Consider the following 129890-nt stretch of genomic DNA (forward strand, 5'->3'; position numbering starts at 1 on the left):
AAGGTCAAGGTCCCATCTTGCCTCTTTCCACTCAGCACTCACAGTGTTTAGATCAAGGTTGGGTACTCATAGCAATTTCAGGACACCAGATTGGCCCCACAAAGATGCTTTCTTCCCCATTTGGTGTGAGTTAAGTCTCAAATTTTTCCCACCTTTTTTTTTTTTTTTTTTTTTTCCATAAGAAAAAAACATTTACTTCAGGAAATAAGAAAATCTATGGTAAGAAGAAGCCATTAGCACATGGAGGATGTGCTAATAAGAGACAAAAACATTTTATCAGCCTGATATACATTTTTCTCTTGCAGAAGACTTTACCTACTAGGAAAGCTGTGACAAGCATGTTCTGATTGAGAAGAGGCATATTTCTGAAGGAGACAGTGCCTTGGACGGTGGAAGGAATGACCTGTGACAGTTGTCAGTCTTGATCCATGCTGGCAGGCTCTGCCTGGAGGGGGACCTGGCTCCCTGCATAGGAAGGTCCGCATGCTGTCCCTGGGACTGTGCCACTCACCATTTTTATGACAGCTCTGGCCCATGGGAGTAGCTCACTGATGGCAGGCTGTTTGCCTCATCACTCCTCTTTGTTCTTAATAGGAGAGAAACCTATGGTAGCAGTAAGGTGGACCTAATGGGGCCTGGAGTTCTGCTTTGTACCCATTTAATACTGAGGAATGGAGTCCATGGTGAAGCTCCATCTTCTCTTCTAAGATCTGTCCAACAACTGTCATGACAGCCTGAGCCTCAATAGCATTGCTGTAATCAGACTTCTTCTGACAGTTCCATGGCTCTGAGCGGTCCCTGCTGCAGTCTTCCTTTTTGGTGGGGCTGTTCTGGTCTTTTGCCTTTCTGGGGAAAAATCCACTGCAGAAAGTGCTTAATCCTTTCTTTGACGTGGTTTTCTAAAGAAACCTTCCCCTTCTTCAGGATTAACTGGTGAGACTTGCTTTGTAGGGACTCTGCTGATTCCTTTCTCTGGCCAGGGTGGCTCAACTTGCAGGCCAGGTAGGACCTCCATACTGCCAACCCCTTTTTTATTTTATTTTTTTTTAATTGAAGGATAATTGCTTTACAGAATTTTGTTGTTTTCTGTCAAACCTCAACATGAATCAGCCATAGGTATACATCCCCTCCCTTTTGAACCTCCCTCCCATCTCCCTTCGCATCCCACCCCTCTATGTTGATACAGAGCCCCTGTTTGAGTTTCCTGAGACATACAGCAAATTCCTGTTGGCTATCTATTTTACATATGGTAATGTAAGTTTCCATGTTGCTATTTCCATACATCTCACCCTCACCTCCCTTCTCCCCATGTCCATAAGTTTATTTTCTATGTCTGTTCCTCCATTGCTGCACTGTAAATAAATTTTTCAGTACCATTTTTCTAGATTCTGGATATATGTGTTAGAATACGATATTTATCTTTCACTTTCTGACTTACTTCACTCTGTATAATAGGTTCTAGGTTCATCCACCTCATTAGAAATGACTAAAAGGTATTCTTTTTTCTAGTTGAGTAATATTCCATTGTGTATATCTACCACAACTTCTTTATCCATTCACCTATCAATGGACATCTAGGTTGCTTTCACGTTCTAGCTATTGTAAATAGCGCTGCAATGAACAATGGGATACATGTGTCTTTTTCAGTTTTGGTTTCCTCAGGGTATATGCCTAGGAGTGCGATTGGTGGGTCATATGGTGGTTTTATTCCTAGTTTTTAAAAAAATCTCCATACCCTCTTCCATAGTGGCTATATCAGTTTACATTCCCACCAACAGTGCAAGAGCATTCCCTTTTCTCCACACCCTCTCCAGCATTTATTGTTTGTAGACTTTTACGATGGGCATTCTGACTGGTGTGAGGCGAAATTTCATTGTAGCTTTGATTAGCCTTTCTCTAATAAAGAGCGATGTTGAGTATCTTTTCATGTGTTTCTTAGTTATCTGTATGTCTTCTTTGGAGAAATGTCTGTTTAGGCCTTTTTCCCACTTTTTGATTGGATTGTTTGTTTTTCTGGTATTGCGTTGTATCAGCTGCTTATATATTTTGGAAATTAATCCTTTGTCAGTTGTTTCATTTGTTATTATTTTCTTCCATTCTGAGGGTTGTCTTTTCACCTTGCTTATAGTTTCCTTTGCTGTGCAAAAGCTTTTAAGTTTAATCAGGTGCCACTTGTTTACTTTTGTTTTTATTTCGATTACTCTAGGAGGTGGGTCATAGAGGATCTTGCTTTGATTTATGTCACCAAGTATTCTGCCTTTCTTTTCCTCTAAGAGTTTTATAGTTTCTGCTCTTATATTTAGATCTTTCATCCATGTTGAGTTTATCTTTGTGTATGGTGTTAGGAAGTGTTCTAATTTCATTCACCTGGCGCACTAAGCGCGGCTGAGAGGAGCTACCCCACGCCCCCAAGCCCGAGGCCAGGGGCCGCGGCCAGTAGGACCAACCCCACATCCAAGGAGCCGTGGCTGTTCGGGCGCAGGAGGGCCTAGAGGAGCTATCCCACGTTGAAGGTCAGGAAGGGTCGCAGTGAGAAGATACCCCTCGTCCAAGGTAAGGAGCAGCGGCTGTGTTTTGCTGGAACAGCCGTGAAGAGATACCCCACACCTAAGGTAAGAGAAACCCAAGTAAGACGGTAGGTGTTGCAAGAGGGCATCAGAGGGCAGACACACTGAAACCAAACTCACAGAAAACTAGCCAATCTAATCACAATAGGACCACAACCTTGTCTAACTCAGTGAAACTAAGCCATGCCTGTGGGGCCAGACAGGCAGGTCATGGTGGAGAGATCTGACAGAATGTGGTCCACTGGAGAAGGGAATGGCAAACCACTTCAGTATTCTTGCCTTGAGAACCCCATGAACAGTATGAAAAGGCAAAATGATAGGATACTGAAAGAGGAACTCCCCAGGTCAGTACATGTCTAATATGCTACTGGAGATCAGTGGAGAAATAACTCCAGAAAGAATGAAGAGATGGAGCCAAAGCAAAAAGAATACCTAGCTGTGGATGTGACTGGGGATAGAAGCAAGGTCCAATATTGCATAGGAATCTGGAATGTCAGGTCCATGAATCAAGGCAAACTGGAAGTGGTCAAACAAGAGATGGCAAGAGTAAACGTCGACATTCTAGGAATCGGCGAACTCAAATGAACTGGAATGGGTGAATTAAACTCAGATGACCATTATATCTACTACTGCGGACAGGAATCCCTCAGAAGAAATGGAGTGGCCATCATGGTCAACAGAAGAGTCTGAAATGCAGTACTTGGATGCAATCTCAAAAACGACAGAATGATCTCTGTTCGTTTCCAAGGCAAACCATTCAATATTACAGTAATCCAAGTCTATGCCCCAACCAGTAACACTGAAGAAGCTGAAGTTGAACGGTTCTATGAAGACCTATAAGACCTTTTAGAACTAACACCCAAAAAAGATGTCCTTTTCATTATAGGGGACTGGAATGTAAAAGTAGGAAGTCAAGAAACACCTGGAGTAACAGGCAAATTTGGCCTTGGAATACGGAATGAAGCAGGGCAAAGACTAATAGAGTTTTGCCAAGAAAATGCACTAGTCATAACAAACACCCTCTTCAAACAACACAAGAGAGGACTCTACACATGGACATCACCAGATGGTCAACACCGAAATCAGATTGATTATATTCTTTGCAGCCAAAGATGGAGAAGCTCTATACAGTCAACAAAAACAAGACCAGGAGCTGACTGTGGCTCAGATCATGAACTCCTTATTGCCAAATTCAGACTGAAATGAAGAAAGTAGGGAAAACCACTAGGCCATTCAGGTATGACCTAAATCAAATCCCTTATGATTATACAGTGGAAGTGAGAAATAGATTTAAGGGCCTAGATCTGATAGATAGAGTGCCTGATGAACTATGGAATGAGGTTCGTGACATTGTACAGGAGACAGAGATCAAGACCATCCCCATGGAAAAGAAATGCAGAAAAGCAAAATGGCTGTCTGGGGAGGCCTTACAAATAGCTGTGAAAAGAAGAGACATGAAAAGCAAAGGAGAAAAGGAAAGATATAAGCATCTGAATGCAGAGTTCCAAAGAAGAGCAAGAAGAGATAAGAAAGTCTTCCTCAGCGATCAATGCAAAGAAATAGAGGAAAACAACAGAATGGGAAAGACTAGAGATCTCTTCAAGAAAATTAGAGATACCAAGGGAACATTTCATGCAAAGATGGGCTCGATAAAGGACAGAAATGGTATGGACCTAACAGAAGCAGAAGATATTAAGAAGAGGTGGCAAGAATACACAGAAGAACTGTACAAAAAAGATTTTCACAAACAATGATGTGATCACTGACCTAGAGCCAGACATCCTGGAATGTGAAGTCAAGTGGGCCTTGGAAAGCATCACTACGAACAAAGCTAGTGGAGGTGATGGAATTCCAGTTGAGCTATTTCAAATCCTGAAAGATGATGCTGTGAAAGTGCTGTACTCAATATGCCAGCAAATTTGGAAAACTCGGCAGTGGCCACAGGAGTGGAAAAGGTCAGTTTTCATTCCAATCCCAAAGAAAGGCAATGCCAAAGAATGCTCAATTGCACTCATCTCACATATTAGTAAAGTAATGCTCAAAATTCTCCAAGCCAGGCTTCAGCAATATGTGAACCGTGAACTTCCTGATGTTCAAGCTGGTTTTAGAAAAGGCAGAGGAACCAGAGATCAAATTGCCAACATCCGCTGGATCATGGAAAAAGCAAGCAGTTCCAGAAAAACATCTATTTCTGCTTTACTGACTATGCCAAAGCCTTTGACTGTGTGGATCACAATAAACTGTGGGAAATTCTGAAAGAGATGGGAATACCAGACCACCTGACCTGCCTCTTGAGAAGCCCATATGCAGATCAGGAAGCAACAGTTAGAACTGGACATGGAACAGCAGACTGGTTCCAAATAGGAAAAGGAGTACATCAAGGCTGTATATTGTCACCCTGCTTATTTAACTTATATGCAGAGTACATCATGAGAAATGCTGGACTGGAAGAAACACAAGCTGGAATCAAGATTGACGGGAGAAATATCAATAACCTCAGATATGCAGATGACACCACCCTTATGGCAGAAAGTGAAGAGGAACTAAAAAGCCTCTTGATGAAAGTGAAAGTGGAGAGTGAAAAAGTTGGCTTAAAGCTCAACATTCAGAAAACGAAGATCATGGCCTCCGGTCCCATCACTTCATGGGAAATAGATGGGGAAACAGTGGAAACAGTGTCAGACTTTATTTTTTGGGCTCCAAAATCACTGCAGATGGTGACTGCAGCCATGAAATTAAAAGATGCTTACTCCTTGGAAGGAAAGTTATCACCAACCTAGATAGCATATTCAAAAGCAGAGACATTACTTTGCCAACAAAGGTTCGTCTAGTCAAGGCTATGGTTTTTCCTGTGGTCATGTATGGATGTGAGAGTTGGACTGTGAAGAAGGCTGAGTGCTGAAGAATTGATGCTTTTGAACTGTGGTGTTGGAGAAGACTCTTGAGAGTCCCTTGGACTGCGAGGAGATCCAACCGGTCCGTTCTGAAGGAGATCAGCCCTGGGATTTCTTTGGAAGGAATGATGCTAAAGCTGAAACTCCAGTACTTTTGCCACCTCATGCGAAGAGTTGACTCATTGGAAAAGACTCTGATGCTGGGAGGGATTGGGGGCAGGAGGAGAAGGGGATGACAGAGGATGAGATGGCTGGATGGCATCACTGACTCGATGGACGTGAGTCTGGGTGAACTCCAGGAGTTGGTGATGGACAGGGAGGCCTGGTGTTCTGTGATTCATGGGGTCACAAAGAGTCAGACACGACTGAGCGACTGAACTGAACTGAACTGTTGAGTTTTCCTAGCACCATTTATTGAAGAGGCTGTCTTTACCCCCATTGTATATTCTTGCCTCTTTAGCCAAAAAAAAAAGGTACCCATAGGTGCATGGGTTTATTTCCGGACTTTCTATCTTGTTCCATTGGTCTATATTTCTGCTCTTGTGCCAGTACCATACTATCTTGATGACTGTACTTTGCAGCATAATCTGAAGTCAGGAAGATTGATTCCTCCAGCTCCATTCTTCTTTCTCAAGACTGCTTTGGCTATTCAGAGTCTTTTGTGTTTCCATATGAACTGTGAAATTTTTTGATCCACTTCTGTGAAAAATGTCATGGGTAATTTCATAGGGATCACAATGAATCTGTAGATTGTGTTTGGTAGTAGTCATTTTCACAATATTGATTCTTCCTACCCAAAAACATGGATTATCTCTCCATCTGTTTATGTCATCTTTGATTTCTTTCATTAGTTCAATTCAGTCACTCAGTCATGTCCAACTCTTTGCAACCCCATGGACTACAGCACACCTGGCCTCCCTATCCATCACCAACTCCCGGAATTTACTCAAACTCATGTCCATTGAGTTGGTGATGCCATCCAACCATCTCATCCTCCATCATCACCTTTTCCTCCCACCTTCAATATTTCCCAGTGTCAGGGTCTTTTCAAATGAGTCAGTCCTTCCCATCAGGTGGCGAAGTATTGAAGTTTCAGCTTGAACATCAGTCCTCCAATGAACATTCAGGACTGATTTCCTTTAGGATGAACTGGTTGGATCTCCTTTCAGTCCAAGGGACTCTCAAGAGTCTTCTCCAACACTACAGTGTAAAAGCATCAATTCCTCAGCACTCAGCTTTCTTTATAGTCCAACTCTCACATCCATACATGACTACTGGGAAAACAGTAGCTTTGACTAGACAGACCTTTGTTAGCAAAGTAATGTCTCTGCTTTTTAATATGCTGTCTAAGTTGGTCATAACTTTTCTTCCAAGAGTCTTTTAATTTCGTGGCTGCAGTCACCATCTGCAGTGATTTTGGAGCCCCCCCCCAAAAAAAAAAGGTTTGTCACTGTTTCCCCATCTGTTTGCCAGAAATTGATGGGACCGGGTGCCATGGTCTTAGTTTTCTGAATGTTGAGTTTTAAGCCAGCTTTTTCACTCTCCTCTTTCACTTTCATCAGAGGCTTTTTAGTTCTTCTTCACTTCCTGCCATAAAAGTGGTGTCATCTGCATATCTGAGGTTATTGATATTTCTCCCAGCAATCTTGATTCCAACTTGTGCTTCCTCCAGCCCAGCGTTTCTCATGATGTTCTCTGCAAATAAGTTAAATAAGCAGGGTGACAATATACAGCCTTGACATACTCCTTTCCCGATTTGGAACCCAGTCCATTGTTCCATGTCCAGTTCTAACTGTTGCTTCTTGACATGCATACAGACTTCTCAAGAGGCAAGTCAGGTGATCTGGTATTCCCATCTCTTTCAGAATTTTCTAGAGTTTGTTGTGGTCCACACAGTCAATGGCTTTGGCATAATCAATAAAGCAGAAGTAGATATTTTTCTGGAACTCTCTTCCTTTTTCTATGATCCAGTGGACATTGGCAATTTGGTCTCTGGCTCCTCTGCCTTTTCTAAATCCAGCTTGAACATCTGGAAGTTCATGGTTCACATACTATTAAACCCTAGCTTGGAGAATTTTGAACATTACTTTACTAGCGTATGAGAGGAGTGCAATTGTGCGGTAATTTGGGCATTCTTTAGCATAGACTTTCTTTGGGATTGGAATGAAAACTGACCTTTTCCATTCCTGTGGCCACTGCGAAGATTTCCAAATTTTCTGGCATATTGAGTGCAGCACTTTCACAGCATCATCTTTTAGGATTTGAAATAGCTCAACTGGAATTCCATCACTTCCACTAGCTTTGTTCATAGTGATGCCTCCTAACACCCACTTGACTTTGCATTCCAGGATGTCTGGCTCTAAGTGAGTGATCACACCATTGTGATTATCTGGGTCATGAAGATCTTTTTTGAATAGTTCTTCTGTGCATTCTTGCCACCTCTTCTTAATATCTTCTGCTTCTGTTAGATCCATACCATTTCTGTCCTTCCCATCTTTGCATGAAATATTCCCTTGTTATCTCTATTTTCTTGAAAATATCTCGTCTTTCCCATTCTATTGTTTTCCTCTATTTCTTTGCTTTGATCACTGAGGAAGGCTTTCTTATCTCTCCTTGCTATTCTTTGGAACTCTGCATTCAAATGGGTATATCTTTCCTTTTCTCCTTTGCCTTTCACTTCTATTCTATTCACACCTATTTGTAAGGCCTCCTCAGACAACCATTTGGGATTTTTCCATTTATTTTCCATGGGGATGACCTTGATCCCTGACTCCTATACAATGTGACAAACCTCTGTCCGTAGTTCTTCAGGCACTCTGTGTATCAGATCTAATCCCTTGAATCTATTTGTCATTTCCACTGTATAATCATAAGGGATTTGATTTAGGTCATACCTGAATGGTCTAGTGGTTTTCCCTACTTTCTTCAATTTAAGCCTGAATTTGGCAATAAGGAGTTCATGATCTGAGCCACAGTCATCTTCTGATCCTGTTTTTTCTGACTGTATAGAACTTCTCCATCTTTGGCTGCAAAGAATATAATCAATCTGATTTCAGTATTGACCATCTGGTGATGTCCATGTGTAGAGTCTTCTCTTGTGTTGTTGGAAGAGAGTGATTGCTATGACCAGTGTGTTCTCTTGGCAGAATAGCTTTTGCCCTGCTTCGTTCTGTACTCCAAGGCCAAATTTGCCTGTTACTCCAAGTATTTCTTGACTTCCTACTTTTGCTTTCCAGTCCCCTATAATGAACAGGACATCTTTTGGGGGTGTTACTTCTAGAAGGTTTTGTAGGTCTTCATAGAAACGTTCAACTTCAGCTTCTTCAACATTACTGGTCGGGGCATAGACTTGAATTACTGTAATATTGAATGGTTTGCCTTAGAAATGAACAGAGATCATTCTGTCGTTTTTGAGACTGCATCCAAGTACTGCATTTCAGACTCTTTTGTTGACTATGATGGCCACTCCATTTCTTCTAAGGGATTCTTGCCCACAGTAGTAGATATAATGGTCATCTGAGTTAAATTCACCCATTCCAGTCCATTTTAGTTCTCTGATTCCTAAAATGTCAATGTTCACTCTTTCCATCTTCTGTTTCAACACTTCCAATTTGCCTTTATTCATGGACCTAACATTCCAAGTTCCTATGCAACATTGTTCTTTACAGCATTGGATCTTAAACTATTTCATTCATGTCTTATAATTTTCTGTGTACAGTTCTTTTGTCTCCTTAGGTAAGTCTATTCCTAGATATTTAATTCTTTTTGTTGCAATGGTGAATGGGATTGATTCCTTAATTGCTCTTTCTGAATTTTCATTGTTAGTATATAGAAATGCAATATATTGCATTGTGTATTTATTTTGTATCCTGCAATTTTTCTAAATTCACTGATTAGCTCTAATAATTTTCTAATGCTACCTTTAGGGTTTTCTATGTACAGTATCATGTCATCTGCAAACAGTGAGAGCTTTACTTCTTTTCTGATCTGGATCCCTTTTACTTCTTTTTCTTCTCTGATTGCTATAACCAGGACTTCCAGAACTTTGTTGAATAATAGTGGTGAAAGTGGATACCCTTGTCTTTTTCCTGATCTTATGGAGAATGCTTTCAGTTTTTCACCATTGAGAAAAATGTTTGCTGTTGGCTTATCATATATGGCCTTTACCATGTTAAGGTAAAAGTGCATGATCAAGGTGCATGAGCTTTTCGATGTGTTGCTGAATTCTGTTTGCTAAAATTTTATTGAAGATTTTTGCATTTATGTTCATCAGTGATATTGGCCTGTAGTTTCCCTTTTTTGTGTTGTTTTTGGTTTTGGTATCAAGGTGATGGTGTCCTTGTAGAATGAGTTGGAAAGTGTTCCTTCCTCTGCAATTCTGCAGTTTTTTCGAAAGAGTTTTAGAAGGATAGGCACTAGCTCCTCTCTAAATGTTTGATAGAATTCTCCTGTGAAGCCATCTGGTCCTGGGCTTTTGATTTAGGGGGAGATTTTTTATCACAGCTTCAATTTCAGTGCTTGTAATTGGGTTATTCATAATTTCTATTTCTTCCTGGTTCAGTCTTGGAAGATTGAACTTTTCTATGAATCTGTCCATTTCTTCCAGGTTATCCATTTTATTGCCATATAGTTGTTCATAATAGTCTCTTATAATCCTTTGTATTTCTGCATTTCTGCATATAGTTGTTCATAATAGTCTCTTATAATCCTTTGTATTTCTGCATTGTCTGTTGTAACCTCTCCTTTTTCATTTCTAATTTTGTTGATTTGATTCTTCTCTTTTTTCTTGATGAGTCTGGCTAAAGGATTGTCAATGTTGTTGATCTTCCAAAGAACCAGCTTTTGGTTTTGTTAATCTTTACTTCTGTTTCTTTCATTTCTTCTTCAATTATTTATGCTCTGATCTATATGATTTCTTTCCTTATACTAATTTTGGGGATTTTTGTTCTTCTTTTTCCAGTTGTTTTAGGTGTAAAGTTAGGTTGTCTATTTGATGTTTTTCTTGTTTCTTGAGGTAGGATTGTATTGCTATAAACTTCCCTCTTAGGACTGCTTTTGTTGCATCACATAGGTTTTGAGTTATGTTTTCATTGTCATTTGTTCCTAGAACTTTTTTGATTTCCCTTTTGATCTTTTCAGTAACCTATTGGTTATTTAGAAACGTGCTGTTTAATCTCCATGTGTTTGTTGTTTCTTACAGTTTTTATCTTGTAATTGATATCTAGTCTCATAGTGCTATGGTTGGAGAAGATGCTTGATATGATTTTAATTTTCTTACATTTACTGAGGTTTGATTTGTGACCCAAGATGTGGTCCATCCTGGAGAATGTTCCATGTGCACTTGAGAAGAAGATGTATTTTTCTGCATTTGGATGGAATGTCCTGAAGATATCAATGAGATCCATCTCATCTAATGTATCATTTAAGACTTGTGTTTCCTTATTAATTTTATGTTTTGATGATTTGCCCATTGGTATGAGTGGGGTGTTAAAGTCTCCTACTATTATTGTGTTACTGTCAATTTCTCCTTTTATGTCTGTTAGTGTTTCTCTTATGTATTGAGGTGCTCCTATGTTGGGTACATATATATTTATGATTATTATGTCTTCTTCTTGTATTGATCCCTTGATCATTATGTAGTGTCCTTCCTTATCTCTTGTAATCTTCTTTATTTTAAGGTCTAATTTGTCTGATATGAGGATTGCTACTCCAGCTTTCTTTTGCTTCCCATTGGCATGGAATATATTTTTCCATCCTTTTTCAGTCTAGATGTGTTTTGAGCTCTGAAGTGGGGTTCTTGTAGACAGCATATGTATTAATCTTGTTTTTGTATCCATTCAGCCAGTCTGTGACTTTTGATTGGAGCATTTAATCCATTTAAATTTAAATTAATTATTGATATGTATGTTCCTATTGCAATTTTCTTAATTTTTGGTGTTGCATTTGGAGATCTTTTTCTTCTCTTGTATTTCATGACTATATAAGCCCACTTAATATTTGTTGTAAAGCTGGTTTGGTTGGTACTGAATTTTCTTAACTTTTGCTTGTCTGAAAAGCTTTTGATTTCTCCATCAATTTTGAATGAGATCCTTGCTGGGTACAGTAATCTTGGTTGTAGATTTTTCCCTTTCAGTACTTTAAATATATCCTGCCATTCCCTTCTGGCCTCTCTGCTCCCCTCTGGCCAGCAGAGTTTCTGCTGAAAGATCAGCTGTTAAGCATATGGGGTTTCCCTTGTATGTTACTTGTTTCTTTCCCCTTGCTGCTTTTGATATTCTTTCTTTGTGTTTAGTCTGTTAGTTTGATTGGTATGTGTCTTGGCATGTTTCTCCCTGGGTTTTTCCTGTTTGGGACTCTTTGTGCCTCTTGAATTTGATTAGCTGTTTCCTTTTCCATGTTGGGGAAATTTTCAACTATAATCTCTTTAAAATTTTTTCTCATACCCTTTCTTTTTCTCTTCTTCTTCTGAGACCCCTATACTTCAAATGTTGGTGTGTTTGATAATGTCCCAAGGTTTCTGAGACTATCCTCAGTTCTTTTCATTCTTTTTACTTTATTCTGCTCTTCAGAAGTTGTTTCCACCATTTTATATTCCAGTTCACGGATTTGTTCTTCTGCTTCAGATATTCTGCTATTGATTCCTTCTAGAATATTTTTAATTTCAATAATTGTGTTGCTTGTCTCTGTATGTTTATTCTTTAATTGCTAGGTCTTTGTTAATTGATTCTTGCATTTTCTCCATTTTGTTTTCAAGGTTTTTTATCATCTTTACTATCATTATTCTGAATTCTTTTTCAGGTAGTTTGCCTATTTCCTCTTCATTTATTTGGACTTCTGTGTTTCTAGTTTGTTCCTTCATTTGTGTAGTATTTCTCTGCCTTTTCATTACTTTTTTTTAACTTATTGTGTTTGAGGTCTCCTTTTCCCAGGCTTCAATATTGATTTTTTTCTTCCTTTTGGTTTCTGCCCTCCTAAGGTTGGTCCAGTGGCTTGTATAAGTTTATTTTAGGGTGAAATTTGTGCTGAGTTCTTTGTTTGTTTTTCCCCTGTTGGGCAAGGCTGAGTGAAGTGGTAATCCTGTCTGCTGAAGATTGGGTTTGTATTTTTGATTGTTATTTAGATGAGGCATCCTGCACAGGATGCTACTGGTAGTTGGGTGATGCTGGGTCTTGTATTCAAGTGATTTCCTTCCTGTGAGTTCTCATTATTTGATACTCTCTAGGTCCAGTACTCTTGCCTGGCAAATCCCATGGACAGAGAAGCCTGGTGGGCTGCAGTCCATGGGGTCGCTGGGAGTCCGACACGACTGAGCGACTTCACTTTCACTTTTCACTTTCATGCATTGGAGGAGGAAATGGCAGCCCACTCCAGTGTTCTTGCCTGGAGAATCCCGGGGACGGGGGAGCCTGGTGGGCTGTCTCTGGGGTTGCACAGAGTCGGACACGACTGAAGCGTCTTAGCAGCAGCAGCAGGTAGTTCTCTAGTAGTCTAGGGTCTTGGAGTCAGTGATCCCACTCCAAAGGCTAAGGGCTTGATCTCTGGTCAGGAATGAAGATTCCACAGGTGGTTTGTTATGGCATTAAGTGAGATTATAAAAAGTATCCAAAAACAAGAAACCAAAAATGAATCCCAGACAAATAGCAGTTAAAAAATCAGGCAAGTAATAATTAAAATAATGGAATGTGCACATATTACACATACACCCATGAGCAAAGTCAAAGCAGTCCAACAAAAATAAAGTATAGTAGACTCACCTGGCAAACAAAGGAAATCAAAATTATATGTACCACTTAAGTACAAAACTAATTAAAGCACAAACTAGAAAGCAAAACTAAAGCAAGGTGCCAAGTAGTGAATAAAGCAATGAAAACAAAACTATCAAATATGTTGATAGGAAAGGAAAGAAAGAATAGATATACAAAGTTAAATAGAGGTAGATGAAGAAGATTTGTATACATTAAAAATTAACTGCAATGGGAGAAGAACAATAGGAAAGGCAAACAAAGGAGTAAATGTAGAAAAAATATAGTAGGTTTAAAAAATTAAAATTAAAAAAAGAGAAAAAAAGAAACCTCCACAGAACTGAAAAGCCCAGTGTAGTGACAGAGGTTTATAACAACAATAAAAAATGTGACTGAGAAAAAAAGCTTAATTAGATTTCATAGTGCCAATAAAATCGACAACTACAACAGAGGCGGGGGGGGAGGGGGCGGTGGTGTGCGGTGGTGGGGGGTGGGGGTAGAGAAAAAAGTCCAAAAGGATCTATAGAACAATCAAAACATAAGAATAAGAAATGATTTTCTTGAATCACTGCTGTCAGACCCCTTTCCCTCACTGAGTGTCACAGTCCTCCTCAACTCCCTAGGATGCCCTCCAACACCGTGCTGATCTCTGTACCTACTGTGGGGCAGCTCAGATTCCAATCTGGTCCTACTCCTGTGTGTTCTTGCCTCCAATGCTCACAGCTATCAGAACTAGTGTGTTTTCTTTTGTGGGAGCTTTCAATGTCCTTTTATATATTCCATAGACACAGAGTCTGCCTAGTTGACTGTGTGGATTTAACCTGCACCTCCTACAACTGGTGGGAAGTTTGGGTCTTCTTCCTTAGCCACACTGCCCCTGGGATTCAATTGTGGTTTTATTTCCACCTCTTCATGTGGGTTGTCCACTGGGGTTTGCTCCTGAGGCTTCCCTGGAGGACTTTGGTTTGCCCCTGTGAGGGCCAGGTGTGGAGGTGGTGCAGTTGCTTGGGTCACAGGGATTCTGGCAGCACCAGGTACTCAGGGGAGTTGGCGGTTAGGACAGCAGAAAATATAGTGCTCTAGAAGGGTATGGCAACCAGTATTGACCAATATGCTTCAGTATTCTTGCCTGGAGAACTCCCCTCCCTGACAGAGAAGCCTGGCAGGCCACAGTCTTCAGGGTACAAAGAGTTGGACATGACTGAAGCGATCCTGTGTGCAAAGATAAATGCAAGATATTTTTTGCTTGTGGCAGCTCTGCCCCAGCGAGAGTTGAGAGTGAAGGTGGCACTGCTGCTTGGCTTGTGGGGACCCTGGTGGTGCTAAGTGTGCAGGGACACAGGACTGCCTCTGCCGCAGGAGTTATGGCCCTATCAGAGTCTTTTTTTGAGCCTCTTGTAGCTAGCGATCAGAAGGCCTCTTTGGCCAGTCTTTCTCCATAGCTCCACCCATTCAGGCACTTAGAGGGCTCCGTTGCCTGGGACCCTTCTCTGTTGTTTGGCATGTCAGGCACAGAGAGAAGCCCCCCTAGCTGGGGTCCTACTCTGTAGATTGGTGTTTCAGGCACTTAAAGGGGCACCCTGGGTGGGGTCCTACTCTGTAGTTCAGTAAGTCGGGCATTTGATGGTCCAGCCTCTCTATTGTTCAGCTGCCAATGCTGGCATGGGGTGAGAGAGAGGTTATGGTGATGGCTCCACCCCCTACGCATGACTCAGCAGTATTGCCTTGCTTCCATGGCTGCCCAGCTTTCCTCTATAGGCGTTTCCCACCACAATCTCCTCCCTCACTTCCCCTCAATCTGTCTCTCCACTGTCAACAGCAGCCCTCACCCTGGGGTTGCTCCACAAGCCCTACACTACATCTCCCAATCACTGCACCTTCCAGGCGACCTGCGGCCCTGTCCGGGGTATGTATGGCTGCAGCAAGGGCTGTCTGATTCTCATCCCATTTAGGCTGCCACAGATTAGCTGTTTCACTCTCAGCCTTAAATGTTTCTCCTCTGACTCAGACAGTTGCCCCGATGTGGGGATCAGACCCCCTGCTTCAGTTCCCCCACCCACCGAGGGAAGGTCCATTCCTACTAATGCTCCTGTTTTTCCCCCTCTAAGTTTCTACATCCTATCGAGTTTTGCATGGTTCTATATATTCTTTTTCACTGGTCAGGTACTCCTGTCTGCTCTCAGCTGGTATTCTGCATGCACTTCTGTGTCTGAAGGTGTGTTCCTGATGTATCCATGGAGAGAGATGTACTCCATGTCCATCTACTCCTCCGCCATCTTGTTCTCCCCCCACCTTTCTTTTATAGAGTAAGCCCTTTCTGTGCTCCTTCATTGTTCCCATCTCCTACTATTCCCCCACAAAATGAAATGTTATTATGACCAAGATTCAGCAAACAAAACTAACACAACTCAAATCCTTAAAACCTAAGAATACATCTCAGTAGAAATTCAAACCCACTACTGTGCCCAGCAGCTTTTGATTCCCAAAAAAGATAAAAACCTGTGCCTTAATATCTAATTCTTCTCCACTCTCCTCAATCACACTGGATCCTTTTATCATTATTATAATGTTTCTTTGCATAAATGGCTGAAAGCATTCTATGCTCTTGAGAGCTCGTCTGAATCACACCCACAGATCATATTGGGTGAACTTGCAATTATTTCCTGCAAATGCTCCATGAATGTGCCGAAACCAAGCATGAACACTGCCAGCCCAAGTGCATTTTTATTTTTCCCCAAGACTTTACAGCATCTAATTTCTGAAAACAGGGGGTGTAAATAGTAGTTTCTAACACAAAACTGCAGATGCTCAATTTGCAGAGGAAAAAGTTTCCAGTTTCTACATTCATGATTTCAATGTTTAAATTGGGCTTCCCTCATAGCTCATTTAGTAAAGAATCTGCCTGCAATGCAGGAGACCCCAGTTCAATTCTTGGGTTGGGAAGATCCGTGGGAGAAGGGATAGGCTACCTACTCCAGTAGTCTTGGGCTTCCCTTGTGGCTTAGCTGGAAAAGAATCTGCCTGCAATGCAGGAGACCTGGTTTTGATTCCTGGGTTGGGAAGATCCCCTGGAGAAGGGAAAGGCTACCCACTCCAGTGTTCTGGCCTGGAGATTTCCATGGGGGGTCACAAAGAGTCAAACACGACTGAACGACTTTCACTTTCACCTTTTCACCTTCGGTAAAACCATAAATAGTATTTGATCAGCTGCCACATCTCTTTCATTTCCAGCAAAGGTTATGACAGAAAACTCCCACAGTTTAAGGACGACAGGGGCTCCTACTTTCTTCTAACTTTCACATAACTGGGAAAACATTTATGAAACTCTTACTGATATATGGTTTATGTTCCCTGACAGCTACTTTGTATGCCAGGGAGCATGAAGGTGCAATGGGAGGGGAGAGTCAACATCACATCAGGAAGGAGCAGAATGTGACATGGAGGAAGGCCCATCCACACAGGAAGAGAAAACGGAAAGCCTCCCACTTCCAGATCCCAGTGCAGTACAAGGAGGAGAGCCCAAATGCCTGTGACTACCCTGTTCCCTCTGAAGTGGGACCCGAGGAGTAGGAGCCATAATAGAAACATCTAGACAAACAGATACAGAGAAGCATGAGAGCTTTTGGTAGGATCTGTGATTTGGTGTGCTTTCCTGAGCAGAACTCGGGAAGCCTATGAGGCTACAGGGAGGGTTTCATCCTAAGTAGCATGGGAATGAAGTTCAGGCCTGGTAGAGGGAGGAGCCTAGACAGAGGAGCCCTGGCAGTGCTCCTGGCTTCCCGAGGCTTAAGCAAGGTGTGCAACAAGCAAGGACTGACTGTACAGCACAGGGAACTGTACTAAGCACCTTGGAACAACATCTAATGAAAAAGAAACTGAAAAAGAATATGTGTGTGTGTGTGTGGCGGTTGTTGGGGTCGGGGGGGGGGTGGTTATTCCCAGATGATTCAGTAGTAAAGAACCTTCCTGCCAATGCAGATTCAATACCTGGATCAGGAAGATCCCCTGGAGGATGAAGGATGAAATGGCAACCCAGTCCAGTATTCTTAAATGGAAAATTCCATGGACAGAGAGTCAGACACTGAGCAACTGAGTACATACATATATATGGAACTGAATCACTTTGCTGTACACCTGATACTAACACAACATTGTAAATCAACTAACTTAAATAAATTTTTTTTAAAGGCATCCAAGAGATCTTGGACCTCCCACCTGCTCTGGAACAGGGGTTCAGGGACCAGAGGGATTTGTGAAGGACTGTAATTAGGACAAAACAGTTGCAGCAGAAAGAACTTCATGATCAGAGGCAAAAGTAAGAACTCAGTATTGGAGATCTGACATCCAAATGACCAGAGGGGCCCATATCCAACAGTGGGAACAGAGGGAGCAGCCACAGCATAGAGAAGATTAGTGAGGAGCCAAAGAACACTGCATGGCTCTGAAATTCCCACCTCTCCCCTGCTGACAGGAGGTCACACGTGCCTCACCCTTTGATCTATCTAAGTATCATCTTAGAATAGGAGGGGCAGGAGGGACGGGCCTCTAAAAGACTGAATAGTTACCCAAAGGGGACTTGGTCATCCAAGGGAGGCTATTTAAACCCAAAGGTTCAGATATAGCCTATATCTTTGTGACTGTGTGGATCACAAAAAACTGGAAAATTCTTCAAGAGATGGGAATACCAGACCACCTTACCTGCCTCCTGAGAAACCTGTATGCAGGTCAAGAAGCAACAGTTAGAACTATACATGGAACAATGGACTGGCTCCAAATTGGGAAAGGAGTACATCAAGGCTGTATATTGTTCACCCTGCTTATTAAACTTATATGCAGAGTACAACATGAGAAATGCTGGGCTGGATGAGGCACAAGCTGGAATCAAGATTACCAGGAGAAATACAGTAACCTCAGATATGCAGATGACACCACCCTTATGGCAGAAAATGAAGAGGAACTAAAGAGCCTCTTGATGAAGGTGAAAGAGGAGAGTGAAAAAGCTGGCTAAAAAAAAAAAAATTTTTTTTTCAGAAAACTAAGATCATGGCATCCAGTCCCATCACTTCATGGCAAATAGATGGAGAAATATTGGAAACAGTGAGACTTTATTTTCTTGAGCTCCAAAATCACTGCAGATTGTGACCGTAGCCATGAAATTAAAAGGCACTTGCTCCTTGAAAGAAGAGCTCTGGCTTATTAAAAAGCAGACGTTACTTTGCCAACAAAAGGTCTGTATAGTTAAAGCTATGGTTTTTCCAGTAGTCATGTACAGATGTGAGAGTTGGACCATAAAGAAGGCTGAGCATCGAAGAATTGATGATTTTGAACTGTGGTGTTGGAGAAGACTCTTGAGAGTTCCTTGGACTGCAAGGAGATCCAACCAGTCCATCCTAAAGGAAATCAGTCCCGAATATTCATTGGAAGGACTGATGCTGAAGCTGAAACTCCAATACTTTGGCCACCTGATGTGAAGAACTGACTCATTGGAAAAGACTCTTATTCTGGGAAAGATTGAAGGTGGGAGGAGAAGGGGTCAACAGAGGAAGAGATGATTGGATGGCATCACTGACTCAATGGACATGAATTTGAGCAAACTCTGGGAGATGGTGAAGAACAGGGAAACCTGGCATACAGTCCATAGGGTTGCAAAGAGTTGGATACAACTGAGCAACTGAACAACAGGGATAGCATAAACTGACAAAGTTAATTTCCACACCTCCCACTACCTACCCCCACCCAGCTGAGTATGGTCTGGTAAGGAAGATCACATCAGATTTAGGAAACAAAGAAATCCCATTTGTTTTGCACATCTGTGTGAGTCATGTGAATTTAACATTCTGCTTACTATCCACAGTCCTAAGCTCTCCCTTGCTACCATCCAATTTTAAAATACTCAGTTTATTTCAAATGTTGTGTGTGTGTATGTTTTCAGTCCCAATAAGATTTCCTTTTTCTTCTAGGTCTTATCTCATCAAGATATACCTGAGAAAATATTGAAACTTGGTAAAAGATGCCCCCCAAAAAAATCCCAACACTGCTCTGACAAAACCAATGGGGGGACATCCCCAGATTGCCAGCCCCTGGGATCCTAGGGCTATGATGACTTAATGAAATCAGGAAGGAAGAAGGGTGTGTGTTCGTGTTGCCAGACCAACAAGCTCTGCCATTCATCCACTGAAACATTCAAAACCAGACTGGGAGGTTCCAGGGGCATCTAAATGTAAGGAAGACCTTTAAATTTCCCCAAATGAAACACACATCCCCACCAAATCTTCAAAGCCTTAAAAGTGTCTACAAACTGACCCAGTGGTAGGAGATAATGGTGAACCACCCGTACACACAGAGCAATCTTGTGTTAGCTTCCCACCACCACCATAGCATGCCATCGTCATGGTAACAAGGCAAACCTGTCCCCTCTCTCATCCCAGGGGCAGTCTCCTTGAGTCTCTATGTTACCCATTTGTAAGTTATTTTCCTCCATTCAAGTTCACCCTTGATGTTCCATCATCTTCAAATCCTTTTGGAAAGAGAAAGTGAGTGAGTAAATTCATTTTATTCTTATAAAAATGAATACCATTCCAAGATTAACCTGGGACAGGAATAAAAAGGATGGAGTATATGCCTTTCTCAAGGCAAGCCAAAGCCCTGCAGGACAGGATTCCAGGGTTTGACTGCTGTTCCTTCTATTGCTGTCGACAAGGTCCCTTCCCGCTGACAATTTCCTTTGCTTTCATCTGTCCAGGGCCTACCATGGTTTGAGTTGTTCAAGCCTGAGACCCCATTCTGTATAGTGATGTCAGAGACCTTTGCCTTCTTCAAGTTAGCCTTGCTTCTACACTTTCCCTACGCACTCTTTTCTAGGCAGCGTGCTTTCAGTTATAGAAGTCACACAGTTATACTCTGGTTTGCTATTTTAAAGTGCTAGCCTAGAGGGTTAGGATGAGGGGATGGGAGGAAGGCTCAGGAGGGAAGGGATATATATATAGTTATGACTAATTCGTGTTGTTGTACCACACATTGTAAAGCAATTATCCTCCAATTAAAAAATAAATAAAAGGGCTTCCCTGGTGGCTCAGTGATAAAGAATCTACCTGCCAATGCAAGAGACACAGATTTGATCCCTGATCCAAGAAGATCCCACATGCCTCAGTAGATTCATTCATATCAAATGCTGGTATGTGGCAGGTACTCCAGTGGTGGATATTACTATCCCCACCCCCAACCCTCTATAAACCCCAGTCATTTCAGACTCCCCTCTCCCTGTGAACACCAAGATTTTTCACAACTGTGTGCTTAGTCACTCAGTAATGTCCAGCTCTTTATGACCCATGGACTGTAGCAACTAAACCTGAGCACCACAACTGTAGAGCCTGTGCTCCAGAGCCGGGGAGCCACAACTACTGAGCCCGTGAGCCGCAATTATTGAAGCCTGAGTCCCCTAGAGCCTGTGCTCCACAACAAGAAAAGCCATCACACTGAGAAACCCATGTACTGCAACTAGGGAGTAGCCCCCGCTTGCCAGAACTAGAGAAAAGCCTGAGCAGTAATGAAGACCCAGCACAGCCAAAAACAAATAAATAAAATTATAAAAAAAAAAAAAGAAGAAGAAACAGCCCCAAAAAAGTGCCAGTTCTTTCTTGTATTCTGCCTTGTAAGATGCCTCCCTTCTCTCACATCTTAGGCAATAATTAGCATCTGGGGGAGCAGGGGGTGGGGAGTGGGGAAGAGGGGGGTCTGCGGTTAAAAAACAAAAGAAGGCATCCTCCTTCCAAATAGTTTTCTTCCTCCTTGAAGTCCAGGTATCACTGGATGATGAAAAGTCCAGTTGCTGCTGCTGCTAAGTCACTTCAATCATGTCTGACTCTGTGCGACCCCATAGACAGCAGCCCACCAGGCTCCCCCATCCCTGGGATTCTCCAGGCAAGAACACTGGAGTGGGGTGCCATTTCCTTCTCCAATGCATGAAAGTGAAAAGTGAAAGTGAAGTTGCTCAGCCATGTCCGACTCTTAGCAACCCCATGGACTGCAGCCTACCAGACTCCTCCATCCATGGGATTTTCCAGGCAAGAGTACTGGAGTGGGGTGCCATTGCCTTCTCCGGAAAAGTCCAGTGCACATGGATTATATTTCCCAGAGTTGCTCTTTCCATTTTTACTAGTAGAAACTTTTTTTAAAATGCTCTATCAATATTTAATGATAGCAATTATCTTTGGCAAAAGTTCCTTCAATTACGTAAGATAGAAGGACAACATTTGTATAGCCCTGGTATAAAGATTCTCATTCCATTACATTCAGTGGGGGAGAAAAAATGTAATAAATTATTAACTACCTAAAATTGTTGCCATGAATAATAACGCGGTCAGCGAGGACTTCCATCAATACGCAAAATCAGTCCTATGAAGACGCCACCACCTACAACCGTACACACAGCCCTCCCTTCTCACTCCTGAGGCAACCCCAGGAGCATGTTTTCACCCTGACTACACCTTCTCTTCCTGAACTGGTGTCAATGTTGAGAAGTGAAATCTGAAATCCGGAGAGAGGCACAGTGTTTTCTAAAGGGAAAGTCTGGCTGCAAGCAGAGCCCTCAGCCTATGGTGTCACCACTAATGCTGAAAAGCCAGAACCCCAGTGCTGTCCTCACTGTGTGCTGTGCCTCATTGCTCAGTCCTGTCCGACTCTTTGTGACCCCATGGACTGTACCCCACCAGGCTCCTCTGTCCATGGGGATTCTCCAGGCAAGCATACTGGAGTAGATGACCATGCCCTTCTCCAGGGGATCTTCCCAACCCAGGGATTGAACCCGGGTCTCCCGCATTGCAGACAGATTCTTTACTGTCTGAGCCACCAGGGAAGCCCCACAGGCTCTGTGAAATCTGGCCACTGGCCTGAACTCTCCCAGACGCTTCCCAAGGATGACTGTATGACTTCCACCAACACTGTTTTGAAAAAGGCAAGACAAAAGAAACTGAGTTTTCATGTGAAAAACAATTGAGCATTTACATCTTCCCAAATATTTCTAGAACTCTAACCCAGTAATGAACTCTAAGCAGTAATGAAAAAATTACTGATAAACAAAAATTAGAAGCCACTTTCTTAGCACCACAGCTGAATAGTTCTCCCATGTGGACCACAAGAGCACTGAGGCTACTCACTGCAGTGAAAATGAAAGTGTTAGTCACCCAGCAGTCCTAACTATTTGTGACCTGCATGGACTGTAGTGCTGTAGGCTGACCGTTCATGGGATTCTCCAGACAAGAGTACTGGAGTGGGTTGCCATTCCCTTCTCCAGGTACCTTCCTGACTCAGGAATCAAACCCAGGTCTCCTGCATTACAGGCAGATTCTTTACCATCTAAGCTACCAGGGAAGCCCACTCACTGCAGCGATTCCCACTATTTTGTCCCAGGTGACACTTTCTGCCATTGCTACTTGAGCTCCTTTTCAAGAAGAATGCAGCTCTCCCTGGGAGAGGAGTAAAGAAGACCAAGGGACTATCACATCTGATCCTTTATCACCTCTTCCTGAACATGGAAGAAAAGTTCTTCAGGAGGGAACCCTGAGAATTTCTCCCAGCTTCATCCTAAACCTGGAATCCATACCTCTTTGCACTGGATTCATGGTGTATTTTCTACCCAAATATATATTTCTGTCGTTACTGCAACTACCTTCTCTACCACCACAGCTCATCCATGTAACTATTAATAAAAGAGTATAGATCATCTCTATGAGAATCAGCTGATAAATCCAGTGGGCAAAAATTCACCTAGCTAGGCGACTGAAGCTAGCTTCAACCAAGAACATCCAAGATTTCATCGATAGGAGAAAGGGAACAGGCCTTGGTCCAGATGCCCCACTATCTGTTTGATGTCCGTAAGAAAAGCATTCTTCATGGTCTTGAAGGATTCTTACTCAAAATGGCAGCAGGATAAAGAATACAAGCAAGCAAAGAATCACATGGGCTCCCAGAACTTGGTGTAGAATATAACGTGTCAGAAGGAGCAGAATCGCACACCCGGTGGTGTGGAGCAGAAACTGTGCAGAGCATCCCTGCCTGGCAGGAAAGGAGATGACCGCCAAAAGCAACTCAGATCTGAAGCTGCCGACAAAGGCTCTGCAAATGAACCCCACTTTACGAGAGACAGCAGGAAGCAGTTTGTAGTCTGAATGGAAACTAGTCTGCACAACAATGAAAACTTTCTGTACAATGTTGGTCCTAAAACTAATCATTACTTTACTGAAAAAGAAAGTTTGGAATTTTGTAATACTCAATATCTCCCCCAACTTTACTTTTTTTTTTTTCATTTTTCTGTGACTACTAATAAATAAATGCTTTTTAATTAAGTATGGTATATTACTAAAGATTATCAAGTTATGACTTAAATTTATAACTTAATTTGCCATCTTGAAAAAAATTAACAGCTGAATTGAGGTTTACAAAATTCAAGGAAAGCAGGGAGGGAGGGAAAGAGAGAGGGGAGAGATGGGAAACAATTCACTTGTCTGAAAATTGCACAATGGTAATCTATACAATGGAATATTTACAGAACCATTAAAATCATTTTCACAAAAAAATAGGCTATGTCATGGGGAAATGTTCATGATATAGCAAGTAAAAAATCAGGAAATAATACATTATAAGACAATTTTTCTAAAAAAAAAAAACTCAGCCCTGGTAAAAATACCCCAAAATACCACTTTTTCCCCTTGATGATATGATAGAGGGATTTTTATTTCCTTTATATTTTTCTGTGTGTGCATGCATGCTAAGTCGCTTCAGTCGTGTCCAGCTATTTGCAACCCCATGTAGCCCTCTGTCCATGGGATTCCCCAGGCAAAATACTGGAGTGGGTTGCCATACCTTCCTCCAGGAGATCTTACTGACCCAGGGATCAAACCTGCATCTCCTGCAGCTCCTGCATTGCAGGCAGATTCTTAACTGTTGAGCCACCAGGGAAGCCCATATTTTTCTGTATTTTCTATAATACATGCATGTAACTTTTATGTTCAAAAAAATAATAGTGTTTTTTAAAGACTATCTCAATCATAAGACTTAAGTCATAAGGATTTAAGCATATAAAAAGATAAGGTAAAGGATCAGAGAGGTAGATATTGGCCGTGACCTTCCAAGTTCCATCTGGGGTAGGACCCTGGAGATGACCCTAGCTGATATTAGGGGTAAGAGCAGCAGGCTGTCACTGACTGATGCTATTTAAGATTCAGATTAGAACCACCTCTTCATTTGGGGGGTTCATTGTTGCTGAAAAGTTCTTTTGAGATTCAGTTGTATCTGAATTAAGTGGGTAAAATTTCGAACCTGTAATTATTCCCTAATCTGGCCATGTCTTACGATTTTCTGCAATGATTAAGATAGGCTTTACAAGCCCAGAGATAAATCCATGCACCTATGGACACCTTATCTTTGACAAAGGAGGCAAGAATATACAATGGAGAAAAGATAATCTCTTTAACAAGTGGTGCTGGGAAAACTGGTCAACCACTTGTAAAAGAATGAAACTAGAACATTTTCTAACACCATACACAAAAATAAACTCAAAATGGATTAAAGATCTAAACATAAGACCAGAAACTATAAAACTCCTAGAGGAGAACATAGGCAAAACACTCTCCAACATAAATCACAGCAGGATCCTCTATGACCCACCTCCCAGAGCAAAGGAAATAAAAGCAAAAATAAACAAATGGGACCTAATTAAACTTAAAAGTTTTGCACAATGAAGGAAACTATAAGAAAGATGAAAGACAGCCTTCAGTATGGGAGAAAATAATAGCAAACGAAGCTACTGACAAAGAATTAATCTCAAAAATATACAAGCAACTCCTGCAGCTCAATTCCAGAAGAAGAAATGACCCAATCAAAAAATGGGCCAAAGAACTAAACAGACATTTCTCCAAGGAAGACATACAGATGGCTAACAAACACATGAAAAGATGCTCAACATCCTCATTATCAGAGAAATGAAAATCAAAACCACAATGAGGTACCATCTCACACTGTTGAGAATGTCTGCTATCCAAAAATCTACAAACAATAAATGCTGGAGAGGGTGTGGAGAAAAGGGAACCCTCTTACACTGTTGGTGGGAATGCAAACTAGTACAGCCACTGTGGAGAACAGTGTGGAGATTCCTTAAAAAACTGGAAATAAAACTGCCATATGACCCAGCAATCCCACTACTGGGCATACACACCAAGGAAACCAGAATTGAAAGAGACATGTGTACCCCAAAGTTCATCACAGCATTGTTTATAATAGCCAGGACATGGAAGCAACCTAGATGTTCATCAGCATGAATGGATAAGAAAGCTTTGGTACATATACACAATGGAATATTACTCAGTCATTAAAAAGAATACATTTGAATCAGTTCTAATGAGGTGGATGAAACTGGAGCCTATTATACAAAGTGAAGTAAGCCAGAAAGAGAAACACCAATACAGAATACTAACGTGTATATATGGAATTTAGAAAGATGGTAATGATAACCCTATATGCGAGACAGTAAAAGAGACACAGATGTATAGAACAGTCTATTGGACTCTGTGGGAGAAGGCGAAAGTGGGATGATCTGAGAGAATAGCATTGAAACATGTATATTATCATATATGAAACAGATCGCCAGTCCAGGTTCGATTAATGAGACAGGATGCTCAGGGCTGGTGCACTGGGATGACCCAGAGAGATGGGATGGGGAGGGAGGTGGGAGGGGGGTTCAGAATGGGAAACACATGTACACCCATGGCTGATTCATGTCAATGTATGGCAAAAATCACTACAATATTGTAAAGAAATTAGCCTCCAATTAAATTATTTTTTTTAAAAGGACACACAAACAAAAAAAATAAGATAGGCTTTACAATCATAGCAGCTTTGTCTTATAACAAGACAGAAGACGGTGCCTATCTCTTTATATTGCATGGAAGAAAAATCCAATGAAGACATCTGTCCCTCAGGATGAAGAACAGAGAAATTAATCAATCTTAATTTTTCTCAAAATTTTTCATCTTCATTGACTGTTCAACTGTCCAAGGCCCTTTGTTTGCACTATTAGATCATAAATCTAATTTAATAGCATGCAAAAACTAAGCAATTTTAGGTCCAAGTGGACTGTTTACTAGTTTTCCTTTCATTAAAGATGATTTTCTTCTTAAAGAAGACTCCTGCTTCTGATTTTACATTTTCTTTCTCGAAGAGGGAGCTGATATTGTTTCTACATGCAACTTACATACTGGCAGCAGCAGTACCCAGCTTTACCAGACAGTAACGTTCAAGCCATGGTGTTCAAGGTGCTGGAGGCTCCATTTTCATAGGAATGGGATCTGGGTTAACACAGCAGATCACTTAGGCTGGGGAGGGCTAAGAATGTTTCTAGAGGACTTCTCAGAACTATCTGGCCTTAGTATCTCTGCATAGAACTTGTCCCCCACACCCTATCCTTCAGAGCACCAACATTTCTCTAAAATCTGGCATTTGCAGCCCTCAAGGTTTAGATTCCTACTCAACATTTATCTGTGTTTTCCCAATATCTAATAGAACTCATTCCCTAAACAGAAGCATATTGAGCATCTCCACTGTGCTCAACAGACACTGTGATAAGTGCTGGTTTGAAGGCACTGAACAAGACAGACCCAGCTGCCATTCTCAAGGGTTCATTCAATAGGGAGAAATAGATGAGAAAAATACTTAAGCCCAATTTCAGTCAGTGTGAGATCAGTGAGGAAAATCAAGCACAGTAGTGAAATAGAAAGTTACAGGGGCAAGAGCTTGGGTTGGGTGAACAAGGAAGGCTCCACTGAGGAGGAGGAATTTAAGCTTAAATCTCATACAGAGAAGGAGCTGCCATTAAGAGAGCAAGGGAGGTATGCACCAAGAAAAGAACTCCAAATTCAAAAGGACTGAGGCAGAGCAAGTTTCATTCACAAGAGGAACAAGCAGGGAGCTAGTCTGGCTAGCATCTAGGGAAAGGAGGGCCAGACAACATTAGAGAGGTAGACTGAGGCCAAATCATGCAAGATCTTGTAAGAAGGAAGCTCACATTTTATTTTAAACATGGATGGGAAAATGCCAAAGCTGTACTACCACTGTCTGAAGAAGCTATCATCTCATCTATAAAACTTAGGAAGGATGATTCTGGTCTGTACCATTTTACTTCAAGGCACCCCCAACACTGGGATTTCCTAATGGACACAGCTCCAGGGTACCTGAAGGTCTTAAAGGTGCTCAAAGCCCTGCAGTAGCTTCATGAATTAGAGGCAAGCCCATCAGTCCTTCCATATTCATTTTAATCTAAAATACTTTTGAAAGATATCACAAACTTTAATTGTGGTTAGAGAGAATATAGCCAAGTTCCACATTCCCAGCTCCCTCCACAAGTACCCCCAAGCTCAATCTCAACCCACTCCCACCTGTCCTTCTCTGAAACCCACCTCTCCCATAGCATCCTGCATCCAAGGACCAACAAATTCACTTCTCTAGTTTCAAAAGCCAGGTATAATTACCTAACACCTTGCACACCCTCAGCTCTTATTTAATCCTCACCAAGTCCTTATAAAACCTTCAATTCCACCTGCTTCTCTCCAGCTCAGTCATCATTATACAGCAAGTATCTCTGAACTGGTCTCACAGTCACTTTTGTTCTCCTGCAATACACTGCAGCCTGAAAGGTCTTAAAGATGCTCAAAGAGCTCTGCAACAGCTTCTCGATATGCTTAGGACAACTACTGAGCCAGCCTACAAGGTTCTGTGTGGTCAGGTCACGTTACTCACTCTAGACGTATTTGTATATGTGTGCTCCAGCCACTCTGGCCCCAATCCATTCCTCAAATCATCTCGAGGTCTCTGCCCTTATTTTTACAACCCATATCTTTGCTTTACTTGGTTAATGCCTACTGATTTTTAAGATCTCACCACAAACATCGCTTCCTTAGGAAAGCTTTCTTGGATTTCCCTATTTGATTTTCTCACAGCTTGTATATTCATAGCTCCTATGAAAACAGTGGAAACACTGCACAAAACTAATTCAATTGTTTTTATTTCACTTCCTGATACATACACATTCTAGTAAACTTAGGTTAACTGATGAGTAAGGAAGGACTGAAAGGAATAGGAACTCTAGGTTGTCTAGTCTTTCCTTTTATGTCATCATTCTCAGTGTAAGCAACTGGCTAATGAAGGGAAGTAACACAAGTGAAAATGGGCAAGATAGACTTCTCTGGTGTCTGATATTTCTTAGAATGCTACTGCTAACTCCCATCACTCAAAGCAAGTTCTGGTTCAAATGCAAAGTGTGGCTTCGTGGGTAGGGTTGCCAGAGTTTGCAAATAAAATACGCAAGACATTTAAATCTGGATCACAGATAAATAACAAATCATTTTCCAGTATAAGTACATCCCAGATATTGCATGGGACATACCGTATCTTAGGGCTGTTGGTGCTCCCTTCTTCCTCAGTCCTATGTATAACCTTTTTTTTAAATTGTGATAAAATACATGTAACACAAAATTTACCATACTAACCATTTCTATGACTCAGTTGCATTAACTACATTCACATTGTGCAACCATCACCACCAAACATCCACAGAATTATCTTTATCTTGCAAAACTGAAACTCTAAACCCCTTAAACACAAACTTCATTTTCCCCTCCCCAAAGTCCCTAGCAACCACCATTCTGCTCTGTGTCTCTATGAATTTAGCTACTCTAAGTGCTTCAGATAATTTAATCGTAGAGGTTTGGGGTTTTTTTTTTTTACAGTATTTTATAGACAGGCTATTTTAGTTAGCATAACGTCTTCAAGGTTCACCTATGTTCACCTAGTGTATGTCAAGATTTCTTTCCTTTTTTTGTAAAAAAAAATTTAATCTTTTTTCAGCTTTATTGATGTGTAATTGACAAAAATTGTATATTTCAAAGGTGTACAATGTGATGGTTTCATGTAAGTGTACATTGTGAAATGATCACCAAATCAAGCTAACTAGCATTCATTACCTCACATAATTACCTAGCCTTCTCCCCTTCTGGCAACCACCTGTTTGTTCTCTGTATCTATGGTTCTGTTTCTGTTTTGTTATGCTTGTTCCTCTATTTTTTAGACTCCACATGTTAGTGAAATCATACCATATTTGTCCTTCTCTGTCTGGCTTACTATCTGTCTCACTTAGGATACTACCTTCTGGGTCCATCCATGTTGCCAGCAAGATTTCATTCTTCTTTATGGTTAATATTCTATTACGTATACCTACCATGTCTTCTTTATTCATCTGTCTATCAGCAGACACTTAGGTTGCTTCTACATCTTGGCCATTGCACACAATGCTGCAATGAACCTAGGGGTGCACACATCTTTTTGAAATAGTGTTTTTCTTTGGAAAAGAGCCTGAAGTGGAACTGCTTTACCACATGGTAGTTCTATTTTTAATTTTTTGAGGAAACTACATATTGCTTTCCATAGTGGCTGTACCAATTTACTTTCCCACCAGCAGTATGCAAACAGTCCCTTTTCTCCACATCCTCACCAAGACTTGTTTTTTGCTGTCTTTGGGTGATAGATTCTGAGAAGTGTGAGGTGATGTCTCACTGTGATTTTTATTTGCATTTCCCTGATAATTAGTGATGTTAAGCGTCTTTTCATGTGTCTTTTGGCCATTAGTAAGGATGTTGGGGAAATGTCTATCCAGGACCTCAGCCCATTTTTCAATCAGGTTGTTTGGTTTTTTATGTTGAATTGTATGAGTTCTTGGCATATTTTAGATATTAACTTTTATCAGATATATCATTTGCAAATATCTTCTCCCATTAGTAAGCTACTTTTTCATTTTGTTGATAGTTTTCTTCATTATGCAAAAGCTATTCACTGAGATGTAGTCTCATTTTGTTTCCCTGAGGAAATAGATCCAGAAAATATTCCTAAGATAAGATCAAAGAGCATACTGCCTATGTTTTCTTCTTAGAGTTTTATGGTTTCAGCTCTTACCTTTAAGTCTAACCCGTTTTGAGTTAATTTTTGTACCTGGTGTAATAAAGTAGTACAGTTTGATTCTTTTGCATATAGCTGTCCAGTTTGGGGGTTTCCCTATTGTATAGCTTCACTGTATTTACCTTTCCTTTATATCATTTATCAAAGTTTGTGAGTATATTTTAAATTGAAGTATTACATTATTCAATCAAGCTTTCCTACAAGTCTATGAGCTCCATGAGGATAAGGGCGTTGTCTTCTTAGTTAGCCATCACCATGATCATCTAATATTGAGCTGAGCACCTAAGAGATGTTCAACAAATATATGTTGACTGAATGAATGGGTTGTAACACCCAAGATTGCAATTGCATTCACATTCTATGCATAGCACAAGCTAGAGGCTATGGTGATGTAAAGGAACTAAATGTGACCCTACCCTCAAGAAGATTTGGAGATGAAAACAGACAGATAGTAACAGAGAAGGTGTGAGAAGCACATGAATAACAGAAGCAGCCAAAGAAGGGAGAGATTAATTCTCTAAAAAAGATGGAAGCAAAGTTAAGAAATATGGTCTGAATCCCCAACTTTCATCTAGGCTTTCTTCAATCTCCTAACAGATTTTACATCCTACTCAATACTTTAGCTTTCCAAAATGAAGATCTAATTCTTTAACCTATTAATTTATAGACTGGACCAAAGTATATAAAGGTGAAATGGAAAAAAAAATTATCACTTTCATTTTCAAACCTGATATAGTCTTTCTTCTCCATCCAAAGCTGCTTGGAATGCTATCAGAAGATCTCAATACCAAGACCTCTGCCCCAACCTTGCTGTGTGTGTTAGTCAGCTCAGGCTGCCGTAACAAAATACTATATACCAGGTGTTTAGACAACGGACATTTATTTTCCCACAGTTCTGGAGTCTAGAAGTTCAAGATCAGGTTGCCAGCATGGTCAGGCTCTGGTAAGAACTCTCTTCCTGGCCTGCAGATGGCCGCTGTAGGGGAAATTCACTGTTTTTACCTCTATCCTCACGTTCTCAACACTTCAGATAACACATACTTGGGGCTTTTTCCCTGACCAGTTTTCCAACCTCAGCTGAGTGTCCTACAACTCAATTCTGACACTAATTGGAGTTACCACTAACCCCAGAGGATGAAGATTCAGTCCTATAAGACTGCCTCCCTCCTCAGATGTCAGTTGCAAGTAGTAGGTCCCCGGGTTACTACCCGAACCTCTGTCTGACTTGGCTATAAATCATGTCTCCCAACCTCCATTTCAGGTTTGAGAATTTGCTAGAGTGACTCACAGAATTCCAAAAACAGTTTACTTACTACAGCCCATTTAGTATAAATGGTATTTTAAAGGATACAAATAACCCGTCAGATGAAGAAATACATAAGTGAACTCTGGAAGCATCTTTCCCTGTGAAGTTGGGGTGTGCCATGCTCCCAGCATGTGGGTTGTTCACCAGACTGGAAGCTCTATCAACCCTGTACTTTGGGGGCTTTTATGGAGGTTTCATCACATGAGTGAGTGAAGTCACTCAGTCGTGTCCGACTCTTTGCAACCCCATGGACTGTGGCCCACCAGGCTCCTCAGTCCATGGAATTTTCCAGGCAAGAGTACTGGAGTGGGTTGCCATTTCCTTCTCCAAGGGTTCTTCCCAACCCAGGGATCGAACCCGGGTCTCCCTCACTGCAGGCAAATGCTTTACCATCTGAGCCACCAGGGAAGCCTTTGGAGACTTTTATGGAGGTTTCATCACATAGGCTTGACTGATTATTAACTCAACTTCTAGTCCTTCTGCCCTCTATGGAGAATGGGGGATGGGGCTGAAAGTTCCAAGCTTCTAGTCATGGCTTTGTCTTTCTGGTGACCAGCCCTCACCCAGGAACCCATCAAAAGTGGCCTTATTAGAACAACAGATACTTCTATGACCTGACTAGATTCCAAGGCATTTTAGGAGCTCTATGCAAGGAACCGGGGGCAGAGACAAGTAACTTTTCTATTATTTCACATCTGTTTTTTTCCCTGTGTCCTCACATGGTGGAGAGAGAAAGAGATCAGGAGTCTCTCTTACAAGGACAGTAATCTTACTAAATATCAGGGACCCAGCCTATGACCTCATTTAACCTTAATTATGTCTCTGTAGTCCCTATCCAAATATAATCACACTGGCAGTTAGGGCTTCCATATATGAATTGGAGGGTGGGGAACACAATTCAGTCCATATTTCTGTGATCTTGTTCAAATGCCAAACTACTCTGGTCTTCATCTTCAACCAGAGCCCACAAGCTTCTTGTTTTTGTGTATAAAGTTTTATTGGAATGCAGCCATGCTCAATCATTTACATGTTGTCTATGGCTGTGTTTGCACTTCAAAGGTGTAGTTGAATAATTGCAACAGTGATCTATCTAACAGCCTGCAAAGGCTAAAACACTGACTACCTGGCCCTATACAGAAAAAGTTTGCTGACCTTGTACTTGGGTGATCGCTCAGGACTCTTTCAGCTTTAACATTCTAGGATTCTATTCATGCCTTCGACCTGGAATATCTTTTAGTTCAAGTCTTCAGGTTCTGTAAAAAACATTAGTGACCTAATGACTCTTTTAGTGGGTATTAAATGCTTATACCAATAGAGATGTTTTCTTTAATCTCACACTGTAGCTAACCTCTGCACTGTTATTAAGTGAGCTTAAGTAGACATGGAACAAAGTCCTTAGACATAGTAAATGCATTTTATATCTCCATAGCCAAATACATTCCCACTAAATCATTGTTTTAGGGGCTCTGTTGAGTGCCTAATGTAGCGAGAAAAAACAGAAGTGTTCTGGCCTCACTGGTTTCCCCTCTCTGATCTTGTATAGCCCCTCTAATCTGTACCAAACAATCTGACACAGAGATATGCACCATTTTGAAGTGCTTTCTAGTTACATTATGTGCATTAGCCTTGTATCCCACACTAGACAGTCAGCAGCTTGGGATCAGGGATCATGCTTTCTGAATCAAAAAAGTACAGAATTATAGAATTAAAGAGCTAGAAAAGATATTAATAATCATAATCCAAACTTCTTGCTTCACACATGAATAAACTGAGGCCCAGACCAAACAAATAGCTTATCTTACTTCTCATTAACTGCCATAGTACTTATCAAGCGCTTGATTCAGCATTTCTGTATGGCAAGGACTTGCAAAATGATTAGAGAAGGAAATTAGAAAAGGAAATTAAGAAGAAAGGAAATTTCCTGGATCTTGACTTGAAAGACTTCTGGTGGTATGTTCTAAAAAGCAATCTAAACTCTACAGTTTCTTGTACCTCTAACACAACATTTTTTAACATGTAGTCTGTGGAACACCAACCCCAAGAGAGCTTGGAAAAGGCCTCATACTGTATACCTGCCTGGAGAACCAAATGTATACCATTATAGCAAGGCTCTGAGAAGCTCTGAGGTAAATATACCTGATTTACACCAAGATGCACAAACACCTGGCAACAAAGCCACTTTTTTTTCACAGAATATCTATCATCTCAGAAACACAGGGAAATATACAAGAAAGACAAAGTCAGACAAACGTGGAGTTTGGTTAAACCAGTGGATAACTGCCCACTCTCTAAGAACAGGTGAACTCTTTAAAGTCAGGCCAGTACACTGAATAGATTTTTACTCCCACAACCTACATACAACTGAAACACTGATGTTCAGTTCAAAGAAGGCAATTATCTTCTTCTCAAATTGAGTGCAATGATATCTTTCCAATTAAAGGTAGAATCCACTCTATTGGCACCCTGCTAAAGAGTAAATTGAGTTGATGAAGACAGCTATCAGTAATAACCATGGGTGTCAAATGGTAAAAGTAACAAATTAATGGAATATTTTTTGAGAGAAGAAAAGGTCTATTTAGGAACCACATGTAACTTGCTCTTCAGGCTTGGTCACAGTACTAGTAAGTTGGTGTTTAAAACACTCCCAGAGACTCCCACTGCTGGCCAAGACCAGATAGCAAGGACCAGATTTACCTTCCCAACTAAATCAAAAAGTGGACAAGTATATGAAATAATAGGTTTCAAGGCATAGGACATAGGCAACAAAGAACAATGATTCCTGAAACACAGAAAACAAATGAGGTGAACCATACAATTGATCTAGCTTACTGCCTTGAAAAAGCTCCATGACACAGCACAGAGAGAGGGAATCATGACAGAGCCCAGTAGGCAACCTGAGACAAAGAGAGAGCACTAGGAGTACAGGAAGACCAAGACAGCTAGAATTCATAAGACAGAGTAGCAGAGAGAAGACGTATGAGACATAACTCCAGATAGCTGAAGAAACCACCTGAGAAGATTAAAGGGAGCCATGCCCAGCTGTTCCCACCATCCAGATTGGAAACCTCATGACTCCTGGGGCACTGAGTAGAATGACTTGCACAGAAGTGACTTGCACTGATAATAGGGAATAATTGTTTAGTTGCCAAGTCATGTCTGACTCTTTTGCGACCCCATGGACTGTAGCCAGAGGGAATAATTAACCCAAGACTAAATGCTGCCCTGCTCCTCAAAATAACCTTAAAAGCAAGACCCCAAAAGAACAAAAGTTTTCAAGTAAGTTCATTGTTCCCATGAACAAGGCTCAAGAATATTAATAGTTATACAAAAATATCCAGTGTATAACAATGTAAAATTCAATGTCTTCTATTCAAACAGAAAATTACCGGATATGCAAAGAACCAGAAAAACACAACCAAAAATGAGGACAAAAAGCAAATTAGAATTGACACAGATGTTAGCATTACAGATAGGACATTAAAACAGTTATTACAACTGTGTTTCATGTGTTTAAAATGTGAACTAGAGACATGGCAGCAGCAGCAGAGACACGGTAATACAAAAAGACCCAAATTGAATTTCTATATATGCGTATGACAATGTCCAAAATAAAAAAATCATTTGTGAAAACAATTGGAGTCATTTTTCTAAATTCAAATCTCTACAAAATCAACTGCTTTCTTAATTAAGAAAGCAATTGCTGGCAATTTTCAATTTACCAATGAGTTTACAAATTCCAGAAGTTTTACTTGGTCAGTCCTAGTGTGGAATTAAGAACTTATTGCCCATGAAAACAATGCTCTTATTTATTGATTCATTCAGCAAACTTCTAGAAGATTGCCTATAAATTGAATCCTTTGAGGATTCAGAGTGTGCAGGACATTGTTCCTATATACAAAGAGTATTTTAGTAGAGAAGATACAGACATGCAAAAAAAACAAAATAAAATAAAAAATATATATGTTGATATATGTTAAGTACTAAGAATGTCATTTAGATCAGTGTTCCTTAAAATTTGGTCTATGAGCTAGTGAGCACCCCAATTCCCTAGGACTTGCTTAAAATGTAGATCCTTTAGTCTTTCTCCAACTCTCCTGACCCCAGATCTCTGGAAGTTATTTGTATAAACCCCAAAGTTTCAGGGTAATGGCATATGTGATACAAGCAATATACGGTAGAAAAAAAAAAATTTTTTTTTCATCTCTTTCAGCTGCTATGGCCAGGGAAATGTTTAGAAATTCAGAAATTGATTAAAAGAATTTCATTACATGGAAACTGAAACTCAAAGCATTTTATGCAAGGATTCTGATTTCTGAATAACAGAGTGCATGCATGTGTGCTCAATCATATCTGACTCTTTTTTTTTTTTAATATCATCTATATTTTTTATTTTTATTTTTATTTTTTTAATTTTATTTTATTTTTAAACTTTACAATATTGTATTGGTTTTGCCAAATATCAAAATGAATCCGCCACAGGTATACATGTGTTCCCCATCCTGAACCCTCCTCCCTCCTCCCTCCCCATACCATCCCTCTGGGTCGTCCCAGTGCACCAGCCCCAAGCATCCAGTATCATGCATCGAACCTGGACTGACAACTCATTCCATATATGATATTATACGTATTTCAATGCCGTTCTCCCAAATCATCCCACCCTCTCCCTCTCCCAACCTCATGGACTGTAGCCCATCAGGTTCCTCTGTTCATGAGATTTCCCAGCCAACAATACTGGAGTGGGCTGCAAGGATCTTCCTGACCCAGGGATCAAACCCACATCTCCTGTATTGGCAGGTGGATTCTTTACCACTGAGCTACCTGGGAAACCTGACTGACAGAGTAAGGAACTCTAAAAATCCACTTTGCCCATAAAAAAGCAATGAGAATACTAGCAAAAATTGTCAAAATTATCTTTTTCAGAACTCTAGAAATTAGCCAAAGTTTTTGACAATCCAAGGTGTGTTTACTCAAAACAGTAGTTGAATCTCCATAAAAAAACAGGGAGTTTTGTTTAGCCCTATTCCTATTCATCTCTCCCTAGCTCTGCAATGATCTTGAAAACCAGCAGCCTTGCAATCACAATAGTCATGAATACCAGCAACCTAGAAACCATTAGAAAGGGAAGAATGAATTTGGGGCTGTTCAAAAGCCCCATTCCACTATTTGACCTACCTGGCACATCCCTAAAAACCCCCACTTTCAGGGTTCATCTTTATTCCTCCTGATTCAGAGCTCATTCATCAAAAACAGATTTTTCCCCTTGAGTCATTGTTCAAAAATAATCAGCAGCAATTGCTTAATAATAACTTGCTGAGGCAGCAATAACAGCTGGGACAAATGAGATGCTAACCAAAAACTTAAGAGGAAAAGCTGGAGAATGGGATGTCCAGAGGGAACTGTGAAGGGTTGTGGCCTATTTTTGGGTATTTAGAAGGTCTTTTGCAGGACTGGGTATAATTCTCACCTCTGGCTGACCATGAAGCTCTGGACAAGCAGGAAATAAAGACTAAAATAGTGTTGTAAACTGTCTGCCACAGCATTAAAAACATTTCCTGACACACTCAAACACACACACACACATACACACACACACCCCCTTGCTGAGGCTTCAAGATTTATTAGTGCAAAGTATATAAGGAAATCTCTGTCTTATCATTAACTGACCACTAAGATAACTGAGCAGAGACTGCAGTGACCACACACAACAAAGAATACAGACTTTACAGAATTAGTTCAGGAAAGTCACTAAACCAGAAAACAAACAAAGAAACAACAACAGCAACAAAACCGCAGCAGCAGCAACAACCAAAACAAACAGCAATAACCAATCCAGGATGAGTAGGGAGTGGAATCTGACTTCCAGAATTCCTGTATTACATTATTTTAAATGTTCCAATTTTAACAAAAAATTATGAGACATGCAGAGAAACAGGTGAATAAGGCCCATATAGGATGTGAGGGGCAATAAATATCAACTGTTCCTAAATTAGCTTTGTATCAAAGTCACTAGACAAAGACTTTAACTTAGATAAAGATGTTAAAAGAACTAAAGAAACTTATGTCTACAGAACTAAAGAAGAGTAGAAGAACAATGTCTCACCAAAGAGAGAATATCAATAAAAGGACAGCAATTGTTAAAAAGAACAAAAATTATTGAGTTGAAAAGTACAATAACTGAAATGAAAAATTCAGTAGAACACTTAGCGTATTTGAGGATACAGAGGAAAGAATCCACGACCCTGACAATACAACAATTGAAGTTATCCAGTCTGACAACACTACAAAGCTACAGTAATCAAAACATCACATTGGCACAAAAACAAACACAGGGATCAATGGAAGAGACTAGAGAGACCAGAAATAAACCCACACATCTACAGTCTATCAACTTTCAACAAAAGACACAAAAATACATAATGAGGAAAAAAGTCTCTTCAGCAAGTAGTGTTGGGAAAGTTGTACAATCTCATGTAAAGCAGTAAAGTTAAAACACATTCTCTTACCATACACAAAAATTAAATCAAAGTGACTTAAATATTTAAACAAAAGACATGACATCATAAAATTCCTAGAAAAGAACATACGAAAACACTCTCTGACGTAAATCATACCAGTGTTTTTTTAGGTCAGTCTCTCAGGGCAATAGAAATAAAAACAAAAATATATAAATGGGACCTAATCAAACTTACAAGCTTTTGCACAGCAAAATAAACCATAAACAAAATGAAAAGACAACCTACAGAATGGGAGAAAGTATTTGCAAACTATATAACCAATAAGGGTTTAATTTTCAAAATATACAAACAGCTCATATAACTCAAAACAATAAGCAAGCTATTTGAAAAATGGGCAGAAGACCTAAATAGATATTTCTCCTAATGGAGAAATACAGACAGCCAATAGGCACGTGAAAAATGTTCAACATGGCTAATTATCAGAGAAACGCAAATCAGAACTATAACAAGGTACCACCTCACACGAATCAGAATGACCATCATTTAAAATTCAATAAATAATAAATGCTAAAGAGGGTATGGAGAAAAGGGACCCCTCCTACACAGTTGGTGTGAATGCAAGTTAATGCAGTCACTATGGAAAACAGAATGGAGGTTCCTCAGAAAATTGAAAATAGAATTAACCTATGATCCAGCAATCCCACTCTTACGCATATACCCAGACAAAACTCTAATTCAAAAAGATACATGCATCTCTGTCTTCATAGCAGCACTCTTCACAATAGCCCAGACATGGAAACAACCTAAATGTCTATTGACAAATGAATGGATAAAGAAATATGGAGAGAAAAGGTAAGATAAGAATATTTGACAATTTGTAAAGTTTAAAAATAAAATAAAATTTTAAAAAAAGAATATTTGTAAAAAATAACAGCCAATTGTAAAGGAAAAAATAAACATTAATCACATCCAAGAAACTCAACAAACTTCAAATGGGATAAACTCAAAGATACTCTCACCCACACACATCATAATCAAACTACTGAAAGCCAAAGTATTTTGTACAAGACAGGAGACAGTAAAGGACCTGGATTAGATATGCATAGAGTTCCGGGATAACAGGAGAAAGCACAGTTTAAAAAGTTCATTTGGGATTAGGCTACCAAAATAGTACTGGCTTGAAGCGATAAAGGCCTGAACCAAAACAGCAGCATTGAAAAATGGAAAGGAAGGAATAAAATAGAACATTATAAAAGCCAAATCAGTAAACCTAGACACTGATGTCATTGGCAGTGTGTATGGAGAGCACTCAGAAATGACCCAAGCTTTCAAGTCTCAGTGGCTGCAAGATGGCAAAGGTAAAGAAATCAGAAATAGTTGGTTAGAAAAGGAAAGATAAAAATATGAAGAGTGTGATTTAGGATATGTGGAATCTGAAGCCCTGAACAGACACAGAAACCACTAGTAAGGGGTTGAAAATGTGGAACTGAGAGAGACGGGAAGGGCTGCAGTCCTGGTTTGTTCCTACTGCCCTGACATCACATCCAGTTAAGCATCTGTGCCAGGCAACAGCGTCCCAATTTGGGCAACAAATTATATGACCACACTATCTCTGAGGGAGAGAGTAAAAAGATGAGCTTAAAAGCTCACAGCACAGAACACTGGGAAATGCCCACAGATAGGTGAGAAGAGAAGGAATAAAAATGAGCCATGGAAACATGAAAACAGAATCAGAGAAATAGGAAAGTATCTTCAGAGAAGAGAACAAGGTGTATGACTGGGGGAAGATGGTCGGCTTTGATGTGATTTTCAGAAACCCCAGGAGGGCAGATTCCATCAAGTGGATTATGAAACATCCAAATTTTTTTTAATTTTGTCATTCAAGAAAGTAACAAGTTAGAGGATGGTTTGTTTTTTAATGCTAAGTATATTTGCTGGCTGAGGGGAAGGAACTAGCAGAGATGAAGTGATAGAAGTAAATGCCAAGATAATGAAAAGAGTGAGGTCTCAAAGGAGGTGAGCACAGCAGGAAAGGAGATGGCAAAGACAGGAATTAAAACATCATGTGGGGTTGCGGAGGGTGGGCCCCGGGTTGGTGGCAGCCATTTCTCATCTAAAACATCATGTGAAAGTGAAAGTCACTCAGTCATGTCCGACTCTTTGGGACCCCAGGGACCCATGGAATTCTCTAGGCCAGAATACTGGGGTGGGTAGACTTTCCCTTCTCCAGGGGATCTTCCCAACCCAGGGATTGAACCCAGGTCTCCCACATTTCAGGTGGATTATTTACCAGCTGAGCCACAAGGGAAACCCAAGAATACTGGATTGGGCAGCCTATCCCTTCTCCATCTTCCCGACCTAGGAATCAAACCAATGTTTTCTACATTGCAGGCAGATTCTTTACCAACTGAGCTATCAGAGAAGCCCAAAACATCATGTAAGTGGAGCTTTTCTTAAAAATAAATGAAGGCAGAAAATGTTTGAAGCAATGAGAAGTTGTGGTAACAGAAGAAAGGAACAGAAAATGAAGGCATTATCATTCCTTGCAGTCAGGAATGGCCCTTATTTATTGAGTGTAAATGCGCCTGACCACTTGGATTCAAATTCAGCTCTGCCATTTCTGTTATTTCAAACAAGTTGTCTGACACTCTGTGCTTCCATTCCCTCATCTAGAATAAGAATAATCATATCATTGTTGTAAGGTTGAGTGTACACAAGCAAAAGTGATTAGTAACACTGAGTGTTTAGTAAGCACTCAATTGTTATTTGCCTAGTATTATCTGAAGCTCCCTAAATATCCCACAAATAAATGAAATCAGAGTCGACATAATCTGCTGGAAGCTAGGATTTGGGAATGGTGTTGAAAAATAAAGATCAAGAAGATGAGAATGCTAGAATTCTACAGAAGGCAAAATTAAAATAACTAACATATCAAGATCCTGGTTAAGGGAGAGACTCCTAAAACCAAAGAAAGTTGATGGTGACTGGTATGTGATAAGGATGAAAGGAAGTCTGAGTAGGTGTCAGGGAACGTGAGGGGAAGAACCCAGCAAGCTAAATGATGAACTCTCCAATATTCCCACATAATGAAATGCCCTAGTTATCCCCACAAGGTCTGGGAGATTGTATTAAGACAACATATTACAAAAAAGCACTTGCCAATTATGCACACACATGGAAACCAGAGGAATATGCCAAAAACTTCTTTGCTTTCTCATAAAGTCATCTTTCAGTTAATTTAGTCCACCTCAGATAAACCACCTGAAGTTTCACATTCTCCTTCTGGATTTCTTCCCTCTTCCATCTCTCCCTGCTTCACCTCAACTCACTGGTCCTTTTCTATCCCCTTCCTCTACTTCCAAGTCCCAGCTCCACCTGAGAGAGGCAATATTCCTGTGTAAAGAGACTCCAGGACCTTCAAATCTTTCTCAATTAACATTGACAATATCTTGTCTGACTTGAAAAAACTTGTCTGACTCTTTTTGACCCCATGGACTAAAGCCCACCAGGTTCCTCTGTCCATGGGATTCTCCAGGAAAGAATCCTGGAGTGGGTTGCCATTTCCTCTACCAGGGGATCTTCTCGACCCTGGGGTGGAACTCATGTCTCCTGCAGCTCCTGCATTGGCAGGTGGATTCTTTACCACTGAGCCACCTGGGAAGCCCAGAGCAAACTTACTACTATATTAACAAAATCTCTATCTCTTTATTTCAATTTAGAAAACACATCTCTAAGATGAGAAAAGAAACAGAAGGTGGCAGGGGCAAATAAAATCCTGTCTTGTAAGGTAATCATTTTAAATACAGAGTTTGTCCCAGCCTCCAGAACAGTGTCTAAACATGATCATCCCCTAATGAATTTTGGATGGATGAATAAATGAAAAAATACAAACTTCAAAGTAAAACATGACTGCCTTGAACAGTAATGACTGTTGACATCTATGATAGTCTTTCCTGAACTTTTTGTTTGCTAACTCACTATTAGACCTGATTGCACTGAGTCCCAATGTTTCTTGCTTCCCTGTATCCACACCCTTGGCTGGTTGTCTTCTCACTTTGATTCTGGGCATGGCCATTTGATTTGCTTTGGAGAATGAGAGAAAGCAGTCAATTGGACTGAGCAGAAGCTTAAAAAGATGCTTGTATATTAACTATCATGAACATGAGAACAAGCCTGAGCTAACCTAGTGGAGGAATGTAACAAACACAGGAAGGACAGATGACGTGTCCCTATCAAGTTCATCCTAGGCCCACAAGCCACTGGCCTACCCACCAGCTCATCACATCATTGAGATCAGTGGAACCACCAAATTCTTGAAATATAATAGTTTTTGTTTGAAACCACAAGGTTTGAAGTCATTAAGCAACAATGGCTAAATTGTTCCAAATCCCCCCGACTCCCAACTGCATTAGACTGGCAGCCCCACTGCACCACTCTGAAGGGTGAGAGGACCATTCACACCATCATCTATGTTGTGCAATGCAGGGCCTTTCAGGCTGCACACAGCAGCACCGCTGGGGGAGCACCAGAGTAAATCAAACCCTCTCTCTCCTGCTTGCCCTTCACCTTTAATGACAAAGGAAGAAAGTGAAAAGAAAGTTAAAGGCAGCTTGAGCTACCAAAACTAACTGCATATTGCAAAAGGAACCATTTCACTTGACTGAACAGTTCAAACAAATTTCAGCTCCTGAGCATTTTAAACACAGAGAGAAAACAATATAAATAATGTATGTGTGTGTGTGTATATGTGTGTGTACATACATATACATACATATATATCTATATGGCTGTTAATGAATCATTTGCAAGGGACATTTTGAATGTAAAATGGTGTGAATTTCTACACTCCTTCTTTCTGGCTTTCCAGGCAAAAGTCCCATCAATCTCTAAACCCTGACACCAGGCAGTTCATTGTTTTTCAAATTTATGACATTTTTCAGCCCACTGTTTTTAAACTGTCACCCTCAGTGGGTAGCTGGCACAACTCATTGCTACTCTCAGCTCCCACTGAGCTCATCGCCCTAGGAGTGATGTGCTAGCAAAATTTCCAGTTGACTGATCTCCAGGATGGTAAACACTCTCTGTGTGCTTCCTCTGATGACATCATTAGTTTTGTCCTCCAACCTTACCCAGAACAGAAATAATTAAGATTGTGATTGTCCATCCCAAACACAGATAATGAAAATGAAGGTAATTGAAAATAGAACCAGTCATTCTACTCAATCTCTTGGTGGGATGGAAGACTAACTCTCTCCCAGACATCCCAATAGTTTTATGTCATTGTTGCAAAAACGTCTCTAATATTGCAGGGTCTATCTGGTCTATTGAGAGACTATTCTGTATCTGGTTCTTCACTGAAACAGGCTTATTTTGACCTGCTGAATTTTCTCATTTATTTTATGAAATGCATAACTTATGCACTCAATTCTCATCTCAGGAAACAGTCTGATTTCTCCCAGAGTTTTCAAACTAAGTACATGGAATTCAGTGAATGTGGAAGTCAGTTTCTCCCCTTTGTCCCTGGTTGGACATTAGGGTGGAGTAGGTGCCTGAATGGGCTTCCCAGGTGACTCAGTTGTAAGGAATCCGCCCGCCAGGAAGGAGATGTGGGTTCAATCCCTGGGTTGGGAAGATCCCCTGGAGAATGGAAATGGCAACCCACCCCAGTACTCTTGCCTGGGAAATCCCATAGATAGAGGAACCTGGCGGGCTACAGTCCATGGGGTCGCAAAGAGTAGACACGACTGAGCGACAGTTAGGTAGTTAGAATAGAAAAAAGGAGTTCAAAATGGCGGTAGCTAAAAGACAAAGAAAGGAAAAGCCTGTGAAAATAGAACAAAGGAAGGTTCAAGGACCAGAGTGAGGACCTCAGGTAAAACAAACATCCCTCCTGGCTAGCCCAATTTACATAAGGCAGGCCCAGAGGGGAGGAGAAAAAACATATAAAAAGAGGAGCCAAAATTGAGCTGGGGGGCCTCTCTTCTCTTTGGTCTTTTGGGTCAGCATGCCCTCATGCCTTGAGGATGTATTTTCCTTTACTTTCTAAAGAAAACTGACCTGTAACACGGAGCTGTAACACTGGTCCATTTGAGAGCTGTAACGCTGGTCCATCAGTCGCTTCAGATTTTTGTTGCAACAAGACAGAACCAAGGATATTACACACTCCCCCAACACGACTGAAAAACAACAACATGTGCCTGAGTGGAGGAATCAGAAAACCAGGATCAGCTGCTTCTGCCCCAAGCAGGGGTGCAGCCTGCACACGTCACTGTCATGTCTAATCCTCAGATGCCTTAGCGACAAAACAAGGGTTTGGATGATTTCCAAGGCACTGAAAGCTTATATATTGGAGTGAGCAAAAAGTTCATTTGAGTTTTCTCAACAGATATTACGGAGAACCCAAATGAACTTTTTGGCCAGATCAATATTATCCACAGATTTTTGTGATATTTCCATTCACTTTGCTAGAGAGCATACACTTATTTCAACCTTTATCGCATTTCCAATCGATATACCTCTTTTTTTAATTGTTTGCCTGGATAAAATTTTCATAAGTGTATTTTTAGTTCCCCCTTCAATCTTGGGCTTGAAAGGATCTGAAAAGTAATTGTGCAACTCACTCATTTAACAAACATTTAGTGAGCACTTATTGTGTGCCAGTCCCTAGGCTAGGGGCTTGGGAAAATAAAATGTAAATGATTATAATACTGATGTTCTTAATTATTTCTCTTCAAAAACACTGAATGAGAGACTTGATCTCAGCCTCAACCCAAAGTATACATCTAGTCTAAGAAAATGTTTAATTCAAAAGATCACTATGTTATACCAGACCCAAGAAGACACTAAAACCCTTTGCTAATATGGCATTGGCAACTCATACCCTCCAGCACATTTTAAAGAGATAGTGTTAAAGTGATTTGAGTTCTGAAAGTGTGTTAGTTGCTCAGTTGTGTCTGACTCTCTGCAACCCTATGAACTGTAGCCTGCCAGGCTCCTCTGTCCATGGGATTCTCCAGGCAAGCATACTGCCATTTCCTTGACTTGTCTAGCCAGTGCCTGGTACAGTGGGAAAGAACTATTGTAAGTTTTATCTTCCTACCCTTCCTTCCTTTCTTTCCATCTCTTTTTCCCTAAAATTAGCCTGTCTTCTCTCTCACTCTTCCTACTCCAGCTGTACTCAAAGGGTACGTCACTGAAGCAGCAAGATCAGCAAGCATCTTCTTCATCCCCACTTTCAACACTAGTGAACTGACAACTGCCTACTTTGCTTCTAACCTGACTGCATTCCCAACCTTTTATCCAGTACATGCTTACACCAACATAAACTGGAAACCAAGTGGGTGAAAGGAAACCTGGTATTATCCATAATTTGCTATGTTATTAAGAAAGCTGCACTTTTGGACTCTGTGGGAGAGGGCAAGGGTAGGATGATTTGGGAGAATAGCATTGAGACATGTTTAATATATGTGAAATGAATCGCCAGTCCAGGTTCGATGCATGATACAGGATGCTCGGGGCTGGTGCACTGGGATGACCCAGAGGGATGGTATGGGGAGGGAGGTGGGAGGGGGGTTCAGGATGAGGAGCATGTGTATACCCATGGCAGGTTCATGTTGATGTATGGCAAAACCAACACAATATTGTAAAGTAATTAGCCTCCAATTAAAATAAATAAATTTCTAATAAAAAAAAGAAAGCTGCAGAGTCTGATATTAACCAGGAAGTCAAATAATTCACGTTTGCAGGAAAATTCTACATCTGCTGTTCTCCACTCCCTAACAAGGCTCAGTAAGATTGAATCTGTTGTGTGACTACATATTTACATAACAGATTTTTCTCTGCTTTTCTGTTGCTCTAACTGATTTAGAATGTAACTCTAATCTCCAGTGCCCCTCCTGCCAGGAACTAAGTCTATTAGAATTCAAGAATAATGAAGACTCATTAGTAGTGGTGTATAAGTCATTACAAAAGATAATTTACCACACAAAGAAAATAAATAATTAAAAAGGTTTTCAAACACAGTATTTGGTCACTTTTTTAATGAAATATATCCTAAGAACTAATCACATGGACCACAGCCTTGTCTAACTCAATGAAACTATGAGCCATGCCATGTAGGGCCACCCAAGATGTATGGGTCTTTTTGGAGAGTTCTGACAAAATGTGGTCCACTGGAAAAGGGAATGGCAAACCACTTCAGTATTCTTGCCTTGAGGACCCCATGAACAGTATGAAAAGGCAAAAAGATAGGACACTAAAAGATGAACTCCTCAGGTCAGTAGGTGCCCAATATGTGACTGGAGATCAGTGGAGAAATAACTCCAGAAAGAATAAAGAGATGGATCCAAAGTAAGAACAACAATCAGTTGTGGATGTGACTGGTGATAGAAGCAAGCTCCGATGCTGTAAAGAACAATATTGCATAGGAACCTGGAATGTTAGGTCCATGAATCAAGGCAAACTGGAAGTGATCAAACAGGAGATGGCAAGAGTGAACATCGACATTTTAGGAATCAGCAAACTAAAATGGGCTGGAATGGGTGAATTTAACTCAGATGACAATTATATCTATTACTGTGGACAAAAATCGGTTAGAAAAAATGGAGTAGCCATCATAGTACACAAAAGAGTCTGAAATGTAGTACTTGGATGCAATCTTAAAAAGGACAAAATTATCTCTGTTCATTTCCAAGGTAAACCATTCAATATCACAGTAATCCAAGACTATGCCCCAACCAGTAATGATGAAGAAGCTGAAGTTGAATGGTTCTATGAAGACCTACAAGACCTTCTAGAATTAACACCCCAAAAAAGATGTCCTTTTCCTTATAGGGAACTGGAATGCAAAAGTAGGAAGTCAAGAAATACCTGGAGTAATAGGCAATTTGGCCTTGGAGTACAGAATGAAGCAGGGCAAAGGCTAATAAAGTTTTGCCAAGAGAATGCACCCGTCATAGCAAACACCTTATTCCAACAACACAAGAGAAGACTCTACACATGGACATCACCAGATGGTCAACACCAAAATCAGGTTGATTATATTTTTTGCAGCCAAAGATGGAGAAGCTCTATACAGTTAGCAAAAACAAGACCAGGAGCTGACTGTGGCTCAGATCATGAACTCCTTATTGCCAAATTCAGACTGAAATTGAAGAAAGTAGGGAAAACCACTAGACCATTCAGGTATGACCTAAATCAAATCCCTTATGATTATACAGTGGAAGTGAGAAATAAATTTAAGGGACTAGATCTGACAGAGTGCCTGAAGAACTATGGATGGAGGTTCGTCACATTGTACAGGAAACAGGAATTGAGACCATCCCCAAGAAAAAGAAATGCAAAAAGGAAAAATGGTTGTCTGGGGAGGCCTTATAAATAGCTGAGAAAAGAAGAGAAGCAAAAAGCAAAGGAGAAAAGGAAAGATATACCCATCTGAATGCAGAGTTCCAAAGAACAGCAAGGAAAAATTAGAAAGCCTTCCTCAGTGATCAATGCAAAGAAAGAGGAAAACAACAGAAAGGGAAAGACTAGAGATCTCTTCAAGAAAATTAGAGATACCAAAAGAACATTTCATGCAGACAGGCTCAATAAAGGACAGAAATGGTATGGAACTAACAGTAGCAGAAGATATTAAGAAGAGATGGCAAGAATACACAAGAAGAACTATACAAACAAGAGTTTTATGACCCAGATTATCACGATGGTGTGATCATTGACCTAGAGCCAGACATCCTGGAATGTGAAGTCAAGTGGGCCTTGAAGCATCACTACAAACAAAGCTAGTGGAGGTGATGGAATTCCAGTTGAGCTATTTCAAATCCTAAAAGATGATGCTGTGAAAGTGCTTCACTCAATATGCCAGCAAATTTGGAAAACTCAGCAGTGGTCATAGGACTGGAAAAGTCAGTTTTCTTTCCAGTCCCTAAGAAAGGCGATGCCAAAGTACTGCACAATTGCACTCATCTCACATGCTAGTAGGGTAATGCTCAATATTCTCCAAGCCAGGCTTCAGCAGTATGTGAACCATGAGCTTCCAGATGTTCAAGCTGGATTTAGAAAAGGCAGAGGAACCAGAGACCAAATTGCCAACATCCATTGGATCATGGAAAAAGCAAGAGAGTTCCAGAAAAACATCTATTTCTTCTTTATTGACTATGCCAAAGCCTTTGACTGTGTGGGTCACAACAAACTTGGAAAATTCTGAAAGAGATGGGACTACCAGACCCCCTTTCATGCCTCCTGAGAAATCTGTATGCAGGTCAAGAAGCAACTGTTAAACTGGACATGGAACAACAGACTGGTTCCAAATAGGAAAAGGAGTATGTCAAGGTTGTATATTGTCACGCTACTTATTTAACTTATATGCAGAGTACATCATGAGAAATGCTGGGCTGGATGAAGTACAAGCTGGAATCAAGATTGCTGGGAGAAATATCAATAACCTCAGATATGCAGATTACACCACCCTTAGGGCAGAAAGTGAAGAAGAACTAAAGAGCCTCTTGATGAAAGTTAAAGAGGAGAGTGAAAAGCTGGCCTAAAGCTCAACATTCAGAAAACTAAGATCATGGCATCCAGTCTCACCACTTCATGGCAAATAGATGGGGAAACAATGGAAACAGTGACAGACTTTATTTTGGGGGGCGCCAAAATCACTACAGATGATGACTGCGGCCATGAAATTAAAAGACACTTGCTACTTGGAAGAAAAGCTATGATCAACCTAGACAGCATATTAAAAAGCAGAGACATTACCTTGCTGACAAGGTCCATTAGTCAAAACTATAGTTTTTCCACTAGTTATGTATGGATGTGAGATTTGGACCAAAAAGAAGGCTGAGTGCCAGAGAATTGATGCTTTTGAACTGTGGTGTTGGAGAACTCTTGAGAGTCCCTTGGACCTAAAGGAGATCCAACCAGTCAATTCTAAAGGAAATCAATCCTGAATATTCATTGGAAGGACTGATGCTGAAACTGAGGCTCCGATACTTTGGCCACCTGATGCATCAGAAAAGACCCTGATGCTGGGAAAGATTGAAGGCAGGAGGAGAAGGGGATGACAGAGAATGAGATGGTTGGATGGCATCACTGACTCAATGAGCATGACTTTGAGCAAGTTCCAGGAAATGGTGAAGGACAGAGAAGCCTGGCGTGCTACAAATTCATGGGGTCACAAAGAGTCGGACACAACTAAGCAACTGAACAAAAAAACAAGCACATGAAATATATGTTTGGAAATGAGAAAGGTAAAGGGAAGGAAATGAAGTTGGAGAATTAAGCAGGAGTTCATATACTGAATACTTTCTCCCAAAGTGAATGTGAAACCATGGGAGAATTTCAAGTGTGATCCTATTTGCATTTAAGAAAGGAAACATTGACTATTTTATGAAGAGTAGACTGGAAAGAGCAAGAGAGTTTAGGGCAACAAGTTAAGAGGTTGGTGCCTATCCCAGCCACTAGGCTCTCTCCACAACACCAGTATCAAAACATTTTGAGGCTCCTTCACAGCCTTTATCCCTCTGCTTTAAAGCATTTACGTACGTGCTTTCTCTCTCCTTCCGGAACAATCTTCTTAAGGTGGGAACTAAGTCACATAGCCTCATAATAGCCAGCAATTAACACTTAGGATATACTAGCGCCCTAGGTACAATGCAGGAGACTCCGGTTGGATTCCTGGGTAAGGAAGATCCACTGGAGAAAGGATAGGCTTCAGTATTCTTGGGCTTCCCTTGTGACTCAGCTGCTGAAGAATCCACCTGCAATACAGGAGACCTGGGTTCAGTCCCTGGATTTGGAAGATCCCCTGGAGAACGGAAAGGCTACCCACTCTAGTATTCTGGCCTAGAGAATTCCATGGACTGTATTGTCCATGGGGTCACAAAGAGTCAGACATGACTGGATGACTTTCACTTTCACTTTTAGGTACAAAACGTTTAACTCCACAGTAACCACAGGAGATAGCTATTATTCCCCATTTACCAATGAAGAAATTCTCATTCAGAAATATTTGCCCAAATAGGCTGGTAAATGGTGGTGCTTGGATTCCCACTCAAGTCTGCCTTGCTCCAGGTCTCTCTTCACTCCTGCAGTGATCAATAAACACACACACCGTTGAGCTGCAAGATGTCTGATTCCAATCTTATCAAACTACAGATTTTCTTTTGATGTGTGCTTTCCGACAAATGGGTGGGAAAATGTTAACCATATTTCAGGCTTTTTTTTTTTCCCAGAGTATGCTGTACCAGGGGGCTTTTTATTCTCACAGTAAATGTAAAGGTGCAATTTGGGGTTTTTCAAAACAGTATCGTAAGTACTGAACAGACTTACCAGCAAAGTCGGATGAAAAGGAAAAGGATGCTGGAACCAAAGAGGAAAGCCAAGGCCAGCCAAGAGCATCCGCAGCAGGCTCTGTGCAGTACCAGGAAACATTAAAGGCTGGCATCACTCCCCTCTTAATCCATAATGTGACTGAGCTGCAACCCCAGTGGTTTTGAGAAAAAAGAATCAGCAGAATTTTGCAACTTTAATAGAATGTATAAGCAACTAAAAGTTTCAGGGATGCCTTCTCTTCATTACCTCAGCAGTCATACTCTGACCTTGTGGCCGCTCTTTGTGAAAAACCCTATTATGTTTTCTCACTTAAGTAGAATTAACATTTTTCCCTCTGTGGCATGAACTCATGGTAGACGAAAGCTTTCATAGATAGCAAGTAGTTTTTCAATGTCACATTCCTATCACAGTGTTATGGAACAAAACTAATTGTCATCAGGATTGAAGGCAATTCTATTCACAGCAAGATAAATTGGATTTCTAAACTGTGATTTCCATTGTGTTACCTCTGTGTATCATGAAAGTTATCCTGATGTGCACAGCAGTCAGGCTACTTACTTATACAGTGACGTCCAGCTTTATGCTGAATCTGTCATCTTTTGCTTCCCAAGGGAGGACAGAAGCACAACAGAAGCATAATTGTAGACCACCATTCAATGGAAGGGGTTAATGAGGATACATTGCTTTAAATATCAGTGTGAACATTCAAAGACTACAAGAAAATAGTCCATTCCCTTAGAAGAGTAGGCATCCTTGTGAATTGTCCATTTCATTACTGTGGAGTTTTATGTGCATGTGAGGTTTCTCTCTCTCTCTACTTTTTTAATAATACTTTTTTAGATATATGCATACAGTATAACTGGGCTTCCCAGGTGGCTCAGTGGTAAAGAATCTGCCTGCCAATGCAGGAGGCACAAGAGACAAGGGTTCGATCCCTGGGTTGGGAAGATCCCCTGGAGGAGGAAATGGCAATCCACCCCAGTATTCCTGCCTGGGAAATCCCATGAACAGAGAAGCCTGGAGGGCTACAGGCTGTCACAAAGAGTCAGACACGACTGAGCCACTGAGAACAGCATACAGTATAACTATTTCAAAATGTAAACCACCACCAATAAAAATATCCCATCTTGCAATCTGTAAATTTGGACTCCACTCATCTTAACTTTTAATATATTGAGCAATGTCTTAGGTTGCACTTTCAAAATCTTTTAGAAAAAAATAAGATTTTCTAAGTTAATTAATAGATTAAAAATACTATGGAGAACGAGATGGACAGTGCAAATGTTCGTGCTGTTGTCATTAAAAGGCAAACTAGGACTTGCGTGGTATCCAGGGGCTAAGACTCTGAGCTCCCAACATTGGGACCCCAGATCTGATCCCTAGTCAGGAAACTAGATCCCACACGCCACAACTAAGAGAATGAGTGCCGCAACAAAGATCAAAGATGCTGCATGTCGCAACCAAGACCCAGGGCAGCCAAATTTTTTTTTAAAAAATTGTTTTCTAAAGGCCTCTCACAAAAAGAAAAAAAAAAAAGTCAAACTGGGGATAGTAAAGCCTAGAACCATGGACTTCAGAGTCAATCCTCTGGGTTTGAATCTTGTCTCACCACTGTTGTGATCTGGACAAATTACTGAACCTTACTGTGCCTCCATTTTCTTATCTGCAAAATGTAGATTATAAGAATACACACTTCATAGTAGATTGTCATGAAGATTAGAGCTAACAACATACTTAGAAAAATTCCTGGCACACACTAAACACTCGGTGGTACAACTTATTATTACTACTACTATTATTATCTGAAAGCAGCCTGTTTTTTACACAAACAAGTGATAAACTACTCATAGTTCTATCTCAATCATTCCAGCAGGTTAACTTAAAATCTCTTGCAAGCAGTATCATGTTGCCTCATTCACATTTCTAAGCATCTTTGAAAATAAGAACACTGCAGTCCTAAAAAAAGAAAAACAAACTTTTTATAGTTTACTTTTCCCCACTTATTTTTTATTGATGGTAATTTTCTATGTTGAAAGCAAATCCAAGTTATCCAGCCCATTGCTGTTGTTTAGTCACTAAGTCATGTCTGACTCTCTGCGACCCCACAGACTGCAGCATGCCAGGCTTCCCTGTTCTTCGCTATCTCCCAGAGTTTGCTCAAACTCATGTCTATTGAGTAAGTGATGCCATCCAACCATTTCATCCTGTTACCCCCTTCTCCTCCTGCCCTCAATCTTTCCCAGCATCAGGGTCTTTTCCAGTGAGTTGGCTCCTCACTTCAGGTGGCCAGCGTATTGGAGCTCCAGCACTGGAGCCAAAAAAATAAAATCTGCCACTGTTTCCACATTTTTCCCTTCTGCTCACCATGAAATGATGGGACTGGATGTCATGATCTTCATTTTTTGAATGTTGAGTTTTAAGCCAGCTTTTTCACTCTCCTCTTTCACCCTCATCAAGAGACTCTTTAGTTCCTCTTTGCTTTCTGCCATTAGAGTGGTGTCATCTGCATATCTGAGGTTGTTGATATTTCTCCTGGCAATCTTGATTCTAGTTTGTGAGTCATCCAACCTGGCATTTCACATGATGTACTCCGCATATAAGTTAAATAAGCAAGGTGACAATATACAGCCTTGATGTACTCCTTTCCCAATTTGGAACTAGTCCATTGTTCTATGTCTGGTTCTGACTATTGCACTTGACTTGCATACAGATTTCTCAGGAGGCAGGTAAGGTGGTAGTCCCATCTCTTTAAGAATTTTCAAAAAAAAAAGAAAAGAAATTTCCACAGTTTGTTGCGATCCACAGAGTCAAAGGCTTTAGCATAGTCAATGAACCAGAAATAGATGATTTTATGGAATTTCCTTGCTTTTTCTATGATCCAGAGGATGTTGGCAATTTGGCCTCTGGTTCCTCTGCCTTTTCTAAATCCAACTTGTATATCTACAAGTTCTCAGTTCACATACTGCTGAAGCCTAGCTTGAAGAATCCTGAGCACTGCCTTGCTAGCGTGTTAAATGAATGCAATTATATAGTTTAAATATTTTTTGGCATTGCCTTTCTTTGGGATTAGAATGAAAACTGACCCTTTCCAGTCCTGTGGCCATTGCTGAGTTTTCCAAATTTGCTGGCATATTGAGTGCAGCACTTTAACACCATCATCTTTTAGGATTTTAAATAACTCAGATGGAATACCACCTCCACTAGCTTTGTTTGGTGTCCAATCAATACCTGGGCGTTGTTCCTTTGTTTCCTGTCAAATCCTTATAGGATCTTGGAAAATATCACCACCTGTAACATTCCCCACTGTAAGACACAAGATAAAATTCCTTTGTTTTTGGCATGGGTCATTTATGTATACTGGAAATTATATAATCATACATCTTATTTGCTAAATACTAAAAGGAAAGGAGACATTATACCTTACAGTGTCTCAGAAAGAGGTAAAATAAAGAGAATGCGAACAAGTAACAGTTTCCTAGTTCATTTGGATTAAAGAGAATTCCTAGTTACACACGATGAGGTTTTCACAAGCAGCAAGTTAGAGAACCTATATTTTTGTGTCAATACAAAACTGCCAAATGATTTTTCCCAAAATTTAAATTTTTCTATCTAACAAAACTGATTTTCTTGAGTCCAAGGAGGGTATGTTATTCATCCAGCAGTATCTAGCAAATATAGATTGTACAATACTTATTGACCTAAGTAAATCTGAATGGCACAGCACTGGGCTCAAGGGAGACACTCAAATATTTTTCGAATGAAATGAATGAATCAGACAAAGACTAACGGAAACTGGTTCTGGGTGATCTGTCTTGCTGGTTGTAATAGAGATTAAGAGAGAAATATAGGAGGGTGGAATGGATACCATCCCAAAGCTACACACACACATACATATCTAATACAGAAAGTCCCCTCCATACTAATGCATTCCATTCTGATACCACGTTCCATTTGTTCAGTTGACTGACAAGTCCAACAAAGGAAGCCTAGGTACCCAACTGACACAACTGGGTACATAGTACTGTACTGTAATAGGTTCATAATACTTTTCACACAAATAATACATTAAAAAAAAAACACACAAAAAATAAAATAGGCTTAATCTTTCAGTACAATACCTTGAAAAGCATAATAATAGAGTACAACAGTAGTACAGGAGTTGGCATCAAGTGAACAGACAAGAAGAGTTACTGACTAGAGGAGGGAGAGGAGGTGGGAGATGGTAGAGCCAAAGGATCATCAGCAGTAGGAGATGGAAGGCAAGCTTCAATTTCACTCATGCCTGACATTGATGGCATAGGTTCTGGTTCCATGCTGAAACCAGATGCACATTTCCCACCTTTGAAAGTTTGCAGCTTGAAGGTTCCTAGGTAGCAGAGTTTTTATATATGCATTCACATACACAACCTGAAGCAATATCAGTAATCTACATTGAGAATTAATAGGAGCCAGCACTTCTCTGCTGGTCTAATGGCTAAAGACTCCAAGCTCCCGATGCCAGGGGACTGAGCTCAATCCCTGGTCAGGAAACTAGATCCTGCTTTCTGCAACTAAAAGATCCCACATGCAGCAATGAAGATGGAAGATCTTGCAAGTCACAACTGTTGTATAAATAATGACAATATTAAACAAATTGCTTGGATATAATCCACCATTTACAATAGGCTTGATCTGTTCTTGAGGGAGAAAATTTCCCCAATTTGTATCATTTTGGCTTTTAAATCTGAAAAAAAAGGAAAGAAACTTTCTGAAATGTCTACTGAGATAGATCGAAGCTGCTGCATCCCTGTTCATCACATTCAGGTCTAGGGTAACCACGTGTCATCATCATTCCCCAGCACTGGAACTGGGAACTGAGTTCAGTCCTCCCACATGACATCATTATTCCTAAGATCTTTCAAGACATTTGAAAGCCCTTCAAACTCTCTTATTCTTCTCAGTCCCTGTCCAGTCCAACCAGGAAGGCAGACAGTTGCCAGAACGGTTAGGTCAAGGATTGAAACAAGTGGGGAATATCTCTTTCTACAATGATGAGTATATTCATCCTATGCAAAAAGATAAGTAGATAGAGGTAAATCTATATTATAATCAAGGGTACTGCTCTTCATAGTAGAAATAAGCAAGACATTTCCTCCAGATTTTATTTCATATGCCATCATTTCTCAACACTGATTTCTGTTCATAAACAAGTTTCACTGGGAAATTTCCATTTAAGACAGTATATTTAAAGTACCCAAAGAGAAACCATTTACACATTTTGCTGTAGTTCCAAGTAAGGTCAATTTCACTGAGGCATATGGCAAAATTTTAAAAATACTTAAAAGTCATTGAAACAAGTTCATTATCAGAGGAGATCATATGCATGTTCACAGAGGAGATGCAGATGTTACACTGAGATTTGTCAAGTTGTCAAGGAAAACAACTCAGGGCCAGGGCCAGAAGGAAGGAATTCTTGTCTCCTAAGGCTAACCTAAGTAAAGAGAAGCACCCCAGCTTGCCTCTGCCAAGAATGCTGTTCCATAGCAATTAAAAACTCTGGATGGAATATTGAAAACATCTTTTTTTTTTAATGCAAGTATGGGCTTGTCAAGAAAACAAAGAGTCCTCAAAACCCAAAAATCAAGAGAAACGGGAAACACAGAGAAGCAGAGCCCCAAATTTGACATTTACTCTGACGGCATTTGCCAAACCCCAGAGTCCTTAAACTTCATTTTCTGACCTTAAAGATCATAAGGGTCAGTCTAAAGTGGGAGGCTCTATAAGAGATTTCCCCCTGAATCACAAAAGGCCACACTCACAATATCAGAGTGAAGTAGAAATCAGCCAGCCCCAGTTCAAGGAGGCAGCAAATAAAATTGCCTGCCTGCCCTAAATGCTGTCACTAGTTTGGGGGTAGGTGTGGAGGGCGTGAATCTCCCTTGAGAATTCTTAACACAAGCTGATTCTTTCTAAAGCGTGTAGCCCAAACAAATAATACCTTGGAGTGAGAAAACTTAAACAGATACTTCAGAATAAAGTGATCTCACATTGGTAATGCCCTGGACATCTAGCAGAAACTAATGAAAACCCTAAAAGAACCCACCTTCAATGTAGGCATGAAAAATTCTCACGGATAAAAATAGGAAGTCAGAGTCACAAATCCCAAACCAGGGAAGCATTTAACTCACTGTGAAAGGCAGCAGAAACAGCAGACGACATAAACTAACTTGTAAACTTCAAATATAGGAAGAAACCTACAAGTACGTTTACTTTTGTTTAAAAATTTAAAAGGGAGGGTTGAAACTATGACTAAGAAGAAAAAGACTTCAGTACTCACAGGAAGAAGTGGAATCTCTGGAGCTATGGCAGGAAAAGAGGGACAGGAAGGGGCAGGGCCACCTTGCCCGCAGTCAGCCATCCCCCAGGCCCCCAGTCTGCAGTGGCTGCTGCCCTACAGGGAGCTTAAGTATCAGGGATAGATACCTGATTGGATACCTGGATGATCTAGTAGTTTTCCCTACTTTCTTCAATTTAAGTCTGAATTTGGCAATAAGGAGTTCATGATCTGAGCCACAGTCAGCTCCCGGCCGTGTTTTTGCTGACTGTATAGAGCTTCTCCATCTTTGGCTGCAAAGAACATAATCAATCTGATTTCAGTGTTGACCATCTGATGATGTCCGTGTGTAGAGTCTTCTCTTGTGTTGTTGGAAGAGGGTGTTTGCTATGACCAGTGTGTTCTCTTGGCAGAACTCTACTAGCCTTTGCCGTGCTTCATTTTGTACTCCAAGGCCAAATTTGCCTGTTACTCCACGTATTTTTGACTTCCTGCTTTTGCATTCCAGTCCCCTATAATGAAAAGGACATCTTTTTTGGGTGTTAGTTCTAGAAGGTCTTGTAGGTCTTCATAGAAACATTCAACTTCAGCTTCTTCAGCATTACTGGTTGGGATATAGACTTAGATTACTGTGATATTGAATGGTTTGCTTTGGAAACGAACAGAGATCATTCTGTAATTTTTGAGATTGCATCTAAGTACTGCATTTTGAACTCTTTTGTTCACTATGATGGACACTCCATTTCTTCTAAGGGATTTTTGCCTACAGTAGTAGATATAAAGGTCATCTGAGTTAAATTCACCCATTCCAGTCCATTTTATTTCACTGATTCCTAAAATGTCGATGTTCATTCTTGCCATCTCCTGTTTGACCACTTCCAATTTGCCTTGATTCATGTACCTAACATTTCAGAGGTTCCTATGCAATATTGCCGTTTATAGCATCGGACTTCACTTCCGTCACCAGTCACATCCACAACTGAGTGTTGGTTTTGCTTTGGTAAATAGATGGGAAAACAATGGAAACAGTGAGAGACTTTATTTTGAGGGGCTCCAAAAATCACTGCATATGGTGACTGCAGCCATGAAATTAAAAGACATTTGCTCCTTGGAAGAAAAGTTATCACCAACCTAGATAGCATATTAAAAAGAAGACACATTACTTTGCCAACAAATGTCCGTCTAATCAAAGCTTTAGTTTTTCCAGTAGTCATGTATGGATGTGAGAATTGGACTATAAAAAAAGCTGAGCACCAAAGAATTGATGCTTTTGAACTATGGTGTTAGAGAAGACTCTTGAGAGTCCCTTGGACTGCAAGGAGATCAAACCAGTCCATCCTAAAGGAGATCAGTCCTGAATATTCATTGGAAGGACTGATGCTGAAGCTGAAACTCCAGTACTTTGGCCACCTGATGCAAAGAACTGACTCATCGGAAAAGACCCTAATGCTGGGAAAGATTGAAGGCAGGAGGAGAAGGGGCTGACAGAGGATGAGATGGTTGGATGGCATCACTGACTCAATGGACGTGAGTTTGGGTGAACTCTGAGAGTCAGTGATGGACAGAGAGGCCTGGTGTGCTGCGGTCAATGGGGTCACAAAGATTCGGACACGACTGAGTGACTGAAATGAACTGAATTGAACTGATAGATTTATCATGTCCTTCGTTGTGACTGCCAAAGAATGACCACACCCTCACCGGCTCATTGTCAGTATTCCTAACACATGTGTGCTACAGACTGAGAGGTGAATTTCCCCTGCTGACACTCAAACGTGTTTTCTGAAAGGGTGTTTGCAAGGCGTTGTGGTTTATCAATCAAGGGATCCACAAACATTAAGGAGATGCCTTCCAAGCAGGGTGAAAATCTAGGATTCCCATGGGTCCTGAGATTTCTTGGACAGCCTGGAACTCTTCACCAGAAAAGAAGGGGGTGAAGGCCAGTTTACAGATTTCAGTGGAGGCTTGGGGGCTCCATATACAAAGGACTTCCCTGGTGGCTCAGGCGGTAAAGCATCTGCCTACAATGCAGGAGACTCGGGTTCAATCCCTGGGTTGGGAAGATCTCCTGGAGAAGGAAATAGCAACCCACTCCAGTATTCTTGCCTGGAAAATCCCATAGACGGAGGAGCCTGGTAGGCTACAGTCCATGGGGTCTCAAAGAGTCAGACACGACTGAGCGACTTCACTTTCACATACAAAGATGTGGATTCAGATTATTCAGATCAAGGAATAATCAACTTTGAAGGTGATTGACACAATCAAAACCAGCCCTGAAAACAAGAATCATCCTGTCTGCTTGGAATCCAAAAGATCTTCCTCTCGTAACCCGCCTCTTGACCCTGCCTCTGTGCCATACCCTTTGCCTTTCTATGTGGGAACCGTGAGCTGACCTGCTGGCTGTACCAGAGGTCGGGAGACAGGGCCTCAGTGTGCCCTTCAACATCACCACATGGTCAGTGAATTTCAAGAGTGGCATATAGCTATTCCCCCAAATTTGAGCAAGCTGAATAATACCATCAGTCATAATAATGGCTAGTGTGGTTATGAACATTTAATGTTTATTTGTTTTATATCTTGCTGTAATAAAGAAACGTTCTGCATTCAGAGAAAGACTTTAGAAAAATTTTTAATAGAATCCTTAGAAATTAAAAATCTCATAATTAAAATTTAAAACTCAGTAAACAAGTTTACTGTGTGGCTAGACCCACTGAAAGAGCATTTATGAAATAGACTATAATCCTGAAGAAGTCAGCAAGAATATGGAACAGAGAGACAAAGAAGTTGAAAATAATGAAACAATCATTAAAAAGCAAAGAAGATAAAGTGAGATGCAATGGGAGATCTAAGTCAGTGAAGTAAGGCAAGAAAATGAAAGAAATGAATTTAAGTACTAGAAAGGAAGAAACTACTTGTGTATGATATATTATCTATACAGAAACCTCTGAAAAAAATTCCAGATTTTTTTTAATAAACAGTAGAACTTAACATGAGATCTGAATATAAAATCAATTGTCCTTCTAAACCAACAGAAAAGAGTTCAAATGCATAGTTTTTTTAAAAGATATAATTTATGGCATTTTAAAAATGTGAAGAATATAAAAATAAACATACCAAAGATCTTTATAAGAAAAAATTATAAACTTTTATTAATAGACATTAAAAATATCTAAATAAATTGAGGCCATGTTAATGTATAAAGAGAATCATTATTAAAAAGATGTCAATTCTCTTCAACTTAATTTATGGATTCAAGACAGTCAAAACTGTAGGGAGTCTTCTGAGTCTTGACAAGCTAATTCTAAAAGAATATGGAATAGAAAACATCCCATAAAGCCTAAGGTATGCCTGAGGAAGAATTAGGTGGGAGAAGTTGTTTTTTAAGTGATACTTGAAGCTATGTTAATGAATATATTGTGGTATTTGCATTGGAAAAGACAAATACACCACTAGGACAGGATAGAAAACCAGAAACAGCCCCATGTGTTTGGAATGTGATTTATATTAATAGCAGAGATGTGGAATCACAGGGCAGTGGGAGAAAGCTGGATTTCCAATGGATTCAGTTCAGTTCAGTCGCTCAGTCGTGTCCGACTCTTTGCGACCCCATGAACCGCAGCACGCCAGGCCTCCCTGTCCATCACCAACTCCCAGAGTTCACCCAAACCCATGTCCATCGAGTCGGTGATGCCATCCAAGCATTTCATCCTCTGTCGTCCCCTTCTCCTCCTGCCCTCAATCTTTCCCAGCATCAGGGTCTTTTCTGATGAGTCAGTTCTTCGCATCAGGTGGCCAAAGTATTGGAATTTCAGCTTCAACATCAGTCCTTCCATTGAACATCCAGGACTCATCTCCTTTAGGATGGACTGGTTGGATTTCCTTGCAGTCCAAGGGACTCTCAAGAGTCTTCTCCAACACCACAGTTCAAAAGCACCAATTCTTCAGTGCTCAGCTTTCTTTATAGTCCAACTCTCACATCCGTACATGACTACTGGAAAAACCGTAGCCTTGACTAAATAGACCTTTGTTGGCAAAGTAATGTCTCTGCTTTTTAATATGCTATCTATGTTCGTCATAACTTTCCTTCCAAGGAGTTAAGCGTCTTCTAATTTCATGGCTGCAATCACCATCTGCAGTGATTTTGGAGCCCAGAGAAATAAAGTCAGCCACTGTTTCCTCTGTTTCCCCATCTATTTGCCATGAAGTGATGAGACCAGATGCCATGATTATGCTGCCCCAACTAGTTATCCATATTAAAAAAGGGGTGAGAAATCTCACCATACCCACAAAACTCAATTCTATATGGATTAAAAAGTTAAATGTAAAAGGCAAAACCGTAAAATGTTTGGGTGAAAATCTCAAAGATTATCTTTATGATATTAGGGAAGGGAAGGATTTCTTTAGTAAAGTACACATATGTGTATACACAAACACACACACACACACACACACACTCCTACCAATAACAATGGGTAAGTTTAAGTAGGTTAAAATTAAGAAATTCTGTTCACCAAAAGATACCATTAAGAGAGTGAAAAGGCAAGGCACAGAGTAAGGACCTGAAAAAATGACAAAATGTTCAGATCTAGACTATATATGGAACGAATACAAATAAATAAGGAAAACACAAGCAATCTTATAGAAAAATGAGGAAGGATGAACAGAAGTTTTGTGGAAGAGGAAGATAAAAAACATTCAACAAGCACAGGAAAAGAAATTCAATTCAGTTCAGTTCAGTCACTCAGTCGTGTCCAACTCTTGGAGACCCCATGGACTGCAGCACAACAGGCCTCCCTGTCCATCACCAACTCCCAGAGCATACTCAAACTCATGTCCATCAGGTCAGTGACGCCATCCAACCATCTCATCCTCTGTCGGCTGTCTCTCACTGTTTCCATTGATTCCCCATCTATTTGCCATGAAGTGATGGAACCGGATGCCATGATCTTAGGTTTCTGAATGTTGAGTTTTAAGCCAACTTTTTCATTCTCCTCTTTCACTTTCCTCAAGAGGCTCTTTAGTTCTTATTTGCTTTCTGCCATAAAGGTGGTGTCATCTGCATATCTGAGCTTATTGATATTTCTCCCGGCAATCTTGATTCCAGTTTGTGCTTCATCCAGCCCAGCGTTTCTCATGATGTACTCTGCATGTAAGTTAAATAAGCAGGGTGACAATATACAGCCTTGACGTACTCCTTTCCCAATTTGGAACCAATCTGTTGTTTTTTAGTAATTAGGAAAATGCAATAAGTTCTGGCTTAGAGCCATAAGTTATGACTTTACTCCTGCAAGATTTGCAAAAATTTAAAGATAATGTTGTCAAGTGTTGGCAAAGATGTGGGATAACAGAAGCAGTGATATCTGCTGGTAGGGAGGGTAAATTGGTAAAAATCACTTTGACATTTATATAGTTTATCTTAAGGTTCACACAATGCAGGGCCTATCAACTTCACTCCTGGATAAACTTGAGAAGCTCTTGCACGTGGGCACCAACTAACAATGTTCAGAACACCACTGTTTTCTAGAGGAATGGATAAATTATGATATTTCATGTAATGGAATTCTTTGCTGACATGAGCTATAGCTACATGCAAAAAAAAAGTGGATGAACCTTAGAAACATGTTGAGTGTAAACAGTTGTCAAAGAAAACTTACAATATGATTATATTTATATGTCAGAAACATGTAAGCTAAGTACTATCTTATTTGCAGACACAGATTTATGTAGCAAAACCACATGGAAAAATAAGAGAATGATAAACTCAAAATTCAGGGTTGTGATTGTTCTGAATGTGGAGAAAAGAGGGTGGAACCCAAGGGACACATGCAAGACTTCATGAGTAATGAGGAAGTACAAGTTTTCAAACTGGGTCATGAATTCCTGGCAATTTATTCTATTGTCATTCTTTGGAGATTAAACACGTTTCATGTATACTGCTTTGTATCTGCAATATTTAATTAAAAAAATTTTAAAGATGATAAGACAAATAAGTGACAGAAAATATCTATCATATGTGTAAAAACAGACAAAATGAGAAGCACAAAATAGAATAATCTTCTACCAATTACTAAGAGAAAATGAAAACACAATAGAAAAATGAGCAAAGGGTATTGTGCAAATCACACAATAAGAAATACAAATGGCCAATAAATACATGAAAAGACATTTAATTTCACTAATCAGTGCAAATGAAACAGAACTATATTTCACCCATCAAACTGAAAGCATTTTTTAATGTGATAACAGCAGGATTAGTAATGGTGTGAAAAATGAACTGACAAAATCTTGTGGAGGACAATCTGATGTTATCTATCAAATTTTAAATGTAAATACTCTTCTGCTCAGCAATTCTGTATCTAAGAACCCATCTGATAGAAATACACATACATTTAGGTCATGTTGTATATAAAATGTTCATTGTAGCATTGTAATAATGGAAAATTGGAAATGACTTAAATGTCCATCAGTAACAAATAATTTATTTATTTTATCATTTTGAAGTGTCTTCAACTACCAGCAGAAATTGTGCCTTAAATAAATAGGGACTCTTTTTTCTGTTTTTTTTTTTAATCATATAACAAGCTCTGCATAAAACTCATACCACTGTTTGCTCAGCTGCTCCACTTTGTCATCAAGGACCCAGCATCTTTTCATCCCTCAACTCCTCCATCTTTGAGTACTGACTGATTATGTTCTCAGCTCTTCACTCTCTTTGTCTGCAGTGTAACCTTGCAGTGTGCTATAACAGGCTGATGTTAGACTTGGCCTTGCAACCTTGATTAGCCAGTTGAATGTGAGTGGAAGTAACTGTGTATATGCCAATTCTAAGCCAAGATCATAAGCATCTTGTGTTTCTACTCACCTTCTTGCACTCCTGTGTTGCTTCATAAAAAGAACTACATTAGAGAGCTACTGATGCAAGGAAAATGAGGAAATACATAAACAGACCTGAACCTAACACCCAACTTGGAGCCACACCCAGCCAGTCTGAAATGAGCCCAGCAGAGCCAGAGATCGCTCGCATACCTCTGAGTGTGGAAACAAAAGTTTACACTTGTAATCCACTGTGATTTCAACGTGGCTTGTTAGACAGAAAAATGAAATAATAAGCTTGGCATGGTGACTTTGCAGCCTTATGCCTGTGGCCTTGAGGCCTCAAGATAGTTTCAAGCTCCATAAATTGCAACTGACTTCAAAGCAGGAAGTGGAGGATGTGAGAATGGCCAGGGCAGAGATAAACCTCCTCGTGATGCTTTTGCCTTTTTTCAAGGAATAGAGATTCCCTGGACACCTCTCTGCCAACTTCCCCTCACATTTCATACTCCAGATTGTGTCACACGGTCTCTTTAGCTATTACAAAGGGTAGAAAGTACATACTTGCAAAGGGGACCGACTGGCTGGAGAAAAGGCCTATCTTCTCTGAGAACAAGAGATATTTGCCCTTTCAGTCAGTTCAGTTCAGTCGCTCAGTCATGTCTGACTCTTTGCGACCCCACGGACTGCGGCATGCCAGGCCTCCCTGTCCATCACCAACTCCCAGAGCTTGCTCACACCATGTCCATCGAGTTGATGATGCCATCCTTTACCTGGACAAAATCAAGGGCTTACTGGCAAAGTATGTATAACTGTGGTTTCTTCCACACACGTTTTGTAACACTGAGCAGAGCTCAGATAGAATAAGGTAGATTTATATGTAGTGACATGAAAAAAAATTAAGGTCATTCAAAAAGAATAGGCAATTGCAAAACAATACATGTAATATTTTCACTCATGTTAAAAAATAAGAAATTCAAGTTACAGTGCATACATATGTATGTAAATACACAGGAAAGGGTCTAAAAAATACACATCAAACTCTCATAGCAATCACTGCTGAGGAAGAGGTGGTTTAGGAAAAGGATACATTTTAAAGAACCTTCCTGAGAACCTTCTGAAAAACAAATATCGTGTATTAACATATATATGGAATCTAGAAGAACCAACCTATTTGCAGGGCAGGAACAGAGATGCAGACAGAGAGAATGGACTTGTAGACACAGCATGGGAAGGAGAGAGTGGGGCAAATTGAGAAAGTAGTGAGAGTCAATTCCTAGGTAGGTCGGTAAGAAGTCCAGGGAGCTCAGATCCCCAGGAGAGGGGGGCCTGGGGTTCTTGAGGAGATAGGGCTCTGGAATTCTCAGGGAGGAGGAAAGGACAAACATCTTTTTCCTCTACATTCTTTAGTCTTAGTCACATAAAACATTTTTTTCTTTAAGCCCCGAACTGATGATTACACAACAAACAACTCAGTTCAAACTCTACTAGGGATTATATAACAACAATGTATCCTGCTTGAGGACAGTTTCTCCTTCCTGAAACCCTTCTGACTAATCCTGTTATCTTAAAATGTACCTTATGGGAGTGGGTCTGGTAAAATATTTACAACCTTGAGACATTCTTTTGATTTATTGTAATAACCAATTTTAAAAGTATATAATTCCCTTGCTAAAGTCTAGCGAGGGGGGCACTGTCCATCCCCCTTCTGATGTCTATGTCAGAAGCTTTCTCTGTTCCTTTTCTTACTTTAATAAAACTCTGCTACACAAAAGCTCTTGAGTGATCAAGCCTGGTCCCTGGTCCCGAAGCTAAATCTTCTTTGGAGATCACAAATCAGACACCATTCACTGTAAGCTATCAGTAGCATTGACATATATACACTACCATAGTAAAATAGATGGTTCCTGGGAAGCTTCTGTATAACAAAGGGAGCTCAGCTGGGTGCTCTGTGATGACCAAGAGGGTTGGGGTCAGGGTGGAATGGGAGGGGGGCTTAAGAGGGAATGGTAGGTGTTAGTCACTCAGTCCTGTCCAACTCTCTCCAACCCCAGGGTCTATCCATCGAATTCTCCAGGCAAGAATATTGGAATGGATTGCCATTCTCTTCTTCAAGGGATCTTCCTGACCTAGAGATCGAACCCATGTCTCCTGCATTGCAGGCAAATTTTTTACTATCTGAGAATATACATATACTTATAGCTGTCTCTGGTGGCTCAGAGGATAAAGCATCTGCCTGCAATACAGGAGACCTAGGTTCGATCCCTGGGTTGGGAAGATCCCCTGGAGAAGGAAATGGCAACCCACTCCAGTATTCTTGCCTGGAAAATCCCATGGACAGAGGAGCCTGGAGCGCTACAGTCCACAGGGTCGCAAAGAGTTGGACATGACTGAGCGACTTCACTCACTCATAGCTGTCTCACATCGTTGTACAGCAGAAACCAACACAACATAATGAAGCAATTAACAGTCAGTCAGTTCAATTGCTCAGTCATGTTTGACTCTTTGTGACCCCGTAGACTGCAGGATGACAGGCCTCCCTGTCCATCACCAACTCCCAGAGCCTACTCAAACTCATGTCCATTGAGTTGGTGATGCCATTCAACCATCTCATCCTCTGTCTGCCCCTTCTCCTCCTGCCTTCAATCTTTCCCAGCATCAGGGTCTTTGCAAATGAGTCAGTTCTTCATATCCGGTGGCCAAAGTACTGGAGTTTCAGCTTTGGCATCAGTCCTTCCAATGAATAGTCGGGACTGATTTCCTTTAGGATGGACTGGTTGGATCTCCTTGCAGTCCAAGGGACTCTCAAGAGTCTTCTCCAACACCACAGTTGAAAAGCATCAATTCTTCGGTGCTCAGCTTTCTTTATAGTCCAACTCTCACATCCATACAGGACCACTGGATAAGCAATTATATTCCAATTTAAATTCCATATAAGCAATTATATTCAATTTTAAAAGTAAATTTTTAAAAAATTAAGTTATATTAAAAATAAAAGTACTTTTTCCTGTTGCTCTATGTCCTTACTTCTGTATTGCTTAAATTCTTAAGAACATACAATAATTTATGGATTGCTTTTTTAAAATTTTACTTTTCATTAAAAACTAAAAGCTGCATAAGTGAGAAAACTGAACATTGAAAGAGAATATGAGTTAGACGATCTGTAAATTTTTTCTCACTCAAAGGGAGGAAAAAAAATTTTTTTTCTCTATAATCCAATCAATTTCTGGCTTCTAGAAAGGAAACAAAATCACTCAGAGAGATGTTTTGTTTGTGCACTGTGAAGTCAAGTGGGCGTTAGAAAGCATCACTACAAACTAAGTTAGTAGAGGTGATGGAATTCCAGTTGAGCTATTTCAAATCCTGAAAGATGATGCTGTGAAAGTGCTACACTCAATATGCCAACAAATTTGGAAAACTCAGCAGTGGCCACAGGACTGGAAAAGGTCAGTTTTCATTCCAATCCCAAAGAAAGGCAATGCCAAAGAATGCTCAAACTACCGCACATTTGCACTCATCTCACACGCTAGCAAAGTAATGCTCAAAATTCTCCAAGCCAGGCTTCAACAGTATGTGAACCGTGAACTTCCAGATGTTCAAGCTGGATTTAGAAAAGCCAGAGGAACCAGAGATCAACTTGCCAACATCCACTGGATTGTTGAAAAGCAATAGAGTTGTTGAAAAGCAAGAGAGTTCCAGAAAAACATCTACTTCTGCTTTATTGACTATGCCAAAGCCTTTGACTGTGTTGTGTGGATCACTAAACTGGAAAATTCTTAAAGACATGGGAATACTAGACCACCTGACCTGCCTCCTGAGAAATCTGTGTGAAGGTCAAGAAGCAACAGTGAGAACTGGACATGGAACAACAGACTGGTTCCAAATTGGGAATTTGTCACCCTGCTTATTTAACTTATATGCAGAGTACATCATGTGAAATGCCAGGCTGGATGAAGCACAAGCTGTAATCAAGATTGCTGGGAGAAATATTAATAACCTCAGATATGCAGATGACACCACCCTTATGGCAGAAAGTGAAGAAGAATTAAAGAGCTTCTTGATGAAAGTGAAAATGGAGGATGAAAAAGTTGGCTTAAGGCTCAACATTCAGAAAACAAAGATCATGGCATCTGATCCCATCACTTTAGGCAAATAGATGGGGAAACAATGGAAACAGTGACAGACTTTATTTTGGGGGGCTCCAAAATCACTACAGATGATGACTGCAGCCATAAAATTAAAAGATGCTTGTTCTTGGAAGGAAAGCTATGACCAACCTAGACAGCATATCAAAAAGCAGAGACATTACTTTGCCAACAAAGGTCTGTCTAGTCAAAGCCATGGTTTTTCCAGTAGTCATGTATGGATGTGAGAGTTGGACTATAAAGAAGGCTGAGCACCAAAGAATTGATGCTTTTGAACTGTGGTGTTGGAGAAGATTCTTGAGAGTCCCTTGGACTGCAAGGAGATCCAACCAGTCCATCCTAAAGGAATGGTTGGAATGGTTCAGTCCTGAATATTCATCGGAAGGACTGATGCCAAAGCTGAAACCAGTACTTTGGCCATCTGATGCAAAGAACTGACTCATTGGAAAAGACCCTGATGCTGGGAAAGATTGAAGGCAGGAGGAGAAGGGGCCGACAGAGGATGAGACGGTTGAATGGCATCACTGACTCGATGGACATGAATTTGAGTAAGCTCCAGGAGTTGGTGATGGACAAGGAAGCCTGTCATGCTGCAGTCCATGGGGTTGCAAAGAGTTGGACACAGCTGAGCGACTGAACTGAACTTGTCATGTCTTTAAAATTGAAATCCTTTGTAAAGTCCTATCTCGCTTGTTAACAAGCTTCATTAAGAATGTTAGACTACCCAGCATTAATCTCCACATACCCCAGCCTTCCTAACCGGGCAACTCAGAGACTAGCTTATTTATTGTGTGAAATGTTCATTGTAAGTGCATTCTCTTATACTCACATTGCCAGCACACATAAGCACTTTCATGTAAATTCAATCTGCCTCGGATGAAATCATCCTTTACTTTTAAAACCATGAGTATATGACCAATGATGTTACCAAATCCAAAGATCACTGAGGAAAGGAAAAAAAAAGAATAGTTATACTAAAAAAATATATATAGTTCAAAACATAGCTTTTATAGAAAGTATTTCTATATTCTGAGCACTCTTTATAATGTAAGAAAGTTTTCTGTATTAAATAAATAAGAGAGTAGGGATCTTGTTTCTTTTATTTTATAATTCTTATGGAAACTTCTTTATTTTACTATATATATAAACACTTGAAACAGTAAAATAGTGTCGCTTCAATTCCATTTATTAAGAGCTGAACTAGGAATGAAACTGGGATCTGGATTCCAAAACGATGAGTTAGTCATGCTTCCTCCCCACAAAAAGCTTGTAATATGGTAAGAAACACAGAAGTAAAAGTGGGTGAATTTAATCAAATGGGTAACCAACTTTAAAAAGATAGAAATGTAATGAGACAGAGAAAATTGTGTTTTCCTGGAACTCCTCTCAAGGTTAACATGTGAGGTTGGAGGACAGACTTGGAGAGAATAAAGGAGATCAGGGAAAGAAGGAGATGAGAACCAGAGGGAGACAGGTGATGGATTATTCACCACCCCTCCACCCACACTGTGGTCTTATCCAGTGGTGTATGTGGCTGGAGGTGTTAACTCCTAGTGGTCCTGCCTTTTATTCTCCTCTCTGGGCCCTCAGCCTCTCCTCCAAACCTGTGTGGACAAAGTGTCAGGAGAGAGAGATATTGTAGATGCAGGTTGTTTTTTTTTTTTTGAAGTATAGTTGATTGACAATGTTGTGTTACTGTCTGCTATACAACAAAGTGATTCAGTTATACATATATATGCTCTTTTTTTTTTTTACATTCTTTTTCATTATGGTTTATCACCAGATATTGGATGTAGTTCCCTATACTATATGGGCTATTGAATGGGCTTCCCTGGTGGCTCAGATGGTAAAGAATCTGCCTGCAATTTGGGAGATCTGGGTTTGATCTCTGGTAAGAAAGATCTAGAGACGGGAATGGCAACCCACTCAAGTATTCTTGCCTGGAGAATTCCATGGACAGAGGAGCCTTGTGGACTACAGTTCATGGAGTCACAAAGAGTTGGACATGACTGAGCGACTAACACTTTCACTTTACTTTTCTTGCTATACAGTAAGACCTTGTTGTTTAGCCATTTTATATACAATAGTTTGTATCTACTGACCCCAAACTCCCACTCCATCACCCCCAATCCCCTCCCCCTTGGCAACCACAAGTCTGATCTCTATGTCTGTAAGTCTCTTTCGACTTCATAGGTAAGTTTATTTGTGTCATATTTTACATTCCACATATAAGTGATATTATATGATATGTGTTTTTTCTGACTTACTTCACTTAGTTTAATGATCTCTAGTTCCATCCATGTTGCTGGAAATAACATGATTTCATTCTTTTTTATGGCTGAGTAGCATTCCATTGTATATATATACCACATTTTCTCTATCAATCAATGAACATTTAGGTTGCTTCCATGACTTGGCTATTGTGAATAGTCTTGCTATGAACATAGGGGTGTACGTATCTTTTGGAATTACAGTTTTGTCTGGATATATACCCAGGAGTGGGATTGCTGGATCACATGACAACTCTATTTTTAGTTTTTTGAGGAACCTCCATACTGTTTTCCATAGTGGCTGCACCAATTTCCATTCCCACCAACAGTACAGGAGAATTCTCTTTTCTTCACACCCTCTCCAGCATTTGTTATTTAGACTTCATGTATGGATGTGAAAGCTGGACTGTTATGAAGGCTAAGCACCGAAGAATTGATGCTTTTGAACTGTGGTGTTGGAGATGACTCTTGAGAGTCCCTTGGACTGCAAGGAGATCCAACCAGTCCATTCTGAAGGAGATCAGCCCTGGGATTTCTTTGGAAGGAATGATGCTAAAGCTGAAACTCCAGTACTTTGGACACCTCATGCAAAGAGTTGACTCATTAGAAAAGACTCTGATGCTGGGAGGGATTGGGAGCAGGAGGAGAGGGGACGACAGAGGATGAGATGGCTGGATGGCATCACTGACTCGATGGACGTGAGTCTCAGTGAACTCTGGGAGTTGGTGATGGACAGGGAGGCCTGGCGTGCTGGGATTCATGGAGGTCACAAAGAGTCAGACACGACTGAGCGACTGAACTAAACTGAACTGAAGTGATAGCCATTCTGACCAGTGTGAGGTGGTATCTCATTGTAGTTTCAATTTGTATTTCTCCAATAACTAGCAATGTTGAGAATCTTTTCATGTGCCTGTTGGCCATCTGTATGCCTTCTTTGGAGAAATGTTTACTTAGTTCTTCTGCTCATTTATCTATTGAGTCATTCATTTGTTTTGTTGTTGTTGAGTTGTATGAACTGTTTGTATATTTTAGAAATTAAGCCCTTGTTGGTTACACGGTTTGCAAATATTTTCTCCCATTCTGCAGATTGTCTTTTCTTTTTGATTATGGTCTCTTTTGCTGGGAAGCACTTTTATTTTAATCAATCCTGCAAAGGAACTGCAAACTGAGTGAGTTGCTTGTTAAGGCCAGAAACACACTGAAACCCATAATGTGTAGACAAAATACTTAAAAAAAAAAAAAAAAAAAAGGCGTTAAGTTAAATTCGTGGATTTCCACTATACTATCTCTTCCTTGAGAGGCTGGCACTTCTCTACTGAACTCCAGACCTACATCCCTCATCACCAGAGTCAATCTCCTCATCTTTGCCCAGCAAACCTGCCTTCCTATCTTAGCAGATCAAACACCATCAGCTACTTTACGTTCACCAGAAACAGTGAAGTTAGTCTTTACTCCTCTACAGTGAGTCCCTGTCTGATTAAGTCTACCTACTGAGCATCTTTCAAATGCAACTCTGTAATCTCGGTGCTCCCAGTCACTGCCTTAGTTCAGATCCTTAGCATAGCCCCCTTCCTTCCACAGTAGCTCTCTGTGGTGTCTCAGCTCCAGTCTCATCAGCCTTTAGCTGTTCATCTTTCTATTGTTGCCAATGACCTTTCTAAGATGGTCATTGGATTATGTTATATTACAATTCTTCAGTGCTATCATCCACCAACACAAAGTTCAAACTTTTTAACATGGTGAACAAAGTGTGTGATGATCTTTTTCTGCCAGGCTTTTCAGTCTTGTCTCCCATCAATCCCTACATGCAAATCCTATCCTTGACATGTATTCTGAGTCTGAGAGCCACGTGTACTTTTGCTAGGTCAAATGCTATAGTGAACCCTAGAGACACAAGAGTGAGCCAAGAGAGGATGGCCCAGTCCTCCTGGAACTTAGAGTGCCCTTGCAGGACCCCAAGGAGAGGGAAGCACCCTCTCCTTGCCCTCTGCACCTCTACACCTGCTTTTTACCTGCCCCACATCCTGGCTTGTCAGAGGCATAGCCTCGCTGGCACAGCCAATGACTGACTGTGTGAGAGAATTACTTAACCCCTCCAGGCCTCATCTATAACATGACTAGGTAGCCCACGTGATCTTTAAAATTTCTCCCAATTTTTGCAAGTTAAAAATCTAAAGAATACTTCTAAATTTCCAAATTAGAGAAGAAAGAGTTCTCAGAAATGTCCCAACAGTGATGTTTAAACTCTTGTAAGCAGCACTGTGAACACGTTGAAACTGCCAAGTTTTCTTTTGCCATAAAAGAAGGGATCCAGATTTCAAGCAAGATATGTTCTCCACTGACTCTTAAGCTGCAACACCTAATTAAGGTGTAGCTTTATCTAACTAACGCCCTTTGTAAATTAGAAAACACTAAAGAAAATGTTTCTGTCATTCCTCTGTGCCTGTGCTATTTTTCCATGAAGTCATTATATAAGTGCCTTCCCTGAATTTCAAGGGAAAGGAAGATGACCTCGCCTCTGAAAAGCTATTTCTTTTGTGTCTAACGAAAGGAAAGTGGGCCTTTGGCATTTTTTTGCTGGATACCTCAAATCCAAATTTATACCACTGAATTACAAATAAGTCTCCTGGAATAGGATCAGACAGTGCCAAACTGTCTTCAACCCAAAATAAAGCTAGCTTTGATGTATTTTTAACCTAGGTTCATAAATTAACTTTCAGAGAAAAACCCATATTTCAAGCTGAAATAAAACTGTGAAACACATATAATTAACCAAATCATGAACAGTTTTCATTTTGATTCTTTCACTAGACTTTTAAAGGGAAAATGTTATCAGATGAGTTTTTAAATGTATTATTATTGTGCTGGTATCAATTTCCCAGTTTTGATATTGAACTAGGGTTATATGTTTACTTCAATAGCTAAGGGAAGTTGGATGAAGGGTACATGTGACTCTCTTTACAATTTTTGCAACTTCCTATGAGTTTATAGGGGGCTTCCCTGGTGGCTCAGATGGTAAAGAATCTGCCTGCAATGCAGGAGACCGGGTTTAATCCCTAGGTCAGGAAGATCCACTGGAGAAGGGAATGGCAGCCCATTCCAGTGTTTTTGCCCGGAGAATTCTACGGACAGACCCTAGGGTCACAAACAGTCAGACACGACTGAGCAACTATATAGGATAGGATGAGTTTATAATTATTTCAAAATAAAAGCCAGGGTCCACCTAATGAATTAATGAATCTAATCAGGGATCCCCAATGGTTGTTAACATCACAAAAGAGAGATAATTGGGTATCATACATCTCCTAGTAGAAGCATAAGTCCATCCATGAATAATGAGTGAAAGTCACTCAGTCGTGTCCAACTCTCTGTGACCTCATGGATATACTGTCCGTGGAATTCTCCAGGCCAGAATACTGGAGTGGGTAGCCGTTCCCTTCTCCAAGGGATCTTCCCAACCCAGGGATGGAACCCAGGTCTCCTGCATTGCAGGCAGATTCTTTAAGATCTGAGCCACCAGGGAAGCCCAAGAATACTGGAGTGGGTAGCCTATCCATTTCTAGCGGATTTTCCCAACCCAGGAATCAAACCAGGGTCTCCTGTATTGCAGATGAATTCTTTACCAGATTGTTTACTCATCCATGAATGAGTCTTACCAAAGCAGCCATGAATGTAATCCAATCTCCATCCAATGACCAATTTGTAGGAAAATAAAGAGCAGAAGAATAGACTGAGAGATATCACAAGGGGGTACAATCAGCAAGATCCAGATAACGGGAAAATCTACAGAACAAATGATCTTGTTTCTTCAACAAATAAGTTGCAAAGAGAGACAACAGAGACAGAGGTGGGGAAAATCTGGGGATAAGAGCCTTAAAGACACATCAACCAGCCTCAATGCATGAGCCTTATTTAGATTCTGCTTTGAACAAACTGTTAAGACTAAAAATCCTATTGGATTTAAGAAATGATTAGGCATTTTAACACTCATTGAATATCTTATAATTTTTTAATATTAACTTAAAAAAAAGTCCACATTTTATATGTATAAAACTTTTATTGAAGTTTATTAATGGCATCTTCCTGAGTGTTTAAGTGTTTTTGTATGGAGGGTGCAGTCCCTGAATTGTGGTAACTAGATGCAATAATGGAGAAGGCACTGGCGACCCACTCCAGTACTCTTGCCTGGAAACTCCCATGGACGGAGGAACCTGGTAGGCTGCAGTCCATGGAGTCGCTAAGAGTCGGATATGACTGAGCGACTTCACTTTCATTTTTCACTTTCATGCATTGAAGAAGGAAATGGCAACCCACTCCAGTGTTCATGCCGGGAGTATCCCAGGGACAGCAGAGCCTGATGGGCTGCCGTCTATGGGGTCGCACAGAGTCAGACACGACTTAGCAGCAGCAGCAGCAGACACAATAACGACCTAAAGCCCTGGCCTGCAGGGAGCACCTGGTCACCATGAGGAAAAGAAAGCAGGAAGGTTGAGAATCAGACACTGATTTAAATTTGTCTTCCTCTTCCAGTGAGTTTCCACAACTCTCCAATTGAAATATTAAACACTTGGCAAAGCTAAATACCAGATAGGTTTCTTTCATCAGCCTGGGTGGTTCCAGGTGTGCAGGAGTGAAGAATACCCAAATAGAAAACACTCTGCTCCATTAGTCTGAGATGTGGTTGAGAAGAAACTTCAATTACCACTCCTGTTCTTAAGTGTTTATTATCTGGACAAATTATCACTTCCACCTAAGTCTCCTACAGTTCTCAGAAAAAAAAAAATAGTGAGTGTTTTCGGATCAGATCAGATCAGTCGCTCAGTCATGTCCGACTCTTTGTGACCCCATGAATCCCAGCACGCCAGGCCTCCCTGTTCATCACCAACTCCCGGAGTTCACTCAGACTCACGTCCATCGAGTCAGTGATGCCATCCAGCCATCTCATCCTCTGTCGTCCCCTTCTCCTCCTGCCCCCAATCCCTCCCAGCATCAGTCTTTTCCAATGAGTCAACTCTTCGCATGAGGTGGCCAAAGTACTGGAGTTCCAGCTTCAGCATCATTCCTTAGGGCAGTGCTAACTAAATTTTAATTTTAGAAGTCCCAATATGTTAAGTATGTTTTGTTCAGGAATTTTTCAGCAAGACTTTGTTGACAACTACCTCTTTCACAAATATTTCTCTGTGTGATACTTGATGTCCTTTGGGAATTTGAGAGTAGAGATGAAAGTTTACTAAACCTAGTTCTCAGGAAATAGCTGAGATTTTATGAACACACCAAGACTTCCCAAGGGGAAACTGAATTGGGGTGATGTCCCTAATCCTTCCTTTTAATGGGGCTGCTCAGCTGTAATAAAGGATGGGAGATCCCTTGGGATGGCAGCCAGAGAGAGAAAAGGAGGTGGCTCTTATGGTTGGTTTTTTAAATCTCAGAGACAGAGGTATATAGATTTATATGGAATTCATGCATTTGCCCCCACTCCAGTACTCCTGCCTGGAAAATCCCATGGATGGAGGGGCCTGGTAGGCTGCAGTCCATGGGGTCGCTAAGAGTCGGACACAACTGAGCCACTTCACTTTCACTTTTCACTTTCATGCATTGGAGGAGGAAATGGCAACCCACTCCAGAATTCTTGCCTGGAGAATCCCAGGGACAGGGGAGCCTGGTGGGCTTCCATCTATGGGGTCACACAGAGTTGGACACGACAGAAGCGACTTAGCAGCAGCAGCAGCAGCATGCATTTGCATATAAACCCAAATATCAGTCTCTGCCACCCACCCACACACCCCCACATTCCCCCCTGCCCTGCTCAAAGGGAACCTCCCTCCAGTATGATTTTCCTTTCATCAGCTCCTGCATGAAATTTAAGCTGCAGCTTCTCTGTACCTAAAATTTTAAATGTTTACCTTTAACATTTTAAGTCCTTAATCCTTCTAGAATTGGTTTCTGTCTATTATGCAAGTAGTAATCCATTTTTTTTCAATAGAGACAGCCAATTTCCTAACACTTTCTATTGAATGCTCCATTTTTCACTGCAGATCTGAAATATGTCATATATCCTTCCATGTACAAATGGGTCTATTTCTGGACTCTCTTTTCTGCTTCATTAACCTGTTTATCTCTCCATGCACCAATTCCACATTATCGAAATACTACACATTGCACAAGATTTACAGTAGAATCTGTTTCCCATCTCATTATTCTTCAGCAATATATTAGCCATTTTTAATTCTTTGCTTCTCAACTTAAATTTAAGAGTAAGTTTTTCAAGGTCACCATAAACTCCTTTTAGGTTTTTTACTGGAATTTTATTGAACCTAATTGATCGATTTGGGGATAAATTGCTTTTTAATGTTATTCCTTCTATTCTTGAAAATAATATGACTCCTCGTTTTTAAATGTCTTCCAGTAAATTTTTATTATTTTCCCCATAACAGTCCCACGTATCTTTGGTGAGGTTCATATCTAGAAACATTTTATTTTGTTAGCTAATATAAATGTTAGACATTAAAACTCTGTTTTTTTAACTATTTGCTGTTGATGTATAGAAACACATATGATTTTTGTATAAAAGTTTTGTAACCAGCAATCTTATAAAATTCTCTTATTAACTCTAATAATTTTCTATAGGTTCTTAGAGGCTAAACAATCATATCATTTGAAAATAATTACAATTTCCCTAAGCCCTTTCAAGTTCTGTATTTTCTTTTTCCTGGCTTGTTATTTGGATAAGATATCTAGTACAAAGTTGAACAGAAATGTAATAGCATAATTCTTGCCTTTTAAACAGAACGTTTTTAACCATTCATCATTAAATATTGTGTCAGTTCTTCACCAGATCCACCCCTTCATAGCCTGCTCTGTGATGCCAAGGCTGGGAACCTATAAATACATACTACATTTCCCAGACACCAACTTTTTGTTAGATTCTGCCAATGAGAGATTGGAAGGCAAAAGAAGGGAAGACAGGACTTCCTGATTTCTAGTTCCTGTTGACATTCGTCCTATAGATGACAGCTTCAGCTACTAAGACTTTTGACAACCCAAGCACTAAACCCCAGGATGCCTCCTCAGTGAGCAAAACAGTAGATCTGCAGCACCACCTCTGAATCACTGACCATACGGGCCCCTTATGGGCCGGAAGGTGGCCTTACTTAGAGATATTAAGATATGCAAGTGTATTAAATGAGTTGAGAATATTCCTTCTTTTTCTATTTCTAAAATAGTCTAAATGTGATTAATAATATTTTACTTGAATGTTCAGTAGAACTTGCCAGTGAAGCCATCTGGCCTAGTGTTTTCTTTCAGGGACAATGTTGAACTACTGATTTGATTTCTTAAATCATTATAAGACCATTTCGGTTTTCTATTTTTTTTATAGAAAGAAAGACTCTTTTGAGAATTTGTGCTTTTCAAAAAATGTGTTCATTTCAACTAAAACATTTATAGACAAAATGTTTTTCATCATAGTCTTGAATTTTCTTTTTAATCTCTACATCATCTGTGGTGATAGTCTCTTTTTTTCTTCCAAATATTTTTTTTGTGCCTTCTCTCTTTTTTCAATATTCTTCTCAGAGGTTTGTCATTTTACTAATCCTTCAAAAATACAATTTTGTCTCTTTTGATACTTTCTATGCTATCTTTGTTTTCTATCTACTGTATTTTTATAGCAGATATCTACATGCTATCTGCTATATTTTTACAGCATGTGTGCATTCATGACTATATTTTTTTTCACAGTACTGTTTTGGCTTCATCTTACAAATTGTTTGCTTTATGTTATTGTTTAGCATTGTTTTTATTATAATTTCTTCTTTAATCCATAAACTTTAGATTTGTGTTTTTTAAATTTTACAAAATTGTGGGTACAATATTCTACCTATGTCCTTTAGACCAAGATTGTCAATTACATTGCTAAAATCTGCAATTTTGATTTTTTTTAATCTGCTTAATTTATTAATTACTGGGAAAGAGAGGTTAAAATCTCCAACTCAGTTACCAGATATGCCTGGCAGCTCGACCTCTTGTCTCTTTGCCTTTCTGTCAATTTTGCTTTATATATTTTAAAGTATGTTGTTAGTGTATATCAGCTGAGAATTTTCATATCTCCATGGCAAACTGAACGTTTATCATTGTGTGGCAACACTCCATCTCTAATAATAAGTACTCTTTATCTTAAAGTCTCTTTTGTCTTACTCGATATAGTATATCATCTTATCCTGATTTGTGAACTTTATTATAGTTATCAATCTACGTAAGGAGTTGAAAATGGTAGCCATATCCCAGTCTCTTTGATCAAGAGGCCCAAATGACTCCAGCACCTTTTTCTTTCCTTGCTAAAGCATGATAGCATCCAAATAAGTATGGGTGGTTTTTCCTTGCAAGTACTTTCAAATAATCACCTTTGCCCCCATGGCAACAAGGCAGACTCCTCCTCCAGGCTTCCATTCGGTGGCCCTATGGCAATATAGATGCCTATATCCACTATATGACAAATATAGGCACTGCTCCTTTATTGCTGGTGGCCAAATTATCACTTTCTGAAAGCTGCATTGGATGAGGTTCCATCTGCTCTGGGTAACAAGGCCCCTAAAAGGGTCCTATACGTATAGTTGTCTTTTTTATCAATTAAAGCATACAAATAACCTCTTCCAAAAATCTTAAGTTGAAACAGTATCCTTTTACTAACTCATCTATCAAGATTATTATCAACATAAATCTACTAATCTTACTGAATAAGATGGCTGCTGCTGCTGCTAAGTCGCTTCAGTCGTGTCCGACTCTGTGCGACCCCATAGATGGCAGCCGACCAGGCTCCCCCGTCCCTGGGATTCTCCAGGCAAGAATTCTGGAGTGGGTTGCCATTTCCTCCTCCAATGCATGAAAGTGAAAAGTGAAAGTGAAGTGGCTCAGTCCTGTCTGACTCTTCGCGACCCCATGGACTGCAGCCCACCAGGCTCCTCCATCCATGGAATTTTCCAGGCAAAAGTACTGGAGTGGGGTGCCATTGCCTTCTCCGAAGATGGCTACCATACCTAATTAAATGAATGTGTTAGAAGATAGTTAACTGTAAATCACTTTGGATATCAAAAAGCTTTCTTCTAATCATGTGTCTTTCACGATGACATGCAGTGAGTGTAAGGTATAGCAGAGATGACACAATAAAGGGGGGAAAGTATGCTTCAGAACAAAGTCTCAGTTCTCTGATTTGCCAGCTGTGTGACCGTGGGCATGTTAAGTAATCTCCCTTTCCTAGTTCTTCATCTGTAAGATGAGGATAAAAAGATATACCTCCAGGGACTTCCCTGGTGGTCCAGTGGTTAAGGCTCTGCACTTCCACTACAGGGGGCTCTGGTTTGATCCCTGGTTGAGGAACTCAGATCCCACATCCACATACCACACATATCTCAAAAGGCTGATAATGGACCAGCTCCACCCCTTGCCTGTCGTTACTGAAATAAGTCCAGATTATGCCTAAGCAGAACAGCACGGAGTTAAAATCCAATGAAGTCTTGCCAAGCCCACAGGACTGAACTATTAGCTGAAACTTGAATAATCAAGTTTTAAGTTAAAAAACAAAAAGGCTCTGCTGGTATTCCTCAATGCTAAATAAACTCCACACTCACATTTTTGAATTGATAAAGCTAAAAAAACTAATAGCTATGACATGGCCTGAAATCTTGGCAACTTTAAGTTAGGATTCAGAAGATGTTAGAGAGCAGCACCTGCTGGCAAACTGAGATACTGCAGCCCACTGGGTCTTCCAGTGAAAGTGAGGCCAGTGAAAATCCTTTGTCCCAAAAGTGGCCCTACATTCATACAGAGGGGCAATCCTCCCGCCCATCTCTCGATCATCCCTCAATAACCAAGACCTGCCTGTCTGCCTCCCAAACAGCTCTCAGGGTCTTCCACCTTCCACACTTGGTCCCCATGCTCACCACCCCAGTCCAAGCTGCCACCATTACCTCCTGGATTCCAGGAACAACCTCCTCAGTGATTTCCCAGATTTCAGTCTGTTTTCCACCGGAAATAGTCCTTTTTGTGTGGTCTTTTTTACACAGCACCATTATGATCCTGTCACTCCCTACCCAGCAATTTCTTATTGAAGAGGTTAATCTTTTACTGAGTTACCAGATTTTTCTCTTCACCATGGTTGTCCATCCCTCCAGCATCATCTCTCCACACAGCTTCCCTCCACTCTCTGCTCCAGCCACAGTGAATGTCCCTCAGTTCTGGTCAGCTCATACACACACCCTGTATCCTGCTCTTCCCTCCACAACCTATTATCCCCTTTACCTTAAATCTCTTCATCCCCATCCCGCTCGCCTACCTCTTACTCACCCTTCCCTTAACTTTCATTCCCGTGGGAGGACTTTTTTGACCTCTCTAGAACGGATCAGGTTCACTTGCTCTAAATTTGAAACTTGTTCACCTATTAAACCTGCTGTGTAATTGTCAGCCACCCCATCTAAAATGTAAGCTTTGCGAGGACAAAACACATTACTGTTCTGTTCACCACGGTAACCTCAGCACATGGTATAGTGCCTTAGCAAAAACTTAATAAATAGTTGTTAAGGTGTTGAATTGAATTGAAATCTAGTATATATTCAATTGAACTACAAAAATAGCCTTTCTAAGGTCAAAATGGTCAAATATTGGCAATTATATATGTTCAACCTAATAAATGCTGGGAGAAGAAAGGAGCCTTTGGAGTTACTGAAAAAAAATCAATAAATGTCTTTCTAAAATGGTACTTTTTAGATTTTCACTGAAATCCATATCCTGGGCCATATCTGTGTGCATGCTCTGCCTCTTCAGTCGTGTCCCACTCTTTGCGACCTTATGGACTATAGTCCACAAGCCTCCTCTGTCCATGGGATTTTCCAGGCAAGAATACTGGAGTGGGTTGCCATGCCCTCCTCCAGGGGACCTCCCTGATCCAAGGACTGAACCAGCATCTCCTGCATTGTAAGCAGATTCTTTACCACTGAGCCATGGGGGAAGCCCATCCTGGGCCATATACACAATTAGAAATCCATGAATTCGGAAAGTGACCTTCAAAAGGAAAAACCAAACATCTGTGCTAGCCCTTAAAAACGCAACTACCAAAAGTTCATTTTCTGACCTTCGTGAGTATTTTGGCTAAAAATAACTTTCTGACCTCACTGTGCCAAAGTGCTGATGATAATTGGCCGTGTGCACGAAGGAGTTAAATCTAGAACATTTCTCATTCTGCCAAATGCTCATTGCAGCTGTTACCTTATCCGTCATTCAACATGTCTCCCAAATGGACATCGTCATTCATCCTGTCCAGCCCCAGACCATTTCCTTCATCTGAACAGGCAATTCAAAAGAAGCAAGCCTCTGGTTAAATAAATGCATCTGTATTTCCTCTGGAATTTGTTCATACTTTCAGATAAACAAGCTCAGTGAGAGAGAACAGGGTAACAGGCTCCAGGACAAAAGGAAGTCTGTCAGACAGATGTTGCTTTGTGCAGCCGACCATGCCTTAAAAGCTTCACATAAGACTAACAGAAGGCAGAGGGCCAGGGTAGAAGGGAAATTTTTTTTAGCCTATTTAGTGCTTTCTCTACTTTTAAATGAAGAGGGAGCCTGGTCCAATTTCCAGGTACAATGGATTCCTCACAAACTTTCAGTGATTTGGATACTTTTAAGTATTATAGTCCCTATTTTAAATTCCAAATTTTAAATTATTTATTCTTGCTAAAATATACTGGCTTTCTACTTCTGTTTATTACTGTTATGGCTGAAAACAGATTTTCTTACTTAACCTCCATTCCCTGTGTCTTACTGGTCCCCAAATAATTATAGTTTATGCTAAAACTTATCCCACTTTCTTCCCAAGGGAAGGATGTAGAAAAAAAGAAAGAAGAGCAAGACAAAGCCTTGGGGGTCACCAACATTTAGAGTCTGGTTAGAGATGGAAAGGCCAGTAAAGGAGATGGAAAAGTAACAGCCAAAGTAAATCATTAAATTGTCCTAATTAATAGCATAAAAATGATACCATCTAAATGTCACAAAATGCCATATATTAAATCAAGAATGGAATACCTATGTAACTGAAATCCATGAAGACATTAAAATGATTATGAAGACCTGTGTTTATTGATTTTGGAGGATAGTTATGAGACATTAAATGAAAAAGTGAGTCTCAAAACAGCATATATAGTATGATTTCACTTTTTTAAGTTAAAAAATCTGGAAAGATAAATGCCAAAATGATAGTGATAGATTTTTGCAAATGTTCTGTTTCTGGTTTTCCTACAAAGAACATGTTACATGAATAAATAAGAAATAAGAAATTTCTTTTATTTATTAATTGGGGTAAGGATTGAAAGGGCTTCCCTGGTGGCTCAATGATAAAGAATTCTCCTGCCAGTGCAGGAGACTCGGGTTCAGTCCCTGAGTAAAGAAGATTGCATAGGGAAGGAAATGGCAACCCCCTCCAGTATTCTTGCCTAGGAAATCCCATGTTCGAGACTGGTGAACTATAATCCATGCATGCATGCTCAGGCACTTCAGTCATATCCAACTCTTTGCAACACTATAGACTAGCCCACCAGGCTCCTCTGTCCAACTGGAATGGGTTGCCATACCCTCGTCCAGGGGATCTTCCCGACCCAGGGATCAAACCTGAGTCTCCTGTACTGCAGGGGGATTCTTTACCCACTGAGCCACCTGGTAAGCCCTGGACTATAGCCCATGGGGTCGCAAAAGAGTCGGACATGACTTAGTGACTAAACACCAACAGCAAAGGATAGAAAAGGTGCTATGTGCCTGCAAAGTTAAGGGCTTGTCCATCAATGCCCTTACATTTCAACCATGGAAGTTTAGCCTTGATTAGTCTTAATCTCCCTCACTGAGCCTTACATTTTGTAGGTTGCAGTAGAAGTAACTAAAGTTAGGAAAGTTGGTAAAAATTTAAAATGCAACTATATCATCTAAGAGAATAATATTTTATACTGGCATTTTTCAAATATTTTTAGCCACAGAAGTTTTATTCAAATTCAATATTTTGGGAAATCCAAAAGCAGGCTAAAATAGACCCAGAGGGAGGGTCTGGGGAGGGAGGAGGGAGGAGGGTTCAGGATGGGGAACACAGGTATACCTGTGGCAGATTCATTTCGATATTTGGCAAAACTAATACAATATTGTAAAGTTTAAAAATAAAATAAAATTTAAAAAAAAAATAAATAAAATAAAATAGAACTACTGCAATTGAGGGGAGTAAGGAGAAAGTAGACCCCAACCAGTTTGAGTTCCCATGGGAAGAATAATAATATCACAATAGTAACAGAGAGGCAGCATCCTGTAAGGAACAGACCATATATCCAGGAGCAGATTGCCTGGGCTCCAATTCTGGCCCTACCACTAACCAGCTCTGTATGTTTAAGCACTTACTATGTGCCAGGCAATGCGCCAAGTGCTTTGTATGTATTGTCTCCGTTAATTATCAGAGGACACAGAGAGGTTGATTAAATTATTCTAGATCCCACAGAAGAGCAGGAACCTGAACTGGCATCTAATTTCAGAGCCCATGCTCTTTTGTCCCGTTTTTATTGAAGTATAGTTGATTTACAATGTTGTGTTAATTTCTGGTATACAGCAAAGTGATTCAGTTGTACCTTCATATTCTTTTTCTTCTCCAGTATGGTTTACTACAGGATATTGTATATAGTTCACTGTGCTACACAGTAGGACCTTGTTGTTTTATCTGTTTTATATGTAGTCGTTTGTATCCGCTAATTCCAAATTCGTAATTTATCCTTCCCTACCTCCTTTCCCATTTGGTAAGCGTAAGTTTGTTTACTATGCCTGTGAGTCTGCTTTTGTAAATAAGTTCACTTTTAGATTCCACTTATGAGTGATATCATATGGTATCTGCCTTTCTCTGTCTAACTTACTTCACTTAGTATGATAATCTCTAGGTTCATCCATGAGGCTTCCCTGGTAGCCCAGCTGGTAAAGAATCTGCCTGCAATGCAGGAGACACCGGTTCAATTCCTGGGTCAGGAAGTTCTCCTAGAGAAGGGATAGGCTACCCACTCCAGTATTCTTCGGCTTTCCTGGTGGTTCAGACAGTAAAGAATCCTCCTGCAATGCAAGAGACCTGGGTTCGATGCCTGGGTTGGGAAGATCCCCTGGAGGAGGGCATGGCAACCCACTCCAGTATTCTTGCCTAGAGAATCCCCAGGGACAGAGCAGACTGCCAGGCTACAGTCCATGGGGTCACAAAGAGTCAGACACGACTGAGAGACTAAGCACAGTACACAGGTTCATTCATGTTGCTGCAGATGGCATTATTTCATTCTTTTGTAGGCATTGAACTGCTTAGTTCATGGTAACAGGACAGTTACAACCATTTCCAAAGCTGCTAGCTTTTCTGTAGTTATACAGAGCAGTCGTTTTAAGTAACTGGAAAAGACCCGGAGAGGGAGCAGGACAAAAACAGGTTGTCTCCTCATAGTATTTTCATCTGTAGAAGGGCTCCAAGTAGACTTATATCAACTTCATAAATCCTGAGAAAATGAAGTTTCATTATTGCTGTATTTAATTAAGCTCTCTTACAAGTTCCCATCTCCCTTCTAAGCAGAAAGAGGGAACGAGACATTTTAGTTCAAGCCTATAATCTCAGTCCAATGCTCAAATCTAAACAAAGTCCTTAGATAATTTGATGTCTTTAGGATAAATATTCTGCACTTTCCAGGTGGCACTAGTGGTAAAGAACATGCTTGCCAATACAGGAGACATAAGAGACACGGGTTTGATCCCTGGGTTGGGAAGATCCCCTGTAGAAAGGCATCGCAACCCACTCCAATAGTCTTGCCTGGAGAATCCCATGGACACAGGAGTCTGGCAGGCTATGGTCCATGGGATCACAAAAAGTCAGTACATGACTGAAGCAACTTAGCATGCACAGGATAAATATTCAGATGTTCAGGTGTCCTTGCTTCTTCTCTTCACCAAAATGATGTTCAAGGAAGAGGAGGAATCCTTGGTTCCAGACAGTGTCCCCTGCTTCAAAATGCCCAGCCTGGACTTGTTCCTGAACTGATAACCTTCAGGAAGCAGACAGCCACTGGATGGTTCTAGTGTCTCCTGCAGAAGACCCTAGCTGAGCAGTTCCATGATGGCCTGGTGGTTCTCCCTGGTTGACTCACATGAGCTCTGCCACATCCTTCCTCTGGCTGCCGGTCTATGTGGCCAAAGGGGGCTCGCCTTCCTCTTGTCGTGCCAGATGCCAAGGCAGGGCCTATGACTCTCATTCGATTTGGCCTCCTTCCCCATCAGGTCGGGGGAGGCACATGGACCCTTCTCAGTCTCCTCCATACCACATAACTTGATACAGGAAATGCCTGGGAGAAGGAGATAATCCAGTCACGTTCCAGAGTCCCAAGACTAAAATGAACCATCACCCTCCATCCTGGTAGGTAATGACCCAACACACCCATCTCCCACCTGCCTCCTTTTTTTTCTTTCCACAATCCCTAAAGCCAGAAGAGGTGAATTTTTATTTACCTCCCTTTCCTCACTTGCTAGGACTTGCCATCATCGCTTTATTCTCCTCCTCCCAGATTGCAGGCTCATGGCTAAGCCTTCCTGGAGAACAGAATTCAAGAGAGGAAAAGATCATCTTTACCAACTAACATAAACCAAATTTGAAGTTTTATCGTAAAGATGAACCTCATTCTTCTGAGAAGAAAAGATCTCTACCAAATTCTCAGAGAGCTCTCTTAAAACCAGGCAAGGAATGATTTAGGGGTATCCTTGTATAAAGTCAACACAAATGGCATTTGAATTTGTACATAATTTGGATGCATAAGTATATCTATAGCAACAAGGTGTGCAAAACTTGTGAATCCCCTGACTCGGACCACAGGAGAACAGGATGTGACTATTATGGTAATGAGCTCATTAATATCATGAATACAATTAACAAATGAGGTTGATTATCACTGGCAAGCATTCATTACAAAGAGATAAGCTGCTGTGCTCAACCACACAAGTAACTATTTTGCTGTGTTTGTCCGGAAGCATTCTTTTCATCTTTGCTCATTTATTACCGTTAAATGGATAAATGGCTGGGAATGTGGGCTCAGCTCATTACTTATATATATTACCTTGATTATAATTTGACCTCATGCACATTTCAGTTAGAAGAACCCTACAAAATATCATGTCTATTTATAATACAGCCGCACCTACCAAGTCTACAGAGAAACAACATCCTAATTGGAAAGAATAAAGGTTACCTTTGAGCGTAAACTGCACATTCATTAAGTCATCGATTTTATTCCTTTCTAATTATTGGTGGTTGTGCATCTCCTAGTAACTGAGATAAAGCTGTTTTTCCTCCCAACAACTCCTGAGAAATGGAAACCCTAAAGATCAGATAAGTGGATTGGGAGGATGTAGTTTTAACATGCAGTTTATTGGGGCCGTCGAAAATTAAGAAATATGTAGGATTCAAACTCTAACTTCCTTAAGTTCTGTGGCCAAAGGTCTGTTTTTACATCACTTCTTCTCTATCTGTGTCATTAGAGATACATCTTCTTTGAAGTTCAGAGTAAAATAATATTGTTGCCAATACACCCAAAATTAAATGTGCCTGCATGTATGCTAAGTCTCTTCAGTCTTACCCAACACTTTGCGACCCTATGGACTGTAGCCCTCCAGGCTCCTCTGTCCATGGGATTCTCCAGGCAAGAATATGGAGTGGGTTGCCATGCCCTCCTCCAGGAATCTTCCCGACCCAAGGATCGAACCCGTTTCTCTTTATGCCTCCTGCATGGGCAGGCAGGTTCTTTACTACCAGCATCACCTGAGAAGCCCTAAAATTAAATACACATCTTGTCAATGGCAGTTTTTCTTGCTACCCATCTATAAGAAGTGAAGACATGGTTCACAGCTGTGGGTCTTGAACTCTTTGAAGAAAAGAATACAGTTCATCTCCACTGGGAAACTTCCCGATCACCAGCCCTCAGCACCATCCTCTCTCACAGTAACCTAAGTTGTCTCCCTGCTCATCTCATCCTGCCTCCCATTCACTGAATCACCCGTTGTATTAGTCTGCTCAGGCTGTCATCACAAAATATCACAGGCTGGGTGGCTTAAATGACAGACAGATACTTTCTCACAATTCTGGAGGCTGAAAGACAAAGACAAGGGTGCCAGCAGGGCTGGGCTCTGGGGAGAGCGCTCTCCTCGGGTGGCGGATGGCTGCCTTCTTGCCATGTCCTCCAGTGGTGAAGAGACACCTCTGATGTCTCTTCCTCTTCTTATAATGGCACCAGTTCTATCAGATCAAGGTCCCACCCTTGTGCCCTCATTTAAACAATCACCTCCTTACAGGCCCTGTATCCAATGCAGTCACACAAGGCCTGGGACTTCCATATGTGAATGGGAGGGGGATACGATTCAGCTCATACCTCCCGTGGCCTGGCATCCTCAATTACAATCTATACCCTGAGTGGGGAGATTGGCTGGTAGGTAGCAAGGCTCAGCCAACTCACCATTTTTGTCATTTGGCTCCTGAAATAACTTCTCCAGGTGGCCCCTTGCAGAGACCAAGACATAAATTTCTCAGGGAAACTGTAAGGGTTGATGGAGTATGGAAGGTGTCAGTTAGCCAAAAGATTTAGCCGTGATTATCTGAGCAAAAAAATGGCTCTGACTGTGCTCTGACTGTGGAAGGATGAACACAGGGTTACACTTCAGAGTGGATTGTCACCTGCATCCTCAGATCTGAGAAGCACTGGAAACGTCTTCTAAAAACGTTTCTCTCGTTGGCCTGATGCTTTCACCATTAGAGATGCATTCCATTGGCTTAAGGAAAGGAGGCCCAATGTAGCTCTCAGTTAATAGAACACGGAGGGAGAAGAGACTGTTTCTTAATTGGGTTTTTTTTGTTTGTTTGTTTTTATTGTAAGAGCTTCTAGGGAAGGAACAGCATTTTTCTCACTTTGAGCCCTTACTTCACCTACCATGGTGACTTGCACAAAAATGGTGCTCATTAAGTATGTCTTGAGTGACTGCATATTACCCTGAAGGAATTGAATTTCTTTCACTTCCACAAGCCAAGTGCTGAGTAGAAACTATTCTCTTCATTGTTCTCTATGTCTCTGAATATATTTGCCCATTTCATTTTCACTTCCTGAGCCAAACTGAGTGTGAATGCCATAAAGGTCAAGCAATAAAACAACCTAAGCAGTCACATATTAACACTCACTTATTCCTAGACTTCTCCCCCACTTTGTGAGTATGTTAAATAGAACACAAGTTAGTTCCTACTTGGTGTGCATCTGTATAACAGGAAGTCATTGTGGGCCACAGGATAATCACAACCAATATGCCATTCACGTTGCAAATAAATCTACTCTTAAACATTCTAACCACTGATTCATTTATCGTATTTTCTGGTTGTTTTTATATCGGACAGCTAAAGTTTCTGCCTTCTTCAGTTTGTGGCATTAGAAAAATATTTCTGTTTTGAAATTGCATCTTTTAGCTAAAGGAGTTGGCACTAAAAGAATGGACAAGTTAACATGGCCAGAAGAAGGCCTTGCCCCCCAAAGGCACAGACTCGGTGTTTCTGACAAGGATGGGGCAGCAGGAGAAGGTGTCAGGCCATGGCCAAGGTGAAGCGATGCTCAGTGACTTGGACCCACATCGAGCTCTTCTCTAAATGCTAGTTTTCGACCCATCTGGTTGAGAAGAAGGAACAGAATCTCCCTCAAATTAGCATAAGAAAAGCAGCTCTATTCAAAAGGTATATCTCTTGGGGAATCCAAGGACAAAAAATAGGAAAATTGGAAAATCAGGACAAAAATAAAAACAAACCTCAGAGGACAAAATCAGAGCTTGTTGGGGACCCTCTGCAGCACAAGTTCCCTGACCTTTACACCAACACCACAGTAAAAATGTCTGGGCTCTTCTGTCTGTCTCTGTGACTTAGTCCCTTCAATTGCTAAGTGTGGCCCTGGGACATACATCATTGCATCACCTGAACTTGTCAGAATACAGAATCTCAGGCCCCACCCCAGCCCTACTTAACCAGCATCTGCCTTTTAGCAAGATCCTTGGATGAGGAGAGAGAGATACATAGAGAGATAGAGAAATGATATAATAGGCGGGCTCCTTGGCAATGGACTGACCACCCCTGAGGCAAGAGGTCACACTTGATTGAATTATCTTTAGGGTACATAAACCAAAGGCCATGAGCAAGAAGAAAAGTGAGGGATGTCAGGCAAATTGGCTTACCTGCGTATTTGAAATGTGTTTCTGAGCTCAGCGGAGCCTGAGTACATTTTGAGTGTTTCGCCCCTGCAAGAGTCTCTATGGTGGGCTGTTACCACATTTGTGCCCATTTCCTGAATTAGGCATCCTTGTTTCTCAGGTGACAAGCAATGTCAAGTGTCATTAGCAGAGTGAATGTTTGTGAGCACTGCTGTCCCACCAGAAGAATGCACTCAACGCACACAGAAAATGAAAGAGAAAAGGGAGCTCTTTATAATTCTCACCACTTCAGCGATGCAGTAATGAGCTCTCACCGCCTCTCTTCTTTTCTAAAATCCGAATCCTTCCAAAGCAGGATGTGCACTGATGCTTTCATCTTGGGTGGTGGTTTCTATACCTGCAGGTACAGAACAGAGCTCCATGTCATTTTCTCCTCAGGATTTAAACCTAGCTTGAGGAGGCAAGCTTGTGGGTAGCTAATTAATAGATTTTTTTTTTTTTTTTTTACAATTGCATGTATCTGGAATTTTCTGATTAAATTTCTGAGCCAATTAAAAATGAGACCAAAAGATTAATAAGCATTTTCTTCCTGCCTTGTGGAGTTGAAAACTGGCTGGGGAAGCCCCCAGGCAAACTCCTGAGTTGGGAGACACACCATAATAGAGTGGAAGGCTGTGGGCACAAGGGTTCAAAATAGGCACCGTTTCTCCCCTTTCTCTCTCTCTCTTCCTCTCCCTCCCCTCTCTCCCACTCAATAAAGCGCTAATCTCTCTGTATCTGTGCTCTAGTTTTCAGCACACAGAAGCTTTTTTCTTATCTACTAACAGCCAGAAATACAGAACCCTCCCGGCGCCCCAGGATCACAGGATTTCTACTATACCCCAAAAGTCCATTTTCCGTGTCCTGCCAGTCAACACATTCAATGGGTCCTGCTCCCTGGGGACAGACAGCCTGCAACCTGCCCTATCCTCCTGGGGCTCCTGCCCTGAGCACACCCTCTCTTCTTATCAGAAGAGGCATTGGCAACTCACTTTTGTTAAGAATGTTCAGAAGCAACCATGCGCTAAAGGGAGTTTAGGACCTAACAGAGGCTGTCTCTGTGATGTCATTTTTATAAATATAAGGAGTCAGAGGGAAGAGAGCTTCAAAGAAAAAATGTACTAAAATGATGCCCAGAACAGCATCTGCAGGTTAATACTTTTTCAAACCGTGTGGTTCTAGTGGGTGTTTCCAACACGTCCCAAGAGGAGGGCGCCTGCCCCAAGATGGGCCAATCATAAAGTCTCAACCCTATCACTTGGATTGGCCCAGGAATAGACATGTGACCCAAGTCAAGCCTATCAGAATTTTACTCTGGATTTTTTTCAAACCTGAGAGGTGGAAAGAGTCTTTCCTCTCATCTTGGAAATGTAAATATGCCAGGTTGGAACTACAGCAACTGCAACCCCAGGCACATGAGAAGCCAGTCTGAGCAGATGCTCAAAGGTGATGCTCAAAGAAGCCAAGACAAGCAATGAAGAGCAGGAGAGCCCTTACATGCCCAAGTCCCTGGTGCCAGTTTTCCCCAATGCCCACTCTGGCCCTGCCCTTGTCTACTTTCCCTAGTTCAAGTTCAGTTTCTTTCATTTGCCACCAGGAGAGCACTAGCTAATAGGTCCAGGACCTCCGCTGCTGCTATAGATGCTCTCACTGAAACCTGCTCCCTCCCTTTTAAAACAGAAATGCTACCTTATGAACAGGCAGAATTGATAGAATTGTAAAGATTCACATCACAATGCAACCAGAAGATTTAAAGGGATAAGAAAAGATGAAGAAAAAACAAAGACAACTGTCCAAGCATTTTATGTCAGGATCTAATTGCCATTTTACACAAGTCTCTATCATTAATGGAATATTCCTAGATTTTTCTATTTATATGGATTGCACACAGCACACTCACACTCACATCAACAGAGAGCATTCAGTAGTGAAAGTGTGTTTTAGTCATTCAGTTCCGTCTGACTCCTTGCAACCCCATGGACTGTAGCCCACCAGGTTCCTCTGTCTGTGGGATTTCCCAGGCAAGAATACTGGAGTGGGTTGCCATGCCCTCCTTCAGGGACTCTTCCTGACCCAGGGATTGAACTCAGGTCTCCTGCGTTGCAGGCGAATTCTTTGCCATTAGGTCCTTGCCAACGCAGAGTATAGAGGACTGAACTGAACATCCCTTGAGTTCAACAGAGACGGTGAGTCAGCAGAGAACATGTGACTTTGGTGACCAGTCACTTAACTCTGGGACTCTGTTTCCTCATCTGAAAAAGGACTTTAATAAAGAAGGAAATTGGGGGTGAGGCAGCTGTTAGAACTAATAAACAGGGACTTCCTTGGCAGCCAGTGGTTAAGACTCCACACTTCCACTGCAGGGCTGCAGGTTCAATCCCTGATCAAAGAACTAAGATCCCACACATGTTGCATGGTCCAGCCAAAAAATAAAAAAATTAAAAATAATAAAGTAAATTTAGAAAGAACTAATAAACTCAGCAAATAGCTGGATATAAAGTTAACACACAAAAATCGGTTGCCATTTCTGTACACTAACAGTGACCAATCTAAAAAGGGAATTATAAAAATAATTTTATTTAAAATATTATCAAAAAATAAAATACTTAGGAATTGATCAAGTAGGTAAAAGATTTGTACGATGAAAACTACATAATATTGCTGAAAGGAATTACAGAAGACATGAATAAATGAAAATATCCTTTGGATGTGATAACTTCATGGACTGGAAAACTTAATTTTGGAAAACTTAATTTTAACAAAAATGTCAGTATTACCCAAAGCAATCCACAGACTCAATGCAGTCCCTATCAAAATCCTAAAGATATATTTTTAAGAAATAGAAAAATCCATCCTAAAATTTATATGGAATCTCAAGGGAGAGTAAACCAAGGTTCATGCATTCTCAGGTCAACTCCAAGTCAGAACAAGCCCTTTGACAAAAATTTCTCAGGGACCTACAGCAAAGATGTCTAGGACTGTTTAATCCCAAGCAGGCATCACAATTTATTGTAAAACCAAATTTATTAAAACAGGATAGCACTGGCCTAAGACTCAAGATAAATCCATAGTTTCGAGTAGAAAACTATGAAAAAAATCTTAAATAAAAGTTAATGTAGAGACTTCCCTGGTGGTCCAGTGGTTGAGAGTCTGCCTGCCAATTCAGGGGACACAGTTTGATCTCAGTTCCGGGAGGATGCCACATGCCATGGAGCAGCTACGCCCGTGTGTCAGAGCTACTGAGCCCATGTGCTACAGCTACGGAGGCTGACAAACCTAGACCCCATGCTCCGCAGCAAGAAAAGCCACTGCGAAGAGAATCCAGCGCGCAGCAGTGAAGACCCTGTGTGGCCAAAAATAAAACCAAATAAATACAAATAATTTTTTTAAAAAAAGAATTAATGTGGCTTATTCCATAGACTTAGGTATAAATTCAGTTACAGCTCTTCTACTTGTCTAACTAATTGCTCAAGTTTCCCACCTTAGTAAGAAATTAGTAAGAAATTCATAATCTTCAGATTTTCCTTCATTCCAGCCAAATTGCTCAGGAACTGCAAGGGCCTATAGCATCCAAGAGAATTGGGGTTCAGTCTGCCACCCTCATCCTAGCAGAATGGGAACTGGGTCTAATCAAGTCACTGTTTCCATTGTTTCTCATTGTAATACAGTAGTCTTACTGAAAAAAGGATTCTATGTATTTTGCCAGCTGTTGCTAGCCCACTGCTACAGTAAGATTTTTGTGGATCCAGGTTTCTGCATAGGCAGCTTCTTCAAGGAATACTCTTTGTGCTAAGTTCAAGAGCACCAAACTTCTTGGGGCTCTCAAGATTGCAGTTCCTAGTGGTCTGTTTTCTCCATTCCCCTTAGAGCCACCTTCCAGGGTACCAGATAAACACTTAATAGAGTAGAAGGAGGCCAAAGTAGGTAGTAAATACTAAAAGACTTTTGCTGGCTTTTGTCCCCAATTTCTAGGAGATGGCCTCCTAAATCTTCAGAATTTCCTGATGATAGGAGTGTCTTTGGTATTCATGGTGGGCCCATCAGACCACACATCATTGTTTATGCTAACAAAGTGATTCCCGTGGACCTCTAAGGTGACTGAGAATAGGGGCTGGCCATACCAGAAAGAACCAACTGTGTGATTAGAGGGCTGAGCTTTAAAACACATGCTATTAGCCCAATCTCTAGGTAGGGAAGGGAGACTGGAGATTTAGCCACATGCCAGTGATTAAATCAACCATACCTATGTATGACACCTTGATAAAAACACCAAAGCATGGTGAGAAATGGCCATGGGACCTCTGAATTTGCAGCTGGTGCTTGAAACTGAGGGCACTCTTATAGATGACTGTGTTTTTCCCTCAAATAAATAGAGGACTTAGAAGTAATGCAGGCAAGAAAATGTGGCAGTAAAGATGGACAGTAGTGGACAGGTTCAAGAGACAGAGTGAAATCAATAGGACTTAATGATGGATATTGTCATACACAATCCTAAATTGCAAATTTTTAAAAAACAATGAGCTATCAATCTTACTGTTACAGAAGAATTTTTAAATAGGAATTATAAAAACATGATTTTTTAAATCATAACCAAATAATACCTATATGTATCACTGCATAATAAGGATAAGGAAAAGCAAATAACTCTAATCTTTATTTTCATGTGCACTATTTCACACAAATCACATCAGTCAGGGACTAATAGATATAACTTCAGGGAAAGCAAACTATAAACCATAATAGAGATTTGTTATTTTTTAAGTCATTAACATTATAATCTCGTGTCATCTATCATAAGACTTGTCACTATCATACAAGCCTCAGAACTGTGCCTAATTGACTGAGTAGAAAATAGCTTTAAATTTCTATCTCCCTTTTTCTGTGGTTGAAATTTAAATCAGGCCAGTATTACAGTGCTCATCAATGAGTTTGCCCAAAGGAAAAACCTTAAGAGAAGCTTATATAATGAAAGAGCTAGCGCAAGAGCCACTGCACAGCACCACCTACAAATGAAACCTGTAACAGAGGCTCAAGAGCTTACTTTGTACTGTGAAGTTGGAAAAAATTGAGGACATAAGGTCTTTAAACTGCAAAGGTCCTGGGTGGTGGTGGTCCAGTGGCTAAGACTCCACTCTCCCAGTGCAGGGGGCCTGGGTTCAACCTCTAGTCAAGGAACTTGATCCCACATGAGCAACTGAAGATCTCGCATGCTACCACATGCCACAATGGAGACTGAAGATCCTGCATGCCACAAGTGAGACCCCACGACAGCCAAAGAAGTAAATAAATATTTTTAAAAACACTCTACTTCTGTCAAAATAAAATCAAAGCTAATAGTCCTCAATGGCTTTGAGAATCAACTGGCCAAAGAGGCAGATTGTCACGTGTGTCCATATCCCATGGATACAATCAACAGGAAAGACTGGAAAGGTAGGCACTTGAGAAATTGTTTCTCCACAATTAGGGGTATGGAGAACTGCAGGGAAAATGAAATGTTCCCTGTGCAGCTTTCTTTAAACATCTTTATTTCTGTCCCTGAGCAACCCGGATGTCTGCAAACCACACCAGCCCATGAGGTCACAGTAACAACACCCACATATTGCTGTTTCCTAGCCTAGTGCTATTAGGCTATGCAGCTGCCACTTCAAAGCCTCTCCCATTCTGAGACTCTCCGCGTGTTGTTATGCTCAGACAGAAGTCTGTTCACATCCCCCTGCTCCAAATGTCCACTGTCAAAGAGCCACTTGAGGGAGGTATCCTGACCCTGCCACAGCTGCCCATGTCCTCATACTCTGAGGGCCACCCTGGGAGAATGGCCTCATGCCCAGTGCTGACACCCAGATTTCCAAGCAGGAGCAGCTGGTTCGCCAAGGCTCGCAACATCCTTCATCAAAGTGATCCCTTCTCTTCTGCTGTCTCCCTCCCTGCTGCCTAAAATACATTTTACTTACTCTCAGAGTCAGACCAACAGCAACAGATGGCCATGCCAATCCCAAGCCACATATCCCTCGGGAGCCCAAGCAGGGCTCAGTTCTGTGCAGACACGGGGAATAAGCTCAGAGAGAGAGGGATGCAGTAAAGTATTAACACTTGATGAATCTGGAAGACAAAGCTTATACATCTATTCATTGTTTTAGGATTTCCATTTCTCTGTAGATTTGAAATATTTCAAAATAAAAAGTTGAAGGAACAATTTAAAAATAAAAGGTCTACAGAAGATAGAAATCAAATTGCTTTAATGATTACATCCTAAATATGGTTCAATATATAGGACTTCCAAGGTGGCTCAGTGGGAAAGAATCTGCCTGCGATGCAGGATATGCAGGAGACATGGGTTCAATCCCTGGGTCGGGAAGATCCCCTGGAGGAGGAAATGGCAACCCACTCCAGTATTCTTTTTTTTTTTAATTGAAGGATAATTGCTTTACAGAATTTTGTTGTTTTCTGTCAAACCTCAGCATGAATCAGCCATAGGTATACATTTATCCCCTCCCTTTTGAAACTCCCTCCTGTCTCCCTCTCCACCCCACCCCTCTAGGTTGATACAGAGCCCCTGTTTGAGTTTCCTGAGACATACAGCAAATTCCTGCTGGTTATCTATTTTACATATGGTAATGTAAGTTTCCATGTTACTCTTTCCATACATCCCACCCTCTCCTCCCCTCTCCCCATGTCCATAAGTCTATTTCCTATGTCTGTTTCTCCATTGCTGCCCTGTAAATAAATTTTTCAGTACCATTTTTCTAGATTCTGGATATATTGTTAGAATACAATGTTTATTTTTCACTTTCTGACTTACTTCACTCTGCATAATGGGTTCTAGGTTCATCCACCTCATTAAAACTGACTCAAATGTGTTCCTTTTTATGGCTGAGTAATATTCCATTGTGTATATGTACCACAACTTCTTTATCCATTCATCTGTCCATGGACATCTAGATTGCTTCCATGTTCTAGCTATTGTAAATAGTGTTGCAATGAATAATGAGATACGTGTGTCTCTTTCGATTTTGGTTTCCTTAGGGTATGTGTCTAGGAGTGGGATTGCTGGGTCATATGGTGGTTTTATTCCTAGCTTTTTAGGGAATCTCCATACCATCTTCCAGTTTACATTCCCACCAACAATGCAAGAGCATTCCCTTTTCTCCACGCCCTCTCCAGCATTTATTGTTTGTAAACTTTTTGATGATGGCCATTCTGACCAGTGTGAGGTGATATCTCATTGTAGTTTGGATTTGCATTTCTCTAATAATAAGCAATGTTGAGCATCTTTGCATGTGTTTGTGCCATCTGTATGTCTTCTCCACTCCAGTATTCTTGCCTGCAGAATCTAATGGACCGAGGAGCCTGATGGGCTACAGTCCACGGGGGTCACAAAGAGTCAGAAGCAACTTAGCAACTGAGCGTGCACCTGGCACACACATATAGTTCATAATCATTAAAACGAGAATGGTGATGGCCTGGGCTAGGGCAGTGACAGTGAGCGTAGAAGCTAGGTTTGAGAGAGAGATGTCTGGCTGGAAACAAGAGGATGTGATTTATTGGATATGTGGTATGAGGGAGGGAGGAGTCAAGGGTGACACTATGATATACAGGTTGGGACAGATGATTCAAGAGGAGGACAACACATGTGGACACGGAACAGAGGAAGAGGGTGGGATGAATTGTGAGACTGGGATTGAGGTATGTGCAGTGTCGTGCACAAAACAGATAGCTAGTGGGAACCTGATATATAGCACCGGGAGCTCAGCTCGGTGCTCTCTGGTGACCTAGAGGGGTGGAATGGGGGGCGGGGGGGTCCAAAAGGAAGGGACGACATGTATACATGTAGCTGGTTCGCTTCATTGTGCAGCAGAAACTAGCACAGCATTGTAATGCAACTGTACCCCCAATCGAAAGTTAATAAAAGAAGAGGACAAGAGATCAATTCTGTTTGGACAGGACATCCAGGTGGGGATGGTCACAAGGCACACTGGACCATGAACAGAGCTGAATTTATGAGGAGTTAGGAGTCAGTAGAAGCTGGAGCCAGTGCATGCATCGGGTCCTCCACAAAAAGTAAGGAAAGGAGAAGAAAGGGAACTGAGGACAACGCTCAGAGAGGCTGAGGGGAATCCCTCATTTCCAAGACAAAGCGCTCCATGTGAATCCCACACACTATGTTGTCTCCCTGTATAATTCATTCCTGGGCAAATTCCGCTCCTCATTAACATTTCTTCTTTCCTTAGATTGTTTTTTATTATTTCAGTTTTATTATGCTGGTACAAAAGCCAAGTACTCCTCCTAATAAATGGCCTTTTTCATCTGTTATATCACCCAAATGAATTCAAGCACTTATAATTAGCAAGGTTTACATAACAGGTATAATTTCTTGATAATAAAGTCAGGCCATTATCGTTGGTTTTTCTTAATGGGAGCATTTTGTTTTTGAAATAAACAGCAGGCATTAACCAAAGATATCTGGATAGTAATAATATCCAACTCTGATCATAACCCGTTTGCTACTCTCTTGAAACTAATCATAATTCTACAACAAAATAAAAACATTAGGGGATTAATAAAAGCCATTTTATCAGACAAGGCTCATTCTTCTTTAGTGCTATATTTGTCACACAAGGGAAAATTACTTTATTACATGGATAGCAATGCATTTATGACAAGGCACTTGAAAAATAAGTCTGACACTCATTTTGAAATGAAATTCCATTTCTTAGTAGTCAAAAGCCATGCAGTCATCAAAATCCCTTAAAGAGAAAAAAAAAAAACTGCATGCTTTTAGTGCTTTTAAGGGCTTTGTTCTTAAATAAAAGGACTTAGTAGGTGCAAGTATTAACAGTTTAGACTGTTGATATATGGTTTAAGTTAAATCAGAAATGAAATTCAGTACTATGGTCATACCATATCAAAATAATTAGCAAAAGAAAGGATTTTTTTAATTAATCAGTAATTTTATATAGGCAAGCAGATAATTTCAAGGAAGGGGGAGGGGAGAAAAGCCACTTCTTCACTTAGAAGATAAATGGATAAATCACTGGTCTTGTCACCTGTGTGTCACTGGCTTACCCCACCAGCCACTTAGGAAACGCCAAGGTTCTGCAAAGTATCAGCTACCCTACCCCAGTTCCACCCCTGAACAAGTACGTCTAATCAGGGTGGAAGAGACTACCCATCAGAATGGTCTCCCATTTCATAATACAAAGTTGTAACTGGAAAGCATCTGCCCAGCCTGGAAAACCCAGTTGCCACTCCTTTTGCACCTAGGTAGAAACTCATAACCCATTCTCACCGTAAAGTCTGCTACTTCTGGACCTGGGCTTTTAAGAAGGCAGGCATCTCTGCTCCAGACTCTCTTTTTTCCCTCCTCTACCAGCTCGATGCAGATGACAACTAGATCCAAGAGAACTGCAGAATCTCCAGGTGGAAGTCTCCTGGGCCCCTGAATCAACGCATGGAGAACCATCCACTCTCCACTGGCCTGCATGTGAACAAAATATAAATTCTTACTGCATCTGAGCCATTATGCATTTTGGGTATGTATGTTGCAGCAAGTTATCCTTTGTAAGATACCAGAGATGACGTGTATGTGCTACTCATAGACAAGTCAAATCCACTATCCAGTCAGCTACTGTGTACCATAGCTTTTTTCTATTTTCTGCTCTACTCCTTGAACATGAGGCATCCCATTGTCAACTAGGTACCACTACATCTACTGGGCTTCCCTCCTCATGACCTCAGTCAGCAACATGTGCCGCTTCTGTTGGGATCACCAGACTGGCTGCCACAGCCACTGAGTACCTCTGCCTCCACTGGTACTTCTGCCTAATCTGGGTACCGCATATGCTCTGACCTGACACCACCACCCTTTCTGTATGCTGCTACCTCTCCAGCTAGAGCACATAAAGTACTGAAACGCCTCCAAGGTCTGTGAGGAAAAATAAGTGAGAGGGGTTTTGCAGGTGGCTCAGTGGTAACGAGTCTCCCCGGAGAAGGAAAGGGCAACCCACTCCAGTATTCTCACCTGGAAATCCCATGGTCAGAAGAGCCTGACAGGCTAAGGTCCATGAGGTCGCAAAGAGTTGGATACGACTTAGTAACTAAACAACAACAACAATATAAGTGAGAATGTCTCTCCGTTTCAAAGTCATTTGGCTCCAAGCAACTGAAAGAGAAAACCCAGTTCATGGTGACTTAAGCAATAAAAGCATTTTCTTACCTCATGTGACAAGAAGTCCAAATATGCTGAACTCCAGATTGGGTGCACAGCTCCTCAACACCATCAAACATCTTACTTCTTTCTATCTTGACTTTGTCGTTCTCCTCTGTCAGCTTCTCATTCTGAGTTATCACAAGATAATGGCCACCAGCCCAAGCAGTATATCCCCATACAACAACAGTAGGGTAAAAAAATAGGAGACGTTTTTCCCAGAAGCCCAACTGCAGATATCTCCCACCATAACATTGGCCTTACATACATAGCCACCCTGACTCCAGAGAGCACTGGAAAAGGAAAACCCTGTTGAAAGGAATGAGATTGCCAAGGAACTTCCTTGGCAGTCCAGTGGTTAGAACTCTGGGCTTCCAATGCCAGGGGCACAGGTTCAAACCCTGGTCCTGGAACTAAGCTGCTACATGCCCCACAGCTCAGGTGAGAAACTGTTTTTTTAAAAAAAAAGGAATGATATTGCCATTCATGACTAAAACCCATCATGATTTTAGTCCCTAACTTGGTGCTGCCGGCCCCCTCCCCCCCCAAAAAAAAAATTGTGTTTACCATAAAGGAGAGAAATGGCTATTGGGGGTGGAGAGGTAACCCACAATGGCTGCCAGATTCTGATACCACCACACTGCCTCCCACACAGGCAGAGCAGTTGAAAGCTTCTCTGCCTTCTGTGACCCACACCTGTGCCCCTGGGGAACCGGCCAGGTACAAGGTTAAGTGGGAGACATCTGCCCTCTATGTTACACACACACATTTGCTGTGTCTATGGCTTTGATAGTGGGTCAACCATTATTAAGCCTGTCTCTTAATATGATCACTCACCTAGTCATAAAATGGCTTCCTCGCAGTGGCACCCCTCCAGTTTGAGAAATGAGCTCACCGTACCTGTGTATACTATACCTCATAATAGTCATCATTTGGCCTCAAGCCGCAGATTACCAGCCCAGTCATATCACTTCTCATTTTTGCCTTGACACAGCTGGGCTTCAAATTGATAAGCATATTGTTTTTGATACATAGAAAAAACACTGGTCAGAATGTGTTAGAAAAAAAAGAGCCTTCTCCAAAAAGAAAATATCATTGGTGTTCAAGTCGCCTTAACAATAAACACTAATAATGACAACAAATTGTTTGTTCAATATTAACTGCATTTAACTGTGAGACAAATCAAAGATCGCCATAGGGAACACTTGGCTTGCTAGGAATGGTATGTTTTAATAATTCTGAGAGAAAAATTCTAATTCATCCACAACGTCAAAGGGTAACATTTCCCAGGGGAAATGAAATTAATCATAGCAAAGGAAAATGCAACTGAGTTAAATGCATTTTTTTTATGCTATTAATACTTTTATTCTACTTTTCTGAGTGAATTCCCAAAGTGATGGGCTCTTGTTGGCAAAAAAACTCCAGAACAATCTGAGATGAGGCTTTCTGATCACCCACGCTTCATATCTGGGCCAATTCACAGGCCTTTGAGACAAGACAGATAGCGCCGCTGACACTAGGTTTCCAAAAGAGAGAGTGAATTTTTTAAAGCACATTATCTATCGAGGTGGTAACAGGTAAGATGTCTTTGGGGCTTCAGTTTAGGTCGGTGATTTCTAATCTACATAAATTTCCTTGGAACTGACTGTAAACTAGTTAAATGGTTGGCTGGTGACAAAAAGATGAGGAAAATAATGCATGCATATAAAGCAGCACAAAAGCTTTGGAGGGATTTGTATCTGTTCTGTAATTATGTTGGCGCATGGGAAATTAAAATTCTTGTTGGCCTCTCCCTTCGCTTTCTCCCACCCTCCAGGCCCCCTCATCTTGTCCCCAATAAATGAGCTCTTGGAGGAAAAGGTAGTTTGAGGTGGAAGAAAGCAAAGAGAAAGATGAGAGAGCAGGATGAAAAGACAGCCCAGCGAGAGCCTCCCTGTTCCCCAGGGAGGCACGGGGCTCTCACACAAGCAGGAAAGGCTGTTTTAATTAAAACCTGTGGTCGGTTCAAGGAAGAAAGTAGTTCAGATGAATAGTTTTCCTCATACATCCCTCATTACAGCTTGCACTTTGGGCTGTTTATGTTATTTCTCTAGACCAGGGGTGAACAGGGACAAATCTAGCCCAGCGCCTGTGTTTGTATCACCCTCAAGAATGGTTTTTACATTTTTTACATAAATATCTACATATTACTCCCAGTTTTTCCTCTTAGCCTGCCAAGTCTAAAACACTTACTCTCTGGCCCTTTAAGAAAAAGGTTTCCACTCTTTCCTCTAGTTGAGACCTCCAGGGGGCAGCACTGCTCAGTACATTCCTTTTCTTTTTTTTAATCTCTTGGATTCTATAATGCCTGATGGTTAGATTTTTTTAAGTTCCAAAAGAGAATGCTAAATGCAGGAAGACATTTTAAAAAAAGAAGAAGAACCTAAGGCTTCAGTTCAGTTCAGTCGCTCAGTCGTGTCCGACTCTTTGCGACCCCATGAATCACAGCACGCCAGGCCTCCCTGTCCATCACCAACTCCCAGAGTTCACTCAGACTCACGTCCATCGAGGCAGTGATGCCATCCAGCCATCTCATCCTCTGTTGTCCCCTTCTCCTCCTGCCCCCAATCCCTCCCAGCATCAGAGTCTTTTCCAATGAGTCAACTCTTCACATGAGGTGGCCAAAGTACTGGAGTTTCAGCTTTAGCATCATTCCTTCCAAAGAATCCCAGGCTGATTTCCTTCAGAATGGACTGGTTGGATCTCCTTGCAGTCCAAGGGACTCTCAAGGGTCTTAGAGGTGCTAATTGGCTGGTCAAAAGTCGGTAAAGGGAGACACAGCAGACTCCTACCTTGGAAGAATCTGTGTCCCAACTTGGAGAGGATAGTAAGAAGTTTTATAGTAATGGTGCAAAGAGGGTGTGATCAGCTTGTGGACGTACTTCTGATGGATTGGTGGTGAGGTAAGTAGGAGCCAGCATCACCAACCTTCAGGTTCCAACTGGTCTGGGGTCTTAAATGCTTGTGGGCAGAGTACCATCCTTAATCCGTAAACTTCTCCCACCTGTAGTGGGTTTCAGAGATACTGTAGTTCAGCTGCAAAACAGCTCAAAGATATTGTTGTGTGTATCCATTGATAGGGAAGGGCTTCCCTGATGGCTCAGTGGGTAAAGAATCTGCCTGCAATGCAAGAGACACAGCAGATGTGAGTTTGATCCCTGGGTTGGGAAGATCCCCTGGAAAAGGAAATGGCAACCCACCCCAGTATTCTTGCCTGGAAAATCCCATGGACAGAGGATCCTGGCAGACGGGCCACAGTGCAAAGGGTTGCAAAGAATAGGACACGACTTAGCAACTAAACACACTTTTTAATAGGGAACCAGGACCATGCCCTGTTTCTCCCTGGTCTCCCTCCTTTCCCTAATTAGCAACTGCTTGAATATGCCCATTGGAATTCAGGGAAGGTCCTGGAGGCTGATTTTCCAAAAATCAAAAAAACAAGGGACACAGGAAGGCTTTGTGCCCAGGAACTCCACACGACCCTGCAAAGGGTACCTTGATGGAGAGAGGCCAACGCGTTTTTTAAAAAAGCAAACAAACAAACTAATCTTATTCCTAAGGAGAGGTACAGTTTGAGACTCAATCCCTGGGTAAGTGACAATCCTGACATTGTCCTAAACAATATATTTATGATTATATGGGCCTTTGGGGAGGCACTGCAAAACACACTTACTTTGAGGCTCAAAACTGATTTATGACGTACTTAATGGTAAACTAAGAGAGGAGAAACACATTGAGAAAATAAAATAAATTTCTTTCATTATGTTTACTAAGAATTACACCAGGGAGAACATAATTTGTTTGGTACATTTTATGCCCATTTTGAATGTCTCAAGTGATAAGAATTTCTGACTCTTTCCTTGGGGGAGGTAGGGACTATCCCTAAGCTAATACTTTTCATTGTCATTCATGTTTTCCAGGCAATAGTTCAAGGTATAATAGGTTTACTCACCACTCTACACAGATGCTGAATTGAAACCTTTCTAATAATACCCAAACTGTATTCTAATTTTTTGCTATGCTTTCAAAAGCTTGGGGATATAAAACCTTGATGTGTATATTTTAACAAATATTGATGCTTTCTTTGGAATTTGGGAGGCAAGTGTCAATGGATTGGATATAACTAAATGAATTGGATAGAACTAAACACTTTGACCTGTCATCTGGTCAGTTGTGATTAGCCTAGGTGATATTGCATAGGTGAACTGTGCTTTTATGTTACCTAGACAGTGTTAGAGAGAAACCCTTCATTCCTCTCCAGAGTGCTCTTTTGAAAGTCTTGCTGCTCTAGTTAGTTCAATGCTATTTATTTTTACTTGTGTTCATTACTTTAGTCCTCAGGAGTAATGTTCAATGTTTAGCAACAATAAATTTTATTTCCCACGTGACAGCCTGGTTACAAAGCTGATACAAATCCCTCTAAATCTTTTGTGTCGCCTAGTATGCATTCATTATTTTCTTCATCTTTTTGTCACCAGCCAACCATTTAACTCATTTACAGTCAGTTCCAAAGTAATTTATGTAGATTAGGAATCAAGAGTAGGCAAAGCCCTCCAGGCATCTCACTTGGCCCTCTCAGCTGTGGATTGGGGTCTTCCTCTATCAAACCAACCCCTCATCCAGCCTCTTCAGAGCTGCGATGCTGGCTTATTTAACTTCCACCATCAGAACACACACTCTCTAATCATAATCAATCGACAAACAATTATTTATTTCTAGCCATGTAATGCTCTCCTAAGAAGTTGCTCCGGGTAAAAAAATCAATAAATAAAACCAAAATAAATGACAACAGATGGCAAGAAGGCAATATGAAACAAGTGATTTTTCAGAGTTGATTTAAATGCTTAGCTAAGCATTCCAGAAAGTCTTGTCATTTCAAAAGCGAGTGTTGTACATACAGGGTAGAGGGAATCAAGTGGTCCTCAACGAAACTGTCTCTCGGTATTAATTTATCAAAGGGTGGACCAAGACAACCTACATTAAAATATATTTTGACTATTCAAGCTGTTTTGGACAGTTTTTAAATATTACTCCTGTAAAAGTCAAAATGGAATTAGTACTGCTAAGAGAGCTCTCTAAAATAGAGCTGAGAGGCCACTGAGAAAATGTGCATGTACACATCTCGACTGGATGGTATCTAACCTTTTTGTTAATCAACAACTTATATTTCAAATCGCATATCTCATAGAAAAAAAGAACAGGGAATCAGGTCAGGTTGTATGAAAAAATAATAAAATGCAGGCTTGTCCTGGTTGCTCTGTTAACACCTGGGACAGGCTCTCCCTGACATCAGGCACTGCAGCAGCCCTTGTCGGCTGCCCCTTGCCCGACGCACCCTGGGCACAGTTGGCACATCCAGGGGCCATCAGGAGCAGCAGCTCTTCTTGCAGGAAGTGTGTCTGTAGGTTTCACAGCTGCAGGAGCAGCTGGGGTCCATTTGGAGGAGAGGTGAGGCTGGGGGTGCAAAGCCAGAAAGCAGGCTCACTTGTCTGGTGGGAGGTGTGTTGGAGCCGAGGAACCCAGGTGCCCTAAAGGAATCGGACCTTTAGGCTGCATCATCTCATCACTGGCAACCAGACATCTACCCAGTGTTCCAGAGACTCAAGATACGTATCAGACCTCGACTGTAAAACAGCTCGTGACAGCCAATTTACTGCATCCTTACCCTGAAACAACTCATGGTAGCCATCCCTTAAGGACAAATATTTCCTTCCCTGTGTCAGACACGGTTTTTGGCTTTGTAAGCCTCTGACTCTTTCTCTTCCCCAGAATGTTTTCATTTTTACCTAAATCTGTGTCTCCAGAATTACAGTTCTTGTGATTCCAGATAAAGCTCTTTTCTTATTTGCAGCCTTCTGCACTGGGGGACAGGATTGTTGCTATTGCTGACACTCCAATACAAAAAAATCTCCTTGTCTATTTAGGGTATATCAGAAATGGACAATGCAGTTTCTCTAAGGTAAAGTCAATCATCAAATATTTATTGACTTCAGGTCAGTTCAGTTGCTCAGTCGTGTCTGACTCTTTGTGACCCCATGAACCACAGCACACCAGGCCTCCCTGTCCATCACCAACTCCCAGAGTTTACCCAAACTCGTGTCCATTGAGTTGGTGATACCATCCAACCATCTCATCCTCTGTTGTCCCCTTTTCCTCCTGCCTTAAATCTTTCCAAGTATCAGGGTCTTTTCAAATGAGTCAGCTCTTTGCATCAGGTGGCCAAAGTATTGGAGTTTCAGCTTCAATATCAGTCCTTCCAATGAACACCCAGGACTGATCTCCTTTAGGATGAACTGGTTGGATCTCCTTGCAGTCCAAGGGACTCTCAAGAGTCTTCAACACCACAGTTCAAAAGCCTCAATTCTTATGCACTCAGCTTTCTTTACGGTCCAACTCTCACATTCATAGATGACTACTGGAAAAAAACATAGCCTTGACTAGATGGACCTTTGTTGGCAAAGTAATGTCTCTGCTTTTGAATATGTTGTCTAGGTTGGTCATAACTTTCCTTCCAAGGAGTAAGCGTCTTTTAATTTCATGGCTGCATTCACCATCTGCAGTGATTTTGGAGCCCAAAAAAATAATCAGCCACTGTTTCCACCGTTTCCCCATCTATTTGCCATGAAGAGATGAGACCGGATGCCATGATCTTAGTTTTTGGAATGTTGAGCTTTAAGCCAACTTTTTCACTCTCCTCTTTCACTTTCATCAGGAGGCTCTTTAGTTCTTCTTCACTTTCTGCCATAAGGGTGGTGTCATCTGCATATCTGAGATTATTGATATTTCTCCCAGCAATCTTGCTTCCAGCTTGTGCTTCTTCCAGCCCAGCGTTTCTCATGATGTACTCTGCATATAAATTAAATAAGCAGGGTGACAATATACAGCCTTAATGAACTCCTTTTCCTATTTGGAACCAGTCTGTTTTTCTATGTCTATTTCTAACTGTTGCTTCCTGACGTGCATACAGATTTCTCAAGAGGCAGATCAGGTGGTCTGGTATTCCCATCTCTTTCAGAATTTTCCACAGTTTATTGTGATCCACGTGGTCAAAGGCTTTGGCATAATCAATGAAGCAGAAATAGATGTTTTTCTGGAACTCTCTCACTTTTTTGATGATCCAGCGGATATTGGCAATTTGATCTCTAGTTCCTCTGCTTTTTCTAAAACCAGCTTGAACATCTGGAAGTTCATGGTTCATGTATTGCTGAAGCCTGGCTTGGAGAATTTTGAGCATTACCTTACTAGTGTGTGAGATGAGTGCAATTGTGCGGTAGTTTGAGCATTCTTTGGCATTGCCTTTCTTTGGGATTGGAATGAAAACTGACCTTTTCCAGTCCTGTGGCCACTGCTGAGTTTTCCAAATTTGCTGGCATATTGAGTGCAGCACTTTCACAGCATCATCTTTCAGGATTTCAAATAGCTCAACTGGAATTCCATCACCTCACTAGCTTTGTTGAGAGTCACTGTTTACTCTGTCTTATGTTGAGAGCTATAGAGAATGTCATAAATGGACTCAAAGAAGTGATGATTGAAGACCCCTTAATAAAAAGTTGTCAACAAGAAGGCCAAATCCAAAAGGATGGAAAGCTTGGAGGGAAAGAGAGGTGTATCTATATATCCCTTTCTTCTCCCGTTTTATCCCCAAAGCTCTCCCAGCCACCACCCTTCAAATTAAACTTGATGTATTAGGACATGGGTGCCATTAGACCTTTTAAAGCAGAAATAGAATAAAGCCATTTTCATACCATTTTTTCATGGGGTTCTCAAAGCAAGAATCCTGAAGTGGTCTGTCATTCCTTTTCCAGCAACAAAACTAAGACACTTACACCTTGGAAGAAAAGCTATGACAATCCAAGAGAGCATATTAAAAAGCAAAGACAAAGTGATGTATAGTCCAAGCTATGGTTTTTCCAGTAGTCATGTACAGATGTGAGAATTGGACCATAAAGAAGGCTAAGCACTGAAGAATCAATGCTATTGAATTATGGTGTTAGAGAAGAGTTTTGAGGGTCCCTTGGACAGCAAGGAGATCAAACCAGTCAATCCTAAAGGAAATCAGTCCTGAATGTTTATTGGAAGGACTGATGCTGAAGCTGAAGCTCCAATACTTTGGCCACCTGATGTGAAGAACCAACTCATTGGTAAAGAAGCTGATGCTTGGAAAGATTGAGGGCAGGAAAAGAAGGGAGAGACAGAGGATGAGATGGTTGGATGGCATCACTGACTCACTGGACATGAGTTTGAGCAAACTCCGGAAGACAGTGAAGGACAGGGAAGCCTGGCATGCTGCAGTCCACAGGGTCGCAAAGAGTCTTAAAAAGCATGAACAAGGATAAGGCCATAGAAATAAGAGCAACCAACTTTTCTTGTAAACAAGTTCTGGATGGCATTTGCAAAGCTCTGCCCAAATTTTCTGTGGCTCTAATGAAGTAAGCCACACACACACACACAAAACCCTGCCTCCAAATGAGATTGTATCTAGACCATGTTCAGCAGACTCATGCTTTATTTATGCCTTTTTAAAATTACATTATTAAAGAAAAAAATCTTTGAAAAGCCCAAATTTATAACTGTGTCCTTTTAGAAATTAGGTCATGAGAAGTTGAGTCAAAACAAAACATTTAAGACTGCCCAATCCAAAGCAACACAACCAAAACCTTCATCAAGGGTAAAAATTCACCCAAACAGAATTATGGTGTTGGGAAGATAAAACCTATATATCAAATTTTCTTACTGAAACGATTAGGATGTTTTAGAATTTTATTATATTTGACCATCTAGTCATTAGTTAAATATGTAATTTTTTAATCCACCATTATTTTACCATGCCTTCAAGTTTAAAAAAATATTGTGGGTCATGGTTTTCTTTTGAGTTAGTAATTAATCTGTTCCTATTGAAGTTGATTTTCCACACCTCTTTTCATACTGGAAGTTTCTTTCCAAATTATTTCATCTTCTGGACCATTCTAAATAGCAATAGGCCGAGCTTCATTAATAAACGCCTAACAGTTCTCTCACCTCTTCATCAGGGGTGCTCGGGGTCAGTGTCGGGAGGATGTGTGCAGTCTTTCCCCAGCTTCTGTGCTTTGATGGTGACTAGAAGCAGCCAAACTCCCTTGGCTAGTTTGCATGTTAAAGGTAGTACTGGCAGGTGTCTGGTTGAAGATCTAAAAGCTCCTCTCTTGTGTGTGCAAGGGCAAACTCTTCAGTGACGTGAATTGACAATAAGAAGCATATTCAATAAACTTCAATAACCCTTTGTACCCACTTTTTTAAGCCAGAAAACCTGTATTAGAGAAAGTTTGGACCTAATGTTTTCTACTGTGTCACTCTGCCCAACTTGCCTTAGTTGTCAACATAAAACCTTTTAATGTGTCCCTGCTTCCTGATTCTACCAAACAGAGGCAGAAAACTCCAAGTCTGGTTTTTTAATTGTTTTTTCACTTCTTTTCAATTTCTAATTCCACTTGCAGATCACTCACTTGTTTTTTATACAGAGCAGAAGTGCTTGAATTATGCATAAAACCTTTTAAAAGGCATTTTTTCAGATAAAACACTTTGTATTATTAAGCATTGTAAAATTATTATTGCACATCACTTTTATTATGTAGCTCATTTTAAATGGGCCAGAATATTTTAATCATCCAAGAAAAGCCATAGTTTATAGCTTAAAGTTGAAAATATATCTGCACATTTTTTCCATAAAATATGCATGCATGATTTTCAGCTCCATTTAACTAATGTGTTTTGGAAATATGTTACAATAGTAAATGCAACAAATCTCAGTTGAGGGAAAAAAAGTAATATAAAAAGTTGATTAATAGCAATGTATACTTTTTTTCATTTTACAGAAGTCCCTATTATGAAATATGAATCATTTTACATAGATAACCTCTGTATTTCTGTGCCGTTTATCTAAACTGTAGTATATTACAACTCTGGGTGCAGAATTGCAAATTACGTCAAAGAAACAGTCAAAACAACATAAATTACCCATAATGCACTTGCAAAGAAAACGTTGCAACTGTTAAAGAATTAAAGAGTAATCCAAAAAAAATCAGGTAATGCCTACAGCCTGGATATAAGTAGGATCAGAAATGTAATACATTTGCAATTATATTATTGAAAATTATTTCTTAGTTGAACTAGTGATGTAAAAATGGAAACTGTGAGGTCATTTGGATTAATGATCTTCATAGTCAGATCCTGGTAAGCATCTAAAACATGTATGGCCCTGTATGTAAAACACATTTCCTAGATGGCATCACTTTTCTCAGATGTAACTTCACAGTAAAACTGAGCCAGTCTTTAAAACATGTATTAAAAAATTTGTATGGGAGCACATTTCCGTAAGGCAAAATTGGTTTGTGGTTTCTACTGTAAGAAAGAGAATTACTGTGCACAGTATAGGAAGTCTAATTTTATGGTCTGCATGACTGGGTAGTAGCTAGAGTTTTCAGCTCCACCACACATGTCATGAATAACAATACACTGAATTTACATAGCTATTTCCTCAGTGGAATTCCAAGACCACATAATCTCATTTAGACTCATAACATCTCTCCCAGGAACCATGAAGTAAGAAATATCTCCATTTTAAACAACGGAAAAGGAGGAGGCATATAGAGATTGAACCACATCTGGCACCAAAGAGATTAAAAAATATAATACTTTCCTAATAATGGCAGAACTTCCAACAATCCACTCAGAGAGATTCCAAGAGTGCAGACCCTGCTGACCACGCACAGGTGCCACACTTTCATAGTGGCCAACTCAGACCACTGCTGTAAAACAGACAAGCCTCAGTATTGGGAGAACCAGACTTCCCCATTTTCAACACTGACCCTGCACTTTTTACACCCAGACCACTACCAACTACCACCACCTCTCACACCGCCTGTCTCTACCTCAGGATTGTGCTTAGTCGCTTAGTTATGTATGACTGTGACCCCATGGACTGTGGCCTGCCAGGCTCCTCTGTCCATGGGGATTCTCCAGGCAAGAATACTGGAGTGGGTTGCCATGCCCTCCTCCAGGGGATCTTCCCAACCCAGGGATCAAACCCAGGTCTCCTGTACTGCAGGCAGATTCTTTACCATCTGAGATACCAGGGAAGCCCTATGCCTTCTATTAATAGGGCCCAGCACTCATCCCTTGGTTCAGCCCTTAATGGCTCTGGTCTTCCTAGACTTTGGCTTCTGCAAACTAGATCTTCTTCCCTGCTCTTACTATTGATTAGCATATCTAAACACAGGACTCTCCTCCTCACCTTGGACTTGTGGGCCTCAGGTCTCCTTCCTGACTTCTCCTTCCACATGGGAGCTATTGATCGTCTTTCAGCCCAGCCTGAGACTCAACATTCCCACACATTACTCCATAGGCTAGACGCTAGCCAGCCCACCTGCAGTCTGGATCTGTATGGCCCCAGCTGCCACTTGAGGGCAAGCAGCTCCTGTAGCAGTGGACTCTAACATACTTCTATATGACTGATGGCCTGAACACCGGGGTAAGGAGGACAGAATCACAGACCTAGACCCCAGACAGCCTTGCCATTCTGTGGCCATGGCTGTACTGCCCAGTGACCAGCCAGCAATGCTAGTCATCTTCACGTTCTTCAACACAGAGGGGACGTGAAGGCAATTAGTGGCTGGACAAACAGCTCCAAGAGGTAGGTTCTGCAAGCAATGAAATGTAGCAAAATATTAATACAATCTTCCTAGGAGATGCAGCATTGAGTAATTGTGGTCTTCTTGCTCAAAATCTAGCCCCAGGCCTGTATTGCTCTTGTAATCATTTATATCACCACCAAAACAAAACAAAAAACTAGCAGCATGGGGAGCTTTTCTGCTGAGAAACTAACCAGTTTCCTAAGATGCTCATCTGTTGTCAGTGAGCAACTTGCAAACCACTTTGAGACAGGCAGGATACTGCCTCTTGGGAAGGTAGAGAGGTCAGTTTGACTGTTTAACTTGGCCTTAAAAATTATGCCCCATAAATGCTGATATTTTTCTCTTGGTGCTGATCCTCCCTGGCCATTTCCTGACTTGATTCCACCTTGTTCTTATAGCTTCTCACCATCACTCCAGACACTGCTCTGCAGCGCTGGTTACGAGTGAGCCAAGCCCCAGGCTGAACCAATTAGTGCCTCATCCATCTGAATACACTTAAGTTCAATGCCCTAGTGCCCTGGTCAGCAGAGAAGGCAATGGCACCCCACTCCAGTACTTTTGCCTGGAAAATCCCATGGATGGAGGAGTCTGGTAGGCTGCAGTCCATGGGGTCGCACAGAGTCGGACACGACTGAAGCGACTTAGCAGCAGCAGCCCTGGTCAGTAGCCTCTCCCAATTGAGCAATTGGTTTAAGTGATTTTCAATCATCACTGTCCATTTACACTCACTCCTGACCTCTCCAACCAAAAAGCAAAAATCTAAGAATTGTATGTTTCTTATATATTTTTTCATTGAACATCCATTTCCCTTATTTTTTCTTCAGTACATAATTTTGTTCAGTATGGAAGTGAACCTAGCTGAAAAATTCTCCTTCCTGGACTCCCCTGCAGTTAGGGGGGCCCTGAGACACAGTTGCCTTTTTTTTTTTTGGCTGCACTGAGTCTTCATTATTGCTCAAAGGCTTTCTCTAGTTGCAGTGAGCGGGGGCTACTCTCTACTTGCGGTGCAGGGGTTTCCCATTGTGGTAGCTTCTCTTGTTGCAGAGCACAGCCTCTAGAGTATATGGGCTTCAGTAATTGTGGCACACAGGCTTCAGTTGCCCCCAGGGCATGTGGAATCTTCCTGGACTAAGGATCAAACCCATTTCCCTGCACCCACAGCAGATCTCAATCACTGGACCACCAGGGAAGTCCTGAGACCCAGATCTTAACTCTAGGTGCAGAAGGAAGTCTTTGGAGAGAGCATCCCTTTCCAAACACCAAAGATAGAGGCAAACAGGCTGGGCACTTCTTCCAGTATAGAATGTGTAGTTGGAGCCAGAGATAGAAAAGTGAACTCACAATCATTAGGCAACACACCTGAAGATAAACACTAAGGATGAAGAAGGAGCTAGGACTCTGATGCATTGTGTGGGTGCTTCCCCAGCCATGGACTGCCCACCTCTGGACTTATTATAAGAAAAAATAAATAAAACCCCTGCTTGGTTAAGGCATGCGGTCAGATATTTCTATTCTTCTATTACTTGTAATCAAATGCCTTCCTACTTTATACTTGCTTTCTTCTTTGCCCATGGAATTTCTACTAGACTGGTCTATAATTGTCACATCCTAATGGCCAAAGCTCAGGTCTTATTTTCACACTTCCTGGCTTTTTACTTTTTAGCTGGAAACATACGCAACATTTGACCTATAAGACTAAAGCCCCTTCATCTTTTGCAAAAGCACAATAATGATGAAATAAAATAATATTTAAGCATGAATACTTCAACTATACACCCTGGCTTAAACCAAGGGAACTGGAGAACAAAGAAAGCAAATCATTTCATCAAGATTTAAAGAAGAGAAGATCAAGGTTTACATCTTCTCTTCATTATTCACTATTTGTACAGACATGAGCCACCCACTTAACTCTCTCCAAGCTTCAGTTTGTCTATAAAATGGAGATAACAATAATGTCTACCCATAGTTGCCATCACTCAATGAAAAAGCAGACATATGAACAATAATAGTTATTATTGACTGTAATAATCATCTAAGAGTCTTTTCATCATGTGAATAAAAATGCATTTTGACCTATTTTCTTTTCTGAATGTATTTTCTACAATTTTTATAATACCCTCCCCACCATTTCCAGAAAAAAGGATAAGGTAAAGGAGTTAGAAGCTATCTTTCCTGTGAATGCTCGATTCTAATTAGAATCCTAAGAAGGATTCCTCCAGCTGTGGATTGGATGCATTGATAACACAATGCATCTGGGACACATTGATAATCCAGCCCATACCAGTGAAGCGCAAAAGAGCAGATACCCTCCCCCTGTATGACGTAAAAACCGAGCACCCAAAGCCAACTAAAACCAGAAAATTGGAAATTTTCTAGTGAGCACATTTTTTTCTAGTAAGCACATTCATTAAGGGGGGTTTCTTTCCCTTTGTATACCACGAATTCATCTATTCTTCACCATGCCTTAAACAGAGATTATCCTCTACGTTATATGAGTGTGTGCCATATTACTACAATTTTTTGGAAACTATAGAAAAAGCAAAACCAATCTGTAAAATTTGTCTTCTTTCTCTTCCTCCTTTCATTTTTCTACTTATTAATAATTGACCATAAATATCCAGAAACTACAAAGATTCTGTTAGAATTTGATATATGTCTTATAAATTTACAGAAGAAAGTACCTGAAACCAAGGACAAAGGGATTCTTAAGGATGCTGAAAAGCAGTGCATGTTTCTAAGAATCTTCTCACAATGACAACAGCTCTCCTCAAGTTGTCATTGTCATTTCCATAATGCTTAGATCCTGAGATTTTAAAGTGCATGTATTGTCTGCAATACACAGCACCGGGCTGACGAGGGCTACAAACATTTCCTTGTAGAGTTTGGGCTTTTGTCCCTTCTGTCAAGGTTGGTGAGTGTCACTGTCTTCATTGCTGCCTGCGTTTCATGCAGATCTGGACATTAACTTCTGTACCAATTTCTATGAATACTCATTGCAACCTTGTTGATCATCAAGCCTGACAAGGTTAAACTTGAGAACGTGAAAGTCGGCTGAAAGCAGACTGGAGAAGTGTGCTCAGAGAAATGTCTGGATGTTCCCAAGACTGGGAAGAGAAAGTGTTGGTGCCTCTCCTCGCATCCCTGAAGCCTGAATCGAGCCCCCCGGGCCTGGCCCCCAGCTCTGTTCCCCTGGGGAACTGGCCCCCAGCTCTGTTCCCCTGGGGAACTGGCCCCGGGTCTAGGCTTGTCACCTTTCCTGCCACTGAGTCACGGGCTGTGTGAAGGAAAGCAGGTCATTTGGAGTCTCGGACAGAGAGGATATTTGTGCAACTGCTTACCTTCTCTAAAATGCCATTGCTTTTCCTACTTAACAGCTTTAAAATGTAAAAATTAGTAACAGTGTATGGGTACCTTCTCAAGGTTTTGGGCTAGGGGATAGAAGAAGCTAAACAGAATGACTCCTCCCCAGACCAGCTTGTTATCAAGAGCCTTAAATATCTAGATCCTTCAACACGACCGTCTCCCACCTCCTCCACCTCCTCCAGTTAGTGACTATACTTGCCTGTTTTCTTGATACCAGTCCCTGGGTGAAACAGCTGGTGTACTATACTACTGTACTTTTCAGAGTACTGTGCTGTACTCTGAACCCCATTATACATGGGGGTTTTTTGTTGTTGTTGTTTATTTTTATATTTGTTTGGTTTTTATGTATTATTTGCATGAAAAGTATCATAAACTTATTACAGTACAGTACTATAAAGCTAATTGTGTTAGTTGTGTACCCAGGCTAAACTTTGTTGGACTTACAAGCAAATTGGACTTAGGAATGTGCTCTTATTTGTTCGTATGTTGGGGACTACTATAATTATCATCCCCATTTTATAGATGAAAAGCTAGAGAGGAAAAGCAAATGCTTTGCCCAGGATTCCACAGCAAATGAACTACTAAGTGGCAAAGCTGGGAGTTGAACCTCAGTAGTCTGCTCTGACTTTCCCCAAGCGAGCCCCATGATCTTGGAGACTGTGGGGGAGGGGAGGTGACAAGTTTTATTAGTCCATTTGGGTATACATTTCAAGCCACTTTCACTAACCGAGCTCTAAGAATAATGAAGTTATTTGGTTACTCCAATCAGACTCCTGTGTCTATTTCTCAATTGTTTCAGAATTTAGATGGAAAGGGTTGCAAATTGCTTGCTCCCTCAGAAACCCCAACACTGACCTTGTCCGCTTTTACTGAAGTAGGATAAAGGATTGAAATTAGATAACCCTGTCTTTCCAATTTACTCCAAACTGGGGACACTTAGCTCAGTTAGGGAGCATTCATGCTTCTCCTGTCCAGTGACTAGACTTTCTTCCTCACCACTTGGATCATCACTATATCAAGGACTCCCTAATTTCCCTGGTCCTCCAGCAGCCTTCCCACAGTTCAAATTTCTTATATAATCTGGGTTTCCTTCCACTATGACTAAGTAGAGGAGATGGGAGTCCCTTATTGATGGGTTAGCCCAGGTTCTCTGAGGGTCCACACACCCAATTACACATCTCACCCATCATTCAAGTTCCAAGCGCACTCCTCTTACTCCATGAGCACACGACAGCCCGCTGTGTTCTCTCACCCACTTTACATGTGTGTGTACATGCTTAGTTGCTCAGTTGTGTCTGACTCTGCAACCCCTTGGATTGTAGCCTGCCAGGCTCCTCTGTCCATGGGATTCTCCAGACAAGAATACTGGAGTGGGTAGCGATTCCCTTCTCCGGGGGATCTTCCCAACCCAGGGATTGAACCTGGGTCTCCTGCATTGCAGGTGAACTCTTTACCATCTGAGCCACCAGGGAAGCTCACTGTAAACTTATAATCTAAAGCAAAAGCTTTCAACAATTATTTATTGGGTACCATTTGCACCTTGGAAATACCATTCGAAGTACCATTTGCTCTTTGGAAGAAAAGCTATGACCAACCTAGACAGCACATTAAAAAGCAGAGACATTACTTTGCCAACAAAGGTCAATCTAGTCAAAGCTATGGTTTTTCCAGTGGTCATTTATGGATGTGAGAGTTGGACTGTGAAGAAAGCTGAGCACCAAAGAATTGATGCTTTTGAACTGTGGTGTTGGAGAAGACTCTTGAGAGTCCCTTGGACTGCAAGGAGATCCAATCAGTCAATCCTAAAGGAAATCAGTCCTGAATATTCATTGGAAGGACTGATGCTGAAGCTGAAACTCCAATGCTTTGGCCACCTGATGTGAAGAGCCCACACATTGGTAAAGATTGTGATGCTGAGAAGCATTGAGGACAGGAGGAAAGAGGGCAACAGAGGATGAGATGGCCGGATGGCATCACCAACTTGATGGCCATGAGTGTGAGTTTGAATTTGAGTTGGTGATGGACAGGGAGGCCTAGTGTGCTGCAGTCCATGGCGTTGCAAAGAGTCAGACACAACTGAGCAACTGAACTAAACTGAACCATTTGAAGTGAACCGAAAGTTGCTCAGTCATGTCCGACTCTTTGCAACACCATGGATTGTATAGTCCACGGAATTCTCCAGGCCAGAATACTGGAATGGGTAGCCTTTCCCTTCTCCAGCGGATCTTTCTGACCCAGGAATCGAACAGGAGTCTCCTGCATTGCAGGTGGATTCTTTACCAACTGAGCTATCAGGGAAGCCCAAGTACCATTTATGCACCTAGAATTCAGCAGCAAAGAAGAGATAAATGTGGCTTTTCTGTGGCTGGCCTCACTTACAATTCATTCAGCCTGAGTAAACAGCTGTAGGGTATATGAATCTACATTTTTCTTCTCTAAGTTCCAGAAAAGCTGAGTGCCACTCAGGACTAAGCCAGAAAGTTTTGGAAAAGTTTATTCTATGTTCAAAAATAGGAAGGCCCATACAATTATCCAGTAGATAATGATTTCGATTAGAGATTTTGCCTTAGCTCTCGGATAGCTTTCATGGGGCCTACAAATCTTCTGATGTTGTTTGCAAATTTTTTGTGCATATACATCTGTGCATTTTACTCTGGAAAGGGTCTTTAGAATCTCTAGACCTCCATGAACCAGGTAAGGTTAAGAAACCATTGCTTTAGAGCAACTGTGATGAACGGACTCCTAAGGGAGAATCTGGTAGGATTTCTTCACACTCTGAGTCCTGGGGCTCTGGTCATACCACTAAAGAGACATGAAGTCAACTTGATGCCAGGGTACCATGGGTACAGAACATGCAACACTCTGGGTACCAAGCCAGGAGCACTATGGATACTGAGCCCACAGGGTCTTCTGTCTGTCCTTCTGCACAGCAACTACTGAAGGCATTTCCCCTAGGCTTTCTCTCCCTCAAAACTCCTCTTTCTGCTCTTCAATGTGATTAAAATCTCTCCAATCAAAAAGAGGTTAAGTTTCCCTTTCACTTTATATTTTAATTTAACAAAATAAAATTTCAAGACCTTAATGTAACTTTATTATAACTTAACTTGTAGCACAAAAATAGTAAAGAGGCACTGAAACATTATCAGTCTCTCAGTTTGGAGAGTCTTTTTTTAAATATCCTGGAAAGTTGTGAGGCCATATAAAAATTCATAATATAATGATAAACTCATCATAGCTACAACAAGTCATGCTTTTGCTAAAATAAGGTGCTTATATTCAAGTTTGGATAAATTTAAAAAATAACTCTCTTTCTGGCTTACTTCACTCTGTATAATAGGCTCAGTAACTAATGCATGTATATGGAATTTAGAAAGATGGTAACAATAACCGTGTATACGAGACAGCAAAAGAGACACTGATGTATAGAACAGTCTTTTGGACTCTGTGGGAGAGGGAGAGGGTGGGATGATTTGGGAGAATGGCATTGAAACATGTATAATATCATATATGAAATGAGTCACCAGTCCAGGTTCAATGCACGTTACTGGATGCTTGGGGCTGGTGCACTGGGATGACCCAGAGGGATGGTACGGGGAGGGAGGAGGGAGGAGGGTTCAGGATGGGGAACACGTGTATACCTGTGGCGGATTCATGTTGATATATGGCAAAACCAATACAATATTGTAAAGTTAAAAAATAAAAAAAATAATAATAACTCTCCCACTTTCCTCAATTTTCTGTATTTTTCACCTCCTTCTTTATATTTAAATACCCACCTTGCTATACTTCTGTTGCTTTCTTAAATTGTATTTTTTAAATTGGTAAATACATATATCTCCAAAGGGGAGAAAGACATGCTACAATTTGCACAGAATTTCACATGCCAAAACACAGCCTGGGGTTTCCTTTCTACTCTTAAAAAAGTGAAATATTAACTTTCTAAGTGAAAGCTTCTAGAAGGGTAGCTTGAAATTTAAACATAATGACCTCCTAAACAACCCACCAGGGTAAAAATGGTTGCAACCCACAGCTGCTACAAACTGCCTGCAATTCAAAACGTTCTCAAAGCTCTTCCTTCGCAGGACCTACATCTAAAGCAATCATTTTGCCAATCTTTCTTTTAAGGTTTTGGTTTATAGGATTGATGTAGAGTAAACCTGTGATAGGATGACAGAGAGTATGGTGTCCCTTTCCACTGAGAGCTAATGTAAGAGAGTTCACCATACGGAGGTGGGGGCACAGGCGGCACAGACTGGCAGTAAACTTCCTCTTCAGGAGAAATCGGCTTTTCTCTGATGGGCTCTTTGGTTATGAAAGGGAAAGCACACAATAGGGTGATCAAGGACAAGACAATGAGAGAGCTGAATTGTTCCACACATTTTAGTGAAAGGAATGTTGAGTTGCCAGAAGCAAGGAGGGAATTGCAGATTAGAGAGGCAAAGAGAGGAGAGAAGGAGGAGAGGAAACTGGCAGTTGGCAGAGGGCCAGGGAGCTGGACTTTTCAAAACAAGAAGGAAAAATAAGCAGTTTTTAAGTCATCTGCTATAGGTATTTTGTTTCAATGCAATCCTCATTTTTAACCATAAAATTTTTATGAAATTCCCTGTTTTTGTGAGCAGTGTCTGAGGTAGATGAAGGAGAAGTCCCTATGCTCTGCATTTTGATTGACTCAGGACATAAACAAGAGGACAGACACAGGAGTCGAGACAACAGTGAATTTGAAAATTCTGAGAAGCAGGAAATAGACCAATACATGACTAAGAAGACCAAGTTCTCCCCTGGAAATTGTCAGAGGGATGCTGTGTCACTTGGATTTTGTCAGACAAGCAGAACCACCATGTGGGATTTACTACGGGGATCGCCTCTTATACAGTAGTGGGAGCTGCTGAGGAATTCTGCGGAAGGCTGTTGGTCTCCTTGATTGTTGTGGGCCTGAAGTCTCTGTAGAGCCTCGGAACCATCGGTTGGGAGGAAGAGCTGGGCGTGAAAAGGGGAGAGTAAGGACAAACTGGAGCCCTCATGCCTTGTTACCTCTGACCTCAGTGACATAGGTGGTCTACAGAAGGAGCTGGTGCTCTTCACCACACATACGGAACCACACATACACCTGGCCCAGGATTCCAAGAAACTGAAGGAGGTGATCCAGCAGGAGCTGGAGGAGCTATGGGTTTGGCTGCTGCCTTGTACTACCAAGATGTGCCAATAGATGAGGGACAGCATGCCTGAAATCCAAGGGTGACTGGTGGCTAAAGACCCTGATGCTAGAAAAGATTGAGGGCAGGAAGCAAAAGGGGCAACAGAGGATAAGATGGTTGGATGGCATCAGCGACTCAAAGGACAGTTTGAGCAAACTCCAGGAGATGATGAAGGACAGGGAGGCTGGGTGTGCTACGGTTGGTGGGGTCTCAAAGAGTTAGACATGACTTAGTGAGTGACAACAACAATGATGGGCAATGGTGAAAGGAATCACTCCCAACTTTCACAGTGTTTTCCTGGACCCATGGATCCTAGTAATACAAGGAATAGCATCATACACGGGTCACTGATTTAAAGCATACACCACACCCTGGAGGGTTGGTGTTCTCCAGCTGTTCTCCAGCTGTTGCTTAACCTACAAGGTGTTGCTATCCAGCTGGCATGGAAAATAAATCAGCAAATGGCTAGTCTGGCATTCTAACAGACCAGTGACCTCTGGTCAACGAGGGACACAGTAAGATCAGTGAATTTCATTAGCATGAGTCCACGGCTGCACTTCAATTACTAGTAAATGAGTTCCTTGGTCAGGAGGAATGCTGTGGGAATACCTTGACATGAATCATACTCTGTAACTCCACAGATGGTGGTTTTGGCAAAAGCATTGACAGCAAGGAAAACAAATTCATATCAAGAGTGTCACTTCCAGTAAGAACCAAGTACTGCCTCTTCCAAGATGGATGTGGTCCAATGTACAATAATCAACCCATCACTAGGTCTCATCATCCTGGGGACTGGTGCCATGTAGTGGGGCTCAGAGTTGGTCTCTGCTATCGGCTGGTTGGGCACTCAGCAGTGACTGTAAACAGATCAGCCTTAGTGAGCAGAAGTCCATGTCGTTGAGTTCATACATAACCTCCATCTCTGACGCCATGGCCACTTTGTTCATGAGCCCATTGGGCAAGGATGGATTGACTTGTGAAAGAACCTGATTGACGTCCACAGAGCAGGGCATCTTTTCCATCTGATTGTTAAGATTCTCCTCTACTGAGGTTGCTCTTTCATGAATGGTCTCATCTTCATGCCCTATGACCATTCAGAAAGATCTATCCACACCTCTCCTTGTCATCAATTTTCCAGTTGTGTTGCTTCTTAGGCAAACACATTCCAGCTCATAACACTGACTATCTTATCAAACCATTAGCCATGGTCTATGAATCAGCATGGATTTCCCAGGTGACACTAGTGGTAAAGAACCACTAGCAATGCAGGAGACATAAAAAATGCAAGTTCGATCCCTGGGTCAGGAAGATCTCCTGGAGGAGGGGATGGCAACCCACTCAAGTACTCTTGTCTGGAGAATCTCATGAACAGAGATCCGTAGGGTCGCAGAGAATCAGACCCAAATGAAGCAACTTAGCATGCATGCATGCATGGATCAGCAAAGAGCCATATCTCAAGGCATCTCTTCTTCCAGGAAAATAATTAGATGTACTCCTTGAATTACTGTCCAACAATAAGACTTTCCTTCACTACTGTACTTCAGAGCCACCTCAGAGGGGGCTAGTAGTACTTACTGAGCTATCCGCTTTGGTTTGGGCCACATATCATACAGATCTATAAACTAGGCCTGAATTTTATTCTTCCTCAGTCAACATTAGTCATGGGGAACTCCCTATGAGGCTATTCATGTGAGTTGAGAAAACGGAAGCAAGATAGCAAGAGTGGGGGCCATGGGCATCTGTGCCACCTGTTCATTCAACTCACCTGTCCTTTCAGAACTTCTCAAGCTGTGCTGCAGGCCCAGCTTTATGATTTGGGGGGACAGCCAATACTCAGTTTATAACAGGCAGCTCAGGCTCATTTGATGGCCCATAGTTAAGTGTTGAGTCGCTAGTAAGACCTAGTTATAAGACATAAGCTGTTTCTCCAAAGAAAAATAGTCATCTACAAAAGATAGCAGAGTTTTGCTCCAAAATTCTGAAGGCAATATATGCTGTAGTTCACCTGTAGAGGCTGCCAAGGTGCCACATACATCTTGATCTATAGTTCAGTTCAGTCGCTCAGTCATGTCTGACTCTTTGCAACCCCTTGGACTGCAGCACACCAGGCTTCCCTATCTATCACCAACTCCCAGAGCTATGCCATCCAACCATCTTGCCCTCTGTTGTCCCCTTCTACTCCTGCCTTTAATCCTTCCCAGCATCAGGGTCTTTTCCCATGAGTCAGTTCTTCACATCAGGTGGCCAAAGTATTGGAGCTTCAGCATCAGTCCTTCCAATGTATATTCAGGACTGATTTCCTTTAGGATTGACTGGTTGGATCTCCTTGCAGTCCAAGGGACTCATCTTCTCCAACACCACAGTTCAAAAGCATCAGTTCTTCTGCGCTCAGCTTTCTTTATAGTCCAACTCTCACATCCATACATGACTACTGGAAAAACTATAGCTTTGACTATGCAGACCTTGGTCAGCAAAGTAATGCCTCTGCTTTTTAATATGCTCTCTAGGTGGGTCATAGCTTTCCTTCCAAGGAGCAAGCGTCTTTTAATTTCATGGCTGCACTCACCATTTGCAGTGATTTTGGAGCCCCCAAAATAAAATCTCTCACTGTTTCCATTGTTTCCTCATCTATTTGCCATGAAATGATTGGACTGGATGCCATGATCTTAGTTTTTTGAATGTTGAGTTTTAAGCCAACATTTTCACTCTCCTCTTTCACTTTCACTGTAGATCACTTTTTGATCTACAGAGACATGTCAGATACCATTGGATCCACTAGATCACATGGCAGAGTGCCCTATACAGCAATCTGGACTTATTTACAAAGACTTCTTTTTTGCTAAGGGATATTTTGGCCTATTTCTACAGTCACTTGAATATACACATGATACACAATCATTTGGGTTTTTTTCCTCCACTAATTTAGAACTTAAGTAAGGAAAAATGGACTCTTTGTTGTATGTTCCTCAAATACTCTAACATATGGGATGCGGAGACTCTGGCTTCTCTTATTTAAATGTATAAGGAAAGGGTAGCTTCCTGAAGCAGGAGCTCTTCAGGACCCCCAGTGACACGTGTAAGATAATCTGACATGTGTAAGATATAGGTCCTAAAATGGAGGAAAGGGCTGAACAGTGAAGACCCTAAGACTACTTATCTGATGCCAACAATTTATGAGAAAGTAAAAAATTCAGTTAATTATCTCTTTGGTCTTTCTCCCTGCACTAAGCACCCAGTTTGACTGATGGGCCCATCAGTCAGTTTGGTCCCACAGCCTATAAATAACAATCCTATGCTTGCATGAAAAGAAGAGCCTTCCATGAAATGGAGAAACAGTTTGACTGTGTGAACCCTATAATTTCAAACTCTTTGCTGCTTATCATATTTACTTTGTATTCATTCAGGCCAACCTGAACAGAAATGCTAATTTAACCCAGTTTAAAAAACAAAGTGGACAGAGATTTCACTTGAAATGGGATGATTTTTATTCTTGTCATCTCTGCCTCGGACACAAACATTTAATATTTAAATGTTACTCCATGTGAGATCTGGACTTTCTGCATTTTGTGGCTATGACAGGATTCAAATTTGATTCCATCTTATGTGAAAATATCATTTCAAAGTGTGTGCCCCAGGAGAATAACAAACCCAAGTCTTGGCATTTTTTAAAACGGACTTTTTTCAGAGGTCTCTTAAAATATGATTCATTCTGTCTCCTTCTAGACACCAGGAATTCAGCAATGACGCTTTTCATTTTCTCCAGAGCTTAGTTTGAATCTGTTACTAATGACTTACGGTAAGCAGAATGATTAATTACAAAATGAAGATTATTGTGTCTACATTTAACACATTAATTATTTTATAATATGTTAACCTTGCCCTTTTATTCTAAATTTAAATGCTACATTAATTGTGTCTAATTATAATTAGACTAGTTAAAACCTATCTGTTGTTTTCCTTTGTTATTAGTATAATCCTAAAAACACCTGCCCACCATCTACTAAATACTAGGGTTGCAGTGATTAATAGTAACAAATCCTGTGAAATCACTTTTTATCCTTAAGCAGTCTGAACAAATTGGGCCATTAAAATATCTTCACTTAAATGCTACACTGCTCTGGAATGTTTCATAAGGTTGCATAAATTCTGTCACTTCGCATCCCATAATTCACATAATATGACAAATGCAGTGCAGGGTTTAACCACTTAGCATCCATGACTGACCATGGCCTGGCAAAGCTTAGTGGTCATGTCATTCATTTTAAAAATGTATAAAATTATGGTCTTTTCTATTTAAATATTTTTTTTCTTAATTTTTACAATGCTGTGTTTGTTTCTGCCATACAACAACACAAATAAACCATAATTCCATACATCTCCCTCCCTAGGCTCCCTCCCCTGCCTCCATTCCATCCCTCCAGGTCATCACAGAGCACCAGACTGGGCTCCCTGTGCTGCACAACAGTTTCTCACTGGCTAACCACCTTACACCTCATAGTGTATTTCTGTTGACGCTACTTTCTCCATTTGACCCCTAGCTCCTTCCCTCACCATGTCCAAAAGTCTCTTCTCTACATCTGTGTCTCCATTCCTTCCCTGCAAATAGGTTCATCAATATCATTTTTCTAGATTCCATGTATGTGCATTGCTACTGCTGCTACTGCCAAGTCATTTCAGTCGTGTCCAACTCTGTGCGACCCCATAGACGGCAGCCCACCAGGCTCCCCCATCCCTGGGATTCTCCAGGCAAGAACACTGGAGTGGGTTGCCATTTCCTTCTCCAATGCATGAAAGTGAAAAGTGAAAGTGAAGTCACTCAGGTGTGTCCAACTCTCAGTGACCCCATGGACTGCAGCCTACCAGGCTCCTCCACCCATGGGATTTTCCAGGCAAGAGTACTGGAGTGGGGTGCCATTGCCTTCTCCGATATATGCATTAATATACTATATTTGTTTTTCTCTAACTTACTTCACTCTGTATAACAGGCTCTAGGTTCATCCACCTCACTACAACTGACTCAAATTCATTCTTTTTTATTTCTGAGTAATATTCCATCATATAAATATGCCACATCTTCTCTATTCATTCATCCGTCGATGGACATCTAGGTTGCTTCCATGTTCTGGCTCAAAATGGAAGACAATAATTGCAAATTAAACAACTGACAAAGGATTAATCTCCAGAATATATAAGCAGCTCATACCACTCAATATTAGGAAAACAAACAGCCCAATCAAAAAATGGGCAGAGGACCTAAACAGACATTTCTCCAAAAAAGACATGCAGATGGTCAATAAACACAGGAAAAGAAGCTCAGCATCACTAATTATAAGAGAAAAAGCTACAATGAGGTATCCCCTTACACTAGTCAGAATAGCCATCATCAAAAAATCTACAAACAATAAATGCTGGTGAGGATGTGGATAAAAGGGAACCCTCCTACACTGTTGATGGGAATGTAAACTGATATAGCAATTACGGAGAACAGTATAGAGATTCCTTAGAAAACTAGGAACACATCTACCATATGACCCAGCAACCTCACTACTGGGCATATACCCTGAAAAAAACCATAAGCAAAAGAGACATATGTACCCCAATGTCCATGGAAATAATAGTTTTAATATTTTCCTTAAAGATGATTTTCTTTATTGATTCTTCCAATCCATGAACATGGTATATTTCTCCATCTATTAGTGTCCTCTTTGATTTCTTTCACCAGTGTTTTATAGTTTTCTCAATGGCACCCCATCCAGTACTCTTGCCTGGAAAATCCCATGGGTGGAGGAGCCTGGTAGGCTGCAGTCCATGGGGTCGCGAAGAGTCGGACACGACTGAGCAACTTCACTTCCCCTTTTCACTTTCATGCATTGGAGAAGGAAGTGGCAACCCACTCCAGTGTTCTTGCCTGGAGAATCCCAGGGACAGGGTAGCCTGGTAGGCTGCCGTCTATGGGGTCGCACAGAGTCAGACACGACTGAAGCAACTTAGCAGCAGCATACACAGGTCTTTAGTTTCTTTAGGTAGATATATTCCTAAGTATTTTATTCTTTTCGTTGCAATGGTGAATGGAATTGTTTCCTTAATTTCTCTTTCTATTTTCTCATTATTAGTGTATAGGAATGCAAGGGATTTCTGTGTGTTGATTTTATATCCTGCAACTTTACTATATTCATTGATTAGTTCTAGTAATTTTCTGGTGGAGTCTTTAGGGTTTTCTATGTAGAGGATCAAGTCATCTGCAAACAGTGAGAGTATTACTTCTTCTTTTCCAATTTGGACTCCTTTTATTTCTTTTTCTGCTCTGATTGCTGTGGCCAAAACTTCCAAAACTATGCAAACTAGTACAGCCACTATGGAGAACAGTGTGGAGATTCCTTAAAAAACTGGAAATAGAACTGCCTTATGATCCAGCAATCCCAACGCTGGGCATACACACTGAGGAAACCAGAATTGAAAGAGACACGTGTACCCCAATGTTCATCACAGCACTGTTTATAATAGCCAGGACATGGAAGCAACCTAGATGTCCATCAGCAGATGAATGGATAAGAAAGCTGTGGTACATATACACAATGAAGTATTACTCAGTCATTAAAAAGAATACCTTTGAATCAGTTCTAATGAGGTGGATGAAACTGGAGCCTATTATACAGAGTGAAAGTGAAGTCGCTCAGTCGTGTCCGACTCTTTGCGACCCCATGGACTGCAGCCTACCAGGCTCCTCCACCCATGGGATTTTCCAGGCAAGAGTACTGGAGTAGGTTGCCATTTCCTTCTCCAGGGGATCTTCCTGACCCAGGGATTGAACCCGGGTCTCCTGAATTCCAGGCAGATGCTTTAACCTCTGAACCACCAGGAGACCCAGGTTCATACAGAGTGAAGTAAGCCAGAAAGAAAAACACCAGTACAGTATACTAACGTATATATATGGAATTTAGAAAGATGGTAACAATAACCCTGTGTACGAGACAGCAAAAGAGACACTGATGTATAGAACAGTCTTTTGGACTCTGTGGGAGAGGGAGAGGGTGGGATGATTTGGGAGAATGGCATTGAAACATGTGTAATATCATATATGAAACGAGTTGCCAGTCCAGGTTCGATGCACGATACTGGATGCTTGGGGCTGGGGCACTGGGACGACCCAGAGGGATGGTACGGGGAGGGAGGAGGGAGGAGGGTTCAGGATGGGGAACACGTGTATACCTGTGGCGGATTCATGTTGATATATGGCAAAACCAATACAATATTGTAAAGTTAAAAAATAAAAAAATAAAAAGAATTAACAAACAACAAAAAAAAGATGATTTTCTTGTTTGGGTTGTCCCAGACTTTTTTTAATAGTCTCTACTGTAATAGTATTCAAATGACATCCTGAAGGAGAACTGACTTTAAGCAAATCTACTGTGTAACTTCTATCTTTTGACACATGCCAGAATGACCAGCTAATTCACACTTTAATTAGAGTTGGCTCTTTTGCTGTAGACCATTTATATGACTAAAAAGGTAATTAACAGAAATGTAGAAACATTAAGAAAAGCACAACTATGCCTCTATTTAGCTTTTGTTGTCAAAGTTTGTTATGGTCAGAAACATAACAAACATTTCTGCTCTGTGCTATATAGTCCAAGACAGGGCCTAGAGCAAGATTTCTGGAATCAGACTAGATTTGAATCTCAAATCCACCACTTTACTTTGTGACCTTTAGCCAGTTACTTAACCTCTCTGCTTTTAATTGTCTTTATCTGGAAATTGAGAAACATAAAAACACCTAGCTTGTAGGGGTTTTCTGAGGATGTAAGGCTTCGAACAATATTTGGCCTAAGGTAAATATTAATGTTAGTTAATGGCTCAGATCACAAACCCCTTATTGCCAAATTCAGACTTAAATTGAAAAAAGTAGGGAAAACCACTAGACCATTCAAGTATGACCTAAATCAAATCCCTTATGACTATACAGTGGAAATGAGAAATAGATTTGAGGGACGAGATCTGATAGATAGAGTGCCTGATGAACTATGGATGGAGGTTCGTGACATTGTACAAGAGACATGAATCAAGACCAACTCCAAGAAAAAGAAATGCAAAAAACCAAAATGGCTGTCCGAGGAGGCCTTATAAATAGCTGTGAAAAGGAGAGGAGCGAAAAACAAAGGAGAAAAGGAAAGATATACCCATTTGAATGCAGAGTTCCAAAGAATAGCAAGGAGAGCTAAGAAAGCCTTCCTCAGCAATCAATGCAAAGAAATAGAGGAAAACAATAGAATGGGAAAGACTAGAGATCTCTTCAAGAAAATTAGAGATACCAAGGGAACATTTCATGCAAAGATGGGCTCAATAAAGGACAGAAATTATATGGACCTAACAGAAGCAGAAGATATTAAGCAGAGATGGCAAGAATACACAGAAGAACTATACAAAAAAGATCTTCATGACCCAGATAATCATGATGGTGTGATCACTCACACTCACCTAGAGCCAGACATCATGGAATGTGAAGTCAAGTGGGTCTTAGGAAGCATCACTATGAACAAAGCTAGTGGAGGTGATGGAATTCCAGTTGAGCTATTTCAAATCCTAAAAGATGATGCTGTGAAAGTGCTGCACTCAATATGTCAGCAAATTTGGAAAATGCAGCAGTAGCCACAGGAATGGAAAAGGTCAGTTTTCATTACAATCCCAAAGAAAGGTAATGCCAAAGAATGTTCAAACTACTCACAATTGCACTCATCTCACATGCTAGTAAAGTAGTGCTCAAAATTCTCCAAGCCAGGCTTCAGCAATACATGAACCATGAACTTCCAGATGTTCAAGCTAGTTTTAGAAAAGGCAGAGGAACCAGAGATCAAATTGCCAACATCCTCTGGATCACTGAAAAAGCAAGAGAGTTCCAGAAAAACATCTATTTCTGATTTATTGACTATACCAAAGCCTTTGATTGTGTGGATCATAATAAACTATAGAAAATTCTTAGAGAGATGGGAGTACCAGACCACCTGACCTGCCTCTTGAGAAATCTGTATTCAGGTCAGGAAGAAACAGTTAGAAATGGACATGGAACAACAGACTTGCTCCAAATAGGGAAAGGAGTACGTCAAGGTTGTATATTGTCACCCTGCTTATTTAATTTATATGCAGAGTACATCATGAGAAACACTGGGCTGGAAGAAGCACAAGCTGGAATCAAGATTGCAAGGAAAAATATCAATAACCTCAGATACGCAGATGACACCACCCTTATGGCAGAAAGTGAAGAAGAACTAAAGAGCTTCTTGATGAAAGTGAAAGAGGAGAGTGAAAAAGTTGGCTTAAAGCTCAGCATTCAGAAAATTAAGATCATGGCACCCAGTCCCATCACTTCATGGCAAATAGATGGAGAAACAGTGGAAACAGTGTCAGACTTTATTTTTCTGGGCTCCAAAATCACTGCAGATGGTGACTGCAGCCATGAAATTAAAAGACGCTTACTCCTTGGAAGGAAAGTTATGACCAACCTAGACAGCATATTAAAAAGCAGAGACATTACTTTGTCAACAAAGGTCATTACTTTGTCAATATAGTCAAGGCTATGATTTTTCCAGTAGTCATATATGGATGTAAGAATTGGACTATAAAGACAGCTGAGCACAGAAGAATTGATGCTTTTGAACTTTGGTGTTGGAGAAGACTCTTGAGAGTCCCTTGGACTGCAAGGAGATCCAACCAGTCCATCCTAAAGGAGATCAGTCCTGGGTGTTCGTTGGAAGGACTGATGTTGAAGTTGAAACTCCAATACTTTGGCCACCTGATGCGAAGAGCTGACTCATTTGAAAAGACCCTGATGCTGGGAAAGATTGCGGGCAGGAGGAGAAGGGGATGACAGAAGATGAGATGGTTGGATGGCATCACCGACTCAATGGACATGGGTTTGGGTGGACTCTGGGAGTTGGTGATGGACAGGGAAGTCTGGTGTGCTGCAGTTCATGGGGTTGCAAAGAGTCAGACACGACTAAATGACTGAACTGAACTGAATGATATTTTTTTATTTTTCCCTTTATCTAAAGAGCTTATAATTGCAAAAACTTCCATTCAGCATGCTTGAGGAAGGTTCTTTTCTACTTAATAGTTATCTCTGTAATGTAACAAGAAGAATTTGTTTGTATTTTAGGAAACCATTACCTCCAAAACATCTGCTGTGCTTCTGTTTTCAGTGGTTTCAGATGAACCAAGATTCTATCAATCATTTCTACTATGATTTTTGCAAAGACCTCACATGATTTTTGCCAAGAATGAACTTTCATTCAGAAGTGACACA

At 40.9% G+C, this 129890-nt stretch overlaps 1 pseudogene; it reads left to right on the forward strand.

Annotated features, from left to right (window-relative positions):
* Positions 1–38430: 38430 nt before the first annotated feature.
* On the forward strand, positions 38431–119604 carry LOC101904412 (thymidylate synthase-like; annotated as a pseudogene).
* Positions 119605–129890: the final 10286 nt, after the last annotated feature.

Source organism: Bos taurus, chromosome 5 (genome assembly GCF_002263795.3).
Source record: "Bos taurus isolate L1 Dominette 01449 registration number 42190680 breed Hereford chromosome 5, ARS-UCD2.0, whole genome shotgun sequence".
Taxonomy (NCBI): Eukaryota; Metazoa; Chordata; class Mammalia; order Artiodactyla; family Bovidae; genus Bos; species Bos taurus.